This window comes from Plecotus auritus (assembly GCF_963455305.1).
Source record: "Plecotus auritus genome assembly, chromosome: 13".
NCBI lineage: Eukaryota > Metazoa > Chordata > Mammalia > Chiroptera > Vespertilionidae > Plecotus > Plecotus auritus.
This window is the reverse complement of record NC_137779.1, coordinates 31,322,947-31,435,497: the sequence shown is the minus strand read 5'-3', so window position 1 is coordinate 31,435,497 and position 112,551 is coordinate 31,322,947. Positions and strand designations below refer to the sequence as shown.

At 62.1% G+C, this 112,551-nt stretch overlaps 3 protein-coding genes across 5 annotated transcripts; 2 read left to right on the top strand and 1 right to left on the bottom strand.

The window, feature by feature from the left end:
- Window positions 1-7,549: 7,549 nt before the first annotated feature.
- On the top strand, window positions 7,550-23,847 carry STX2 (syntaxin 2). Of its 3 annotated transcripts, XM_080650134.1 has the most exons (11): window positions 7,550-7,689; window positions 12,365-12,439; window positions 13,263-13,362; window positions 14,304-14,378; window positions 15,364-15,437; window positions 16,574-16,682; window positions 17,313-17,386; window positions 17,677-17,814; window positions 19,483-19,593; window positions 21,275-21,397; window positions 21,875-23,847. In XM_080650134.1, exons 1-10 carry the CDS (start codon window positions 7,660-7,662, stop codon window positions 21,353-21,355), a joined length of 867 nt encoding a protein of 288 aa, XP_080506260.1. In that variant the 5' UTR covers window positions 7,550-7,659; the 3' UTR covers window positions 21,356-21,397; window positions 21,875-23,847. The 3 variants fall into 3 exon arrangements, with proteins under 3 accessions (XP_080506260.1, XP_080506261.1, XP_080506262.1); XM_080650135.1 differs by lacking the exon at window positions 21,275-21,397 and having other exon boundaries at window positions 21,875-22,425; XM_080650136.1 differs by lacking the exons at window positions 21,275-21,397; window positions 21,875-23,847 and adding an exon at window positions 19,148-19,175.
- A 3,541-nt stretch (window positions 23,848-27,388) lies between these two features.
- Window positions 27,389-92,481, top strand: RIMBP2 (RIMS binding protein 2). Its single transcript, XM_080650555.1, is given in 24 exon segments — window positions 27,389-27,514; window positions 39,536-39,665; window positions 52,353-52,441; window positions 52,700-52,825; window positions 54,063-54,167; window positions 60,745-60,795; window positions 64,475-64,679; window positions 65,811-65,956; window positions 67,366-67,442; window positions 70,633-70,742; window positions 71,797-72,627; window positions 74,261-74,412; window positions 75,778-76,107; window positions 76,109-76,216; window positions 76,457-76,597; window positions 78,771-78,926; window positions 81,436-82,110; window positions 83,778-83,892; window positions 85,066-85,250; window positions 86,442-86,610; window positions 87,232-87,335; window positions 88,335-88,406; window positions 88,912-89,046; window positions 91,061-92,481. Coding segments are annotated over 20 exon segments (4,053 nt in total). The 5' UTR covers window positions 27,389-27,514; window positions 39,536-39,665; window positions 52,353-52,441; window positions 52,700-52,825; window positions 54,063-54,065; the 3' UTR covers window positions 91,250-92,481.
- A 1,346-nt stretch (window positions 92,482-93,827) lies between these two features.
- On the bottom strand, window positions 93,828-104,654 carry PIWIL1 (piwi like RNA-mediated gene silencing 1; the record flags this gene model as incomplete). Its single annotated transcript, XM_080650123.1, has 20 exons — window positions 93,828-93,944; window positions 94,030-94,177; window positions 95,556-95,681; window positions 96,288-96,441; window positions 96,571-96,641; window positions 97,146-97,249; window positions 97,321-97,521; window positions 97,965-98,037; window positions 98,529-98,716; window positions 99,330-99,444; window positions 99,815-99,932; window positions 100,724-100,850; window positions 100,934-101,045; window positions 101,588-101,785; window positions 102,292-102,372; window positions 102,588-102,715; window positions 102,883-103,097; window positions 103,317-103,442; window positions 104,264-104,375; window positions 104,577-104,654. 20 exons carry the CDS (start codon window positions 104,652-104,654, stop codon window positions 93,828-93,830), a joined length of 2,592 nt encoding a protein of 863 aa, XP_080506249.1.
- Between the last annotated feature and the right edge of the window lie 7,897 nt (window positions 104,655-112,551).

Below are 112,551 nucleotides of genomic sequence, written 5' to 3'. Positions count from 1 at the left end.
GTTTTTTTGTTTTGGGGGGTTTAAAAATTTTTTTTTAAATCTGTTTTTACTGATTTCAGAGAGGGAGCAATGGACACATCCATGATGAGAGAGAATCCTGGACCGGCTGCCTCCTGCACGCCCCACCCTGGGCCCCCCAACCTGGGCCTGGGCCCTGACCGGGAATCGAACCCTGACCTCCTGGTTCATAGGATGACACAACCACTACGCCGGACGGGCAGCCACTGTTTGTGTTTTTTTTTTTTAATAAATCTTTATTGTTCAGATTATTACAGGTGTTCCTGTTTTTTTTCCCCCCCATAGCTCCCCTCCACCTGATTCCCCACCCCACCCCATACCCTTACCTCCCGCCACTGTCTTCATCCATAGGTGTAAGATTTTTTTTTTTTTTTATTGATCTCAGAGAGGAAGGAAGAAGGAGAGAGAGATAGAAACATCAATGATGAGAGAGAATCATTGACCGGCTGCCTCCTGCACGCCCCCTACTGGGGATTGAGCCCGCAACCTGGGCATGTGCCCTCGATCGGAATCGAACCCAGGACCCTTCAGTCCACAGGCCGACGCTCCATCCACCAAGCCAAACTGGCCAGGGCAATAGGTGTAAGATTTTTGTCCAATCTCTTCCCGCACCCCTCACGCCCCCTTCCCCCTGAGAATTGTCAGTCCACTCCCTTTCTATGTCCCTGATTCTATTATATTCACCAGTCCATTCTGTTCTTGAGATTTTTTTTTTTCCCCACTTGATTTTTTTTCAGATTCACTTGTTGATAGGTGTGCATTTGATGTCATTTTGTTGTTCATCATTTTTATCTTTACCTCGTTCTTCTTCAGCCACGGTGTTTTAACTGATGTCTAGGCCCCCCTCCCCAAGCGAGCATCCAGGAGTGGGGCAGCTGCACAGGCAGCCAGGCGTCCCTTGCCGGGGACGGGCCTCGGAGGAGGCCCCGGGGGACTTGCCCGTAGCCGGAGAACCCAGATGACCAAGGGCCTCTCGCCACGAGTCCCCAGCGCATTCGCAGGCAGGTCTGCTGGGAAGGCGAGGGACGTGGGTTGGGCCCAACACGTCTGGGAGTCCGCCCGCTGGGGACCCGGGGCCAGTCCCCCACGGACGGAGGGAAACTCCCAGCATACCCGCTTGCGGCTGGCGGGCGCGGACCTTGGTCCCACCTCCGGGACAGCAGGAACGAATAAAACACACGTGTCCTGCGTTCCTTATCCCTGCATGTTCGTTTCTAGGGAGACGCCCTGGAGTTGAGCACATAGGCACAGGGAGACAGATCACAATGCTCACTGTGACGTAATGACAATTAAGTGGAACGTGCGTGAATGTCCAACTGGGAAAATGCATCAATAAACTGTGGTATAGCTATTCTATGGATTCCTGTACAGCATTTAAAACAATATATTTTTTCTTTTTTAAAAATATCTTTTATTGACTTTTTACAGAGAGGAAGGGAGAGGGAGAGAGAGTTAGAAACGTCGATGAGAGAGAAACATCGATCAGCTGCCTCCTGCACACCTCCCACTGGGGATGTGCCCGCAACCAAGGTACATGCCCTTGACCGGAATCGAACCCGGGACCCTTGAGTCCGCAGGCCGACGCTCTATCCACTGAGCCAAACCCGCCAGGGCTAAAACAATATTTTTATTGACTTCAGAGAGGAAGGGAGAGGGAGAGAGAGAGAAACATCAGTGATGAGAGAGAATCACAGATGGGCTGCCTCCTGCACACCCCACATGGGGGATCCAGGCGGCAGGCAACCCGGACCTGTGCCCTGACAGGGAATCGAACCTGTGACCTCCTGGTTCCCAGGTGGACGTTCAACCACTGAGCCACGCCAGGGGGGGGCCAGCATTTAAACGGGGTAAAGTTCATCTGCATCGCGGGGACCAGTTCACTGTCCCTCAGACCGTGGGAGGGCCGGACTATAGTTTTAAAAATAAAAAACTATGAACAAATTCCTAGGCGCACTGCGGGCCCGGGACGCGTCGGCTGCTAAGCAGGACAGGCAGCGGCCCCCGGCGGGCCGGATCCATGTCCTCGGCGGGCCGCCTGTGGCCCGCGGGCCGTAGTTTGAGGACGCCTGCCTTAGATCATCGCGGGGGGGCAGTGACGGACAGACCCGGCCTCACGGAGCTTTCATCCCGAAGGAAGAGACCGGAACGAGAGGTGGCAGGGACGGGAGATGTATGAGACAGTGATGGTCGCTGTGGGGCCTGGACAACACAGCAGGTGAGGCAGAGGCGAGGATGCGGGAGGTCAGAGGAAGGGGTGACCGTGAGGTGGGGGGACCCGCAGGCCTTCTCTAAGACCTGCTGGAGGGGAGCGAAGGCGCCCCACACGAGGATGAGGGGCGAGGTCCCCAGGGAGCAGGCCTGGCCTGGAGCCCGTAGGGACAGCAAGGAGGCCTGTGGCTGGAGAGGGGCGCTCCTGGGGGGTGGGTGGGGCCCACATCGTGGCTGTCCGTGTGTATAAACAGGGGCGTTGGGGGGAGTGTGAGGGGAGGGGCCCTGGTATGGAGAACAGCGGGTGCTTCTCTCCAGCAAGAGGAACTTGAGACGCAGACTGCTGGCCGTCGGGGTGGGTCAGACGCTTTCGGTGAAAGAGACGTTCATTTTGCGTCCGTCCGTGTCCCTTCAGGAGAGCCTGGTCTAAGAAGAGAGGGGGAGAAGGTCGTAAGGACACAGAAGTCTGTAACAGGACGTCCCAGCGGTTGAGACAGGCCTGGGACACTCCCTCTCTATCTATCTATGTCTAGACATCTGCATATTTATATATAGATTTGGATCCAGTATCTATATCATACATTGCATAGTATCTATCAGGGGTCCTCAAACTACGGCCCGCGGGCCACATGCGGCCCGCCGAGGACATTTTTTTTTTAATATATATATTTTATTGATATTTCACAGAGAGGAAAGGAGAGGGATAGAGAGCTAGAAACATCGATGAGAGAGAAACATCGATCAGCTGCCTCCTGCACACCCCCCACCGGGGATGTGCCCGCAACCAAGGTACGTGCCCTTGACCGGAATCGAACCCGGGACCCTTCAGTCCGCAGGCCAACGCTCTATCCACCGAGCCACACCGGTTTCGGCTGAGGTACATTTAAATGCCTGCTCTGAATGAACCGACTCTTGTACGACAGAGTCAGCGCCCACACAACCTCACCGAGCTATTTCTAAGGTAATTATAGGGCGTATTGACTCTCGGGGGCCGCCGTCACAAAATACCACGAAGCAGGCGCCCTGAAGTAACAGAGATGCACTCTGCCCCTGTCCCCGGGTTCCCCGATCAGGGTGTTGGCAAGGCCTGGCGCTCCCGGGAGGCTCTGGGGAGACTGTCCCGGCCTTGTCTCCGAGCTCCTGATGTGGCGGGTGGAGAGGCATCGCTCCGAGCTCCTCTGACACCGCCTAGGGGCTCCTCGTGTCCCTTCGTCCCCGCCTGGTCATCCCTCTGCGTGTCCATGTCCTAACCTCCTCCTCCTAGCCCAGGGGTTCCCAACCTTTCCAACGCCGCGCCCCATTAATACAGTTCCTCATGTGGTGGTGACCCCCAGCCATAACATTATGTTCGTTGCTACTTCATAACTGTCATTTTGCTGCTGTTATGAAGTCGCGACCCACAGGTTGAGAACCGCTAGCAGGGTCGCCTAAGACCGTCGGAAAACACAGATATTTACATGACGATTCGTAACAGTAGCAAAATGACAGTTAGGAAGTAGCAACGAAAATCATTTTATGGCTGGGGGTCACCACCACATGAGGAACTGTATTAAAGGGTCGCGGCATTGGAAAGGTTGAGAACTACAGTCCTAGAAGGACTCCACCCTACTGACCCTCACAGTCAGCTTTAAAAAACAACCACACGCCCTGACCGGTGTGGCTCAGTGGATAGAGCGTCGGCCTGCAGACTGAAGGGTCCCAGGTTCGATTCCGGTCAAGGGCACGTACCTTGGTTGCGGGCACATCCCCAGTGGGAGGTGTGCAGGAGGCAACTGATTGATGTCTCTCTCTCATTGATGTTTCTAACTCTCTATCCCTCTCCCTTCCTCTCTGTAAAAAATCAATAAAATATATTAAAACAAACAAAAAACCAAAAACAACCACACGTATTTTTATTGATGTCAGAGAGGACGAAGAGGGAGAGAGAAATAGAAGCATCCATGATGAGAGAGAATCATGGATCGATCGGCTGCCTCCTGTACGCCCCCCACTGGGGATGGAGCCCGCAACCCAGGCATGTGCCCTGACCAGGAATCGAACCCTGACCTCCTGGTTCCTAGGTCGATGCTCAGCTACTGAGCCATGCCGGCCGGGCTAGGCTACCCCTTTTATTTATTATTATTATTATTATTTTTATTTTTAAATCCTTACCCGAGGATATGTGAACGGAAACAGGATGAGATCCTTCTCACCTACGACTGGTGACTTTCAGCACTCTTGACATCCAAGAAAAAAGGACTTGAAATGCTGCCATTAGCCCGGCCGGCCTGGCTCAGGGGTTGAGCATCGACCTATGAACCTGAGGTCACGGTTTGATTCCCGGTCAGGGCACAGGCCCGGGCTGCGGGCTCGATCCCCAGTGTAGGGCGTGCAGGAGGCGGCCGATCCATGATTCTCTCTCATCATGGATGCTTCTATCTCTCTCTCCCTCTCCCTTCCTCTCTGAAATCAATAATAAAAAAAAAGGGGGGTAGCCTATTTCTGAGCTTAGCATCATAATAAGTTAAACGAGGCTACTGCATCTCCAAAGACCGTAGATGTGTCACCCCCACTTCAATTTACCTTCTGGATGCAGAATCAGGAGAAAAGGTGAATTCTAACCAGGTCTTCAACTGATGATCAAGCACGCCGATGGTCAACGGACACCACTGTCCGTTCTTTGGGGGTCTGAATTGAAATGGACTCTTGAAATCCCCCTACTGTTCCTTTACGTGCAAGAAAAATAAATTAAATGATGCCCAGCCGGTGTGGCTCAGTGGTTGCGTGTCGACCTAAGAACCAGGAGGTCACGGTATCGATTCCCCGTCAGGGCACGATCCCCAGTGTGGGGTGTGCAGAAGGCAGCCGATCAATGATTTTCTCTCATCATGGATGTTTTTTTGTTGTACATCCTCACCGCGGATATTTCCCCATGATTTTTAGAGAGAGTGAAAGGGAGGCGGGGGGAGACAGAGAAAAACATCGATGTGATAGAGACACATCAATTGGTTGCCTCCAGCACAAGCCCCGACCAGGGCCAGGAGTCGAGCCTACAATGGAGGTGAATGCCCTTGACCGGAATCGAACCCAGGACCCTTCAGTCCCAGGGCTGACGCTCTCTCCATGGGGCCAAACAGGCTAGGTTTGCTATCTCTCTCCCTCTCTGAACTCAATAAAAATGTATTTTTTAAAAATATATTTTATTGACTTTTCACAGAGAGGAAGGGAGAGGGATAGAGAGTTAGAAACATCGATGAGAGAGAAACATCGATTCAGCTGCCTCCTGCACACCTCCCACTGGGGATGTGCCCGCAACCCAGGTCCATGCCCTTGACCGGAGTCGAACCTGGGACCCTTCAGTCTGCAGCCCGACGCTCTATCCACTGAGCTAAAGCGGGTAGGGCTAAACATGTATTTTTAAAAAGTATTAAAATAAATGAGAACCACAGAATTTTAAAAAAGGCCAGCACCTGGGGAGGCTCCAATCCCAGGGGTGCTGCTGGCCAGGAGTGTCCTTCTGGGTGAGCTCTCTGACGCCGTTGGCTGCAGGTTTCCCAGCGGTGGGTGCGGGCCACAGGCCTCCTCGCAGGGGTGACGGGAGGCTGTGAGAGCATTAGGGACACAGGCGGGCACTGGTACACCAGAGCCAGTCCTGGACCCGAGAGAAGGGACTCATTCTGCCGAGGAAGAACGCGGTGTGCGCCACGGGGAACCTCGTTCATTCAGCACGTTTACGAAAGGTGTCGTATGTGCTTGCTGGACAGACACCCCTGGGGTCCCTCCTTATCGGTGGGGGACCCGTGTTGTGTGAAGGCACTGAGTTTGTGCTGATTGATTACAACGGCCATAGGAGACTATGCTATACAACATGCGACCTCCTGAAGCTATTTCCAGATCATGAATCTGGCTCCATCTTTTTTTAAAAATATATTTTATTGATTTTTTTACAGAGAGAAAGGGACAGAGCTAGAGAGTTAGAAACATCGATGAGAGAGAAGCATCAATCAACTGCCTCCTGCACACTCCCTACTGGGGATGTGCCCGCAACCAAGGTACGTGCCCTTGACCGGAATCGAACCCGGGACCCTTCAGTCCGCAGGCCGACGCTCTATCCACTGAGCCACACCGGTTAGGGCTGGCTCCATCTTTAATGTTTGTACGTTTCATACTGTTTCCCCCCCCCATACCTATATTTACCTATGATGCAGCATAATTTATAAATTAGGCCGGTAAGAGATTAACAACGAATAATCAAATAGAAAATTTTAATAAGAGCCGTAAATGTGCTGAAACCGGTTTGGCTCCGTGGACAGAGCATCAGCCTGCGGACTGAAGGGTCCCGGGTTCGATTCCAGTCAAGGGCATGTACCTTGGTTGCGGGCACATCCCCAGTGGGAGGTGTGCAGGAGGCAGCTGATGGATGTTTCTCTCTCATCGATGTTTCTAACTATCTCTCTCCCTTCCTCTCTGTAAAAAAAAAAAAAAAAAATCAATAAAATATATTAAAAAAAAAAAAAAAAGAGCCGTGAATGTGGCCCCTCGCTCTCTAAATGTGTCATTGCGCCCAGCCGGAGATGGGAACGCTGCCTGCTCCCACCGCGGGCCATTTTCAGTCCCATCCCTTAACTTCCTGTCCCTTAAGCCTTGTGGGCATCGCTTGACCTCTTCCCCTTTCTGGATCCTAAAGACAAGCCTGTTCGGGGTACGTGCATGCAGAGCGGCACCCCGCCCTTTTCCATCGCCTTGCTACCTTGGTCATCGACATGGTCACTGTTTTCTAAAAAGGAGGTGAGTGGGAAGGCACAGACACTGAAGCAAATCAACAAGGGACAAATGGCACCGTTCAGCTGGCGATCGGAGTGCAACTCGCTGGGCTCCGCCCCAGCCCGGCGGCCCCAAAGCCCCGCCCCGCCCCTAACAGGCCCCGCCCCCACCAGGTCCCGCCCCTTCCCCTCCTCCGTCAGCCCCAATTGCTCCCTGCCCAGCAGGCCACGCCCCTTCCCTAACAGGCCCCGCCCCACCAGGCCCCGCCCCTTCCCCCTCCTCCGTCAGCCCCAGTTGCTCCCTGCCCCAGAAGGCCCCGCCCCTCCCTCAGGCCCCGCCCCATCAGGCCCCGCCCCTCCCCCAGCGGGCCCTTCCCCCTCCTCCGTCAGCCCCCGTTGCTCCCGGCCCCAGCAGGCCCCGCCCCTCCGCCAGGCCCCGCCCCCTCCAGGCCCCGCCCCTCCGCCCCTCCGCCGCAGCATTCCCGCAGGAAAGCTCCCGCAGGCTGCGCGGACCGGGCGCGGCGCGGGCTGGGCATGCGCAAAGCGCGCGGGCGCGGTTGCCGTGGCAGCGCCGGCGGGAGGGGAGGCGGCTGGCGGGCGGGCGCGGCGCGGAGCCGGGCGACCTGCGGGCTGAAGCGGCGAAGGCGCGGGGCAGGCCTGAGCGGCGGGGCGCGGCGCCCGGCCCGCGGGGATGCGGGACCGGCTGCCGGACCTGACGGCGGTGAGTGGCGGGTGGGGGAGCGGGCGAGCGGGCGGATAGCGGTTCAGGCCGGGCGGGGCGGGGCGGGATGGGCGGGGCCTGCGGGGGGGGCGCGGGGACTCCGCCCGGCTGGGCGGGGGTCGGGGGGCATCGGGAAAGGTTGGGGCTGCTGTTTGGCCGGGTCGCGATGCGGGATCGTGGGGGGCGCGCGGTGTCCACTGTGTTCGGGACGCTCCGAAGGCCGAGGCGCAGCGCTTCGACATCTGGGGAAACTGGGCTTGGCGGGGTCCCAGGCGGGGTCGCGGCCCTGAACCCCTTTGTGAGCCGCGCTCTGCCCTCCCTCCCCAGCTGATTTCTGCCCTGAAGTCACCCCATCACGCAGCCCTTCCCTGCGGGATGTCAGCGCCCCAGCGTGGGGCCTCATCGCCTCGCTCCCTGTCCAGTCCTGGGGGTCCAGTTCCCGGGTCCCACACACCTGCACGTGGTGGGAGCTGGCGGGAGAGGAGGGTCGCGGTGGAGCCAAGTCCAGGCTGGCACCCCAGGGTGGGCGCTGGCCGCTGGGGGCGCGCGGCGGGGCGGGGGACCGGCCGGCACCGAGCCGCGCCTTAGGCTTCCCGGTAAACAGGTTGCTTCCCAGTTTGCTTTTTCTTACTCAGTGGCCGGCACACCCGCCGGGGGGAGGGTGGGCGCCCCGCTCACCCAGCGAGGGGAGGGTGGGCGCCCGGGAAGAAGCCAGCGAGATACGGGCTCCCTGAGGAGGGTGGACCACCTCCCGCGTGGGTGACAGATGACACTGCGGGGGACACGCTGCCCTGAAGCTGTAGGGGCTGCTCAGAGGAAGTGACCCGTTGGAGCCCTGTAGAGTTTTTAAACTTTAATTTTTATCTTTTTAAATAATTTTTTGAGTTTATTTCAGCCAAACGGTCCACAGTCGCCAGGAAGCAGTATCTCACCGGATTGGGATAGGGCTCCCTTAAACTGAATAGAGGAAATTATTCTTTTTTTAAAAAAAAAAAAAAACATGTTTTTACTGAGTTCAGAGAGGAAGGGAGAGGGAGAGAGAGAAACATCCATGATGCGAGAGAATCACGGATCGGCTGCCTCCGGCATGCCCCCCACTGGGGATCGAGCCAGCCACCCCGGGCCTGTGCCCTGACCGGGAATCGAACCCGGGACCCTGCAGTCCGCAGGCCGACGCTCTACCTACTGAGCCACACCGGCCAGGGTCTATCCAAACACTTTTTTAAAAATATATATATCTTATTGATTTTTTACAGAGAGGAAGGGAGAGGGATAGAGAGCTAGAAACATCGATGAGAGCGAAACATCGATCAGCTGCCTCCTGCACACCTCCTACTGGGGATGTGCCCGCAACCAAGGTACATGCCCTTGACCGGAATCGAACCCGGGACCCTTCCGTCCGCAGGCCGACGCTCTGTCCACTGAGCCACACTGGTCGAAACACTTTAGAAAGATGACCTTTTTCTCTAAAGACACAAGCATCAGCCGAAACCGGTTTGGCTCAGTGGATAGAGCATCGGCCTGCGGACTGAAGGGTCCCGGGTTCGATTCCGGTCAGGGGCATGTACCTTGGTTGCGGGCACATCCCCAGTGGGAGGTGTGCAGGAGGCAGCTGATCGATGTTTCGCTCTCATCGATGTTTCTAGCTCTCTATCCCTCTCCCTTCCTCTCTGTAAAAAATCAATAAAATATATTAAAAAAAAAAAAAAAAGACACAAGCATCAGTCCCCAGGGCCGCCTCTGAACGTTAGGCGGGGAGTGTGGGGGCCCCAGGCCCAGTGCGTTCAGGTACCCGTGGCATGTAATGAATGAACTTCTCTCTTTGGCTTGCAGACCGTAGCTGGTCACGTGCCCACCGTAGGACAGTCGAGAGAGAAGGGTCACTCAGGTCAGAGGAGGAACCCTCTGCGGGGCGGGGGGGGGGGGGGTGCGGGGGTGGGGGCGCGGTGTGTGTGTGTGGAAATTAACGCTGGACACGCATCACCAGAAAGTTTCTTCACCGCAACGTTTCCTTCCTTCCTTCCCTTTTTATCGGCGCTCCCTTACAGGGTGTCCCCCGCCCCCCCTCTCCGCCCCAAAGACGTACACACACTCTTGGAATGATTTGATCAAGGCAGTGTGTATGGAAACAGGATTCGTTCTCAGGAGTGTGCTGCCAAGCTGTCACGGCGTGTATGCATTTTTTTTTTTTTTTTTCTGGGCACGCACACACCCCGCAGTTTGACGTCCGCCGCTGGCAGTGAGCGTGGCCTTCGACGTAGTAGCAAACGGCCGCGCTTCCGTCCCCTCTCTGGGCCTCCAGCAGGCGTTGCGCGCCTCGTTAGGCGAGGATCTGCTGGGGGATGCATCGCAACCCAGGAGCTGTGGCTGTTTGTCGCAAAAACACCGCCACGTGGACGTGGGACCGGGGAGGCACCCATCCCACCCCCGATGAGAGACGGGGCCGGCCGCCGCGGCCCGAGCCGAATAGTGGACTTTCCTACTGCGGGGGGTTGGATCCTCTTGGGAAAATAACTTTCAGGCTCTGCAAGCTTCCATTTTCCCCGCCTATAAAACGGGGTAATGATATTTCTCTTGACCACGCTCACACAGGGAGTTGTGAAACGTCGGGTCAGGCCCGCAGAGAAAATGCCGTGTAATTACCAGTGCTGTTGGTATTCACTGGTTGTTGTTTTTATGTGCTCGGAGTCTTAAAAAGCACCCTTCTCGTCCCTATAAAAATATTTGCCCGGCCGGCGTGGCTCGGTGGTTGAGCGTCGACCGACGAACCAGAGGGTTAGGGCTGGATTCCCGGTCAGGGCACAGGCTCGGGTGGCGGGCTCGGTCTCCAGCGGGGGGCCTGCAGGAGGCAGACGTTGTTCTCTCGCTCTCTCTTTCTCTCTCTCTCTCTCTCCCTCCCTCCCTTCCTCTCTGAGATCAATAAAGATATATTTAAAAAAAAGAAAATAAAAAGAATGCCCTAACCGGTTTGGCTCAGTGGATAGAGCGTCGGCCTGCGGACTGAGGGGTCCCGGGTTCGATTCCGGTCAAGGGCATGTACCTGGGTTGCGGGCACATCCCCAGCAGGGAGGTGTGCAGGAGGCAGCTGATCGATGTCTCTCTCTCATCGATGTTTCTAGCTCTCTATCCCTCTCCCTTCCTCTCTGTAAAAAAATCAATAAAATATATTTAAAAAAAAGAAAATAAAAAAAAAGAATGCAGCAATGTTCTAGAACGTTCAATAAGGCTTAGAATGCCCCGCCCCACACCTGCTGAATCAGACACGCACAGCTTTCCGGCGGGGCGGGGGGGGGGGGGCGCGGGGGTTCTGACGCAGCTCATCCTTCGTCCTTTGGCGTGATTTTAGACGTAGAGTGCCGGGTTTCTAAGCTATTGGGCCAGCCCGGCTCTTCCCGGGGTGAGGGGTGAGGGGTGAAGGGTGGGGGGGGGGGCGAGGCTGCTTCCTCACAGACGGCTTGCTCAGGCCTCCTGACCACATCTTCCCTCGCTGAGTGGTTTTTACTTATTTATTTTATTGATTTCAGAGAGGAAGGGAGAGGGGGAGCGAGAGAGAAACGTCGATGAGAGAGAATCGCTGACGGGCTGCCTCCTGCACGCGCCCCCCCCCCCCCTCCGCTGGGGACCGAGCCTGCCTCCCGGGCCTGTGCCCTTGACCGGAATTGGACCCAGACGACCCTTTCGTCCGAAGGCCGACGCTCTGTCCACGGAGCCACAGGAGGGGCTGTCGGTTGCGGGGGGGGGGCGCCCTGCGTCTCTCTCGCTCGGGGAAGAATGTGTGCGAAAGTTCCCGGACGGTCATTCCGTGTCCCCGGGAAAGCTCGGCAGCAGCGGCGTCAGCGTTTCCATCTTGAGAGGAACCGGGCAGCACAAGCAGTTTCACTTCCCGGCGGGCGAGGCCGCTGCCTGCGCGGATGGGGCTCCTGGGAGCCGGTCCGGGAGCCGCTGGGGTCCCTGCCACGGCCGCGCCCTCCTGCAGGGCTCCCGCCGCCTGCCCTCACGGGGCCTGCGGTTGCCCCGCCTCACAGTCCGGGTGTCAGGGAGCGCGGAGCTCTGGGGGGGGGGGGGGGGCGGTGTGGAACCCCGGGGCCCTGGATTGCTCTCGTGTCTGCTCTTTATTATTATTATTGTTATTATTATTATTATTATTGACTAGAGGCCCGGTGCACGAAGATCCGTGCAAGAATGGGCCTTCCCGCCCCTGGCCGCCGGCACCGCCTCCGCTCCGGCCCGGAGCCGCCTTTCCGCCTTCCCACGCCGCCCAGAGGCCCCGAGTGGCTGGGGCCGTGGCTGGGTTCCTGGCCGCTCGGCGCCGGCGTATGCAAATTAACCCGCCATCTTTGTTAGGTTAATTTGCATGCTCCCGATGGGCTGGTGGGCGCGAAGGTACGGTCAGTTTGCATCTTTTCTATTAGTGTCGATTTCAGAGAGGGAGAGAGAGATATAAACATCCATGATGAGAGAGAATCACCGATCGGCTGCCTCCTGCACGCCCCACACTGGGGATCGAGCCCGCAACCCCGGGCCTGCGCCCTGACCGGGAATCGAACCCTGACCCCCTGGTTCCTAGGTCGACGCTCAGCCCCGGAGCCACGCCGGCCGGGCCCTGTGCTCCTGAGCCGCGCTCGCGCCTGCATGAAGCGGGCCGAGCTGACCCCTCCCCCCCCTCCCGTTGCAGTGCCAGAAGAGCGATGATGGGGACACGGCCGTCGTGGTCGAGAAGGACCACTTCATGGACGACTTCTTCCACCAGGTGAGGGTCCTCCGGGGACAGTCGGACCGGCCTCCTCAGCATCGGCCCGTCCCCGCCGCCCGGCGCGTGTTGGAAGTGGTGCCCACAAGTAATGTTTTTATGTTTTTGTGAATCCTTACCTGGGGGGTATTTTTCCACTGATTTTTAGAGAGAGTGGAAGGAAGGGGGAGAGGAAGAGAGAGAGAGAGAGAGAGAAACATCGATGTGAGAGAAACACATCGGCCCTGACCGGTTTGGCTCAGTGGACAGAGCGTCGGCCTGCGGACTGAAGGGTGCCAGGTTCGATTCCGGTCAAGGGCATGTACCTTGGTTGCGGGCACATCCCCAGTGGGAGGTGTGCAGGAGGCAGCTGATCGATGTTTCTCTCTCATCGATGTTTCTGACTATCTATCCCTCTCCCTTCCTCTCTGTAAAAAATCAATAAAATATATTTTTTTTTAAAAAAGAAAGAAACACATCGATGGGTTGTCTCCTGCCCACGCCCCAACCAGGGCCCAGGCCGGGGAGGAGCCTGCAGCCGAGGTTTGTGCCCTTGACCGGAACCGAACCGGGGACCCTTGGGTCCGCAGGCTGACGCTCTACCCACCGGGCCACGGGCCAGGGCCCAGCCCGGTCGGTTTTGCTGGTGAATGCCGACCGGCCTTGCCGTGGTCATCACGTAACGTGGTGCCTGTTTTTAACATGAAGGGATCACCCACGTGCGGTGGGAACCGGCTTTCATTTTTCACGCGGGATTACCCACTTTCCTCCGCCGTCCTCCGTCTTGAGGCGCGGGACGTCGGGGGCTGGCGCTCCCCGCAGGGTGACGCCCCTCTCTCTCCAGGTCGAGGAGATTAGGACCGGCCTCGCTAAAATAGCTCAGTACGTGGAGGAGGTCAAGAAGAACCACAGCATCATTCTGTCGGCACCAAACCCCGAAGGGAGTAAGTCGCGCCTGCCTGTCCGTCCCTCCGTCCGTCCGGCCGGCTGTGTACCGGCCTCTCCCGCCGTGGGTCCCCCAGGCCCCAGTCCTCGCCGCACAGCGATGGGGCCCCGGCAGCACGGTGCCCCGCTGGGGGAGGAGGGGCGGCCCACTGCCGGCAGCACCCACACACCGGCCCGGAAAGCCAGGCCGCCCGGCCGGCCGGCCAGCGGGAGGTTCTGCGGAACTCGGGCCACGGCGGGAGCCGGACCTGCCGTGCGGGCCGGGTCCGTGGCGGAACAGGAAGGAGAATTTTGTGTCGGGTGGACGCTGGGGGGTGGACTCGGGGGACGCTGCTGGTCAGCGGGTGCTCACAGCCGCCCGCTCCGCAGTCGGAAACTCGGCTCCAGAGCTGTGCCCGGAGGCCCCCCCCCCTCGGCGAGCTGGGCCCCACGCAGACCTGTTCTCAGATAAAGCCGTCGTTGGGGTGAGCCAGCTGAGCCTTCTCACGGGCGTGTCCCTCCTATCTCCACCAACGCCTGGGCCTGCGCCTCCCCTTGCCTCCACCCTGCCTCCCCCCGAGGACCGCTGGCCCGTCCCCCGATAGTTTATCTAAAGCAGGGGTCCTCAAACTTTTTAAACAGGGGGCCAGTTCACGGTCCCTCAGACGGTTGGAGGGCCGGACTATCGTTTAAAAAAAAACAAAAAACTATGAACAAATTCCTATGCGCACTGCGGGCCCGGGACGCGTCGTCGGCTGCTAAGCAGGACAGGCAGCGGCCCCCGGCGGGCTGGATCCATGCCCTCGGCGGGCCGCCTGTGGCCCGCGGGCCGCAGTTTGAGGACGCCTGATCTAAAGAGACAGACACCTGAGCAGAGATTGGGCCGTTTACACGGATTGGACATCGTTGATGTTGGACGTTACCGCTCAGGTGACTTTTTTTATTTTTTTTCATTTTAAAGAAATAAAAGAGGAGCTTGAAGATCTGAACAAAGAAATCAAGAAAACGGCCAACAAAATCCGGGTCAAGTTGAAGTGTGAGTTGCAGCTTCGGTTTTGTTTAACCGTCGATGGGGGGATTCTGGGCCGTTACTGTTTTCTTTACACTTTTTCGTTTGATGTTTTCAGAAAGTTCACGCTGTGAGAGCTTTAAGATAAATGTGCACGTACGGACGTGGGGTAGGAAGCCTTTAAGTTCTGCATCGTCTTGGGATTTTTATTTATTTTTATTTTTTATTTTTTTTTAAAATATATTTTATTGATATTTCACAGAGGGGAAAGGAGAGGGATAGAGAGCTAGAAACATCGACGAGAGAGAAACATCGATCAGCTGCCTCCTGCACACCCCCCACTGGGAATGTGCCCGCAACCAAGGTACATGCCCTTGACCGGAATCGAACCCGGGACCCCTCAGTCCACAGGCCGACGCTCTATCCACTGAGCCACACCGGTCAGGGCTTAGGGTTTTTAAACGACCGGAGGGAGCTAGAGCTGATGTTTTCAGTCCTTCAATTCAGGGGAGAAGCACAGATTCACAGCCAACAAGAGGCAGCGCTGGCTTACAAATTGCTCATCTCTTTTTATTTTATTTAAAAAAATTTTTTTTTTTTATTGATTTCATTTAAAAAATGTTTTTATTGATTTCAGAGAGAGGAAGGGAGAGGGAGAGAGAGAGAGAAACATCCATGATGAGAGAGAGTCATGGGCCGGCTGCCTCCTGCACGCCCTCCCCCCCCCAGCCCCCCGCCCCCGCTGGGGACGGAGCCCACAACCCGGGCCTGTGCCCTGACGGGGAATCGCAACGTGACCCCCTGGTTCCTAGGTCGACGCTCAGTCCGTGAGCCACACCAGCCGGGGTTTTTTCCTTTTAAACGTCTGGGTTTATTTGTGAGGTTATCGACAAGTGATGGTTACCCCCCAAACCCGCACACGGACTGGGCGTGGGGGAGGTGCGGAAAGCACGGTGAGGCCGGGCTGGCCCAGCCCCTTCCCGGCGTGACGGCCCCTCTCCCGTGCCTGCAGCCATCGAGCATAGCTTTGACCAGGATGGCAGCGCGCCCCGCACGTCCGTGGATGCCCGGATCCGGAGGACCCAGGTCTGCGCCCAGCCCCTCCTCGCCGCAGGGGGGCCGGGGAGTGGGCTCCCACTCTCTTACTTCAGCCGCACAACGCGTTCATCCTTACGGCCACCAGCCCTCGGCTCTTTGCGTCAAAGAGACGGTGTTTTTAGACTCCCTCTGGATCGCGAAGGGGAAACCTGTCGGGCCCACCGACAGAGTTCTGTAGGGAAGGCCGAGAATTATTGGGTCACCAGAGTGCACGTGGCGGGGCCTCACCTTCGGGAGGTTACCGGGCAGCAGAGGGAAGCAGACTAACCCCCCTGACCAGCGGGGGTGAGCCCGTGGGCGCTGGGCACCGGCTGCGGGGTGCACACCTGGTCCTCCCCACCCCCTCCCCCGCCTGGTCCTCCCACCCCCTCCCCTGCCTGGTCCTCCCCACCCCCTCCCCCGCCTGGTCCTCCCACCCCCTCCCCCGCCTGGTCCTCCCACCCCCTCCCCCGCCTGGTCCTCCCCACCCCCTCCCCCGCCTAGTCCTCCCCACCCTCTCCCCAGCCTGGTCCCCCCACCCCCTCCCCCGCCTGGTCCTCCCCACCCCCTCCCCCGCCTGGTCCTCCCACCCCCTCCCCCGCCTAGTCCTCCCCACCCTCTCCCCAGCCTGGTCCCCCCACCCCCTCCCCCGCCTAGTCCTCCCCACCCTCTCCCCAGCCTGGTCCTCCCCACCCCCTCCCCTGCCTGGTCCTCCCCACTCCCTCCCCCGCCTGGTTCTCCCCCCCCACCTGGTCCTCCCCACCCTCTCCCCTGCCTGGTCCTCCCACCCCCTCCCCCGCCTGGTCCTCCCACCCCCTCCCCCGCCTGGTCCTCCCACCCCCTCCCCGTCCTGGTCCTCCCACCCCGGCCTGGTCCTCCCACCCCGGCCTGTCCCCGTGGGCTGGCTGCCCCCGGTCTGGGCTCCCACCTCCGTGAGGGGTAATTCTCGGGCCGCAGGTCACCGTGAACCCGGAGCAGACGTGCCGGGGCGGGCTGCAGGACCCCGCTGTGGGGGAAGGGGTGTCCCTCCCGGTTCCCTCGGGAGGCGTGGTTACTGGTGTGACTTCCCGTCACGCGCCGCCTCCCCGCACCCTTTCCACGGGAGGAATGGCCGTGGTGTGTTAACCCACGTGTGTTGCTGACAGCACTCGGTGCTCTCCCGGAAGTTCGCGGACGTGATGACGGAGTTTAACGAGGCCCAGACCGTCTTCCGGGAGCGCAGCAAGGGGCGCATCCAGCGGCAGCTGGAGATCAGTGAGTGCCGCCCCCCGCAGTGCCCCGACCGGCCACCGCCCCCCCCCCCCCCCCCGCAGTGCCCTGACCGGCCGCCGCCCCCCGCTTCCTTCTCTTTTAAATGCGTGTGTCTTGGCTTCAGAGAGAAAGGGGGAGAGAGGGAGAGAGAGAGAGAGAAACATCCATGATGAGAGGATCACGGATCGCCTGCCTCCCGCACGCCCCCCACCGGGGATGGAGCCCGCACCCCGGCCTGTGCCCTTGACCGGAATGAAACCGTGACCTCCCGGCTCCCAGGCCCAGGCTCGGCCCCTGCGCCCCGCCGGCCGGTCAGCCCCGTCCACGTCGGCACATTTTGTCACTCCCAGGCCCACACTCCGCAGCGTCCCGTCCTCGAGCAGGGGCTGCGGCCTCCCTGTGCTGAGCTCGGGCAGCCCCCGGAGACCCGCCTCGTTCCCCCGTTCTGCAGCTGAGCTGCGCGTCACCCCCCGAGAAGCTCGCGGGGCCCCAGTTCCTCCTGCCCCTCGGCCCGCGGGCGGCCTCCGCGTGGGCAGCGCGTGGAAGGGCTGAGGCCGGGGGTGCGCTGGTGGCGTGGGCGGGAAGGCCCTCCCCCGGACGGTCCGCTGAGGGAGGTTTGCCCGGACCCTGCAGCCGGGAAGGCGACCACGGACGAGGAGCTGGAGACCATGCTGGAGAGCGGGAACCCCTCCATCTTCACCTCCGACGTGAGTGCCGCCCGCGCCCGCATGTCCGGCCGGCGTGTCCGCGCCTCTGAGCGGTCCGACTCCTCAGCACCCTCCCCCGTCCCCGCAGATCATCTCCGACTCCTCAGCACCCTCCCCCGTTCCCGCAGATCATCTCCGACTCCTCAGCACCCCCTCCCCCGTTCCCGCAGATCATCTCCGACTCCTCAGCACCCTCCCCCGTCCCCGCAGATCATCTCCGACTCCTCAGCACCCTCCCCCATTCCCGCAGATCATCTCCGACTCCTCAGCACCCTCCCCCATTCCCGCAGATCATCTCCGACTCGCAGGTCACCAGACAGGCCCTCAACGAGATCGAGTCGCGGCACCAGGACATCATGAGGCTGGAGACGAGCATCCGCGAGCTGCACGAGATGTTCATGGACATGGCCATGTTCGTGGAGACGCAGGTGACCGCGGCGCCGGGGCGGGGGGGCGGCGGGGGAACGGGGACAGGCCTCTGTGAGAGCCGCGGGCGACCCCACGCCCCGGGGAAGCCGCTGTTTCGGAGGCAGCCTCAGCGTTCAGCGTCGCTGGCAGGGCGGCGGCAGCGTGAGGCCGAAGGGCGGAACAGCTTGAACCGCCGGGTGGGGACCACGGGTGTCCGCGGGGCCAGAAGGTCGGGGACCGCTGGCTTCAACGCCGACAGCGAGGGACTGGCTGGTTAACGGAATCGGTGTGTCCACGGGGCAGCCTGCTCGGCAGCCAGCGGGAACACACACCCTGTTCCCTGTTCTTTGTCTGTTTTCCCAGTGGTTTTTAGAGAGAATGGAGGGGAGGGGAGGGAGAGAGAGGGAAACATCGATGTGAGAGAAACACACCCATTGGGTGCCTCCTGCATGCGCCCCGACCAGGGCCCGGGCTGGGGAGGAGCCTGCAGCTGAGGTCTGTGCCCTTGCCCGGAATCGAACCCGGGACCCTTTGGTCCACAGGCCGAGGCTCTATCCACTGAGCCACACCGGCCAGGGCACTGAGGGTTTTTAATGAGCTACCAGGGGTGGGCAAACTTTTTGACTCGAGGGCCACCATGGGTTCTTAGACTGGACCGGAGGGCCGGAACAAAAGCATGGATGGAGTGTTTGTGTGAACGAATATAAATTCAAAGTAAAGGAGCGGAGGGGAGAGCAAGAGGACCGGATAGAACAGCCGGATCCGGCCCGCGGGCCGTAGTTTGCCCAAGGCTGACCTAGACCAGTGGTCGGCAAACTCATTCGTCCACAGAGCCAAATATCAGCAGTACAACAATTGAAATTTCTTTTGAGAGCCAAATTTTTTAAACTTAAACTTCTTCTAACGCCACTTCTTCAAAATAGACTCGCCCAGGCCATGGTATTTTGTGGAAGAGCCACACTCCAGGGGCCAAAGAGCCGCAGGTGGCTCGCGAGCTGCGGTTTGCCGACCACTGAGCTAGACAAATGCTGGACCTGTGAGTTAACAGGGAGATGGGAAAGTTGGTGTGGAGACCGCACACACATGCGTGTACACACACATGCAGTGCCATGAGCACGGCTCTAGGACAGAATTCACGGAGGGGAGACACGGGCCATGCACATGAGGACGTGGCCCGGGGCGTTTCAACGTTCTCCTCTGAGCGGTGTGCGTGTCCAAGTCCTGCTGAGTCTGGGCCCCGCTCCACCGCCCTGGGGGGAGCCCGTGGGGGTGCAGTCACACGTAGGGTGAGTTTCCGGTTGAGGAAGCGAGCTAATTGTGCGTCCTCTCCAATGCCCCACGTCGCCGCGGCAGCTGCGCCTGCGGGTGGACGGGAGACCAGGTAACGCCTCCCCCGGCCCGTCCCCGCGCTCCCCTCGCCCGCCATCCTCGCTCATGACCTCCTGACCTCCGCCAACCCGCTCCTCGGCCCCCCCGTGCCGCCGCCGTCCATCCCGTTCGCTCTCTTCACAGCACGAACCGGTTTCGATCGCTTCGTGTCGGTCCATTTGCAAACGTCTCGTCTTCTCCTAACCGTCCGAGCGACATCACATCCGGCCCATTCCACACCCGTCGCGTTCACGTGCGGGCCTCAGGGGCACGCCGGCCGCGGGGAGTGTCTCCTAAGCCGGGAACTCCTCTGTTTCAAGGGTGAGCTGGTCAACAACATAGAGAAGAACGTGACGAGTGCGGCGGACTACGTGGAGCGCGCCAAGGAGGAGACGAAGAAGGCGGTCAAGTACCAGAGCAAAGCGCGCAGGGTGAGTGGGCGTGGGGGGCGAAGGGCGCTCCCTCCGTCCGCCCCGGTGTGGCCTGCTGGTGTCCGCTGACCTCACGGGTCTTCCAGGGAAGAGCCGTGTCCTCACGCTTCCCTTTTATTTTTTATTTTTTTAATATATTTTATTGATTTTTTACAGAGAGGAAGGGAGAGGGATAGAGAGTTAGAAACATCGATGAGAGAGAAACATCGATCAGCTGCCTCCTGCACACCTCCCACTGGGGATGTGCCTGCAACCAAGGTACATGCCCTTGACCGGAATCGAACCCGGGACCCTTCCGTCCGCAGGCCGACGCTCTATCCACCGAGCCACACCGGCCAGGGCCCCACGGAGTCTTTTTATCTGAATCTTAGACGTGTTGTGGGTGTGAGCCAGCGCTCTCCCTGGGAAACAAGAGGATGGTTTGCTTGGTGCCGGCCTGGGGCGTGTGCGTGTGCGAGTGCATGTGTGCATGTGTGTGTGTGTGTGTGTGTGTGTGTGCCAGAGCTCTCCCAGGAGAACAAGGGGACGGTTTGCTCGGTGCCGGCCTGGGGCGTGTGCATGTGCGTGCGTGTGCGTGCATGTGTGCGTGTGCGTGCATATGTGTGTGTGTGTGTGTGTGTGCCAGCGCTCTCCCAGGGAAACAAGGGGACGGTTTGCTCAGTGCCGGCCTGGGGCATGTGTGTGCATGTGTGTGCATGTGTGTGCATGGGTGTGCGTGTGTGTGTGTGTGTGTGCATGGGTGTGTGTGTATGTGTGTGTGTGTGCGTGTGTGTGTATGTGTGTGCATGGGTGTGTGTGTATGTGTGTGCGTGTGTGTGCGTGTGTGTGTGTGTGTGTGTGCATGGGTGTGTGTGCGTGTGTGTGCGTGTGTGTGTATGTGTGTGCATGGGTGTGTGTGTATGTGTGTGCGTGTGTGTGTGTGTGTGTGTGTGCAGCCAAGTCAACCAGGGCCTTGGAAAGGGGATTCCCAGACGCTCAGAGGACACGGGGGTCAGGGGTCATGTGATGACAGGTGCAGGTCTGCTCCCCTGTCGCCTGCAGCCCCTCGTGCGCTTGGTCCTGGCCCCCCCCCTCCTCCCCCCCCCGCCCAGGTGACCTGGGACCCTGGGCGTGCTCCTTGCCTCCTGTTCAGTCACTGGGCCCGCACTGACCCTCCAGCAGAGGGCGGCGCTGAGCCCGCCCGGGCACAGAGGGCCTGGCCGCCCAAGTCCCCGCAAAGGGGCAGCTCCCGCCCTTCTGTCCGGGACGACACGGCGTCAGGCCAGTGGAAGCGTTCAGGCGGCTCGTTGGTGTGGAAAGGTGGCAGGCGTGGGGTGACGCACCCCGTTCCAGACCTGCAGGGGCCTCGCTTCGGGGCACAGGAGTCTGGGCGTCACCAGCGCCAGCTGATGGGCTGAACGCTCGCTCACTCGTTCCCGGGAGACGCCTGACGCCCCGACCGCTCGGCTTGCTGGGCCTGCCTCCTGCTCCTGGCGCTTGCACCCCCTCCCGGCGGCTTCTGTTCGCAGGGCAGCGGGCGGCCCGAGACCCCGTGGCTGTCCTGCCGGGGGCTCTGCTCCCTCCCCTGTCCCTGCCGCGCCTGACGCACCCCGAGTCCTGACGTCCTGGTTTCAAACGAGGCCGCCCCCCGACGCGGCCGCAGGACGTGACCGGGTGTGACCCGCTCGCTCTCCTTTGGCAGAAAAAGTGGATCCTGGTGGCCGTGGCGGTGGTGCTGGTCGCTGTCGTGGCTCTGATTATTGGCTTGTCGGTTAGCAAGTGAGGCTGTGGATCACGCCAGGGCGCATGCCTCTGCCGCGCGGCAGTAAGTGACTGACTCACCGCTAACCTCCCGGCCCACCGCCTGCCGACGCCCCGTCTCACCGAGCTGGCGCGCTCACTAACCTCCCCCGGCGCCTCGCCGTGGCTGCCGAGACTGCCACCTAGATCACGTTCTCTTTATTGTTGTCGGTCCTCACCGGAGGACAGCTTCCCATTGGTTACATTTTAGAGAGAGTGAAAGGGAGGGAGCGAGACACACGTCCATGTGAGAGAGACACATCAATGGGTTGCCTCCCGCGCGGGGATCGAGCCCGCAACCGAGGCACGTGCCCTTGACCGGAATCGAACCCGGGACCCTCCAGTCCGCAGGCCGACGCTCTGTCCGCCAAGCCACACCGGCCGGGGCGGGGCTTGTGTTTTGGACGCTCCGGTCCCCGGAGAATCTCGTCAGGAAATGACACGAGTGACTTCCCTCCTTCGACGCCTCGCAGATTAACTCCCGTTTTCCTTTGTCCTGCAGAAAATGATGTTCATTATCATCTGTGTCACTGTTTTGCTCCTGATCCTTGGCATTATCCTAGCAGCAACGTTGTCATAGCAACCGTAGCCCACGAGCCCTTCGTCCTTGGAGCCAGCCCTCCCACGTCACGCACGAACGCCCGGGCGGGCCGCGCGCTGCAGGACGCGGAGAAAGCCTCCCGCAGCAGCCCCGACGCCGTGCGTGAGCCCCACATCCTCGGCTCCGCAAACAGCATGCCGCGCGCCGTGGGCCATGTGACACAGTGGCCTTAAAACGGGATTTACCGACATTCCCAACTTTTTTATATTTCAGCGTGGGGACTGTTTGTATGTGGAGTTCCGTGAGGCATATTTTGGGTCTGAAGCCGCGAGATTCCGGGTCTGAGACTTGGGGGCCCCCCCCACCCCCCGCTCACAAGCTCCCCGACGCTTTTGTACCGTTTCTTCCACCTTTGTTTACTGTTCGCAAGGAAGTCCTTGTCGCGGTCCCCGAGCCGTTTTGTAAGATACCTGCGATGTTGAATGTTTATAAATGACCCGTTTAATATATTGACACCTCTGCTTGCCCCCTTTTTCTATATTCGATGCCGCCTCTCGCAAGGAAGAGGAGACTCGCGAGGTCAGAGGCGTCTGTGCCCAGATGTTTACAAGCTCGGCCGCCGCCCCCGGGAATATGCAGGCCTCGGTGCCCGCTGTGGGCGGCGAGGGCCACGGTGCCAGGCCCCAGGGACAGTCCCCGCGCTCACACCCGGCCCCGCCGCCCCCGCCCGCCACCCGCCCGCCACCCACAGCGACTCAGCGACAGGCGTTCCCAGCGAGCGACGGAGTCTGAAGTTAAGACCGCGACTCGCTCCTTTCTACACGCAAGGGATTTACTCCCGGACACCCAGCGGCTCCTTCACGTGTAAACCGCTGTGTGCCGGCCACGGTCACGTCCGTGTTCCCGTTGGGCCTCCCGTTGCCCTGACCTCCGAACGTTCGTGCTAGAGTTCACAGGCGTCCGTGATGGTGAAGCGTCCTTACTGCTCGTGAGTGTTTCTGTTGTGACACGGTGCTTCCGGCTTGGGACACGTGTGAAGACTTACTAAGGCGTGGACACCGTGAGGCAGCGACTACCAGGGGTGGGCAAACTTTTTGACTCGAGGGCCACCATGGGTTCTTAAACTGGACCGGAGGGCCGGAACCAAAGCACGGATGGAGTGTTTGTGTGAACGAATATAAATTCAAAGGAAAGGAGCGGAGGGGAGAGCAAGAGAACCGGATAGCACAGCCGGATCCGGCCCGCGGGCCGTCGTTTGCCCACGGCTGGACTAGACGTTTTCCATGAAGGATCCCCCGGGCACCGGCCCCCCTCTGCCTTCCGTCCCCGGTTGTGGAAGCCCGGGGCGGTGTCGTCACGTCGTTCGGTTTGAAAACCCGCGGGGACGCCCTTGACTCCAGACGACGTCACCGCGGTGATGAGTCCCACTCCGTCACCGTCCGTCCACCTGCCCACCCGCAGTCGGCCGGAGCCTCTGGCCCTAACGCACCGTCGCGTCCTCACCGCCGGGGGCGAGCTCACGGGCCCGGGCTGCCGTGGGGGACCGCCCGGAAGGACGCTGAACCGGAGACCCTGGCCGTGTCGCTGTGCCTCGTGGGCACCTCTGACCACAGTGCAGGAGCTTCGAGCCGGCGGCCTCCCCCCCCCCGCCCCCCCCCGGGTCCCGCGTGCAGCCTGTGGGGCCTCACCCTTCCTGGCGATGCCTGCTGCGTCGTCTTCCAGTCACTCTTCCCGGACCCGGGGTCCTGAGCGGACCTGTGTTTTATGGCTAAAGCGGCGGAAACGCTGTTTGGTTTCTAGGTAGATACGTCATTTGTCAGATAACACACGGGTACGTCTGACCCCCCTGTACCGATTTGAAATCAGGTTTTTAAAAATACATACGCAGGCTCACTTGTCACCTTCTACTATTTCTTGAGATATTTTGTGTTTACATTAAAAAAAAAAAAAAAACCACCAAAAACTCCCCGAGTCCCGAAACATCAACAAGAAACACTCAACAAAACAACCCCCCAAAACACCACTGGCTTCCTTCCCTGCCACTTCCGGGAAGATACTTGGGGAGCTGGTTTATGGCACACCCACCACTCAACTGTCCCAAGGGAATCGGGCTCACCGTGGCCGTTACTGTGCGTTAGTGACGGTGAGTTAACGATTTCAGGTGTCTTTGGTAACATTTCTTTTAAAATATTTATTTTTTATTGATCTCAGGAAGGAAGAGGGGAGAGAGAGAAACATCCATGAGGAGAGAGAATCACGGATCGGCTGCCTCCTGCACACCCCCCCACACTGGGGATCGAGCCCGCAACCCTGGGCATGTGCCCTCGGCTGGAATCGAACCTGGGACCCTTCAGTCCGCAGGCCGACGCTCTACCCACTGAGCCACACCAGCCAGGGCTTCAGTAACATTTTTGATTGATTGTTGTTGTTACAAGCTTCTGTGTCCATCCTCAGACACCAGCAGCTCCGGCGCCTTAAAGAACCCGCCCGAGCCCTGACCGGTGTGGCTCAGTGGATAGAGCGTCGGCCTGCGGACTGAAGGGTCCCGGGTTCGATTCCGGTCAAGGGCATGTACCTTGGTTGCGGGCACATCCCCAGTGGGAGGTGTGCAGGAGGCAGCTGATCGATGTTTCTCTCTCATCGATGTTTCTAACTATCCCTCTCCCTTCCTCTCTGTAAAAAACCAATAAAAAAAAAAAAAAGAACCCGCCTGAGCCCTGACCGGTTTGGCTCAGTGGATAGAGCGTCGGCCTGGGGACTGAAGGGTCCCGGGTTCGATTCCGGTCAAGGGCATGTACCTTGGTTGCGGGCACATCCCCAGTGGGGGGTGTGCAGGAGGCAGCTGATCAATGTCTCTCTCTCTCTCTCTCTCTCTCATCGATGTTTCTAACTCTCTATCCATCTCCCTTCCTCTCTGTAAAAAAAAAAAAAGAACCCGCCCCAAATCCCGCCCGTCCTGACCCGCGCTAGTTGGAGGGAGCTGGGCCTTGTCTCAGCCGCTGGCGTTGACTGATGAGGCCCATTAGGGGGCGCCCTCCGCCAGGCTCTGAGCCACGGACCTCCATGCGTTCCGAAGTCCTCTTTCCGCGTCTGTCTTCAGCGGAATTTCCTTGATCCAGAGCCCTTCCTGGGTTCTAACCATGACGTTCAAATGCCAGAATCAGGCCCTGGCCGGTGCGGATCAGGTCCTCCAGGTCCTCCCTGCACCGACAGGTCGCCAGTTCATTCCCCGTCAGGGCACAGGCCGGGGTTGCCGGCTGGATCCCCCGTGGGGGGCGTGCAGGAGGCAGCCGATCCATGACTCTCATCACTGATGTTTCTCTCTCTCTCTCTCTCTCTCTCTCTCTCTCTCTCTCTCTCTCTCTCTCTCTCATCCCTTTTATATATAAAGAAAGTCAAGGTTTTGATTTTCGCTCCCTGCAGTACCTGGCAGTCCCCAGCCTGCAGAGCACCCGCCGGGCAGCAGAGGGCGCCCCGTCCCAGACAGCGAGTCTGGGCTGCCCTCCCCTCCCCCCACCCCCCACCTTGCTGGGGAACTCGGCTTCTTCGTCTCCTTGGCAACTGTTTTCTTACCCTAGGATGGGTGTCCATCACATCCCATTTCCTCGCTGACCCCTGCGACCCTGGAAGAGCTGTTTATGTTGCTTCTGAAGGTGGGGGGTGGGGCGGGGGAGCCTCCGCGCCAGGCCTCCGGGCCAGCAGCGCGCGGATAATCCAGGAACCATGGTGACGGGGAGGCCCGCCCTGCCTCCGGGGCTGCGGGAAAGGCTTTGGTGAAAACAGACTCTTCCGGCCCCGGGAGGGATGCCAGGCAAGCAGGGGGCCGTCTGGGCCTGGGCCGTCGGTGGGATGAATCCTGGCTGGCCTTCCTGAGCAAGGCCTCCTGAGAAGGCCGCTCCAGGGAGTTTCCCACAATGCTTAGTGGCTTCCAGGAATCCCCCCTGGACGTGAGTGGCCCCGAGGAAGGGACGCCCAGGTGACCAGGGCAGGAACCCTTTGGAATTCCCGAGATTGAAAAACACACACACACACACACACACAAAAACACACACACACAACGCCCTGGCAGGTGCGCAGTGGTTAGAGCATCGGCCTCTGCACCAAAGGGTTTCGGGTTTGATTCCCGGTCAAGGCCACCTACCCGGGTTGCAGGATCGACCCCCTCCCTCGTTTCCACTCTCTCTCTAAAAAGCAATGGAAAAAAAAACCAAAAAAAAAACCGCCCTCCAGCCTGGCCCCGGGTGGCTCCGTGGTTGAATGTCAACCTAGGAACCAGGAGGTCACGGTTTGAGTCCCTGTCAAGGGCGCGTGCCCTGGGCTGCAGGGTGACCTTGGTCCTTTGCTCCGCCCCGCACCGAGCCCCGCTGCACAGGGTCTGGAACTTGGGGGCCTGTCTCGACCCGTGAATGACACGCACAGCCTCTCGGTGGGCGTTGACATTTGCCAGTTTCTCACGAAGTCCTGGGCGCATCCCTGGGCTCAGCCTGATCCGTATTTGGATCCTCCCAGCTGGCCGGACAGACACATCTGTCGGAAGAGCCGCCTGCGAAGTGAGAAGGGCGTGGGAGCCGCCGAGCGGGGGGGGGGGGGGGGCCCGGGGGGGGGAATGGACATGCGCATCCTTTAAATATACTTGGCGCTAGGATCGCCTCTTTTTTTTTTAATAATTTATTTTTAATTCTTTTTTTAAAAAATAATTTCAGAGAGGAAGAGATAGAAACATCCATGATCAGAGAGACCCATGGATCAGGTGCCTCCTGCACGCCCTCTAACTGGGGATCAAGCCCGCAACCCGGGCCTGTGCCCTGACCGGGAATCGAACCTGTGACCTCCTGGTTCCTAGGTCGATGCTCAAACCCTGAGCCACGCTGGCCCGGCAGGGGGGTCACGTCTTAAATAGACCTGCAGCGTGTTGATAGTTAAACAGAATGGGGAAACGTTTAGTTTGGGGAAGGCCGTGCGCAAGGAACCCTCCCCTCCCCCCCCTCCATGGGAGTTTTGCCTGAACCAGGACTTGGGAATCAAGTCCACAGTTTAGCTGGAAATCACCTCCTTGTGGGCGGGGGGGGGGGGGGGGGGACAGGAACCTTAAGAAAAGGGAAGGGAGACAGCGGCTCAGCGTCGACCTGTGAACCCTTGCTGGTCAGGGTTCGATTCCCGGTCAGGGCGCACGCCCGGGTTCCCTAGCGGGGGGCGTGCAGGAGGCAGCCGGTCCATGGTTCTCTCTCCTCACGGGTGTTTCTGTCCCTCCCTCCTCCCTTCCTCTCTGACATCAATACAAATATATTTTTAAAAAGAAAAAAACAAGCAGAGAACGGAAAGCCATCTTGGTAGGTGTCCGCGCGCGCGCCTGTGTGTGTGTGCGCGCGCGCGCGGGCGGGGGGTGGAGGGGGCGGGGGGATGCGAGCGCGAGCGCGTGTTCAAACACTGACGTCTCCCGGGCTCGGGCCCCGCTGCCTGGCGGATGATCCTCTCCCTCCCTCCGCCTCCCGCCGCCTCCCTCCGCCGGCTCCCTCCGCCCCCAGCGGGTAACCTGACACAGCCGACTGCAGTCCCCTCCGCCGCGGCGCGCTCGGAGCCCGGGGCCCTGCCGCTGGGAAGGTAGGCTGAGATCGGCGTCTCTTTCCCCCTCCGGTCCCTGCGCCTTCGCGCACCCAGCTGCAGGGCGCGGAGGGCAGGGCGGCAGGGACTCTGGCCGGACAAAGTTTATTTCTGGAGGCTGGAAGATGCCCTTCAGGGGGAGCCGGGCGGCCGGCCGGCGAGGCTGGCGAGGGCGCAGAGGCTGGCGAGGGCGCGCGGACCCCGGCGCCGGAGAGGTGGATCCGGGTGTCTCTGCACGTCGCTCCTCCCGCCCGGTTGGAATAGGCTTCGCGGTCCCCAGGGATGGAGGGTTCCTTTTCCGAAGGGCAAGGCTGACCGGGTCCCCCTCTCTGTGTGGGCGCCCCTCTCCCCTCCGGCCCCCCAGCTTTGCAGAACAGCCCCTCCGGGCCAAGTTTCTCCTCGCGCCCACCCGGCAGCGCCTCCCTGACCCCAGGATGTGATTGTCTCGGGTCCCAGCCTCTGGGGCTTTGGGGGGGGGGGTCTCCCTGCGCGTGGGGGGTGGTGGTGGAGCAGAGAAGGGGCTGTGGGCCCCCAAACCAGAGCGCTGGCTCCCATCCCCAGCTCGGCCCGGCGGTGGGAAAGCGGCTCGCGGAGAATCTGTCAGTTTGTCCTAGACCCACCGGAATAATGTGTTTGTCAAAACAGATGTTTCGGGCGGAGTGTGCGCGCGTGTGTGTGTGCGCGTGTGTGTGCGCGCGTGTGCGTGTGTGTGCACGCAGCAGCCCGTGTGCGGGCAGTCTTCCCCCCCCCCCAAGCTGTATTTTATTTTGTATTTTTTCCTGGAAATGCAGTGTTTATGGGACCCCCTGCCCCCGGAGAACTTGGGGTTTGGGGAGCCTGGGGGGTGGGGCTCGGGCGCGGCTGGCTGGCCTGACCCGAGGCCTCCGTGGGAGCGGGTTCCGGCCCCCAGGAGCCCACACGCTGTCCCCACACCGTGTCCTTGTCAGGGGCTGAGGGCTGGGGGAGGGGTCCCCATCTTGTCATTGATGGGCAGGGGCTCCCCGGACCTCTGGACTCCATCCCCCCGGCTCTTAGGGTGTCTGTGAGCTGGAGAGGGGGGCTGGGGAGTGGGGTGCTGGGTTCCCCTGGCATTTCCCTGCAGCACCTCCTCTCCCCGAGGGAGCCCCCCTCATTGAGGGAGATGGAGCAGCCAGGAAGGGGTGACACGGGAGGCCAGAAGGGGGGGGGGTGGCCAGGCCAGCAGCTGCTGTGTGTGTGTGTGGGGGGGATTTAGGGGGCGAGGCGGGAAGCCCCTTTCCTCTGCACCCCGTTTCTGAAACCCCAGTGAATGAGCCAGCCTTGGGAGGGACCCCGCTTCAAGCGCACCCGTTTGCAAGGTGGACAGTCAGGGCCTCTGGGAAGTCACCGCCCCCGCCCCCGCCCCGCCCCCAGGGTCCCCGGAACTGACCACAGCTCGGGCTCATAGCTCAGGGGTGTGGGCTCCCCGGGCGATGTGAGGCAGGCCCTGGGGCTGGGGCGCGAGGCAGCTGGGGGCGCTGCATGTGGGGTGAGGCCGGTGCGGGGTCCAGGGCTGAACCAGGACCACAGCGGAGCCGAGGGGAGTCAGGGATGTGGCTACCCCCCCCCCCAGGTGACAAACTGGGTCCGGGCAAGGCTGCAGGGTCAGCCTGCGGAAGGGGTCAGCAATGGGGCTGCCCCCCACCCCGGCCCTGGGCCTCGTCTCCGGCTCACCCCAGAGCACCCCGGAACCTTGGATGTGGGCGGAGTCAAACCTGCCCAGGGGAGGGGCGCACCGACTGGGGTGAGAACTCCTAGCGGGCCTCAGGGTTGGGGACCATCTAGGAGCCGGGAGGTCAGGGTTCGAGTCCCGGTCAGGGCACGTGCGCGGGTGGCGGGCTGGCTCCCCAGTGGGGGGCGTGCAGGAGGCAGCCGGTCCAGAATGCTCTCTCCTCATGGGTGTCTCTCCCTCCCCCTCCCCCTCCCCTCCCCTTCCCTCCCCCTCCCCTCCCCCACCCCTCCCCTCCCCCTCCCCCTCCCTCTCTGCCATCGATAAGAACATATTCAAAGGAAGGCAGCAAACCCATCCAGCGCTTTCCCCGCGGTCCGTTCACGCTCTCTCTTCCGCTCCGCGCGAGGCTGGCGGGGGGGGGGGGGGGGAGGGGGGGAGGCGGCGGGGGGGGGGGGAGGGGGGGAGGGGGCACCCTGCACCGCCTTTGCCTCCCCAGGTCCCCTCCGTGGTGGTTTCGGGGTGAAGGTGGAGCTTTAAGCAAGGCAGCGGCTCTCAAACGTTAGTGAGCAGCCGAGTCTCTGACCCAGCAGGTCCGGGGCCCCCGGCTGTGCGCCCCTCAGTTCCCAGGGGTGCCAGTGCTGCCGCTCCGCTCCGGGGGACCCACTTTGAGAACCACTGGGTTAGCGGTGCTATGTCTCTGGGGGCGGGGGCGTGGCCTGTTCTCTCCGTGGTTAGTTGAGGGTCACACGTGACAGAGGGCTGGGCTCCCGGCGGGTCCATCTCACGCCGGGCCAGCCCCCCCGGGGCCTCCTTGCGGAGCCCCCATCCGCACCTGCTCCACGCGCGGAGGGTTTCCCCGCGTGGCTCTGGGCGTCTCCCACGTCCGGGAAGGTTCTGGGGCCCGTGGAGGGCTGGCCTGGGTGCCCCGTCTGTTGGGGATGAGCCGAGCGGCTGACACCAGCTCCAGCACCGCCGCTTCCTGTCTGGGGCTCCTTCCCGATGACATCGTTGGCTCTCACCTGTGCTTCCCAGCGTGGCCTTTGCTTCCGCCCGTGGGAGAGCGTCTGCCTGGTGACGGGCCTGCACCAGGCTGCGGGGCTGCCCGCGGGGAGCGGCCGTCCTGGTCCTGGGGCCGCCGCTGTGGCCGCTCCTGCGGAGGCGGGGACTCAGCGCCAGGTCCCACAGGCTGTCATCGCCCCTCTGCCCTTCTCTCTCCTCCCCTCTCCCTCGTTCCTTCCTCCCCGCATCCTTCCATTGTCCATCCTTCCATCATCATCCACCATCCATCACCCATCCACCATCCATCACCCATCCACCCATTGTCCATCCATCCATCCATTCATCCATCCATCCATCCACCCATCATCCATCATCCACCCATCATCCATCATCCATCCACCATCCATTAATCCATCATCCATCCACCCATCACCCATCCACCCATTGTCCATCCATCCATCCATTCATCCATCCATCCATCCATCCATCCACCATCCATTCATCCATCATCCATCCATCCATCATCCATCCATCCATTGTCCATCCATCCATCCATTCATCCATCCACCATCCATTCATCCATCATCCATCCACCCATCATCCATCCATCCATCCATCACCCATCCACCCATTGTCCATCCATCCACCCATTCATCCATCCTTCCATCCATCCATCACCCATCCATCCATTGTCCATCTATCCATCCACCATCCATTCATCCACCATCCATTCATCCATCCATCCATCATCCATCATCCATCCACCCATCATCCATCCATTCATCCATCCATCCATCCATCTACCCGTCCATCCATCCATCCATCCATCCATCCTTCCATCATCCATCTATCCTTCCATCCTCCCCCCTTCCTTCCTTCCTTCCTTCCTTCCTTCCTTCCTTCCTTCCTTCCTTCCATCCATCTTCCACCCACCCATCATCCATCCTTCAATAGGCCTACCCACCAACTTTTCCTCCCTCCCTCCCTCTTCCCTTCTGCCTTCTTTCTGTCACCCAGAGAACACTGGGCACCTACGGAATACTAAGTAGCATTTTAGGTGCTGGGCACAGAATGGTGAATGAGATGATGGGGTCCCTCCTCTCCTGGAGGGGAGTGTGTGTGTGTGTGTGTGTGTGTGTGTGTGAGAGAGAGAGAGAGAGAGAGAGAGAGAGAGAGAGAGGGATTCAGACAACAAGCAGGTGAATAAGCAACAAACAGAGGTGTGCCACGCGGACGGTCACAGCAGCCGGACGTGAGTGACTGTGGCTGTGTGATCCCGGAGGGCCCCCCGGAGGAGGTGGCATGTAGGCTGAGCCATGAACGATGGGAAAAGCCCAGCCGGGCGGATGCCGACGCGAAGGCCCCGGTGTCAGACGGACGGCAGCCGCTCAGCGGCTTTGGTTCTCGCGGACTGCCGTGCGGGAGTGCTGACGGGATGTTTTGGGAGCACGACCCGGGGCTGGAGTGCCCAGCCCGGAACCCGTGGACCCTCAGCCTCCACGGTGAGCTCCCGGAGCATCTGGGCACCAGTGGGCGGTGCCCGTGGTCGGCGGCATCCTCACGGAGGGGCTGTGGGGGTCCCCCTGGCTGAGGGGCACAGGCTCACTCCTTCCTCTATCAGCCCCACCCCACTCCCACCCCCGCAGCCCAGCGCCGCCGCCTGCAGGGAAAACCCCAGCTCTTTTGGAAGCGAGGCCTTTGGCTGGGTCAGGGTGCTGTTGCCTCCTCCAGCGCCCTGGCGGTGGGACGCGGGTAAGACTCCCTCCCGTGAGATCCGCTTGGTGCCAAGTCCTGCGTGGGCCGCAGCTGGTTCCACAAGTGGGGGTCTCTCCAGTCGTGTCGACGGTTATTTTTAATTTTTAAATATGTTTTTTTTATTGATGTCAGAGAGGAAGGGAGAGGGAGAGACAGATAGAAACATCAATGATGAGAGAGGATCCTTGATCGGCGGCCTCCTGCACACCCCACACTGGGGATGGAGCCCACAGCTCGGGCCTGTGCCCTGACCGGGAGTCGAACCTGGGATCCTTCAGTCCACAGGCCAGTGCTCTATCCACTGAGCCAAACCGGCTAGGGCTCCATGGTTATTGTTGACACATTGTTTCTGAGGCTGAGCAACACGCCCCACCTGTTGCTACACTGTTGCTATATTGTCGCTACATTGTTGCCACATTGTCGCCACATTGTTGCCTCCGGGCAGAGATGCAGACAGAAGCTGCGGCCACAGACCTGTTTGCTTCTCTGTTTCTGTTCCCCCGAACCCCAAGGGAGCCCCAGAGCATCAGGGTGGAAGGTCTGATTGGACTTTAAGGAACTCGGTTTCCCTGCCAAGGCCCTAAGCTGGCACCCGCTCTGGGGGTGGGGTGCTGGCTGAGGTTGGCGCAGGGCACCGGGCTTCCAACACGTCCCGGCTTGGGCAGCTGACATCCGGCCCTACAGACCGTCCCCGCCCCAGCCCTACAGGTGGGTTCTGTATCAGGAACCTGTTTTATTTCTTTTTTTATGACAGCGTTTAGTTTCTATTGTGAAAATAAACGAATGTTCATTGTGGCAAAGTTAGAACGTCTCCAAAAAGCATGAAGAAGGACACATATATCACTCGTAAGGCTATCACCATTTTTCAGACTCTTCTCCACGGGGATTTATATGTAGGTAACTATTTTGAATTGCGTGGTGTGTTTTTAACTTTACATGATAATGGCATTTCCCCGTGGCGGGAAGAATTGCAAAAAGCGTACTCCCAGCGGCTTGCGTGATATTTCCACCAGGCTGTCCTTCACGTCCGGCTCTCACGTGACCCTCTAGCTTTTCTGTTTCCCCCGTGATTACAAATAATTGGCCGGCTACTGTATCCAGGTTCCTGTTTTCCTTTCTTTAAAAAAAAAAAAAATTTTTTTTATTGATACCAGAGAGGAAGGGAGAGGGAGAGAGAGAGAGAAACATCCATGAAGAGAGAGAATCATGGACCCGGCTGCCTCCTGCACGCCCCCCCGCCTGGGGATGGAGCCTGCAACCCGGGCATGTGCCCTGACCTGGAATGGAACCGTGACCTTCTGGTTCATAGGTCAAGGCTCAACCTCGGAACCATGCCGGTCGGGCTGCTTCATGCTTTTTTATTTTTATTATTTAAAAAAAATTTTTTTAATTGTTTTTTTACAGAGTGGAAGGGAGAGGGAAAGAGAGTTAGAAAAACATTGATGAGAGAGAAACATCGATCAGCTGCCTCCTGCACACCTCCCACTGGGGATGTGCCCGCAACCAAGGTACATGCCCTTGACCGGAATCGAACCCGGGACCCTTCCGTCCGCAGGCCGACGCTCTATCCACTGAGCCACACCGGTCAGGGCTGCTTCATGCTTTTTTAGATACGTTCTAACTTTGCCACCATAGCTGCGTATCGGCCCCTCCCCATGGCCACGCCCTGCTCCGATGGGTCCCATTGGCTACCTCATCTGATGCTCAGCCCCTCCCCATGGCCACGCCCTGCTCCGATGGGTCCCATTGGCTACCTCATCTGATGCTCAGCCCCTCCCCATGGCCACGCCCTGCTCCGATGGGTCCCATTGGCTACCTCATCTGATGCTCAGCCCCTCCCCATGGCCACGCCCTGCTCCGATGGGTCCCATTGGCTACCTCATCTGATGCTCAGCCCCTCCCCATGGCCACGCCCTGCTCCGTGGGTCCCATTGGCTACCTCATCTGATGCTCAGCTCCACCCGGTGAGGCAGGTGAGGCAGGTCGGCCATCCTCCCAGGCCCCAGACCCAGGGAGGCAGGTCACCCGCCCCATCCCTGCGGCCCAGTGAGTGGTGCCGCCAAGACGAACGGAGGCACCGTGGGCAGAGCCCACACCCCTAACCACTGGACCACACGGCCCCGGGGAGCGTGCTGACCCGTTCGCGGGGCCCCTTCCCCCCTCCCTCCGGCACCCGCGAGAGAAGTTAGTCCCCAGCCTGTCGGTCCGAAAGGGCCCTTGGCGGGGGGCACGGGCTGCGGTGAGAGGGCAGCGGCCTGAGTGAGAGTGGCCAGCTCCGACCTTCGCTGTGTGGCCGCGGGGACGTTGCTGAACCCCCTGGGCCTCCGTCTTCCCGCCTGTGAAATGGGAGAGCACTGGTGTTCGCCTCTTCCTCCAGGGACTGTGACCGAGCTCAGCGCAGAGTCAGCGCTCCGTGGGTGCTGCCTGTCACCCTTCTTCTCCCTGAGCCGCGGGCGTTGGGACCAGGAAAGGCATTAGGTGGGGTGAGCCGTTTGCAGCTGAGCCTGGCGCAGAGCGAGGGTCCCTAGGGCGAGGATTCCGTAGAGCGAGGGTCCGTAGAGCAAGGGTCCGTAGAGCGAGGTTCCGTAGAGCGAGGGTCCGTAGAGCGAAGTTCCGTAGAGCGAGGGTCCGTAGAGCGAGGGTTCCGTAGAGCGAGGGTCCGTAGAGCGAGGGTCCGTAGAGCGAGGCTCCGTAGAGCGAGGGTTCTGTAGAGCGAGGGTTCCGTAGAGCGAGGGTCCGTAGAGCGAGGCTCCGTAGAGCGAGGGTTCCGTAGAGCGAGGGTTCCGTAGAGCGAGGGTCCGTAGAGCGAGGGTCCGTAGAGCGAGGTTCCATAGAGCGAGGGTTCCGTAGAGCGAGGGTTCCGTAGAGCGAGGGTCCGTAGAGCGAGGCTCCGTAGAGCGAGGCTCCGTAGAGCGAGGGTTCCGTAGAGCGAGGGTTCCGTAGAGCGAGGGTCCGTAGAGCGAGGGCTCCGTAGAGCGAGGGTTCCGTAGAGCGAGGGCTCCGTAGAGCGAGGGTTCCGTAGAGCGAGGGTCCGTAGAGCGAGGGTTCCGTAGAGCGAGGGTCCGTAGAGCGAGGGTCCATAGACGCCGCCTGCTGTTCTCAGGCTGTTGTTCTTGGACTCCAAGCCGACGGGCCGTTAGACATCAGGGAATTAGCAGGCTGGCCGGTGGTCCCCGGGGAGACAGCCCATCGGCTATGTGAATGCTGACCCTGCCCAGCCTCCGCCCCCCCGCCCCCGGCCCAGCTGTTTCTAGTCACTTCTCGATGGTCAACCACCCAGACTCCCCCCCCTGCACCCCTCCCCCAGGTCACCTTCTCCTGTCCTCCCTGCCTCGCCTGTCCAAGCGCCGGCTCCTGCGCGGGCCAGGGAGTCCCCGGGGCGGCCTCGTGGGCCCGTGCGTGGCTCTTGGTGACCGGGGGGCCCTGGTGGCACCGGCCATGTTATCCTGGTTCCCGGTGTCCAGCCAGCCTGAGCGGGGATGGCCTGTCGGAGGGAACCTCTCTGGGCGTGGAGTGGGTGGTGGCCTTTCCCCCGAAATACCCCCCACCCCGCCCCGCTGGAGTCGCTGTAGCTGTCCGGCCGGGACGGAACGTGGGGTGGGGGGGGACGGAAGTGGGGAGGGCGGACAGATAGGCTGCTCCCGCTCCGGGCCAGGCCCTGGCCAAGCCCTTTGGGTTCTGTGTTGGGGTCCGTGTCCACGCAGCTTCATTCTGGCTTCACGGACGAGACATTACAGGGAGGCCCTTGTCCACGGTTCCACGGGGTGTGACCAGGGCACCGAGGCCCAAGGCTGACGGGCTGACCAGGCCTTCCCTCTCCACACGCAGGTCCCTCCGGACAGACGGGCAGCCCTGGGGGAAACTCCCCCCCCTCCTCTCTGTCTCTTTGTGTCTCTGTCTCTCTCTGTCTCTGTTTCTCTCTATCTCTCTCTCTCTGTCTCTCTGTTTCTCTCTGTCTGTCTCTGTTTCTCTCTGTCTCTATCTCTCTCTGTTTCTCTCTACCTCTGTCTCTGTCTATTCTCTGTCTCTTTGTGTCCCTGTCTCTCTGTCTCTCTCTATCTCTCTGTCTCTCTACCTCTGTCTCTGTCTCTCTGTGTCTCTGTCTCTCTCTGTCTCTCTACCTCTGTCTCTGTCTCTTTGTGTCCCTGTCTCTCTGTGCTATCTCTCTGTCTCTCTCTATCTCTCTCTCTCTGTCTCTGATTTGGAAGCTGGTCTCCAACCTCTGTCCGTCCAGGTCAGCCTTGCCCTTCGTGATGAGTGCCTGCTGTCGTTTATCTGCTGCTCCTCCCGCGGCCCCTCCCCCCGCGGCCCCTCCCCCCCTCCAAAGCTCTCCCCCTCCGTTTCCAGTTCACACCGTGGCCTGCAGCGCTCCGCGCAGCCATCTGCTCCCCGCCCCTCCGTGGCGCCCCGCCAGCTGGCAGGTGGCTCTGGCTCGAGTCATGCTGGAAGCTGGGTCCTGGCTCCGCCGACTCCGCACCGCCCGCCGAGGTGCCAGGCTGCGCGCTAAACGCTGGCCGTGGGCGCCCGGGCAGGGGCCCAGCGCGGGCATCCACTGGCTCCTTCCCCGGCAGGTCTGGGGCTCTGCGGACGCAGCCCCTGCCCGGCCGGCCCGGCCGTCGCCTCTAATCGGAGCAGCGATTTCACGGGCGGCCCCCATCGCCTGCCTCCTCGCGTCAGCCTGGGGGAGCCGCGTGACCGCGACACGGCCGTGGGGGTGAGGTGGGGGTACCATGCCGGCTGTGCCCCGGCCCCGAACAGCCCGGCGGCTGGCAGGAAGGGTGCTGGTTTCAGAGAGGAAGGAGAGAGACGCACGGACCGGCTGCCTCCCACACGTGCGCCCCTCCCTGGATCCAGCCCACAACCCGGGCCTGTGTCCTGACCCGGATTCGAACCCTGACCTCCTGGGTCATAGGTTGACGCCCAGCCACACACGCCTGAGGGGGAGTGGGGGCCTGGCAGGGTTCCAGGGGCCCCCTGAAATGCAAGGCTTGCTTCCCCCACGCCCCTGACGGTGAGCGCCCCGCCCCCGCCCCGTGCCCGTGCTGGGTGGCCACCTCAGACTCACTGACGGAAACGGCTTCTTATTTCCATAGCGCTCCTGCCCAGCACCTGCTCTAATTGATTTAATGTTTCTCTCGGCTCCCCCCCCCCCCCCCGCCGTTCCACCCCCCTTGGCAGGAGAGGGGCCCTCCCCTTCGCCTGGCGGCCTCTCCCTGCCCCCCACCCCCACCCCCACCCCCACCCTCACCCCTGGGAGAGAGACCGCGGTGAGGGCCTGGCCCGGCCCCGCACACCCTCCCACCCTCCCTCCCCCGGGCGACATCAGCTATGTCAGTGCCCCTGGGCTCCGGCCTATAAATATTTAAATGACGGCTCAGCTTTCTGAGCCAGCGCGTCCCTGGCAAAGGTCAAGCTTTCTGACCTTTTGTCAATTTGCTCCGTGAAATACGACCCTCCCGTCCCTCTTTGCCAACGGCTGCTTCCTCCCCAGCGCAGAGCTGAGCTGAGCAGAGCAGGACTCTGGGGTCTTGTAAATATTTGAACACGAAGGGCGGGCTTGGCTCGAGCCCACGGAGCCCACGGAGCCGTCATTGATAGAACGGGGTGGGGGGGGGCGGGGGCGGGGGGCGGTCAGTGTGGGTAGGGAGTATCTGACCCCGAAAGTGGGCCTTTGTGAATGGATTTCATTTCACCGTCACTCATAGAAACAACACTCGAGAACATATTGTGTTTTTTTCTCCCCCCAAATGTCCACAGCAGGGGTGGGCAAACTTTTTGACTCGAGGGCCACAGTGGGTTCTTAAACTGGACCGGAGGGCCGGAACAAAAGCATGGATGGAGTGTCTGTGTGAACTGATATAAATTCAAAGTAAAGGAGCGGAGGGGAGAGCAAGAGAACCCTCCGCTCTTTCGGCTCCGCGGGCCGGATAGAACAGCCGAACGGGCCGGATCCGGCCCGCGGGCCGTAGTTTGCCCACGGCTGGTCCACGGAATACTCACCAGACTACGTTCTGGGCCATAAAAATGTCTCGATGCAAAAGAATCTAAATACAGCCCTGGCTGGTGTGGCTCAGTGGGTAGAGCGTCGGCCTGCGGACCGAAAGGTCCCGGGTTCGATTCCGGTCCAGGGCAGGCACCTCGCTTGCAGGCTCCTCCCCGGCCCGGGGCCCTGGTCGGGGCGCGTGCAGGAGGCAACCCATCGATGTCTCTCTCTCACATCGATGTTTCTCTCTCACATCGATGTTTCTCTCTGTCTCTCCCTCTCTCTTCCACTCTCTAAAAATCCATGGGAAAATATCATTGGGGATTCCGAGCAGGGGTCCTCAAACTATGGCCCGCGGGCCACATGTGGCCCGCCGAGGACATTGATCCGGCCCGCCGGGGGCCGCTGCCTGTCCTGCTTAGCAGCCGACTCGTTCCAGGCCCGCAGTGCGCATAGGAATTTGTTCATCATTTTTTTTTTTTTTAAACGATAGTCCGGCCCTCCCACGGTCTGAGGGACAGGGAACTGGCCCCCGGTTTAAAAAGTTTGAGGACGCCTGGGTTAACGAAACGTTTAAAAAGAATCGGAACGCTGCTAAGTCAGGACACCAGGCAGGAGCTGGGACAGTCCGAGGGGTCAGCGAGGAGGAGGAAGAGGAGGCCGAGGTCGTTGCCTGTGCGTGACTGGGGGTGACCGCACACCGTGGGGCCAGCAGTCCCTTCCGGGGGTTGAGTTCCCAGCCCACACGGCTGACACGGCCGTTCCTGGCGGCGGGGACGGGGCATGAATAAGTGAGCAGCCTTCCCGCTCGCCGCTGGGGCCTGGGAGAGGCTGCCGCTTGTCCGCGGGGACAGGAGGCGGGTGCTACCTGGGTGGCCCTGCTGGTCCCTCTGAGTCCCCCGGGGGCGGACCCCGGCTTCCTGTGAGTACCCGCTTGGAGGGCCGGAAGAGATGGGGGGGGTTGTGGGGGGAGTGCTAAAGAGATGTAGCTCAGACAGGAGGCGGGAAAGTTGGCCTTAACGTTGAAAACCCTCATCTTGTTGCTACGAACCGGCTCCGCAGCCGTCACTCATTCTGCGGGTGCCGGGTTCTCGTTTTAGTTTAGTTATTTTTATGGTAAAATGTGCTTTTGTGGACGTCAGAGAGGAAGGGAGAGGGAGAGAGAGAAACATCCACGATGAGAGAGAATCATGGATCGGCTGCCTCCTGCACGCCCCCTAATGGGGATGTGCCTGCAACCAAGGTACATGCCCTGGACCGGAATCGAACCCGGGACCCTTCAGTCCGCAGGCCGACGCTCTATCCACTGAGCCAAACCGGTTAGGGCTAAAATATACTTTTATGGACATCAGAGAGGAAGGGAGAGGGAGAGAGAGAAACATAAACGATGAGAGAGAGTCACGGATCGGCTGTCTCCTGCACGCCCCCCTCCCCCGCCCCCACTGGGGATGGAGCCTGCAACCCGGGCCTGTACCCTGACCGGGAATCGAACCCTGACCTCCTGGTCCCTAAGTCGACCTTCAACCCCTGAACCCCACCGGCCGGGCCCCAGAGTCTGCTTTTGTGACCGGAGATCGTACGCTTCTTCCTACAGAGAAATGACCCGTCGTCCCTGAAGCCGGGGTGTGGTCCGGAAGACAACCCTGGAAAGACCCCCCCCCCCCCCCCCCGGGAGTTCCCCGCTTCCTGTCCCGAGACCAGGAGCCCGGCCGTGGGCCTCTGTGGTAAGTGGTCCTTCCTGCCGTCCGAGGCCCTGTGCCCGGGGTCGGTCAGGGGCTGCGTGCTTTCCTTCGCCGCCGTTGAACGGTCTGTCAGTGGCCAACTGCACGTCGGGTACCTGGAGGGCAGCACGGCAACCGGGCGGCGGGGCAATGCCGTGCAGAGGCCCCGAGGCAGGAAGGAGCGCGAGGCGTGGGGCGTGGTCGCCTGGACGCCAAAGCGGGTCAGAGGTGGACAGGGCGGCTCACCCAGGGCCTCGTGGGCTGTGTTAGAGAACCGATGGGCCGTCTTTGTGTTGTTATTGTTCGTCCTCCCCCGAGGATCTTGTCCCGTGGGTTTTTAGGGAAGAGGGGAAGAGAGAGGGAGAGACAGAGAGAAACATCCACGTGAGAGAGAGACCCATCGATGGGTTGCCTCCTGCACACGTCCCGGGACCGGGCCGGGGAGGAGCCTGCAGCCGAGGTCCACGCCCTTGACCGGAATCGAACCCGGAGACCCTTTGGTCTGCAGGCGGACGCTCTATCCACGGAGCCACACCGGCCGGGGCTGATTGTAAGTCTTCAGAGCAGGGGTCCTCAAAACTTTTAAAACAGGGGGCCAGGTCACTGTCCCTCAGACCGTTGGAGGGCCGGACTATAGTTTAAAAAAAAAAACGATGAACAAATTCCTATGCGCACTGCGGGCCCGGGACGCGTCGGCTGCTAAGCGGGACAGGCAGCGGCCCCCGGCGGGCCGGATCCATGTCCTCGGGGGGCCAGCCTGTGGCCCGCGGGCCGTCGTTTGAGGACGCCTGCTTCAGAGCCATGGCCAGCAGCCAGCCGGCAGGGTCAGATGTTAAGTGGGAGGTTGCCAGGATCAAAGCTGCCAAGTCTGGGTGGAGATGGAGGCTCGTGTAGCAGCCGTGAGCGTGAGGAGGCCCCCGTGTCGTCCCAGTGCGTGGCCATAAGGGCTGGGATGGGGTGTCAGCGATGGGAGGTGGGGCGATTGCAGATGGATGGGCCGTGGAAGCCCTCGGTCCCGGTGACGGACAGGGAGGGGAGCGTGGGGGGGAGGGGCGTGACTTTCAGATTTCGGCGTGGACGTCGTGGCGAAGGGAGGCGTCCTTGGCCTCAGATGAGGGTGCCGGCAGGAGCAGCGGGTTGGTGGGGAAGGTGCGGGTTCCGTTTGGCACTGAAACGTCATTTGTTTTGAGTTTGAGTTGCCCTGAGCACGGAGGACAGCGGCCGACGGGTGGCCAGGTCAGAGTTTGGGGGAGACACCCGGCTGGCTCCCTCGTTCCTGGAGGCACGTTTGGCGGGAGGGTCCCCGGGTGGGGGCGTGGTGGGGACGGGGGACAGTAACGCGCACGCTGGGATCTGGAGATGCTTGTCGGTGGGGAGGATGGTGGCCGCCGCTTTCCTCCGAAGGTCTTTACGTGGCGGGTGGCTGGCCAGGCCCTGGTTGCTGTGGTGGTTGGTTAGACACCTAGAGCGTGAGGCAGGTGAGCCGGCTGTCTGGGCCTGGCATTGGGGCTGCTCCTGATAGAAACGAGGGGATCTGGGTCTCCTTTTCCAGTAAAACATGATGGTGGGGGTGCTGATGGTGATCATGGTGATGGTGATGGAGATGGTGGTGATCATGGTGATGGTGGTGATGGGGATGGGGATGGTGATGGGGATGGGGATGGTGATGGGGATGGTGGTGGTGGGGATGGGGATGGTGATGGGGATGGGGATGGTGATGGGGATGGTGGTGATGATGGTGATGGTGGTGGTGGTGATGGTGATGGTGGTGGTGGTGGTGATGGTGGTGGTGGTGGTGATGGTGGTGATGGTGGTGGTGGTGGTGATCATGGTGATGATGGTGGTGATCATTGTGATGGTGGTGATGGTGATGGTGATGGTGGTGGTGGTGGTGATGGTGGTGATGATGGTGATGATGGTGGTGATCATGGTGATGATGGTGGTGATCATTGTGATGGTGGTGATGGTGATGGGATGGTGGTGGTGGTGGTGATGGTGGTGATGATGGTGATGATGGTGGTGATCATGGTGATGGTGGTGATGGTGATGGTGGTGGTGATCATGGTGATGGTGGTGATGGTGATGGGATGGTGGTGGTGGTGGTGATGGTGATGGGGACGGTGGTGGTGGTGATGGTGATGGTGGTGGTGGTGGTGATGGTGGTGGTGGTGGTGATGGTGGTGATGGTGGTGGTGGTGGTGATGGTGGTGATGGTGGTGATGGTGGTGATGGTGGTGGTGGTGATGGTGGTGGTGGTGGTGGTGGTGGTGGTGGTGATGGTGGTGGTGGTGGTGGTGGTGGTGGTGGTGATGGTGGTGATGGTGGTGGTGGTGGTGGTGGTGATGGTGATGGTGGTGGTGGTGGTGGTGGTGGTGATGGTGGTGGTGGTGGTGGTGGTGATGATGGTGATGGTGATGGGGATGGGGATGGTGGTGGTGGTGGTGGTGGTGGTGATGGTGGTGGTGGTGGTGATGGTGGTGGTGGTGGTGGTGATGGTGGTGATGGTGGTGGTGGTGGTGGTGGTGGTGGTGGTGGTGGTGATGGTGGTGATGGTGGTGGTGGTGGTGGTGGTGATGGTGGTGATGATGGTGATGGTGGTGGTGGTGGTGGTGGTGGTGATGGTGATGGTGGTGGTGATGGTGGTGATGATGGTGATGGTGATGGTGGTGGTGATGGTAGGAATGGCCCCAGCCATTCAGCAAACTTCACTTCACACCCACTCCCCAGATTTCGAGTTTACGTGTTCATTTTCCGTGCCTGAAACTCGGCTGTTGCAGATACAGGATTGATACTTGGTAACCTTTTGTTTTTGGTTTCAGCCTAACCCCCCCAAAAGTATCATTTTAACCAGTAAAAAGGCAGGTCCCTGGGGGAGGGAGACGCCTGGAAGGCACCCCGGCCCCGTGCCTTCCACCGTCATCCATGTCACAGGAGCCGTTCCTCCAGCGGACGGGCGTCGTTGGTGGGAGGAGGACCCGGTCCCGGGCCGGAGCGGACAAACCTGTCGTCAGGAGCACTTTCAGGCCGCGTCTCGCTGACGGGTGCGGGTGGCTATCTGCCCGCCATTGTCCCGGTTCACTTGCTTCTCCGTGGCCCGGGGACCCAGACCCCAGAGGCCACTCCGTTCTCCTGGGGGTGCAGGCAGTGCCTTGATGTCTTTATTCCGGGCGTTCTGGGCTGGACGCTGCAGGGAGCGGCGGTGCACACGCGTGTGAGTCTTCCCTATATTTGGAACGGGCTGTTTTTTTTTTTTTTTTTTTTTGATAGAACGTTGGCCGCTCTGCAGATGCATCGTTAAGCAATCGCCTTTACATTTAGCTCTTGTCCTCACTTTTGGAAGGGAGCGGCTATTGGAATCATTTCACCGTGAAGGGAAGGCGATCCGGCAACAGGTCCTGGTGACCCGCGGCGACGGGCTGGCCTGGCCCGTGCGCGCCGGGGGGGGGGGCGGGGGGGGGGCGCGTGTCCGACCCAGAAGGCCCGGAGCGGTCCGCGGTCCCAGACAGTGAAAACCGCTGCGCACACACCTGGACGGCGGCCGCGGTTTTGGCTCTCGGAGGCCGGTTGTCTACAGGAATCTGTGCCGATCCTTCCTCGCAGCACACGGGCACCCTCCCAGCAGGCGCCAGGCCCCTCCGTGCCCACCGATCGCCGAGATGTTTCCTCACAGCCCTGAGCTGGAGAAGCGTCCTCCGTGGCGCTGACAGAGGTGGTGGATTTGGGGGAACGCCTTTAAAGTCATCTCCAGGGGCACCCTACCGGCGGGGCTCAGGGGCTGAGCGTCCACCTAGGAACCAGGAGGTTGCTGGTTTGATTCCCGGTCAGGGCACAGGCCCGGGTTGTGGGCTCCATCCCCAGTGTGGGGCATGCAGGAGGCAGCCGGTCCGTGATTCTCTCTCATTATGGATGTTTCTCTTGCTCTCTCTCCCTCTTTTTTCTCTCTGAAATCAATAAAAGTGTATTTTTTTTAAGAAAGAAAATTAGCCCTGACCGGTTTGGCTCAGTGGATAGAGTGTCAGCCTGCGGACTGAAGGGTCCCGGGTTCTATTCCGGTCAAGGGCATGTACCTTGGTTGCGGGCACATCCCCAGTGGGAGGTGTGCAGGAGGCAGCTGATCGATGTTTCTCTCTCATCGATGTTTCTAGCTCCCTATCCTCTCCCTTTCCTCTCTGTAAAAAATCAATAAAATATATTAAAAAAAAAATAAAAGAAAGAAAATTAAACACACCTGGAGATGGAGGCGGAGATGGGGGTGACCTACGGGTGGAGAAACCGAGGACGGGGTGCACCCCAGACACAGGGAGAGGTCTGGAGTGGGTTCTACCCTGTCATTGTGGGGGGAACGGTGCGGGGGAGGGGAACGGTGGGGGGGGAGCGGCTGCTGCGGGGGCGCGTCCTGGTGAGGGTGCCGCCCCGGGCCCCTCGGGCACCACCCCAAGGCCAGCGTGCTCTCTGCAGGCACCTCGATCCCGACGCCGCCCAGTCCCCGCATCCAGGGCTGGGCACGCGGACCTGCCGGCCAGCCAGGCTGTCCTGTGCCCCGTCCGTCACCAGGCAACGGCGCGTGCCCTGCGGAGAGCCGCCAGCCGCCCTGCGGACCAGGCTTCCGTGCGAGCGAGCGAGCGAGAGGCTGATAAGGGAGCTTGATTGTTAACCCGCGGCCACGGCCTGGGCCTGGTTCCCATGGCGACGGGGCCGGCTCACGAGGGGCCCACGCCAACGGGTCGCCATGGAGAGAGGTGCCCCGGGAGGGGCCAGGCCCGACGTAGTGATCCACTTACCCTCTGGAGGGGCAGCGACAGCTCAGAGGCACTGGCGCCCCCTGTGAACGGGGGTGGGGGTGGGGGGTGGGGTCAGGTCTCTGCGTTTGGGGTTCTCCGGGGCGGAGAGTGGCGTGGGCGTGCGGGGACAGCAGTGTTTCAGGCGGGAGGGCACGGGGACAGGGGCTCCTGGGGTCACTGGTTTGCGATGCAGCTGTCCCCCTGGGGAGCGGCCCACGCTATCCGTCTGTCTGTCTGTCTGCCCGTGGTCCGCGTGACTCACTACAACACATACTCCTCGAGGGCAGGGAGCTGGCCTCATCGCCTGTTCCCCCCCCCCCCACCCCCGTGTGTCTGTCTGACATCAGGAAGCACCCACGTGATTGGATGATGGAATGAACACAATGTATGGGAAAAGCACTGCCTCCCTCCCACCCCCCCCCCCCCCCCAGTTTTGCCCATTTGATGCCACAGTTTGAAGGTAGCTGCCTAGGAAGCCGTTTAACAAAAACCGAAACTTGGTTGGCAAGAAATCTGTTAATGTCTGGCTTTTATTTTTTACTTGTTTACGGATGGATTTCAGAGAGAGGAAGAGAGAAGGGGGGCGGGGAGAGAGAGAGAGAGAGAAACATCCGTGATGAGAGAGAGCCATGGATCGGCTGCCTCCTGCACGCCCCCCCACTGGGGATGGAGCCCGCCACCCGGGCCTGTGCCCTTGACCGGGAATCGAACCCGGGACCCTTCTGCCCACAGGCCGGCGCTCTGTGCACGGAGCCACCCTGGCCGGGAAGCAGCTGTCTCCTTAAAGCAGGGGTCTTCAAACGACGGCCCGCGGGCCACAGGCGGCCCGCCGAGGACATGGATCCGGCCCGCCGGGGGCCGCTGCCTGTCCTGCTTAGCAGCTGACGCGGCCCGGCCCTGCAGTGCGCATAGGAATTTGTTCATAGTTTTTTTTAAAATATATTTTTATTGATTTTTTACAGAGAGGAAGGGAGAGGGATAGAGAGCTAGAAACATCGATGAGAGAGAAACATCGATCAGCTGCCTCCTGCACACCTCCCACTGGGGATGTGCCCGCAACCAAGGTACATGCCCTTGACCGGAATCGAACCCTGGACCCTTCAGTCCTCAGGCCGACGCTCTATCCACTGAGCCAAACCAGTTTCGGCCATAGTTGTTTTTTTTAAACTATAGTCCGGCCCTCCAGCGGTCTGAGGGACAGTGACCTGGCCCCTGTTTAAAAAGTTTGAGGACCCCTGCAGGCTTAATGCTTCTCACTGGCAGCCCGTTAGCCGAGAAGATTGTTGCCGTGCGTCCCCTGAGAACGGCTCTCCCGCAGGGGGTCCGGCTCTCCTGTCTGTCCCCGTGGGCGCGCCTCGGCCGCGCGTGGATGGGGAGGAAGACGGGCAGCGGGCTCCTAGCTGCGCGTGCGTGCGAAGCCAGGAGGGACTTGCAGCGACGACGGTGCAGGTCTGAGTTCTCCGTGGGCGGGAGGGGGCCTGTGTGGCCGAGCTCCTCGAGGGCTCTCTGAGTGCCGAGGCTCCACGCCAGGCTGTGCACCCATCTCCCCGCCAAACTCAATGAAGGTGCCGAGCCGGACCGCAAATTCACTTTTTTAAAAAAAATATATATTTTATTGATATTTTACAGAGAGGAAGGGAGAGGGATAGAGAGTTAGAAACATCGATGAGAGAGAAACATCGATCAGCTGCCTCCTGCACACCTCCCACTGGGGATGTGCCCGCAACCAAGGTACATGCCCTTGACCGGAATCGAACCCGGGACCCTTCAGTCCGCAGGCTGACGCTCTATCCACTGAGCCAAACTGGTTTTGGCGGCAAATTCACTTTTACCAGGTGTACCGGCTAACAATGCGGATGAACCATCAACCGGCTAATAATGCGGATGAATCATTAACCGGTTAATAATGTGGATTTTTTCATATGTTGATATATATGCGATTTTTAAAAAAAGTACATTTTATTGATTTCAGAGAGGAAGGGAGAGGGAGAGAGAGAGGAACATCCATGAGGAGAAAGGATCATGGATCCGCTGCCTCCTGCACGCCCCCCACTGGGGATCGAGCCTGCAACCCGGGCCTGTGCCCTGACCGGGAATCGAACCCAGGACTTTTCAGTCCGCAGGCAGACGCTCTATCCACTGAGCCAAACCAGCTAGGGCTCTATATGCGAATTGATATGCAGGCTATTTTGTTGTATTGATAACAAGCTTCAAAACCTCCTATGTCAAATGTTCTGAAGGTGTTAACAGCATAGATGTTTTTACGCTAAAAAAGGTCGAATTTGCTGCCAAAAAAAGAGCATTTGCGGGAAGTTTTAGTTCATTATTTTGAAGAAAAGCGCTGCTGAAAGTGATCGTATACTTCGGGAAGCGTAGGGTGAACATGCTCCATCTCAAGACACTTGTGAGCGCTGGTTTAAACGCTTTAAAAGGGATGGTTTCCATGTGAAAGACAAAGAACGTCCAGGTCAGCCGAAAAAGTTGGAAGACCAACAAGGACAATCATTATTGGATGAAGATGTGTGTCAAACTAAAAAACAACCTGAAGAAAGATGAAACGTTGCTCAGCAAACAATTTCCGATCGTTTACAAGCAATGGGAAGGATTTTAAAGGAAGGAAAATGGGTGCCACATCAACTGAACGAAAGACAACCATCAACATCGACTGCAAGGCCAAATCGCTTCGGAAAGAAGACACTGCTCTGCGTTTGGTGGGATCGGGAAGGTGTGGTGTATTATGAGCTTCAAAAACCAGGTGAAACCGTTAATACTGATCGCTACCGACAACGAAGAATCAATTCGAACCACGCTTTGATCGTAAAACCGCCAGAATGTTCCAGAAGACACGGCAAAGTAATTTTGCTTCATGATGACGCACCGTCACACACTTCAAAACCCGTTAAAAACCCAGGAAAAGATCTTGCCTGGGAAGTATGAACCCACCCGCCGTGTTCACCAGCCCTTGCTCCTTCAGATGACCGCTTGTTCCGATCGATGGCACACGCACTTTCTGAGCGGCACTTCCACACGGACGCAGAAGTGGACAATGGGGTCTCTGAATGGTCTGCCTCCAAACAAGAAAAGTTCTATTGGGACGGTACCCACCACTGACCTGACAGATGGGGGAAATGTGTGGCTAGCGACGGACATTACTTTGAAGAAAGCACTTTTAAAAAATATATATATTTTATTGATATTTCACAGAGAGGAAGGGAGAGGGATAGAGAGTCAGAAACATCGATGAGAGAGAAACATCGACCAGCTGCCTCCTGCACACCTCCCACTGGGGATGTGCCCGCAACCAAGGTACGTGCCCTTGACCGGAATCGAACCCGGGACCCTTCAGTCCGCAGGCCGACGCTCCATCCACTGAGCCACACCGGTCAGGGCAAAGAAAGCACTTTTGATGTTTCTCTTGAAATGACCGTGTTTTCTTTGATGACAAAACCCGCATTTTTAACCGGTATCTGTATTTTTCACCGGTTAACAGCCAGCTATCTGCATACCGGTTAAAAACGCGGACACAGCTCGCTGTTCAGCGCGATGAATGTGCCCCGCCCGGCGGCTGCCGATCCCACAGGACGTAAAGCAAACGCGTTGGCCGGGGGGGGGCGGGGGTCTGAGTTCTCCCCAGCGAGTGGCCAGCTTCGGGGCCCCAGGCAGCCCATCGCTTTGTCCATTTCCGCTTTCGGGGGACAGGATTGTGGTGACGCGGGCCGACGCTGCTCAGCGAGGTCAGGACTCCCTGAAAACGAGTTGCTGTGAGAGAGCCTTAGAAGCCCGTCGACGATGTCGATAGAAAGTCTTGTAGGAGGAACAGGGCGGCAGCCGGTGGCTGTGGCTCAGACAGGGAAAGAGGGCAGGGCGGGTGCGCCTCCGTGGCTGAGCGTCGACCTCGGAACCAGGAGGTCACGGTTCGATTCCGGGCTGGCCCGGGTTGAGGTCTTGAATCCGGGGGGGGGAGGGGGGGGGGAGCTGATCCATGACTCTCTCTCCTCATGGATGTCTCTCTCTCTCTCTCTCTCTCCCTTCCTCTCTGAAATCAATAAAAACATATATTAAAAATGAAAGTGAGCCCAAACTGGTGTGGCTCAGTGGATAGAGCGTCAGCCTGCGGACTGAAAGGTCCCAGGTTCGATTCCGGTCAAGGGCATGTGCCTTGGTTGCGGGCACATCCCCAGTGGGGGGCGTGCAGGAGGCAGCTGGTCGATGTTTCTCCTCATCGATGTTTCTAACTCTCTATCCCTCTCCCTTCCTCTCTGTGAAATATCAATAAAGTATATTTTTAAAAAAATGAAAGTGAAAACGGGTGAATTGGGGGAAGGGTGAGGACCGTGCACAGGCCGGGCAGGAGGGCCAGGTGGGGGACTGCGGCCCCCAGGCCCTGCAGGCCGTGTTGGGGCGACAGCCACAGGGGGAGACGCGATGGGGAATGATGGGTGGGCCTCCCGGGCTCCCGGGCCGACAGGAAGAGCCGCTCAGCCCGCCTGGAGCTGATGGACCCCGAGAGGCCACCGGGCGGAGCGCCTGCCCTGCCCTGGTCCCCAGGCCGCTCGGTGCCGGCTCCCGGCCGCCGGCCACAGCGTCAGGCTTCTTTCCACAGGAAGGTCCTCATCGGCCGCCGCTGCACCTGCCATGGCAGCGGGCCCCGGTGCGTGGGCCCGGCTGTCACCGAGGGGCCTGCGGGGTGTGCACATGCCTGCTGGCTCCTGTGTGGCCCCGGCTGCTGGCAGAGGCCCATGCCAGCCTGTGCCAGCCCCGTGCCTGCTCCATGCCAGCTCCCTCCCTCCTCCCTTCCTCCCCCTCCCTCCTCCCTTTCTCCTCCCTCTTTCTTCCCTCCTCCCACCTCCCTCCTCCCTCTCTCCTCCCTCCTCCCTCCTCCTCCTCCCTCCTCCCTCTGTCTTCCTTCCTCCCTCCTCCCTTCCTTCTCCCACCTCCCTCTTCCCTCCTCCTTCTCTCTTCCCTTCTCCCTCCTCCCTCCTCCCTCCTCCATTTCTCCACCCTCCCACCTCCCTCCCCCTCCCCCACCCTCCCCCCTCCCTCTCACCTCCCTCCCTCCTCCCTTCTCCCCCTCCCTCCCTCCTCCCTTCCTCCTCCCACCTCCCTCCTCCCTTCCCTCTCCCTCCCTCCTCCCTCCTCCCACCTGCCTCCTCCCTCTCTCTTCCCCCCTCCCTCCTCCCTTCCTCCTCCCACCTCCCTCCTCCCTCCCCTCTCCCTCCCTCCTCCCTCTCTCCTCCCTCCTCCCTCCTCCCACCTCCCTTCTCCCTCCTCCCCCTTCCCTCCCTCTCTCGCACCTTCAAGGCTGAGTATATCCCTTCCTGCGACTGGACCTCTGCTGTTTACCGGCCCTGGGCCCGTGGACACTGGCGTGGACAACTTTCTCCCCATCTCCCCCGCACGATGCAGGAGGCAGCCCCTCTGGGGGTCGTGCTGGACCCTCAGACCCATCCAGATCCAGATCCAGCTCGTGGAGATTCGGTGCCTGGGAGGGTGGAGAGGCAGACCCGGGGCACATGGGCTGAGGGCCCGCCCGCCCGCCTGCCCACGGCCTCCTGGCTCCATCGAGCTGCTTCCCACTGGTCCCTGTCTCCTGCCGACGGAAGCCCCGCTCCGGAGGGTCCTGTGGGTCACGGTTTCCCGCAGAGGAAGTGCTCCGTGTCTCTCCGAGGCCGGCGGGACGTGCTTGGAGACAGCCCCGTGTTGTTGTTCGTCACCAACGGCCCATCTGCTCGGCGTCCGGGGGCGGCGCCGGCCGCTAACGAGGCTCCCGCGCCCTCTTCCTCACGCTCGGCTCGCAGACCAGAGGCTCGGCGTCCGGGGCTCTGACGGGTTTTCAGCTCGTTTTGAACTTTCCCACACTTTGCCAGGCGTCCTCAAACTGCGGCCCGCGGGCCACAGGCGGCCCGCCGAGGACATGGATCCGGCCCGCCGGGGGCCGCTGCCTGTCCTGCTGAGCAGCCGACGCGTCCCGGGCCCGCAGTGCGCATAGGAATTTGTTCATCGTTTTTTGTTATTTTTAAACTATAGTCCGGCCCTCCCACGGTCTGAGGGACAGCGAACTGGGCCCCTGTTTAAAAAGTCTGAGGACCCCTGCTACGTTTCCCACGGCGAGCATGTCTTACTCTGCCAATCAGAGAAGGTTATTCATAACAAGGCAGTTCAGCCCTAGCCGGGGTGGCTCAGTGGATAGAGCGATGGCTTGTGGGTTGAAGGGTCCCGGGTTCGATTCCCGGTCACGGCACGCGCCCGGGTTGCGGGCTCGATCCCCAGCAGGGGGCGTGCAGGAGGCAGCCGATCCATGGTTCTCTCTCACCGTGGATGTTTCTCTCTCTCCCTCTCCCTTCCTCTCTGAGATCAGTAAAAATATATTAAAAAATAAATAAATAAAAAGGCAGTTCAGATCAAGGCACACGCCTTCCAAATTCCGGGGAGTCTGACAGGCACAAGGCGGGGGGAAGCGGGGGAGGACGGGACACGTTTGAGACTGAGAATGAAAATGGGATAGAAAAAACGTACCAGAGATTCCCAGACTTCCTGAAACTTCAAAAAAACGTTTTTATCGCCGTCCGAGAGGAAGGGAGAGGGAGCGAGAGAAACATCCGTGATGAGAGAGAATCACGGATCGGCTGCCTCCTGCTCGCCCCCCCCTACTGGGGATCGAGCCCACAACCCGGGCCTGTGCCCCAACCGGGGAATCGAACCCGGGACCCCTCAGTCCGCAGGCTGGCGCTCTATCCACTGAGCCACACCGGCCGGGGCTGCCATGCGGAGCTGGAGCCCCAGGTGGGCAGGAGAGAGCGGAAGCCATGCCCCCCCCCCCCGCCCCCCCGCCCCCCCGGGAAGCGCTGTCCTTTCTAACGAGACATAAATCATCCCGGGACACGCTCACACGTTCCCACAGGCACGGAAGCGTCTTTATGGCCGTGTTATTCCGCAAGGGTCCTCGGAGGCTCGTTCTTGACGTTAACCGAGTTGGTAAGTTCTCCTCCGCCCATTAGCGGCCGGCGGGCGCGGCGCCCAGCGCGCTGGTCGGTCCCCGGGCGGAAGGTCTGTCGGTGCCGCTTCCCGGCATAAGGTTTCTCCGAGTTGTTCTCTGTTCTTTCCCCATCATCACTCAGGGCTGCTTACTTGCATCGGTTTTTTATTTTTATTTTTTTATTTTTTAAAAAATTGATTTTAGAGCCCTGGCCGGTGTGGCTCCGTGGATAGAGCGTCGGCCTGAGGACTGAAGGGTCCCAGGTTCGATTCCCGGTCAAGGGCCCAGGCCTGGATTGCGGGCTCGATCCCCAGGGTGGGGATGTGCAGGAGGCAGCCGACCTGGGATTCTCTCTCATCACGGATGTTTCTCTCTCTCTCTCTTTCCCTCTCCTTCCCTCGCCGACATCCATAAAAATGTATTTTAAAAATCAGATTTTTTTTTATTTTTTTTATTTTAAAAATATATTTTATTGATTTTTTAAAGGGAGGAAGGGAGAGGGACAGAGAGTTAGAAACATCGATGAGAGAGAAACATCCATCAGCTGCCTCCTGCACACCTCCTACTGGGGATGTGCCCGCAACCAAGGTACATGCCCTCGACCGGAATCGAACCTGGGACCCCTCAGTCTGCAGGCCGACGCTCTATCCACGGAGCCAAACTGGTTAGGGCAAAAAAATCGGACTTTATAGAGCAAGGACGAGAGAGAGAAGCATCCATGGGCTGTGTCCCGCACGCCCCCTCCGGGGATGGAGCCCGCAATCCGGGCCTGAGCCCTGACCGGGGATCCAACCGGCGATCTCTCGGGCACGGACGACGCCCCACCGGCCGAGCCACGCCGGCCCGGGCTCCCACCGGACTCTTACCGACCCAGCCCCCCCAGGTCCCTGGACACGGGGGCGTCACCTCACGTGCGCGTCCCTTTTGTTGCAGGAAAATGAGCCGAAGGATGCCGCCCCGGGAGCGCCTCGCCTGAGACCCGGCATGCAGGCCTTCCCGCGGGGGCCCCGCCGCTGCACCCGGTAACGCACCCCCATCCCCAGGCCCCGGGGGGCGGGGAGGGCGCCTGGGACCCAGCAACTCCGCCCTCACATGGTTCTTTCTCCCTCTGCCTCTCCCTCTCCCTTCCACGTTCTCGAAAACTCTATGGGAAAACATCCTCAGGGGACGATGAACAAAAATTAAAAATAATAATAATAAAAAAAAGGCCGAAAAGCAGTGCGGGAGGAAGGCCGGGGGCTCCTGTGAGCAGCCGCCCCCTCTCTCCGCGCTCCCGGCAGGTAGAGGCGGGGCATGCCCCGCTCCGCCACGCGCCGCTCACCGCCGTGACCCGGCAGCGCCACTCGGCCGCGTGGGAGAAGCGCGTGCTGGGAGCCAAGCTGGAGAACCTAGAGCAGGTCCTGAAGGTAGGACCCCCCGCCCCCCCCCCCCCCGCAGCTTCCCAGGGTCCCCGCGAGCTCCTGAGCGGGAAAGGGGGGGCTCTCCAGGCTGCCATGGCCAGGTGGGGCTCTGGCCGCCGTCACCCGTGGACGGTGTGAAAAGCAACACGCGAGGAGGGTTTCTGGAAGCGATTCCCACGAGAGCAGTGGTGCGTTTGCGTTTGTCAGTACGTTAAACAGCTGGGGCGGGGGGCGGGGGGGCGGGCAGCCGTCCTGAATGGCAGCCAGGTGGCCGCTGCGTTAGTTTTTCTTAAAAAAAAAAAAAAAAAAAAAAAAATATATATATATATATATATATATATATATATATATATATATATGCCCTGACCCGTGTGGCTCAGCGGATAGAGTGTCAGCCTGCGGACTGAAGGGTCCCAGGTTCGATTCCGGTCAAGGGCATGTACCTTGGTTGCGGGCACATCCCCAGTAGGGGGTGTGCAGGAGGCAGCTGATCGATGTTTCTCTTTCATCGATGTTTCTAGCTCTCTATCCCTCCCCCTTCCTCTCTGTAAAAAAATCAATAAAATATATATTTTTAAAAAATATAGCCCTGGCTGGCGTGGCTCAGTGGAGAGAGCGTCGGCCTGCGGACTGAAGGGTCCCAGGTTTGATTCCAGCCAAGAGCACAGGCCCAGGTTTCGGGCTCCATCCCCAGCAGGGGGCGGGCGGGAGGCAGCCGATCGATGATTCTCTTTCATCCCTGATGTTTCTATCTCTCTCTCCCTCTCCCTTCCTCTCTGAAGTCAATAGAGATATATAAAGTATATGTATATATGTATATATTTCATCGATTTCCGAGAGGAAGGGAGAGGGAGAGCGAGAGAAACATCCATGGTGAGAGAGAATCATGGATCGGCTGCCTCCTGCACGATTCCGGTCCAGGGCATGTACCTTGGCTGCAGGCTCCTCCCTGGCCCGGGCCCTGGTCAGGGCACATGCCCGGGTTGTGGCTCGATCCCCAATCGAGGGCGTGCAGGAGGCAGCAGATCAATCAATCAATCAATCAATCAATCGAATGTAAACAGGAAGAACCTGACGTGGAAGCCTCGTTAGTGCCAGGGTTTCCCCGACGGTCCCGCCGCCCTCAACCTCGGGAGAAGCTGGGGGAGCAGCCAGGGACGGGGAGTCGGGGTCTCACTGGCAGGTGGCAAGGCTCCCCCGCCCCCCCCCCCCCCCCACCGCCTGACCTGCCCTGTCCCCACAGCACATGCGCGAGGCCGCGGAGAGGCGGCAGCAGCTGGAGCTGGAGCATGAGCAGGCCCTGGCTGTCCTCAATGCCAAGCAGCAGGAGATCGACCTTCTGCAGAAGGTGGGTGGGGTGTGGGGGGCGAGGAGGCGGGGGCGGGGGGCGGGGAGGTGGGGGAGGTGGCGAGGTGTGCCGGTGTCCCTGGTGCTCTCTCCCGGCTCCTCACCCGACCTGCTCATTTCTTTTTTATTTTTAATTTTAAAATTGCCGGTTCATCGTAGGAGAAATGGGTTTGTTTCCTAAGAACAGGACAGCTCCTCTTTTTAAAAAAATGTTTTCATTGATTTCAGAGAGGAAGGGAGAGAGAGAAACATCCGTGATGAGAGAGAATCATGGATCGGCTGCCTCCTACGCGCCCCCTACTGGGGATGGAGCCCGCAACCTGGGCCTGTGCCCTGACCGGGAATCGAACTGTGACCTCCTGGTTCATGGGTCGACGCTCAACCACTGAGCCACGCCGGCCCGGCTCGGGGAAATATTTATAGTGTGGTCTCACTAAGAGAGACAGAGAGACAGAGAGTCAGAGAGATAGAGAGAGACAGAGACAGAGAGAGACAGTCAGAGAGACAGAGACAGAGAGACAGAGAGTCAGAGAGACAGAGAGTCAGAGAGACAGAGAGAGAGACAGAGACAGAGAGTCAGAGAGACAGAGAGACAGAGAGATAGAGAGATAGAGACAAAGAGAGAGACAGAGAGACAGAGAGTCAGAGAGACAGACAGAGACAGAGTCAGAGAGACAGAGAGACAGAGAGACAGAGAGAGACAGAGAGAGACAGAGAGACAAAGAGAGAGACAGAGAGACAGAGAGTCAGAGAGACAGAGACAGAGAGAGACAGAGACAGAGAGAGACAGAGACAGAGAGAGACAGAGAGAGACAGAGAGACAGAGACAGAGAGTCAGAGAGTCAGAGAGACAGAGACAGAGAGACAGAGACAGAGAGAGACAGAGACAGAGAGACAGAGACAGAGAGTCAGAGAGACAGAGTCAGAGAGACAGAGACAGAGAGACAGAGACAGAGAGACAGAAACAGAGAGACAGAGAGTCAGAGAGACAGAGAGACAGAGAGACAGAGACAGAGAGAGAGACAGAGAGACAGAGAGACAGAGGGAGGGAAGGTGGGGACTGGGCAGTTCTGAGCCTGCACCCCAGCACCTGGGACAGGACGGGGGGAGGGGGGGCTAAGACGTCAAGTCCTGCCCGACCTTGAAAAGCCATGGTCCCCCCGCCTCTCCCCAGACACGCACGGGAATCCCTCTTTCGGAGCCGGGGGGCCTGGGTCCCGTGCACGGTCCTCTCCCATTTCCTTCCCAAAGCCTGGTGCCCCCCACCCCTCCCAGCCCCGGCCCAGGTCCCCCACAGCCTCCCAGGTCTGTGACCTCAGCGTGAAGGATGCGATGGCCGCCCCGTGGCCCCTGGGGAGCTGCCGCTCCTCAGTCGGGAGGCCTGTCCCCCGTTCCGTTCCGGCAGCGCAGGTGGCGGCCGGAGGCGCAATATCCTGTCAGATGTTATCGGCGCCCGAGCTGGGAGGCGGCTGCCTGGGGCCCGGTGTGTCTGAGGCAGATAAGCGGGCGGCGAGGGCCACGGGGCGGCTTTATGGCCCAGCACCAGCGGCAGCTCCGCCCGCGTCCGAGCGCCGTCCAGTTTCCTGAGCTCCGGCTTCTCCTCCTTCATCCTGTCTCTGTGTCGGGCACACGGTGCTTCCCACACGGATCCTTCCCCCACGGATCCTTCCCCACACGGATCCTTCCCCCACGGATCCTTCCCCACACGGATGCTTCCCCCACGGATCCTTCCCCCACGGATCCTTCCCCACACGGATGCTTCCCCAACGGACCCTTCCCCACACGGATCCTTCCCCATACGGACCCTTCCCCACACGGACCCTTCCCACACGGATCCTTCCCCACATGGTCCTTCCCACACGGATCCTTCCCCCACGGATCCTTCCCACACGGATCCTTCCCCCACGGACCCTTCCCCACACGGACCCTTCCCCCACGGACCCTTCCCCACACGGACCCTTCCCCACATGGACCCTTCCCCCACGGACCCTTCCCCACACGGATCCTTCCCCACACGGATCCTTCCCCACACGGATCCTTCCCCACACGGATGCTTCCCACACGGATCCTTCCCCCACGGATCCTTCCCCCACGGATCCTTCCCCCACGGATCCTTCCCCCACGGATGCTTCCTCAGTGCAGGGAGCGGAGAAAGAGGGAGAGAGAGGGAGAGAGAGTGAGAGAGAGAGGGAGAGAGGGAAACATCATGGGAGAGAGACACATCGATGGGTTGCCTCCTGCACATGCTCTGACCAGGGCCCGGGAGGAGCCTGCAGCTGAGGTTCGGGCCCTTGACAGATTCGAACCCAGGACCCTGCAGTCCATGGGCCCACGCGCTACCCACTGAGCTGCACCAGCCGGCAGAGCTCGGTGTTTTAAAGGGTTAGAGGAGGGCGGTCAAGCCTTGAGGGACGAGGTTGGCGATTTCCCCCCCGAGGTCCCGTTTCCATGTATTCCCACCGTAGTGGACTGATGGGTCATCCACTCATTTGCTCCCTCATCCATGTGTTCACTCATCCATCCATCCATCCATCCATCTATTCATCTATTCATCCATCCATCCATCCTTCCATCATTCATCCATCTATTCATCTATTCATCCATCATCCATCATCCATCATCCATCCATCATCCATCCATCATCCATCATCCATCCATCCATCCATCCATCCATCCATCTATTCATCTATTCATCCATCCATCCATCCTTCCATCATTCATCCATCTATTCATCTATTCATCCATCATCCATCATCCATCATCCATCCATCATCCATCCATCCATCATCCATCCATCATCCATCCATCCATCATCCATCCATCATCCATCATCCATCCATCCATCATCCATCATCCATCATCCATCCATCATCCATCATCCATCATCCATCATCCATCCATCATCCATCCATCATCCATCCATCATCCATCCATCATCCATCATCCATCATCCATCATCCATCCATCATCCATCCATCATCCATCCATCCATCATCCACCCATCCATCATCCATCCATCCATCCATTCATTCATCCATCTATTCATCCATCATCCATCCATCCATCCTTCCATCATTCATCCATCTATTCATCTATTCATCCATCATCCATCATCCATCATCCATCCATCATCCATCCATCCATCATCCATCCATCATCCATCCATCCATCATCCATCCATCATCCATCCATCATCCATCCATCCATCATCCATCCATCCATCCATCCTTCCATCATTCATCCATCTATTCATCTATTCATCCATCATCCATCATCCATCCATCATCCATCCATCCATCATCCATCCATCATCCATCCATCCATCATCCATCCATCCACCATCCATCCATCATCCATCCATCATCCATCCATCCATCCATCCATCTATTCATCATCCATCCATCCATCCATCATCCATCCATCATCATCCATCCATCATCCATCCATCCTTCCATCATTCATCCATCCATCCATCCATCCACCATCCATCCATCCATCCATCCATCATCCATCCATCATCCATCCATCATCCATCATCCATCCATCATCCATCCATCATCCATCCATCATCCATCATCCATCCATCATCCATCCATCATCCATCCATCATCCATCCATCATCCATCCATCATCCATCATCCATCCATCATCCATCCATCATCCATCCATCATCCATCCATCATCCATCCATCATCCATCATCCATCTATTCATCCATCATCCATCCATCCATCCATCCATCCATCCATCTATTCATCCATCATCCATCCATCCATCTATTCATCCATCATCCATCCATCCATCCATCCATCTATTCATCCATCATCCATCCATCCATCTATTCATCCATCATTCATCATCCATCCATCTATTCATCCATCATCCATCCATCCATCCATCCATCTATTCATCCATCATCCATCCATCCATCCATCTATTCATCCATCATCCATCCATCCATCCATCCATTCATCCATCATCCATCCATCCATCTATTCATCCATCATCCATCCATCCATCCATCTATTCATCCATCATCCATCCATCCATCCATCCATCCATCTATTCATCCATCATCCATCCATCCATCATCCATCCATCCATCATCCATCCATCCATCCATCCATCCATCATCCATCCATCATCCATCCATCATCCATCCATCCATCCATCCATCCATCATCCATCCATCTATTCATCCATCATCCATCCATCCATCATCCATCCATCCATCCATCCATCCATCTATTCATCCATCATCCATCCATCCATCCATTCATCCATTCATCCATTAACCATCCATCTATCATTCATCCATCCATCTATTCATCCATCCATCTATTCATCCATCCATCTATTATCCATCCATCTATTCATCCATTCATCCATTATCCATCCATCATCCATCCATCCATCCTTCCATCATTCATCCATCCATCCATCCATCATTCATCCATCATCCATCCATCCATCCATCCATCCATCATCCATCCATCATCATCCATCCATCCATCCATCCATCCATCCATCCATCCATCATCCATCCTACAAACGTCGACCGTGGCTGCTCAGTGGCTGTTCTGGAAACCGAGTGTGCGGGGCCTCTGTCCTCATGGAGGGAGGGAGCGAGAACAGATGACGAATTAACCAGTTCCCGTCCTGAAAGCGGCACCAGCACGGAGGAGTAGCTGGAGGAGCATCGACTCCAATGGGCGGGGTTTAGATGAGTGAGAGTCGTGGTCGCACAGCGCTCATGTCCACGGAGGGAGCAGCCTGCCCGCCCGGGAAGGAGGGGCCGAGCTCGGGGTGCCGGCGGCGCTGGGCCGAGGAGGGTGCTGGGTGTCTGCAGGAGGGGCTGGGGCTGGTTCCAAGGGCAGGGGGGCCACCCGAGGCGCCCGTCTGTCCGGCCAGGTGTCCGGAACTGTGGCCATAGGACGTCTGTCCTGCCCGCCTCTGCCTCCCCCGAAGCCGCAGCAGCTGCACAGGAGCCGCCCCAGACGCCCGCTCCCCGTGGCGTCGCCCCTTTCCTTTCACGGCCTCCCGGCCGCACCCCGAGCCCCCCGGGTGCCGGTCCCTCCCCAGGCCACTGTGTCCGTCGGAAACCGCGTCCAGCGAACATCACGGCCTCCCCCTCCAGCTGGCCCTGGGCCAGCCCCGCGCACGCTGTTGCTCCGGTCTTGCGAGACTCGGCCCTGCCCGTTTTAACGGTTCGTTTTAACCGTCTCCGCGGGTGGCCTGCACGGCCGGCTTGGAAGGAGCCCACGAACACGGGCGCCGGTATTTAATCGATCGGAGCCGGAAACCGAGGCGTGGCCGCTCGGCAGTGCTGTGTGGTTTCTCCCCGCTCCTGCCGCTGGGAGGCTGAGAGGCCGGCGCGTCGGCGCTATTTCCGTCCTCCCCTGTGCTCAGGGCTGGCCTTCACTCTGTGTTGTGTGCGTCGTCGCTTTCGCTGTGAAAGGAACCCTCCTGAGCCCTCGGAGACGGAGCCGAATTCAAGAACGGGCATTCGGCCGAAACCGGTGTGGCTCAATGGATAGAGCGTCGGCCTGCGGACGGAAGGGTCCCAGGTTCGATTCCGGTCAAGGGCATGTACCTTGGTTGTGGGCACATCCCCAGTAGGAGGTGTGCAGGAGGCAGCTGATCCATGTTTCTCTCTGATAGATGTTTCTAGCTCTCTCTCCCTCTCCCTTCCTCCCTGTAAAAAATCAATAAAATATATTAAAAACAAAAAACAACAACAAAGAAAGAACGGGCATTTGTCGCCCGTGTCCTGGTCGCAGGCGGCGCTTAGAAGCCTCATTTGAACAACGTGAGGACGGGGCGGGGGGTGGGGGGGTGGGCGTGGCCTCTGCGCGCTCGCCCGGGGGAGCAGCGAGAACACGTTGGCACAGGATGTCAGTCACTGTCCTCCGGGCCCGGGACAGCGTCCTCCTTCCGACGGAGACTTTTCACTTTATTTTTTATTTTTCCTTATTGACTTCTAGAGAGAGGACAGGAGTGGGGGAGAGAGAGAGAGAGAGAGAGAGAGAGAGAGAGAAACATCCGTGATGAGAGAGGATCAGGGCTCGGCTGCCTCCTGCACACACACCCCCCCCCCCCACTGGGGATCGAGCCTGCCACCCGGGCCTGTGCCCTGACGAGGAATCGAACCCGGGACCCTTCCGTCCGCAGGCTGCTGCTCTGTCCACTGAGCCACACCGGCCGGGGCTGTCCCACATCTTTATCCAGCCGTCCCTCAAAGGGCACATCGGAGCCGCCACCCGCATGTCCTGCCCGAATCCCACCAGCCCTCCCCCCCGTCTCTCTCCCCCCCCCCCCCCCCCGTGCTCTCCGATCAGGGTGCATCTCCCAGTGTGGACAGGGGCGGACACAGCGGAAGTGCCCCCCCCCCCCGATCCTGCCCACAGGGGGAGGGGGAGGAAAATGAGACCGGATCGCGATGCTCCGAATGCGGGGCTTATTAGGGGGACAGAAGCCAGGGCTCACGCCCAGATCATGTAGACACACACCCCCCCCGCCCCGTTCTCTTAGATCCCCCTCTTTAAGCCTTTGCTTGTCTCTCTCTTTATCGCCAACAAGGCTCAGGTTGAAGCGAAAAAGGAGCATGAAGGCGCCGTGCAGCTGCTAGAGGTAGGCGGGGAGGCCGGGCCGGGCCCCTGGGAACCGCCCCTCAGGTTTGGGGGCCTGGGGCCCCGTCACCGGGGCTGTGCACACCCCCCCGCCCCACCCCGCTCTCCCCAGCACAGGCGGCCCGCGCCACGGCCGGCGTCACGGACCCCCGGGTGCGAGGCAGTAAAGGCACAGAGAGGTTGAGCCATTTTCCCTCGGCCACACAGCCCGCATCAGGGCAGGGTCTCAGCTGGGGCCGCCTCCCCGTGGGGGCTGTCTCCCCCTGGCGGGCTCTCCTGGGCGGGAAGCTGGGAGGATGGCCGGGCAGGGGCGGGAGTTTTGGTTTGGGGGGGGGGGCGGGGGGGGCCCTCGTGGTGGCAGAGTGGCTGCAGCTGCTCCCAACGCTCCACGTCGGCTCAGGCCCAGGCGGCGAGGAGCCGACTCCCCGAGGAGCCGTGGCGGGCGGACCCTTCCCGTGGGCCCTTCCCGTGGGCCTCCCGCCACCCGAGAAGCGTGCCCGGTGCATTTTTTAAATTTTATTTCCATCCTCACCCGAGGGTGCTTTTTCACGGATTTTCGGAGAGAGCGGAAGAGAGAGGGAGAGACGCAGAGACACCTCGATGGGAGAGAGACACCTCGGTGGGTTGCCACCTGCACGCGCCCTGCCCAGGGCCAGGACGGGGGATGGAGCCTGCAACCGAGGGATGTGCCCCTGACCGGGAGTCGAACCCGGGACCCTTCCCTCCCGGGGGGTTGAGGGGGTGGGGGGAAGCACGCTACCCACTGAGCAACACGGCCAGGCCCGCCCCCCCCTGCACTTTAATCGCATCGCCTCCTGGCTGCAAGCGTAGCCGCTGCGTTTCCTGTCGCCCGAAGCGCGTGGCCTGGACGGCCCTGTTGTCCTCATCGCCTTCGAGCTGCCTCGCGAGGGTCCCGCTGGGCCCCGTCCCGGGCTGGCGGCCTGCATGCCCGCCTTGGCGTGTGCTGGGGGGGGCGGGCGCTGCGCTGGGCCGGAAGCCGTGCCCCGTACTCACCTGCGTTTCTGTGCTTGTGTCTGTCGCTTCGGCCAGAACACCCTGGAGAGCATGCAGGTACTTCGGGGGGGCGTCCCGCCCGCTGCGGGGTGACGCCTCCGTGCATGGAGCCGCCACGCTCGGGGCCGCTCAACCCTCCTCCCCAACGGGCAGCTCCTGGTGCCGCCAAGTGGGGGGTTGGGGGGGGGTCAGGCTGGGGGGCTGAGGAGTGTTGGGCGGCCGCGAGCTGGTGTCCCGGTCCTGCCGAGGCTGTGAGGTTCAGGCTCCCTGAACGCCGATGACCTCAGGAGGGGAGCTGTGGGCTTGGGCACTACGCCATCCAGAGCCTGGGCGTCGGGGGTCGGGGGTCGGGGGTCGGGGGTCGGGCATCGGACTTCAGACCCGGCCTGAACGTCGCACCTGTGCATCCGTGTCTGTGTGTGTGTGTGTGGGGGGCTGTGTCGTGGGGAGTCAGGCGGCATGGGGGGGCTCCTGCCTGCGCTTCCGGGCCTCAGCGCAGAACCGGGGTGGCCTCTGCTCGCGGCCGTGGCCCGAGCGGGACGGGGCTGGGCTTGGGCGGAAGCAGGAGTGAGGCCGGGGTGGCCCGTGGTGGTGGGGGCGTCTCTGCCGCGTCTGGATCCCGGGGTCTCTGTGAGGCCGCGCAGGTGCCACGCGGTGCCACGGGGCTGTCCACGCGAGAACAGAACCCGAGAGCGAGCAGATACGGCTTTTGTGCGCAGTCCCTCCGTGGTCTGCACCTTAGGGCCGTTTGGATATTTATGGGCCTTTAAAAAAATATTTAGCCGAAACCGGTGTGGCTCAGTGGATAGAGCGTCGGCCTGCGGACTGAAGGGTCCCGGGTTCGATTCCGGTCAAGGGCATGTACCTTGGTTGCGGGCACATCCCCAGTAGGAGGTGTGCAGGAGGCAACTGATTGATGTTTCTCTCTCATCGATGTTTCTAGCTCTCTATCCCTCTCCCTTCCTCTCTGTAAAATATATTTAAAAAAATCAATTTAAAAAATATTTATTTTCATTGATGTCAGAGAGGAAGGGAGAGGGAGAGACAGAAACATCCGCGATGAGAGAGAGTCACAGATCGGCTGCCTCCTGCACGCCCCCCACTGGGGGTGGAGCCCGCCACCCGGGCCTGTGCCCTGATGGGGAATCGAACCCTGACCTCCTGGTTCCTAGGTCGCCGCTCCACCACGGAGCCACGCTGGCCGGGCACGAGCTCATGCGTCCACAACGCCGAGTCCCTATGCGCTGCTGAGGGCAGAGCATCCGCTTGGCGGCAGCTCCCCTCCGCCCCCCCCCTCCGCCCCCCCCTTCAGCCCCCCGTGGCCGCTCGTTAGGTGCAGGGGGATCCCCACAGGGCCCTGCCGAGGCCCCCCGGGATCAGGGCCGCCCAGAGGGTGCACATGGGGGTTCTGTGTGTGTGATAATTGGCCTGGAGCGGCTCCTTGCCTGGGGATCACCCCGAATCCGCGTGGAGGGGCCCCGTGCGTCTGGCTGACGACTCGGAGCAGGGGGCCCGGTGAGCTTGCACGGCCTCGCGCTGCGGCCGCACCGTGCTGAGGACAGACAGGCGTCCGGCCGCCGAGAAGCAGGGTGGTGGTGGGGGGGTCCGGGGTGGCGAGGTCTGTGCCCACAGTTGACCCTTGAGTTCTGCAGGGCCCACTACACCCCATCGTAGGCGAGGAGACGGAGGCCCGCGGGGTGACCTGGCCGGTCTCCAGGGGCCTGAGTGAGGAGGGCGGCCTGGCTCGGCTCAGAGTGGGGGTCAGAGACCTGGGTCCGTCCCGCCACCTCCAGGGGGTGTGGCCTCGGCCCCCGGTCCGGCTCTCTGACCGACATCGATGGCGCAGGCGGCCTTGTCGTGATGCCGGAGCCAGGAGACACACCGGCGACCTGGTCCTCGGGGCTCGGCAAACTGTTTCCTTTTTTTAAATTTTTGTTTCATTTTTATTGATGTCAGAGAGGAAGGGAGAGGGAGAAAGAGTTAGAAACATCTGTGATGAGAGAGAATCATGGACCGGCTGCCTCCCGCACGCCCCCCACTGGGGATGGAGCCTGCCACCCGGGCCTGTGCCCTTGACCGGGAATCGAACCCTGACCTCCTGGTTCCTAGGTCAGCGCTCACCCCCTGAGCCCCACCGGCCGGGCTAGAACCCCCCTTCACTGGGAGCGAGGTGTCCCCGAGGCCCCGGAGGAAAGTGCATTGTGGGTGAGCGACCGAGCTCTCCCCACGTCCGCGCTGTCCCCACCTCTCACCCCAAATTTCAACCCCCAAGTGGCCCGCTGCACACAGAGCCGGGGCCGGCCCTCAGGGCGCTGAGTGTCAGGCAGGTGGAGGATTTCCTGGCTCCTGTGGTCCCCACGTCCACCCGGGAGGGAGCCCCGGCCACACGCAGCCACGCACAACACGCATGCGCACCCGTGCACAGACGCGCACCCGTGCACAGACGCGCACCCGTGCACAGACGCGCACCCGTGCACAGACGCGCACCCGTGCACAGACGCGCACCCGTGCACAGACGCGCACCCCGTGCACAGACGCGCACCCGTGCACAGACGCGCACCCGTGCACAGACGCGCACCCGTGCACAGACGCGCGCACGCATGCTCCCCGCCGCCGCCTCCGCCTCCGCCGCTGCCGCCGCCCGCTAACGCACGTGCCGCCCGCAGTGCAAGGTGCGGGAGCTGGAGGACAAGTGCCGGGCGCAGAGCGAGCAGTTCAGCCTCCTGTCGCGGGACCTGGAGAAGTTCCGGCAGCACGCGGGCACCATCGACCTGCTGGGCGGCTCCCTGGCCCCCCTGGCCGCCCCCCTGGACCCCAGCAGCAAGCCCTTCCCGCAGTTCATGAACGGACTGGCCCCCTCCATCGGGGCAGGTGAGCGCCTGGAGCCTCCCCTCCCCGCGCCCCCACATCCCCGACCCCGAGGCCGAGTGGAGAGGGGACCGGTGACCCCCATGTGGGCCGTGCACAGCGGGGCCCGGGACCTGTGAGCACCTGATGGGTGTCGGCAAACGGGACTCCGGTGCTGTCCCGAGCCCCACGGCCCGGATGAGGGGGCCGGGCCCTGTGGGGGCCACATGGCTGGGAGCCCAGAGCAGGGCTTGAGCTAGGAGGTCGGGGGCGGGGACCACACTGTCACTCGGGCTGGGACCTGCCAGCCGCATTTCTCTCTCTCTATTTATTATTATTATTATTATTTTTTAAAAGTTTGAGGTCTCCTGTCTTTTTTTTTTTTTAAGTACATTTTATTGATTTTTTACAGAGAGGAAGGGAGAGGGAGAGAGAGGCAGAAACATCGATGAGAGAGAAACATCGATCAGCTGCCTCCTGCACACCTCCCACTGGGGATGTGCCCGCAACCAAGGTACATGCCCTTGACCGGAATCGAACCCGGGACCCTTCAGTCCGCAGGCCGACGCTCTATCCACTGAGCCACACCGGTCAGGGCTCTCTCTCTTTTTTAAAAAAATATTTGTATTGATTTCAGAGAGGAAGAGAGAGGGAGCAAGAGAGAAACGTCAGGGGTGAGAGAGAATCACCGATTGGCTGCCTCCGGCATGCCCCCCCCCACTGGGGATGGAGCCCGCAACCCGGGCCTGTGTCCTGACCGGGAATCGAACCTGAGACCCTTCAGTCCGCAAGTTGACGCTCCATCCACTGAGCCAGGCTGGCCGGGCCCGCGTTTCTCCTTAGCTGATTCCCGCCGTCCCGCCCCCCCCCCCCCCCCACTCCGGCAGCCCCTGGTGACACGGGCCGTACCCGGAATTTGTTCCCGACACAGGCAGCGAGCTTGACAGCGGTGCATCGAGCACTGGGCTGCCAGGTCCCGGGAGCCGGGGGCTGGGGCTGCCCACGGCCCCGCTGGGCCCAGCGGGTGCCGAGGAGACATTTATGGGATGAACCGTGCCCGGGGGCCTCGCGAAGCCAGCGGGGAGCAGGCGCGGCTGCGGAGGGCGCCGTGCGTGTCCCCGTCATTCCATCTCTGTCCACCGTCTCCGTGGCCAGGTCAGGACAGCCCCTTCGGAAGCCGCGCTGTGATCGGGGACTACATCCGGCCCCTCCCGCTGCCCGGGGACACGCAGGAGCCGCTGTCCGTCAAGCCCCCCTTTCTGTCCAGGTCTGGAAGCTCAAGATGCAGATTTGAGTCCGATGTGAGTCCTGCCTCGGGGAGGGGGAGCCCCCGTGTGTGAGGAGGAGGGAGGCGATGGACGCGCAGCCTGTCCTGGGGAGGTGCCCACGAATGCTCACGCTCACACTCACACCCACCCCTCGGCCCGGTGCCCGTGGTGGGCCTGGCCCCGCCCCCTCCGGCCCCCCATGGTTGAGGCCCCGCGGTAAGGGAACTGGGTGGGCAGAGGCCTTGCGTTCTGCAGACTCTGAGGCGGAAGAGAAGTGGGGACCTGGGAGGAAAGAGCCCCGTGCCACCTCCTCCATGCAGCCCTCCCGGGTGTCTCATGCTAAGCACTGAGCCAAGTGGCCCGTGTGTCTGTCCCTGGACTGAACCTTGAGAGCAGAGGGCACAAATCATGGTCTAGCTTTGTCGTCGTCTTCTTCTTCTTCTTCTTCTTCTTCTTCTTCTTTTTAAATGTATTTTTATTGATTTCAGAGAGGAAGGGAGAGGGAGAGAGAACTACGATGAGAGAGAATCAGTGATGAGAGAGAATCATGGATTCAGCTGCCTCCTGCATGCCCCACACTGGGGATCGAGCCTGCAACCCAGGCGTGTGCCCTTGACCGGAATCGAACCCGGGACCCGTCAGTCCGCAGGCCGACGCTCTACCCACTGAGCCACACCGGCCAGGGCTCGCTCTGTCTTCTAAGGACCCTCGCAGGGCCCAGCTCAGTGAGCGCCCCGTGCCTTCGATCACGTGGGGCAGGCCCTCCCCCACGTCCAGGCGTGGCGTGGGCACAGGAGTGCTTTATAGAGGTCCCCACGGGACCCAGGAGCCCGAGCAGCTTCCTCATGGCCTCAGGGGCACCAGCATTTCCCGGGGACCCCCCCACATGAGGCTTCAAGGCCCGGGGACCCCCCACAAGAGGCTGCAGGGCCTGGGGACCCCCCACAAGAGGCTTCAAGGCCCGGGGACCCCCCACATGAGGCTGCAGGGCCCGGGGACCCCCCACAAGAGGCTTCAAGGCCTGGGGACCCCCCACATGAGGCTGCAGGGCCTGGGGACCCCCCACGTGAGGCTTCAAGGCCCGGGGACCCCCCACAAGAGGCTTCAAGGCCTGGGGACCCCCCACATGAGGCTGCAGGGCCTGGGGACCCCCCACGTGAGGCTTCAAGGCCCGGGGACCCCCCACAAGAGGCTTCAAGGCCCGGGGACCCCCCACATGAGGCTGCAGGGCCTGGGGACCCCCCACGTGAGGCTTCAAGGCCCGGGGACCCCCCACATGAGGTTTCAAGGCCTGGGGACCCCCCACATGAGGTTTCAAGGCCTGGGGACCCCCCCCCCCACATGAGGCTGCAGGGCCCGGGGGGCTGTGGGAGGGTCCCGTGTGTCCCCTGCAGGAAGCGTGAAGCCCCCGCTTTCCTGACCCAACATCCTGTGTCCCCCAGATGGACAATGAGCGGAACGCCAACCCCCCGAAGCAGAGGTACTCAGGGAAGGTGCACCTGTGTGTGGCCCGCTACAGGTGAGGCGGGGCCCGGGCCGACGCGGGACGGCGGGGGGCCAGGCCGGGAGCTGAGGGCGCCCCTTCCCAGCCCCGGAAGAAGGTTGGGCGAGGCTTCTGTGGACGCGGATCTGAGGGACAGGGGAGGCCGTGTGGCCGCGCCGGCACGGACAGGCGTAGGGAGGCCTGAGTCCTGGCCCACGTCCACGGCTTCGTGGCTCACGACGTTGGACACGTCCACGCGCCCCGCTAGGATGTTGACGTCGGGACTAAGACGTCTGCTTGGCCTTGTCCCCGAGAGTTCCTTTCAACCAATAAACACGTGGCCTTCTCGGGGGTGCGATCTCGGGGAATCATCACCCTTTGTTGCAATTTAACCGCACACAGCTGTGAGCACGGACCGCCAGGGATGGCATGCTGGGTGCACCGGTGAATGATGCGGATTTTTTCCAGTCGATGGAGTTACACGCATGTTGACATAGATGGGATTTGATATGCAGGCTGTTTTGTTGTATTGACAACAAGCTTCAAAACCTCCTATGTCAAATGTTCTGAAGGTGTTAACATCATAGATGTTTTTACGCTTAAAAAGGTCGAATTTCGTGCCCAAAAGAAAAGAGCATTTGCGGGAAGTTTTAGTTCATTACTTTATTTTGAAGAGAAGCGCTGCTGAAAGGGATCGTATACTTCGGGAAGCTTAGGGTGAACATGCTCCATCTCAAGACACTTGTGAGCGCTGGTGTAAACGCTTTAAAAGGGATGGTTTCCACGTGAAAGACAAAGAACGTCCAGGTCCATGTGAACCACGCTTTGATCGTGAAACGGCCAGAATGGGCCAGAAGACACGGCAAAGTAATTCTGCTCCATGATGACGCACCATCACACACTTCAAAACCCGTTAAAGACACGTGAGAAGATCTTGCCTGGGAAGTATGAACCCGCCCGCCGTGTTCACCAGACCTTGCTCCTTCAGATGACCGCTTGTTCCGATCGATGGCACACGCCCTTTCTGAGCGGCACTTCCACACGGACGAAGAAGTGGACAATGGGGTCTCTGAATGGTCTGCCTCAAAACAAGAAAAGTTCTATTGGGACGATATCCACCAATGACCTGACAGATGGGGGAAATGTGTAGCTAGCGATGGACATTCCTTTGAAGAAAGCACTTTGGATGTTTCTCTTGAAATTATTGCATTTTCTTTGATTACAAAATTTGCATTTTTTAAAAAATTTTATTTTATTGTTTAAAGTATTAGAAATAGTAGTACATATGTCTCCTTTTTTCCCCCATTGACCTTCACCCGTCCTCACCTCCTCCCCCCGCCCCCGGCCCCCGAAAATCCGAATTTTTAACCGGTTAAGAGCCAACCCTCATTTGTAACTGGTATGCAGATAGCTGTTAACCAGTTAACAATGCCGATACCGGTTAAAAATGCGGATTTTGTCATCAAAGAAAACGCGATCATTTCAAGAGAAACATCATGAGTGCTTTATTTAAGGAATGTCCATCGCTGGCCACACATTTCCCCCATCTGTCAGGTCATTGGTGGGTACCGTCCCAATAGAACTCTTCTTGTTTTGAGGCAGACCATTCAGAGACCCCATTGTCCACTTCTTCGTCCGTGTGGAAGTGCCGCTCAGAAAGGGCGTGTGCCATCGATCGGAACAAGCGGTCATCTGAAGGAGCAAGGTCTGGTGAACACGGCGGGCGGGTTCATACTTCCCAGGCAAGATCTTCTCACGTGTCTTTAACGGGTTTTGAAGGGTGTGATGGTGCGTCATCATGGAGCAGAATTACTTGGCTGTGTCTTCTGGCCCATTCTGGCCGTTTCATGATCAAAGCGTGGTTCACATGGACCTGGACGTTCTTTGTCTTTCACGTGGAAACCATCCCTTTTAAAGCGTTTACACCAGCGCTCACAGGATCTTGAGATGGAGCATGTTCACCCTAAGCTTCCCAAAGTATACGATCCCTTTCAGCAGCGCTTTTCTTCAAAACAAAGTAATGAACTAAAACTTCCCACAAATGCTCTTTTTTTGGCACGAAATTCGACCTTTTTAAGCGTAAAAACATCTATGCTGTTAACACCTTCAGAACATTTGACATAGGAGGTTTTGAAGCTTGTTGTCAATACAACAAAACAGCCTGCATATCAAATCCCATCTATATCAGCATATGTGTAACCCCATCGATTGGAAAAAATCCACATCATTAACCGGTACACCTAGTATTTTCCTACTGAGGGGCCTTTTCTTTTGTTTTTTATTTAATTTATTTTTAATTTAAAAAAAAATCCTCAAAACCTCAGAGGGAAGGTAGGGGAGGATGGGGGTAAGGGGGAGAGATCAACCACAGGACTGTATGCATGCATGTAAGCATAACCAATGGACACAGACACCCGGGGGGTGAGGTCATGCGTGGGGGTGTGGGGGGGCGCTGGGGGGTAAGGACACATGTGTAATACCTTAATCAGTAAAGAGAGAAAAAAAAAACCCGTATTTATCTTTGATGACAAGTAACTCTAAAGACAGAGACTTTTTAATTGAATATATCGGGGTGGTATGGGTTCATATAATTATGTAAGTTTTAATTGTAAAAAAAAAAAAAAAAAAAAATCCTCACCCGAGGATGTTTTCCCATTGGTTTTTAAATATATATATATTTTTTATTGATTTCAGAGAGGAAGGAAGAGGGGGAGAGAGAGAAACATCAATGATGAGAGAGAGTCATTGATTGGCTGCCTCCTGCACGACCCCACTGGGGATCAAGCCCACAACCCAGGCATGTGCCCTTGACCGGAATCGAACCCGGGACCCTTCTGTCCGCAGGCCGATGCTCTATCCACTGAGCCACACCGGGTAGGGCCCCATTGATTTTTAGAGAGAGTGGAAGAGGGAGAGACAGAGAGAAACATCGATGTGAGAGAGACACATCGATGGGTTGCCTCCTGCACGCGCCCCGACCAGGGCCCCCAGCCGGGGAGGAGCCCGCCACCAAGGTGTGTGCCCTTGACCGGAATCGAACCCGGGACCCTTCGGTCCGCAGGCCGGCGCTCTGTCCACTGAGCCACCCCGGCCAGGGCTTGCCCTCTGTCTGCAGTCTGTGGGGGGAAGCTGGCGATGGCCAGGATCTGACTCGGTAGTGCCGAGGCGAGGCCCGGGCTGCCGTCAGTCCCCTCGGAGCGTCTCAGAGTGGCTGTTTCTCCCGTAGCTACAACCCCTTCGATGGCCCCAATGAGAACCCAGAGGCTGAGCTGCCGCTCACGGCGGGGAAATACCTCTACGTCTACGGGGACATGGATGAGGACGGCTTCTATGAAGGTCTGTTCCAGGCGGCGGTCGGTGGGTGTGCGAGGCGGGTCCCCGCAGGGCTGACCTGTGGGGGGCCCCAGACCACCCGCTGGCCCAGGCTCCCCTCTGACCTCCTCCGGCGTGACGGGTCCCCCTCCCCCCCCCCTGCTGGGCGCAAGCGGGGTTCCTAGGATCACTCCTCTGACCGCGACACGCGGTGGGTGTTATTACATTCACCTGGTTTCCCAGCAGCCACGCGCCACAGGCGGCTGAGACCCTCGGGTCCCCACGGGCTCCCTCCTCCCTCTTGAGTCACTGCCCAGCACTGGGGTCCCCCCGTTGGCATCCCCTCGGGCAGGGCCAGTCCAGGAGCCCCCCCTCAGGCTGCAGCAGGCACCATGGAGAAGAGCAGGCCGATGGGTGCGGGATGTCCCGTGGGTGGCCGTGGGGGTGTCGGCAGCGGGACCCGGGTCCAAGGCAGGCTGGTGGGTGGGGGACGCCCTGCGGGTGGCCGTGGGGGTGTCGGCAGCGGGACCCGGGTCCAAGGCAGGCTGGTGGGTGGGGGACGCCCCGTGGGTGGCCGTGGGGGTGTTGGCAGCGGGACCCGGGTCCAAGGCGGGCTGGTGAGTGGGGGACGCCCCGTGGGTGGCCGTGGGGGTGTCGGCAGCGGGACCCGGGTCCAAGGCGGGCTGGTGGGTGGGGGACGCCCCGCGGGTGGCCGTGGGGGTGTCGGCAGCGGGACCCGGGTCCAAGGCAGGCTGGTGGGTGGGGGACGCCCCGCGGGTGGCCGTGGGGGTGTCGGCAGCGGGACCCGGGTCCAAGGCGGGCTGGTGAGTGGGGGACGCCCCGTGGGTGGCCGTGGGGGTGTCGGCAGCGGGACCCGGGTCCAAGGCGGGCTGGTGGGTGGGGGACGCCCCGCGGGTGGCCGTGGGGGTGTCGGCAGCGGGACCCGGGTCCAAGGCAGGCTGGTGGGTGGGGGACGCCCTGCAGGTGGCCGTGGGGGTGTCGGCAGCGGGACCCGGTCACGCACCCGAGGCTGCGGGCTGTGCGCCCCGGGGGGTGACTCTGCCCTCGCTCCCAGCAGGTGAGCTCCTGGGCGGGCAGAGGGGGCTGGTGCCCTCCAACTTTGTGGACCTGGTGCAGGACAGCGAGGCCCGGCTGAGCGCGCTGGAGACCGAGCAGGGACGGAACCTCCTCAACCAGGCAGGCCTGGGCCTGGGCCTGGGCCTGGGCCTGGGCGGGGAGGACCCCCTGGACCTGCCCCCGCCCTCCCCGCCGGCCCCGGGCCCCGAGGACGACGACGGCGTGGGGACGCAGGACGTGAGCATCGATGACCTCGGCGAAGACCTTGTGCCTTACCCCCGGAAGATCACCCTCATCAAGCAGCTGGCCAAGAGCGTGATCGTGGGCTGGGAGCCGCCCGCCGTGCCGCCGGGCTGGGGCCCCGTGGGCGGCTACACGGTGCTGGTGGACCAGCAGCCGCGCCTGAGCCTCCCGCTGGCCGGCAGGACCAAGGCGCTCATCGAGAAGCTGAGCGTAGCCGCCCGCACCCACCGCGTGTCCGTGCAGTGCGTGACCGGCCGGGGCAGCTCGGACCAGCTGCGGTGCACGCTGCTCGTGGGCAAGGAGGTGGTGGTCGCCCCGTCCCAGCTGCGCGTGGACAACATCACGCCGACCTCGGCGCACCTCTCCTGGATGCCCACCAACAGCAACTACAGCCACGTGGTATTCCTGGACGGGCAGGAGCTGGGCGTGGTGCGGGCCGCCCGCTACCAGTACCAGCTGCTCAACCTCAGGCCCGGCACCGCCTACAAGGTCCGCGTGCTGGCCCGCCCCCACCAGGTGCCCTGGCAGCTGCCCCTGGAGCAGAGGGAGAAGAAGGAGGCCTTTGTGGAGTTCTCCACGCTGCCCGCCGGTGAGCGGCCTCCGGGACTCCGTGGGGAGCGAGGGGGGGGTCACCCGTGCAGGACGTAGGGGCTGGGGAGGGGGACGAGGGGAGCTACGTGCAGCCACAGCATCCGGGGAAACCCCTAAGTCACCTGCCAGACACGGTGTGTGTGTGTGTGTGTGTGTGTGTGTGCGCGCGCGCAGCGCTGCGCTGCGCGCGCCTGTGTATGTGAGAGAGAGGGGGTGTCGGCAGTGGGACCTGGGTCCCGAGGGGGTGGCGTCTGAGCGGATCCCTGTGACCCCGTCACTCTCCCCGTGGCTGGTCAGGCCCGTGTTCTCCGGGCGACGACTCTGTCCTTGCGCCCAGCGGGTGAGCTCCCGGACGGCAAAGGGGATGGTGTGTGAGGGAGACACACACACACACACACACACACACACACACACATGCTCATGCACAGAGAGAGAGACACACACACACAGATGCGCACACACACACACACGGAGACACTCATATGCACACACACACACATGCACACACAGAGAGACACAGAGATGCACACACATGCACACACAGACACGCGCACACATGCACACACAGAGAGACACACATGCACATGGAGACACACATGCACACACAGAGACACACACATGCACACAGAGAGACACACAGAGACACACATGCACACACAGAGAGACACATAGACACGCGTACACACATGCACACAGAGAGACACACACATGCACACACAGAGACACACAGAGACACACACATGCACACACAGAGAGACACAGACATGTGCACACACATGCACACACAGAGAGACACACACAAGCACACAGAGACACACAGACACACGCACACACACATGCACACACAGAGAGACACACATGCACACACAGAGACACACACATAGACACGCGCACACACATGCACACACACACACACACACACGGAGGGAGGAGGGGCGAGGCCAGGCGCAGTCATATGCCCATTGGCCAGGCCTGAGTCGGGGAGGGGGGGCGCCTGGGGACCCCCAGCAGCTTGGTCCAACCACGGCCTGAGGACCCGTCGCTGGTTCCCGACGGGGCAGCCAGGGGGCGCCCTCCTCCATCGGCTCTGCCACTCCCCTCCCCCCCCCCCCCCGCCCCTGCCCCCCCGGCCGGCCCAGCCACTCCTGTTTCTCATGCGGGTTTGTTTGTTTGTTTATTTATTTATTTAAAATGAATTTTTATTGATGTCAGGGAGGAAGGGAGAGGGAGAGAGACAGAAACATCCATGAGGAGAGAGGATCCTGGATCGGCTGCCTCCTGCACGCCCCCCACTGGGGATGGAGCCCGCAGCCGGGGCCTGTGCCCTGACCGGGAATCGAACCCTGACCTCCTGGTTCACAGGTTGACACTCAGCCCCTGGGCCAGGCCGGCCGGGCTCATGTTTGTTTATTTTTATTAAAGTGGAGCCGGCACACATCCGCACACGCGTTCCAGGTACAACACAGGGATCCCTGTGACCCCCGTGTGACCCCGTCACCGTACGGAGCCGTGAGGACACGGCTGACCACGGGCCGGCTCTGTGATCACCTGTAACGGGAGCCGGTCCCTGTCGCGAGTGGCCTCCTCCCGGGAGAGCCCCGCCCGGCACGTGCCTCTGCGTCTGTCCCCAGGTCCCCCGGCTGCCCCCCAAGACGTCACGGTCCAGGCGGGGGCCGCCCCGGCCACTGCCCAGGTCTCCTGGAAGCCGCCCGCCCTGAGCGCCACCGGGCTGTCCAATGGGGCCAGCGTCACGGGCTACGGCGTGTACGCAAAGGGGCAGAGGGTGAGTCACGGGGGGAGGGGGCACCCCAGCACCGTGGATACCTGCTCCGGGGATGGGTGACCGCTGAGCGTCCTTCCTCCCTCCTCTACCACCAGCACCCGCCACCCCAGGGCCACCCCCACCCCAGGGCTGCAGAGCACGAGGCCCCCCCACTTCTGTCCCGCCCCTTCCCAGAATCCCCTGGCCGCCTCCCACTCCTCACCCTCCTGGCTCTCCTGCCCCCGGGATTAAAAGTCCACCTGTTTTGCCCGGCCCACGAGGCCCCGGGGTTGAGCGTTGACCTAGGAACCAGGAGGTCCCGGTTCAATTCCCGGTCAGGGCACAGGCCCGGGTTGTGGGCCTGATCCCCACAAGTAGGGGGCGTGCAGGAGGCAGCCGATCCGTGATTCTCTCTCATCATGGATGTTTCTCTCTCTCTCTCTCCCTCTCCCTTCCTCTCTGGAATCGATAAAAATGTGATTTTTAAAAGTCCTCCTGTCTGGAGTTCCCCGACATCAGGGCCCCCCCCCCCCCCCGATAGGTGACAGGCCCATGAGTCCCCCTGAACACATGGCCGGGCCTTGACTCCACAGGGCAGGGTGGGGAAGCCGACAGCCTCAGCCCCAGCCCCTCCCCCGTCCCTTCCCTTTCCCCCTCCCCCACCCCTCCCCCTCCCCCTCCTCTTCCCCCTCCCCCTCCCGGCCTGTGGGTCATGCAGCTGCCTCCTTCCCTCTCCCTCCCCTCCCCTCCCTCTCCCCTCCTTCTCTCCTCCCCCTCCCCCTCCTCTACCCCTCCCCTCCCCTCCCCCTTCCCCTCCTCATCCCCCTCCCCCTCCCCATTCTCTTCCCCCTCCCCTCCCCATCCCTGTCCTGGCCCATGGGTCATGCAGCTGCCTCCTCCCTCCTCTCTCCTCCCCCTCCCCCTCCCCTCCCTCCCCTTCCCCCTCCCCCTCCCAGCCCGTGGGTCATGCAGCTGCCTCCTCCCTGCGCCCCATTTCCAAGGAGCAGGCTCAGCGGGCCGCAGTGTCTGGCTGCCTCCAGCTCCCTCTTGCGCGGGGTCCCTGCAGCCGGTGGCCCTGTCTCTGCTCCCCGGCCAGGCAGGCCCCACCGTCTCCACGGTCAGGACGCCCGTCCTGGCCTCGGCCCCGCCCCCCTCCTGCCCAGCTTCGGCCACAGTGAACTTCATGTCCTGACCTCTCTGCGCCCCTCAGCGTGTCTCTGAGTTGGTTCTGTCCAACGGTGGTGGCGGGGGGCGCTGGTGTCCACAGACTCCCACGGGCCCCTCGCTCACGGGCCCCCATCCCCGGTCACACGGGGACCTCGCCCAGGGGTGCGGGGGGGAGGGCTGGCGGGGTCGGGCGGCCCGTCAGTGGCTCTCTCCGTGCAGGTGGCCGAGGTCGCCGCCCCCACGGCGGATGGCGTGGCCGTGGAGCTGGCGCGGCTGCGCGGCCTGGACGCCAAGGGCGTGACGGTGCGGACCCTCTCGGCCCAGGGCGAGTCCGTGGACTCGGCCGTCGCCGCCGTCCCCCCCGACCTCCTGGTGCCTCCCGCCCCCCCGAGAGCGCCCACCCCGAAGCCATTCGCAAGTGCCGGAGCCCCCGAAACCAAAGATGACCGCCCGGGTGCCCACGTCCACGCCGACGAGGCCTGGGAGCAGGGCCGGGCGCCGTCCCTCGGGCACACGCTGGAGCTCCCGGGCCTGCCCGGCCGGCGCTCGCCCCTCGCCCAGCCGGATCCTCCCGCAGCCGCAGGGCGTGCCCGTGTCCACCTCCGTGGCCAAGGCCATGGCCCGGGAGGCCGCGCAGAGGGTGGCGGAGAGCAGCAGGGTAAGGCCGCCGCCCGCGTCGGTCCCTCTCAAATCAATAAAAATAAAATAAAATAAAATAAGATACGTCCCCCCCCGCCCCCGGGAGCCAGGGCGGCCTCTGACCGGGCCCCCGCACGGTGGCTCTGAGGGGCCGTGGGGGGCGAAGGGAAGGGTGGGACCCAGAGACCGGGGAGCCCGGGCGCCCCCTCCCCTGCGCAGCCCGCCCGGCGCCCCGCTCACCCGCGCGCTCCTCCTCAAGTTAGAGAAGAGGAGCGTGTTCCTGGACAGGAGTGGGCACTACGCCAACTCGGACGAGGAGGACGGCTACGAGTCCCCCGAGGTCAGGAGGAGGGGCGCCTCCGTGGACGACTTCCTGAAGGGCTCCGAGCTGGGCAAGCCCGTGAGTGCCGGGCGGGGGGTGCCGGGCGGGGGGTGCCGGGCGGGCAGCGGGGGCAGTGGCCACAGGAGCTGCTGGAGGTCAGGACCCCCCCCCCACCCGCCCCCAGAAAGATGGGGAGGTGCCCGCCCTTGTGGCAGCCATCTTAGTGGGTGCAGGGGTTCCGATTTAACTGTGCTCTGGGGCCGCATTTGGGGACAGACTGTATGCGAGCCCCCCCTCTCTTAGCCCCCCTCTCTTAGCCCCCCCTCTCTTAGCCCCCCATCACACCGCCTACCGCCAGGTTCAGTTGGGGCAAAACCTGCCATTGGTTGATTCACTCCCGGTAACCGGGCAGATGTTTGCCGGGCATCTATGTGCTAAGCATCATGGGAGATTCAGAAATCACACCTCCGGTCACGGGCAGGCCGCGCAGCGCACACGGGGGCCTTGCACACGGAGGCCTTGCACACGGGGGCCTCGCACACGGGGGCCTTGCACACGGAGGCCTCGCACACGGGGGCCTTGCACACGGAGGCCTTGCACACGGGGGCCTTCACACAGAGGCCTCGCACACGGGGATCTTGCACACGGAGGCCTTGCACACGGGGGCCTTGCACACGGAGGCCTTGCACACGGGGGCCTTGCACACGGAGGCCTTGCACACGGGGGCCTTGCACACGGGGGCCTTGCACATGGGGACCTTGCACACGGAGGCCTTGCACACAGAGGCCTTGCACACGGAGGCCTTGCACACAGAGGCCTTGCACACGGGGGCCTTGCACACGGAGGCCTTGCACATGGGGACCTTGCACACAGAGGCCTTGCACACGGGGACCTTGCACACAGAGGCCTTGCACACGGGGGCCTTGCACACGGAGGCCTTGCACATGGGGACCTTGCACACAGAGGCCTTGCACACGGGGACCTTGCACACAGAGGCCTTGCACATGGGGACCTTGCACACAGAGGCCTTGCACACGGAGGCCTTGCACACGGAGGCCTTGCACACGGGGACCTGCACATGGAGGCCTCGCACACTGGGGCCTTGCACACGGAGGCCTTGCACACTGGGGCCTTGCACACGGAGGCCTTGCACACGGGGACCTGCACACGGAGGCCTCGCACACTGGGGCCTTGCACACGGAGGCCTTGCACACGGAGGCCTTGCACACGGAGGCCTTGCACACGGGGACCTGCACATGGAGGCCTCGCACACTGGGGCCTTGCACACGGAGGCCTTGCACACTGGGGCCTTGCACACGGAGGCCTTGCACACGGGGACCTGCACACGGAGGCCTCGCACACTGGGGCCTTGCACACGGAGGCCTTGCACACGGGGGCCTTGCACACAGAGGCCTTGCACACAGGGGCCTTGCACACGGAGGCCTTGCACACGGGGACCTTGCACACAGAGGCCTTGCACACGGAGGCCTTGCACACGGAGGCCTCGCACACGGAGGCCTTGCACACGGGGGCCTCGCACACGGGGGCCTGTAAGCTTTCTTTGATGGCAGTTAAGGTTCATTTTAGATTTTTCTTTCCACCCGTGTGCCATCCCCAACCTTCCCAACCCGGGGCCCCTCGGCCGACCAGGGTGCGGGCGGCGGGGCAGGGCCCACAGCGGGTCCCCGGGGCGGGTCGGCCTCAGGTTCTGCCGGGCCTCGTCTGATGGGAATGTCCTCAGACGGGTCCCGATCCCGCCCCGACCAGCCGTGTGCGTGCATTTTATCGAATGAATTACTCTATTTAAAATGTGTTTTCATCGATTTCAGAGAGAGGCAGGGAGAGGGAGAGAGAGAGACAGAAACATCCGTGACGAGAGAGAGAATCATGGACCGGCTGCCTCCTGCACGCCCCCCACTGGGGATGGAGCCCGCCACCCGGGCCTGTGCCCCGACCGGGAATCGAACCCTGACCTCCTGGTTCGTGGGTCGATGCGCAGCCACGGAGCCGCGCGGGGCGGGCTGTGTGTGTTTTAGACCCCAGGCTGCTGTTTAAATCTTAAACGCCTGGAAGAGGCGCATGGACACCACCTCCACCCCACCCGCCGCCCCACCCTCCATCTCCCGTGCCCACGCCTCATGCCCGACGCCAGACGCATCTTTGAGCGCCCGAGTCCGAGCCCGTTAGCCGAGAGGGCGAGGAAGGAGCTCCGGGCCTGGCGAGGGTGCTCACCGAACCCTTCCTGCCCCAGCCGCACTGTTGCCATGGAGACGAGTACCACACGGAGAGCAGCCGGGGCTCGGACCTGTCGGACATCATGGAGGAGGATGAGGAGGAGCTGTGCTCGGAGATGCAGCTGGAGGGGGGGCGGCGGCGGCCCAGCGGCACGTCCCAGGGCGCCCTCAAGGTCAGTGCGGCCGCCCCCCCCCCGGCCTCACCCTGCTGCCCCCCCCCGGGAGCCCACCCCTCGGGACTGGCTTCATCCTCGCCGTTGACTTTGCATCCGGGAATCCCGCCCTTCCTCTGGGTCTGAACTCGGCCGACACGTCGGGTGAGGGGTGTGGGAGAAGCCCTCGGCAGCCTCTGGGGGCCCCCAGCTTGGCAGCAGGGATTAGGGGGGGGGTGGTGGGGAGGAGGGGAACAGTGAAGGCCCACCTCCACCCCGGGCCTGAGCTCTAACCCCGAGAACCAGCAGGGACCCCTGAGTCAGGACGGGGCATCGGGAGCACCTGGGCCGGCTGGGGGGATGGTGGGAAGGTCCTGGCACTCAGCTGGGCCCTGCAGGAGGGCGGGAGGGTGAAGAGGGCGAGGAGGGAAGGCTGTCCTCGGGGACAGTGGGGGTCCCCACACACGACCCTCCTCAGACACCCCCCACCAGGGACCCCGTGCTCGGCGTGGTCATCAGCGGGGTTTGAGGGGAGGTCACCGTCATGGAGACGAAGCCCAGGAGGGGGGGCCCCTCGTGTGTCCCTGTCCTTGTCGGGGGCGCGGCCACCCCGCTGCTGGCTGCTCTGGCTCGAGCATGTATTCACGCCCCTGAGCAGCGTGGCTTCCGGTGGGGGGGTCCCCTCTGTGGGCCAGGCCCTGCACCAGGCCACGGGGGCACAGATGGGCGGGACCCCTGCTCCTAGCCCTTCCCCACCCCCAGGGAGACAGACAGAAGGCGGGACAGCTGGTAGGACCCTGTGGCACAGTTTTCCGGGCGGAAGGGTGTTGGGGAGGAGACCCCGTGGGGAGAAGGGGCCCGCCCGGCGTTTCTCCAGGAGCTCAGGGCCGCCTGGCACAGAGAGACTGGCTGATGCCCCGCAAAGGCCCCCACCGTGCCAGGTCCCTGTGCAGACCCCGCTCGGTTGCTGCTCCCGCCCCTGGCGCTGGCCCCTCGCACCTGCCCCCGCGGCTCTCCAAGGCCCCATCCAGCAGGAGGCAGCAGCCTGTGACGGAGGAAGGCCCGGGGTGGGGGTGGGTGGGTGGGGGGGGGGTCCAGCCTCGTGTCCCCAGGACGCCCCATGCTCACAGCTGGACCAGGGGAAGCGGCCTGGTTTCCCACGTCCACGGTGCTTCTCCTTGTCGGGAGGAAGCTCCTGGGAGGGAACCCCCGGGGGCTGTTGAGCAAAGAAATGAAGGGAGGAGGCCCAGGGGGCACGCAAGGTCGTCATAAAACCCTGTGGCCGCAAGCACAGCCCCACCCCCTTGGGAACAGCTGAGTGGACATCACAGCTGGCAGGAAGCGGGCCAAGGACATGGCAGGAAGTGGTGCCAATGACGTGGCAGGATGTGGGGTCAATGACGTGGCAGGAAGTGAGCCAATGACGTGGCAGGATGTGGGGCCAATGATGTGGCAGGAAGTGGACCAAGGATGTGGCAGGAACTGGTCCAAGGACATGGCAGGAAATGGACCAATGAAGTGGCAGAAAGAGGGCCAAACACGTGGCAGGAAGTGGGCCAAGGACATGGCAGGAAGTGGGCCAATGATGTGGCAGGAAGTGGGGCCAAAAACGTGGCAGGAAGTGGGCCAATGACGTGGCAGGAAGTGGGGCCAAACACGTGGCAGGAAGTGGGCCAATGATGTGGCAGGAAGTGGGGCCAAACGTTGTAGGAAGTGGGCCAATGATGTGGCAGGAAGTGGGGCCAAACATGGCAGGAAGTGGGCCAATGATGTGGCAGGAAGTGGGGCCAAACACGTGGCAGGAAGTGGGCCAATGACGTGGCAGGAAGTTGGCCGGCTGACAGCTGCAGGGTCCCTTTAGCTTGTCTGCAGTGTTCTCACGTGTGTAAGGATCCGAAGCTGCTCAGGCTGACCTGGAAGCCCAAGCCAGGGTCGGGGGCTGGTGCAGGGGCTCGGGGAGCCCCGGGGAGCCTGCTTCCTGTCGGAAGGGTCCAGGAGGCCTTTGCAGACGCCGAGGGGCAGGAGCGAGGCCACGGCGCTGAGCCACCAGGTCCCAACTTCACACTGACCTTTCAGCCGGGGGTCGATGACCCAGCCCGACAGGAAGGAAGGTCCGCCCAGTGCTGGGGAGAGATGAGAGCGGGCAGGGACTGCTGGGACGCGGCTCCGTCACCCGGCGTCCAGTGGCCGCCACCCTGAGGCTGTGGGCGCAGCCAGCGGGCCGCGGAGCTCCGGTCTCCCAGCACCCAGCCGCGTGGCCATGGGCAGCGCCCTGCCTCTGCGCACCCCCCCCCCCCCCCGCCTACGCCGCTGGTTTAGTGCATGGCCTGTCCCCTGCTGCTCCCGCCTCGCTCCATCCTCCGCCCACGGCACCCCCATTTCAGAGCCCGGCCCGAGCACGCCCCCCCGCCCCCCAGCATGCTCCCCTCCCTCGTGGCCCCGGGACTAATGGTGTCTGTCTGTTTTCTCTCCCTCCCTCGCCCCCTTCACGTCTGCTGCTCACACCCGTGGGTCCCGCATGCCCCCTTAGGAGTGTTCTAGGCATAGGACCTCGGACGGGGTGTACCCGGAGCCGCCCGAGGGCCCCCCGCAGGCCCCCCACAGTGTGAGGCTGTTCAGTATCCCCGAAGTAGCCGAGGAGGACGCGGAGCCCTGTGAGTTCCTGCACAGACAGGGCGTAGGGTGCCCGTCCGGGGCCTGGGAATCCAGGCGCGCCAGGCCCTGCCGGGGGCCCCGAGCTCCCCGGGGCTCCCGGGTCTCCGCGAAACCCAGCGGCCCTCACGCCGAGGACTTCCTTCACGGAGACGGGGGCTGCCGGGTCGGCCGCTCGGCCACCAGGAGCCCGGACAGCGGCCTGGACTGCGGGAGCGAAGAAGAGGACCCGCGACTGAGCTTCCGGAGCGTGGCCGCCGCGGGCAGCCCGGGCCCCGGGCCCCGTCCCTGTAGGACCCTCCGGCCCCTGCTGGCCCGGCGGCGGACGCTGACCCGGCAGAGCAGCATCGAGGAGGACTTTGGGGAGAAGGACCCCGGCCCCGTCGTCCGGAGCGACGGCCCCCACCCGAACCCGGAGAGGCCGGCCCCCAGGAAGTCTGGCTGGGACCAGCCCGCGGGGCCCGACGCCTGGAAGAAAAGCATAAACACGCCCCCCAGTAGGGCGACCGCCCAGCACCCACAGGCGGTTCCCCGAGTGGCAGAAGGCCCCGTGGTGTGTGTCGTGAGCCCTCCCCTCCGCTTGCCAGACCAATCCGTCCGCCCCCCCCTCGCATCTCTCCCCCCCTCTTTATGTTGGTGCCTCCGGGGGACCCGGCTGATGTCCGATTGCCATCGCTGCCCATCGCTTCCAATCGTAGACCTGCTGACCGGCTTCTTTCTGTTGCTTTCGGATGAGATCCCCACCCCCCACCCCCCCAATCAGCGACGATTCTGGCTGCTTTGGTTCAAGGACAGCTGAATCTAAATTTTAATTAAGGGTTAGCTGAACGCTCGTCACCCACGAGTTTGGCAACGTGCTTTTCCCGAATGAACTCAGGGGTGGTTACGGCCGCCGATAGGATCGAAGGGTTTCTTCTTGGGGTGGTTTGGGGTGGTTTTTTGTTTGTTTTGTTTTTTGTTTTATGGCCTTCATCCGTCACTGGAAAAAGGAAAAGATCAGTGATCCAAGAGATCCATTGGTGCCTCTTGTTCCAAAGGGGTTCATTCCCTTACATCCAGTTTTCAGAGTGGATTGTCCATCATCAGCTCTAGACACCCCCCCGCCCCGCCCCGCCCCGGCCCCCCAGGTGTGTGAACGGTTGTCAGGAGCTTCACTCCTCTCTGAGTTGTATCCGTGTTCCGAGCGTTTGCTCACACGTGTCCGTGAACACACAGGTGAGAGCGCAGGTGGGCCAGGCCTGGGCTCCGGGCCGGTGCAGTCTGCGATCTGTCCACTTAGCGGGCTCTGCCCCACGCGTCACCCGGCCCACCCGTGTCCGGCCCGTGCCACCCCCTCTTATCCCTGCTCCTTCCCTGGGCCCCCAGAACTTGCCCACTCAGATCACTTCCCCGGGACCTGGAGGCTTTGCCGGACGCTCTGACACAGAGCTAACCTCGGGTGCGTGTTAGGGGCGCGTATCCAGGCAGGGCCGCCCCGGAGGGACCCTGTCCTCAGAGGAGGGCCAGGATGGCGCCTTGAGTGTCAGACACCCAGAAACTTCTGCCCTGGAGGTTTCCATAACCTCCCGTGCAGCTGCGTCCCCGCGGGACACGTGGCCGTGCGGCCTGGTCGCACGTTGGTGATCCTAGGAGGAGGCCCTAGCGGTCAAAGGGGCCGTTGGGGCGACGAATCCAATGAGTCGTATTGAAACTATTCTCTGCTTGGGTCAAAATCTCAGCCTTCTCGCCCGGCCGGCGTGAGTCAGGGGTTGAGCGTCGACCTAGGAACCAGGAGGTCAGGGTTCGATTCCCGGTCAGGGCACATGCCCGGGTTGTGGGCTCCATCCCCAGTGGGGGGCGTGCAAGAGGCAGCTGGTCCATGATTCTCATCATGGATGTTTCTCTCTCTCTCTCTCTCTCTCTCCCTCTCCCTTCCTCTCTGACATCAATAAAAACATATAAAAAAAACCATATATGCATCTGGCTTCTGCAGCAAAAGCAGCAACACAAAGATGCCCCCTCCCCAGCCACCCCCCCGCCCCAGTTGCTTTCGAAAAGCAACTCCACTGTGGAAGTCGGGGTGCCCGGGGTGAGCGGCTTGGTCCCCGGGTCATTCAGCTAACCTTTCAGTTAAAAGCTACGTTTAGTTGCCTTTAAGCTTCTGCTTCGAGTTGATTTGGCTGACTTCATTCTCGTGTCTCTGGGCCGGCGGGACTTATGACTCTGCCGTCCTGTCTTCAGATTTTAGGGAACCCAGCGTCTGCAGGACGGGCGGACAGGACAGAGCACGGGGGCCGGAGGTATCCCCACGGAGGCGCCGGCCCGCAGAGGTCCCGGCCAGTGGCCCCGTCCATCGGTGAGTGGGCCTGCTGACCCTTTGTCTTTCTTTCAACCGCAGGGCACGTGGGGCGGCTTAGTCCTCAACCTAAACATCTAAGAACATGAGTGGGCGGTTCGATTCCCGGTCAGGGCACAGGCCCAGGTTGGGGGCTCGATCCCCAGTGGGGGGCGTGCAGGAGGCAGCCGATCCAGGATTCTCTCTCCTCGTGGATGTTTCTCTCTCTCCCTCTCCCTTCCTCTCTCTGAAGTCCATAAAAATATCTATTTAAAAATAACAAAAACATTAAAAAATGATTGGGAATAGCGTTTTCATCTAGAGATACAAAAAAACTCTCCGTTGGGGCGACCAGCGGGCAGAAACGGCACGAGAGAAACAAAACCCACGTGTAAGGGTCCTCACCGGGAAAGGTGCCGTTAACGCTTTCAGACGACCAAAGTGAATCGTGCCCAGCAGCCACCCCAAACGGGGAGACGCGCTGCTTAGATCACGTTGGAAGCGAGAAGAAAACAGGAGCGCCCGTCAAACGCTGTGAGCAAACCCCAGAACAAAACAACAAAAACCCCAAAGTCCGTGCGAAGACATGGAAGAGGCCGCTGCTCAGGTTTTTTCCCTCCCGGCAGGTAGTTCACTGAACTTGGGCCGATCGAGGTGTCCCCGAGAGTTCTCTAATTAACGAATAAATAAATAAACGAATAACACATTTTTTAAAAATATATATTTTATTGATTTTTTTACAGAGAGGAAGGGAGAGGGATAGAGTTAGAAACATCGATGAGAGAGAGACATGGATCAGCTGCCTCCTGCACACCTCCACCTGGGGATGTGCCCGCAACCAAGGTACATGCCCTTGACCGGAATCGAACCCGGGACCCTTCAGTCCGCAGGCCGATGCTCTATCCACTGAGCCACACCGGTTTTGGCTAATAATAAATACATTTTTATTGGTTCCAGAGCAGAAGGGAGAGGGAGAGAGAGAGAAACATCCTGATGAGAGATGGGCTGCCTCCTGCACGCCCCCCACGGGGGATGGAGCCCAGAGCCCCGGCCTGTGCCCTGACCTCCTGGGTCATAGGTCAACCTCAACCACTGAGCCACGTGGGTCCCAAACGTGTTTTCAAAGGACGGAACGAGCGTGTCTGGGTCCCCGCCCCGCGGGTGACAGCTCTGTCCTGTGCCTCCCGCTCCCAGATGACTACGGGGACCGGGACCGGCTGTCCCCCGACTTCTACGAAGAGTCCGAGACGGACCCTGGCGCCGAGGAGCCGCCGGCGCGCATCTTCGTGGCCCTGTTCGACTACGACCCCCTGAGCATGTCCCCCAACCCCGACGCCGCCGAGGAGGAGCTGCCCTTCAAGGAGGGACAGATCATCAAGGTGGGTGCGGGGGCTGCGTCCCGGCCATCGCCCCGCCGTCACCCCATCGCCCCGCCATCGCCCTCGCCATCAACCCTACCCCCGCCATCACCCCCGCCATCGCCCCTTCACCCCGCCATCACCCCATCATCACCACCGCCATCGCCCCGCCATCACCCCGCCATCGCCCTGCCATCGTCCCGGCCATCGCCCCATCGCCCCCGCCGTCACCCCGCCATCACCCGCCATCACCCCATCGCCCCGCCATCGCCCCATCGCCCCGCCATCACCCCCGCCATCGCCCCGCCATCGCCCCATCGCCCCGCCATCACCCCCACCATCGCCCCCGCCATCGCCCCATCGCCCCGCCTTCACCCCGCCTTCACCCCGCCATCGGGGAGGCGTGGCCTGGGGGGGGCGGAGCAAGACAGGAGCCCGTGGGCAGGGGTGGGGTGGGGGTGGGGGTGGGGGAGGGGGAAGGTGGTGGTAACAGGCGTCCTGCCCGACAGCGAGGCCTGGGAAGGGCGCTGGTGCCACCGGAGGGTCCGTGGGTTCCGTCACGCCCCCATCCCGCTGCCTGACTTCCAACGCGCCCGCGCCCACGCCCACGGCGGCCCAGCGTGAACCAGCCTGGTCCTCAGGGCTGCGCACTCCGCGGCCACCGAGGGCGTCGTTGAAGGCACAGGATACAGCCTGTTGTTTTACTGTATTGGACCGAGGGCCTTCTGAGCCAGCCAATCACCGCACTGTAAGCGGTGACGTAACTCTGAGCCAGCCAATCACCGCACTGTGACATAACTCTGAGCCAGCCAATCACCCCACAGTGACGTAATTCTGATCCAGCCAATCACCTCACTATAAGCGGGTGACATAACTGAGCCAGCCAATCACCCCACAGTGATGTAACTGAGCCAGCCAATCACTGCACAGTGACATAATTCTGAGGCAGCCAATCACCTCACTGTAAGCAGATGACGTACTCTGAGCCAGCCAATCAACCCACAGTGATGTAATTCTGATCCAGCCAATCACCTCACTGTAAGCGGGTGACGTAACTCCGAGCCAGCCAATCCCCATACTGTAGGCAGGGTGACGGAACGCTGAGCCAGCCAATCACCCCACAGTGATGTAATTCTGAGCCAGCCAATCACCCCGCAGTGACGTAACTGAGGCAGCCGCTCACAAGGCCTCGGCTTCTTCCCACGGCCGCAGGTCTATGGCGACAAGGATGCCGACGGCTTCTACCGCGGGGAGACGTGCGCGCGGCTCGGCCTCATCCCCTGCAACATGGTCTCCGAGATCCAGGCCGAGGACGAGGAGATGATGGAGCAGCTCCTGCGACAGGGCTTCCTCCCGCTCAACACGCCGGTGGAGAGAATAGGTGAGGCCGCCCCTCTTCCTCGGGAGCCAGGGCGCTGGGCCGCCCTGTCCTTTCTCAAGGTCACGGTCCTAACCTCCCCTGGGAACCGGCGGCTCGGAGCATTGTCACTCCCTCCCCAATGCACATGTGTGCGTGTGTGTGTTTGTGCATGTGCGTGCGTGTGTGTGCATGTGTGTGTGCGTGTGTGTGCACTTTAAATATATTTCTATGGATGTCAGAGAGGGAGGGAGACATAGAAACATCCATGACGAGAGAGAATCATGGACCGGCTGCCTCCTGCACACTCCCCACTGGGGATGGAGCCCGCAACCCCGGCCTGTGCCCTGGGGGGCGGGGGGGATCGAACCCTGACCTCCTGGTTCCTAGGTGGACGCTCAGCCCCTGAGCCACACGGACTGGGCCGCATGTGGTTGGGTTTCAGGAAACACGGCCCCAGGTCTCACAAAGGTGTGCTCGCTTGTTCTAAATTAAAACTAAACCTAGGAAGCCAGCGCCTGGCCCTGGGCTGTGTGCCTGAGGCCCGGTGGGGGCCGCGTCCGGGGCCCAGTGCCGCGGTGACGAGGACGGCCCCACTCTTACCAGTATGGTGATGATGGCTTCCTTCCCCCCCGCGGTCAGCAGAGAGGAGCAGGCGAGGTGGCCGGCAGCAGGCGGTGTCCACGCGCAGGATGGTGGCCTTGTACGACTACGACCCCAGAGAGAGCTCGCCCAACATCGACGTCGAGGTGCGCGGGCCCTCCCCACCCTTCCCGCAGGGCGTCCTGGGCACCGCGCAGGAGCCGGGACCCTCCCCGGAGCGGCCCCAGAGCAGTAAATGGCTGACGGCAGTCCAGGCGGGCCCCCTGCCCGCAGCTCAGGGCACGGCAGCCACACCCAGTGGGGGTGCCAGTGGTGTCACCCGAGGAGAGGGGCAGAGGACGGCGAGGTGGGTAGGCTCTGAGTCCAGGCGGAGAGAGGCTGGGAGCTCTGCCTAATCGTTACGTCTGACGAGGGGCCAGTGGGAGGCCCCGTTCAAAGCGCCCTGATCAGGTTTGACTTATGCTGCCTGGCGGCCTCCCCCCATTTTCATGTTTGTTTGGTTTTTTTTAATGATTTCAGAGAGGAAGGAAGCGGGGGAGAGAGAGAAACATCCATGATGAGAGAGGATCGTGGATCGGCTGCCTCCTGCACGCCCCCCACTGGGGATGGAGCCCGCAGCCCGGGTTGGTGCCCTGATGGGGAATGGAACTGTGACCTCCTGGTTCGTAGGTCAGAGCCCAACCCCTGAGCTACGCCGGCTGGGCATTTAGAAAGAAAAGCGCATTTTCAGCCTGGTTGGCTTGTTCCCGCCTGGAGCCTGCCCCCCTCCCCCCCTCCCTCACATCCTTCCCCCCGTTCCCCGGCCCTCATGGACGAGGAAATAGACGTTTCATTAATAACTGAGCACAGTCTCTCAGACGCAGCGGGAGAGCATTTATTAGAGGCCCAGGTCCCCGACGCCCAGGTGCTAAAATTAAGGATCTGGCGGGTGTGAGGCCGTGGCCGGCGTGGAAGTCTGGCCGGAGTCGGGGAGCCCCGTGCGTCCCGGGGGTGGCCCGCGTTGCCGTGGTCAGAGGCCCGTGGCGGCTCTGTGTCTTCTGTCCTCACTGGCGGAAGGAGCAGGCTAACGCCCAGATCACGGGAAAAGGAGACAAATCGAGGAGAGGTTCTTTGAGAAAAGGCCCTCACCGCGCCCTCCCCCCCAGGCCGAGCTCACCTTCTGCACGGGGGACATCATCTCCGTCCTCGGGGACATCGACGAGGACGGGTTCTACTACGTGAGTGAAGCCGCGAGACCCCGGGGCTGGTCGGCGCGTCGGCCTGTGCCGTCGGCTCGCTCCTTGGGGAGGGAACCAGGGGTGGACGGGCTGGGCCCGGCGGGTTCCCACAGCGGCTGCCCCAGCCCGAGAGCAGGCCCTCCCCGTCCCGGGGCTGCTCCTTATTTATTTTTAAAATATAGAGAGAGGGAGGAAGGGAGAGGGAGGGAGAGAGGGAGGGAGAGAGGAAGGGAGAGGAAGGGAGAGGGAGGGAGGGAGAGGGAGGAAAGGAGGGAGGGGGAGAGAGGGAAACATCAATGATGAGAATCATGGACCGGCTGCCTCCTGCACCCCCCACACTGGGGATGGAGCCTGCAACCCAGGCCTGTGCCCTGACCGGGAATGGAACCCTGACCTCCTGGTTCCTAGGTCGACGCCCAGCTGGCGGGGCCAAGGGCGGCTGCTCCTTTAGCGGGGAGGGCGGCTGGTCGGAAGGGGAGTAAGGCCTCCGCCTCGCGTGTCCCAGGGGGAGCTCAATGGGCAGAAAGGCCTGGTGCCTTCCAACTTCCTGGAAGAAGTGCCTGACGACGTGGAAGTCTACCTCTCCGACGCCCCGTCCCACCGCCCGCAGGACACGCCCGCGCGCTCCAAGGCCAAACGGGTAAGCAGCGTCCCCGGCATGTCTCGCGCCCCTGCCCCGCCACCCACGCTCCCACGTGTGGTCTCCGCATCGTGGGCCGGGAGCTCACACCCTGAGCGTCTCCTCGTCCTCCCGCCCCCAGGGGGCCGTCCTAAACCTGCTGACCTCTGACCCTTACATATATCTCACCACAAGGGACATTTTCCATTCCCACCGGCTGCCTCTGCTCACAAGGGGACCCCCCGCGTGACAGACGCACACCGGGCCGTGGCGAGGGCGAGGGCGCGGGCGCGGGCGAGGGGCTGGCCCGTCCCGGACTCGGGGCCACGGCCGGGACCTGGCCGAGGGTCGCGGTCCTCCCAGGAGCAGACCCCCCGCCGGCTCACGGAAGGACCAGATGACATCCATGTGTAGCGTCTCATTTTTATTTTACGTCATCGCCGCGAGTTTCCTCTATTCTATCTTTATATTATATATATTTTTATTTCTTTGCTCATCTGCTTGGAAACAGAAGAAGAGTGTTCATTTCACACCTTAATCAGGCAAAGTAGCCTTCACGTAAGTGAGCAGCTGAAGATACCGAGACGCCCCGAGCTGCCTTAGCGGGCTCTGCGCTGGGCGCCCGGGTCCCGGGGCTGAGAAAGAAATGTCTCCAACGACCACTGGTCTCAGTTGGAAAGCAACTGGAGGCGTGGCGGGCTGAGCCGCCCCGATCGTCCCCGATTCCCGTGGCGCCGGCCAGCACGGGGCGTGTTTCCCGAGCGGCCGTTTCCCGGCGAGCCCGGCGTCTCCTCCCGGGCTGCGTATTGCATTGCCAGCCCCTCGGGAAAGCCAACCTCGGCCACGTGTTTACGGCAGATTTCCTTATAAATTTGAAAATGTGTGTTTTTATTGATGTCAGAGAGGAAGGGAAGAGGGAGAGATACAAACATCCATGAGAGAATCATGGACCGGCTGCCTCCCGCACGCCCCCTACCGGGGACGGAGCCCACAACCCGGGCCTGTGCCCTGACCGGGAATCGAACCCAGGGCCCTGCAGTCCGCAGGCCGATGCTCTATCCACTGAGCCACACCGGCCGGGGCCCGGCAGATTTCCCGGTAAGAGTGTGGCTGGAGCTCCGGCAGCCGGGCCGTGGGCAGCCGACCGGAGTCGTGTCCCACTGCCCGCACTGCGTCTCCTCCAGGCCCCGCCTCCTCGAAGCGCCGGCACGGGGAGAGGCGCCGGGTGGCCTGCCAATGCAATGCCCGCTCCCGAGACACGCGGCTCCCAGACGGCCCAGGCGAGGCCGCGGTATCTTCAGTGACGTGGGTGCTTGACGAGGTTCCGTTAGAGTTAGACCTTGATCCCAGATCCAAGCAAGCTTGAGGCCCGGGGCTGGCCGCGGCCTGCCGAGTCCTGCACGCTCCTAGGAGGCAGCTGGCTCTGAGAGGTCAGAGGTCAGGATTGGGGGATGGCCCGTGTCCCATCAGGCGGGGCCGCAGGTGCCCGTGAGCTCAGCACTTGACCGCGTGCTCACGACGGACAAGATCCCCCCAGACCCCAGGGCGTGCAGGCGGCGCAGTGCACACGGAGGCCTTGCCCGCGGAGGCCTGTAAGCTTCCTTTGATTGCAATGAAGGTTCATTTTCGTTTTTTTTTTCTTTCAACCGGTGTGCCATCCCCAACCTTCCCCACCCGGAGCCACTCGGCCCCCCAGGGCCCGTGGCTTTCAGACGAGACTCCGAGTGCATTTGCTTTGAGATGATGGGCACTCACCAGGGTTACTGCCAACCTAACTTAAAATAGCTCCCCCTCCCGCCTCGATCTGGTCTTAATTTACGAGGAAGTGACCCCTAGCCCCGTCCTGCCCGAGTGAGGGCCCCCCGCCCCGTGTCCCAGAGGTGCTGGGGCGGGCGGGCGGGCGGGCGGCTCCTGGCGCCCCCACTTGAAAGAAGAAAGAACACCCACTCCCTCCTCCCTCCTGCGGGCGGGCGGGCGGGCTGCGTGCGGCCGGCTGGCGGTGCCCACTCAGTGAACTGTCCCCTGTACCTACCAGGTGCCTCCTGAGGGGGCAGGCCCGGCCAGGAGAGCGCCGTCCCCCACAGCCCACCTCCACGCGGGGCCTCCTGCGCCGGCTGTGGGTGCCGGCGGGCCCGGGAGAGGCAGGGGAGTGTCCTCGAGAAAGAAAAAGGGGCTGCTTTTCAAAGGCAAGAGGCTGCTGCAAAAGCTGGGCGCCGTCAAGTGACCGCGGACACCTCCGACGCGCGGGTGCCCTCCCGACCGGGGCTCCCGAGACCCCCGCCCCCGGCACCGTGAGGACGGCCGGCCTCCTGGGCCTCGGGCTTGGCCACGTCCCTGTCTGACGGGAGGCCCGGCACAGGGCCAGGCGCGGCCCTCACCCTCCGGACGGTCTCTGTGCTTGCCCCGCCCCGCCCCGCCCACCCCTCCTGCTCCACGCGCCCCACTGCCCCCTCCCCTCCCCTCCGGTCTGAGCCCCGTGCGCCTCGATGTCTGCCTTACTCTGCACAATGGTTTGTACCGTCCAATAAACTCGCTGTGCTCCTGTGTGTGCGCGTCATGCTCTACCCCACACGGGCGGGCTTGCGGCCACACCCAGGCCACGCCACAGAACACGTGTCCTCACGCACACCCTCAGAGCAGGCCCCCGCATCCAGTGTTACTAGGTGGGTCTGTCCCTCTCGTGCCAGACGGACAGACACAGCAGCACACAGGCGGCCACCCCCTCACGCACAGGCCACGGCCCAGCACCGTTGGTCTGCGCCACGTGACCCCACCCACCCTCCTTGGCATCGAGCACAGACCGACCCGTTGCCGGTGGTGGCCCTGCTGGCTGCTCTCTTGTGCCCTCGTCCACTTGTCCCCGTTTCACTCTTTATACACGCGTTCAGGCCGCCTTTCTTTTGTAACCTGTGTGAGGCTGAGTGAGCGTGTTCCCGTGGTCACGTCCTGCGTGCGGTGGGCACGTCTGGGGAGCAGCCGTATGGGGTGCGTGTCCGGTCAGTGTCGAATCTTTTCTGGAATAAACTGTCGTTTTCCACGATGCCGCCTCCTGTGTGGTTGGGTGTGCACGGGGCGCTCGCCTCCCCTCCGGAATCTCTCCCGAAGGAGCCCGGACTGTCCCGAGCCCAGGCCATGCTCAGGCCCACCCGCTGGGGAACCTCTCAGCAAACTGGGGAGACGGATACAGGTCAACACCCACCGTCTCCCACAAACCAGCAGGCAGTTCAAGTGCACACGTGACCTAATAGAAGTGGGGGGGCCTGACCCGTGTGCTCAGCGGATAGAGCGCCGGCCTGTGGACTGAAGGGTCACGGTTCGATTCCGGCGGGGGCACAGGCCTGGGCTGCAGGCTCGGTCCCCAGTGTGGCGCCTGCAGGAGGCAGCCAATCAGTGATTGTCATCATGGATGTTTCTATCTCTCCCTCCCTCTCTGAAGTCAATAAAGAAATATTTTTTAAAATAACCGTGTGTTGATTTACCATCAAAAACACAGACAACTGAGGCGTCACTGAATGACTGTGTGCACGGCCCGTGTCCTGGAAACGGAGCGTTGCCCGGAGACTGTAACGGAGCCCCCACGTCTTCCTGGTGTGAGACGGGAGCGTGCAAACGTGTGCACACGCCTCACAGTGATGCTCACATGGAAGCCGTCCCTCAGCCAAGGCGACTGAAACCAAGAGCGGCCTCCGTGTGGGGCTCGGCGTGCACCGCCGTGGTTTGGAACGTGCCCCCGTGCTATGACGTGACTTCGGTAAACAGAACGACGCTTCCCTCACACAAGGTGACGAGCACTTTAATTACAACCAACAGAGCGATGCCAGCTGCCAAGTAAACACGGAGAAGACACGGGCGCTGACGTTGACCATGGCCTCTTCTGCTAAGATTCCTCTAACGTTTCTTTGGACAGAAACTTAAAACTTTCCAACTATCTTTTTTTTAATTTTAAGAAAAATTTTAAATTTTTTTTATTTTGCATGTTTGATTTCAGAGAGGAAGGGAGAGGGAGAGAGAGATAGAAACATCAATGATGAGAGAGAATCATGGATCAGCTGCCTCTTGCACGCCCCCTACTGGGGATCAAGCCTGCAACCTGGGCCTGTGCCCTGACTGGGAATTGAACCCGGGACCCTTCCGTCTGCAGGCTGCTCTACCCACTGAGCAACACTGGCCAGGGCCCCCCTATCTTTCTCTAACCCACAGCGCCCCGCCCCAGCGGAAGAGCAAGCCTGCTGGTCCAGCCTCCCGCTGCCTGGGCGAGGAGAGGCACCCAGCCGCCTGCCGCCCCGCTGGGCTCCCAGCTCCTGCCTCTCCTTCCCTTCCCACCATTCCCCACGAGGTTCACGCAGCTGTAAGTACGACTTCCGCCCCGAAAGCACTGCCCAGCGGCTTAGGAGTCTGTTGTGACACAAAGTACTGTATTTCTCTCAAAACCAACAGAACCCTCCCAAGAGACTCGGAGGAAACAGCTGAACTCTGACCCTGGCCCTGGGCGGCTCGGCTGGCTGGGCCTGGTCCCCTCGTCCTGTGCACCAAAAAGTTGCGGGTTTGATCCCCGGTAGGGGCGCGTGCAGGAGGCAACCAATTGATCTCTCTCTCTCTCCCCCCTCTAGAAAAAAAAAAAAATCAATAAAAACTTGTCCTTGGGCGAGGACTAAAAAACACTAATGTTTACCTAAAAATACGTCGGCTGGTAGTGATGCTGGAATTAAGTCTCTAGACGCCCTGGCCCCTCCCAAGTCCCACCGGGACGAGGCCACCAGGCGAGCGGGAGGCCCCTCGCGGCGCTGGGAGGGCCGCTCCGGCTAGAGGTAGTACAGGCGGTTGGACAGCGACAGGTTGGGCTCACGGTGGATGCTCTGGCCCACGAGGAAGGCCAGCTTGTGCGCGTACTGGCAGGGCGCGGGGACGCGGATGACGCCCTGGGGGGGGGGGGGAGCACAGCGTCAGGCTGGGGCGCCGCCCGGGAAGCCCGCTGGCGCGGGGAGCCGGCCCGCAGACACTCACGGGCCAGTTGTAGTAGATGTGGCACAGCTTGTAGGTGAGCCTCTGGATGTGGTCGGGCTTCAGGCCGCTGTTGTCGTAGATGACGTTGTAGTGGGTGGGGGACACGCTGCCGCTGCGCACCGCCTGGCTCACGATGAAGAAGTCATACCTGCAACCGCGCCGGGCACGGGCCCTCCTGTCACCGGCTCCCCCAGGCACAGCGCGCTCCCGTGCCCGGCCACCGTGGTGACCCCCTGGCCCGGCCCCGTGGACGGAGGCTCCAGTGCTGCTGGGTGTGTGTGGAGGGCTGGGTCCTGGGGGCCCTGGGCCCACCATTTGCTGGGGCAAACCACGGCCCATGTCTCCGCGTCCACCCCTCCCGTCCACACCACAGCCCACGCCTCCGCGTCCACCCCTCCCGTCCACACCACGGCCCACGCCTCCGCGTCCACCCCTCCTGTCCACACCACGGCCCATGTCTCCGCGTCCACCCCTCCCGTCCACACCACGGCCCACGCCTCTCCGTCCACCCCTCCCGTCCCACACCACGGCCCACACCAGGGGTGGTGGGCCTGGGGGAGCCCAGCCTTAGCTGTCCCCGGCTGCTCCCCACAGAACCTGTCCCTGCTGCCCACTGCACCCAGCAGACGTGCCTCCGCGGTCCCCCGTGGGATTTAGGAACCACGTGTGGGCGAGGAAGACGCCACGCCCTCGGCGCTTTCCTGCTCTGGCACCAGTGACACCCGACCAGGACAGTGCAGGCCAGCTCTGCAGCCGCCACTGTCACTGACACTCGAGAAAGCGTGCGGTGAGATCGGGACGGACCCGTCCCGGCTCTGGAAGAGCGAGGCTTTGGGCGTGACTCTCCCTGAGCCCGGAGCCCCCGGCCTGGAGTGAGGACCTGCACCTCCGGCCTGTCAGCGCCACCCACGGTGCCGGCCACTGTCTCCGGCACCGCCTCCCCCTGGGCCTGGCCTCCAGCCGCGTGGGAGCGGGTGCCCTCAGGTCAGCGCTGGGCTGGGCGCGCCCCCGAGGGCAGCAGGGCGGGCGTGAGGCCGCTCTGAACGGGAGCCGCCTGCTCAGTGACTCCCCACGGCCGGAGCCGAGCTCTGCCCAGCCCAGCGCTGAGGCGGGTCCGACGGGGAAGTGCTCCCCACGCACGCTGGCCCAGGCCCACCGCAGTTCCCTGACGTTTCCATGGAGACAAACCGTCCGACCCTCACTCCCGCGCGGAGGGCGTGCCCACGGGTTACGCAGGCCCACGCACGTGGCCTCCAGCTGCACCGTGTGCGTCCGCGTGGGCCTGCGCTTGCTGAGTGGCAGCTCCGCAGGGAGAGCCGTGCTCACAGCGGCCACCTTCTCCGCGGCAGCGGCGTCCCGGTGAGCCTGGCCCTGGGCACCCGGGAGCACCGCGGGGGTGGGAGCACGGCTGGGGACCAGGCTCCGTGCAGACAGGACGGCGAGGAGCTCAGCCGCCGCCTCCGCGTGTGCGCTCGGGGCTGAGCGGGTCCTCTGCTCAAAGCCGGGGCACGGCAGGCGGGACTCACCACTCGGGGCGGGTGACCTCCACGTCGATGACGGTGCCCGGGAGCGGGTTCTGCAGGCGGCCCCCGGACTGAGCGAAGAACCGGGCGTTCACGCGCTTCTTCACCACGATCACCGTCAGCCTGGGGCTGGGAGCGCGAGGCCGTCAGGGCTCCCGCCACTGAGAGACCCCCCTCCCCGAGCTGTGGGGCCACGTCAGGGCCTGGAGGCAGGACGGGAAGGCGTGTGGGTGGCGGACCCAGCGGCCTGGGCACACGCCCTGTGGCACGGCCCCGCCCCCTCGGCCCAGGCAGCCTCGGCAGGTGAGGCGCTCACTGCGAGGGGAAGGCTGAGGGGGGGCTGCCTGGGGCCCCCCAGCCCAACTCCAGAGGCTGCTGCCCGCCCCGGGCTGATGCAGGTGCCGCCTGGGGGGTGGGGAGGGCACAGTAGGGCGGGTGCCCCGAGAGGGTCCCCCATAACAGGCCCTCGGCCTCTCGGACACCAGCCAAGGTGCTGCCCCGCCCACGGCCCTTGGGGCTGCCCCCTGCCAGCAGCAGGGGCCATGTGTCTGCCAGGCGCAGGGCTCCAGGCCGCACCAGCCCCAGGTGAGACCACCGCCCCCCGCCTGGCTCACAGGGACCCGCCTCCCTGGGCTTCCTGCGAGGCCCTCGGTGGGGAGGGGCCGAGGACGACCGGGACGGCACCCCCAGGGCCAGCGGGCGGCCTCAGGAGTAAGCCGGGGATGCGGCGCTCACTTGTAGCCGCGGCCCACGGACTTGAGGCAGTCCAGGAACTGTGGCACCTCGTAGTTGACCAGCGTCTTCAGCTGCCCGTCGCCCACGCCATCCCGGTACACGATGATGCGGCTCGGCATGTACTCGTTGCACGTGTTCCAGGCCCGCAGCGCGGCTGCAGCAGAGCCGGACACGCACATGAGCCCACGCAGCAGGCGGCATGGGCAGGGCCGTGGCTTCAGGGCAGGTTTGTGGCACCCAGGGCGGGGCGGGGCCAGGGCGGGGACGGGCAGCGGGCACTGACCTTGCAGGCAGACCTTGAGCCCGTCCACCAGCTCCTGGCCTCGGTCTTGAAACACACAGCGCGAGAACCAGCTGTGGACGGAGCACGCAGTCAGCCCGCAGCCGTGACCCGGCTCTAACCAGACCCGACCTCCCGTCCCCGGTGCGTCAGACACAGCAGCAGGCGCAGGGCCCCGAGCAAGCCCACATGCCGGGGCCTTGGTCCTGTGGGCGCCGCGGGCCCTGGGACACCCACTCCGACGGGAGACCACACCCTCCCTGCCTGCCGTGCCCCGCGATGGGAGCACGCGATAGGTCAGCGCGTCAGACACCGTGACGCGCACCCCCCTGGGCCCCCCAAGCGAAGTCCCGGTCAACCTGCAGCTGCCCCGGCCACAGCATCCCTCTCAGGCCCGAGGGTCCCCTCCAACCAGACTCCACCGCCCACGCTTCAGCTGACTGCAGCCCGGGGGCCGGGACGGGGAGGGGAATTGGGACGGGGACTGAGACGGAGGCAGGGCTGGGCCGGGCAGCCGACAGCCGCTTCCTCCCACCTCCCGCTGGCTCTCCCGGCAGAGGAGCCGGCGCCGCACTCACCGGGTCATGCCCTCGTTGATGCTGGCCACGAAGCCGGCGATGGAGCGCCTCCCGGCCGTGGTGTCGTGGTAGCAGTCGATGCCCACGATCATCACCAGCTTCAGCTGCAGGGAACCCGCCGTCAGACGCGGCCCAGCAGGCGGGGGATAGCCCGCCCCGGGGAACACTCACTCACGGGCATGTCCACCCTCCACAGCTCGCCCCCCATCTTGCAGTTCATCTGCAGGGCGATCTTGGTGGCGATGGCCATCACCGTCTGCTGCTTGCCCAGCGTCCGGGCCACCACGCACTGGCTGGGCGTCGGGCAGTCGGTGCACAGGTACTTCTTAATGGCGTCGTACTTGTCCTTCCGGTTGCTCGACAGCAGGCAGACCACCTGGGGACGGACGGCCCTCAGCCAGGGGGTCGGAAGCCGAGGGCGGGGAAGCCGAGGGCGGGGAAGCCGAGGGCGGAAGAGCGCCAGCCGTCAGGGTAGCTCCCAGCGTGACAAGCAGAAGGGCCTCTGAAGTGCCCGCCCCCCCCCTCAGACCCCCCCCACTGCTGTGGCCTTCTGAAGCTCTGGAGAGACCCTGTTGCTCTGGACGTTCCGAGGACCCCGCCCCCTGGACGCCAGGAAACGGGACGACGTGGCAGCCCCGCCCCGCCCACCCGGCCTGTCCCCTGCTCAGCACAGCCCCCTGCAGGCGGCCACCTTCTCAAGGGCAGACGCTCTGGGCAGTTTGGGAAGCTGATCATAACCTTCGGGGTGGACTCAGGCCTAACGGTGCCCGCCCCTTAAACAGCGGTTTCCGGGCGCGGCTCTGGGCGCGGGCGACTCACTATCTGGGTGTCGGAGGTGACCTTCTGCTGCAGGACCCGCAGGTAGGCCTCTGTCCTGTCGTCCACTTCGATCCTGGAAGGAGACGCGGGACGACCTGAGGGGGACGGACAGCGCAGGCCCGCGAGCCCCACGGGTCCCAGAGCCCGGGACGTGCGCGGAGTGCACCCCCCACAGCGCTGCTCCCCCCACACACACCCTGCCTCAGCCTCACGCGTGTCCGCTCACACGGGCTGTGGGCCTGGATCCGGCCTTTACACCAGATCATCGACGTGATGTGGTTTTTGCTAATCCTCACCCCAAGGTAGCTTCCTTGATTTTTTAATTTTAATTCTTATTTACTTATTTTTAGAGAGAGGGAGGGAGGGACGAGGGAGGGAGGGACATCGATTGGTTGCCTCCCACACATGCTCCAAATGGGCCCGTGCCCCTGTGCACACGGCCGGCCCTCTAAGCACTGAGCCACGCCGGCCGGGGACTCCCTGCTTCTGGTACCTTCCTCCCCTCGAGTCCCTCCCTCCGAGGCCCCTGCCCGCCGGGGGGGGGGGGGGGGGGGCGGGGCTCACATGACGGCCTTCTTCATCTGGATGCCCATGGCCGGGGTGACCTTGAACAGGTTCTGGACCAGCGAGTTGGCCGCCTCGTAGTTCCTGCGCGTGTAGACCAGCAGCCAGTTGTCCAGCGGCTTCACGCTGATCAGCGGCGCGCCCCTCGTCTCCTTGGACCAGTCGGCAAACTGCGGGTTGTACTCGAACTGGGAGGGAGCGCAGACACGCCAAGTTGGCCAGGCCCGGCTGCGTCAGCGCCACAGCCCAGCTGCTCCTCCCGGCGGAGGGCGGGCGCGGGCGGGGAGGACAGGCTCCCGGTGCCGCGGGCGCCTTCTCCGCATCCCCCAGCAAGCTCGGGGCCCAGGTGGGACGCCCTCACGACACGACCGAGCAAAGGCGGGCGTGGCGGTGAGGCCCCTGCCGGGGCTGGCTGCTCAGGCTGGGACAGCGGCGGGCACCGACGACGCAGCAGCCTGGCGCCAGGGCTGGGGGTGGCAGCGCCAGGTTGTCGCCTCCTGCGGGGGTGACACGCTGGCTGCCGTGGGAACCCAGCGGCGCTCAGACCCTCACGCGGAGGAGGACCCGCCACAGGAGCTCACGGCCCTGCGCCGCCTCGGTCACACATGAACGAGGGCTGCTCCCCCGGCGACGGCGGCCCCACCTGCACATGCTCCGCACGGCGCCGTGGGCGGGAGCCATCACGTTAGACCGAGGCACCTCAGCCCCGGCAGACAGACACTTCTTCTCCAGCCACAGGGCTCGGGGTGACCCACGAAGGCCCTCGGGGAGCCCCGGCCGGCCCGGGGCCGCGGCGCCTACCGTCTTCCCGCCCTGGTGGATCTTCTCGGCCTGCAGGACCCGCCCCGAGAAGGACAGCAGGTTGGAGTCGAAGCTCAGGCCCCAGTCTCGCAGCTCCCTCTGGACGTTGTCGTCTCTGTTGAGGGACAGACACGTCACCGGGCGAGGAGACCGCGGCCAGACGTGGCTCAGGGACCCCACCCTGTCCGTCCGCCTGCCTCGGCTGAACCCTGGTGCCCCTCCTGTCGGCGCTCCCTGTCCCTGTCCACGTCCCCGCTCCCGCCACCAGACCCCTCCTCGAGGTGAACCAGCCCGCGGTGTCACGGGGAGAGCAGCGCTGCCCCCGCCCCCGTGCTGTCTGTCTCCTGTTCCCGACAGGGGAGCTGTAAGGCCGCGGCTAGTGTCACCGTCATCCCCCCACCCAGACGCACAGCCCCCGCCCCCCGGCCCCGCCCGCCCAGGCCCACCCCCCCCCCCCCCCCCCCCCGCCGCCGCCGAGGGCTCACTTGTGGATGTAGTCGATGAGCCGGCCCACCTCCCGCTGCCGCTGCTCGGGCGTCAGCCTCGTGTGCACGGCCAGGTCCTTCATCACGTTGAAGTCGTTCCGCATTTTGTCCGTCAGACCTGGAAGGGACCGGTGACGAGGGGGCGGGGACGGGGTCACGCCTGGGTGTCTGCAGGGAGGCGGGGGGCGGGGACGGGGTCATGCCTGGGTGTCTGCAGGGGGGCGGGGGGCGGGGACGGGGTCACGCCTGGGTGTCTGCAGGGAGGCGGGGGGCGGGGACGGGGTCACGCCTGGGTGTCTGCAGGGGGGCGGGGGGCGGGGACGGGGTCACGCCTGGGTGTCTGCAGGGGGGCGGGGGGCGGGGACGGGGTCACGCCTGGGTGTCTGCAGGGAGGCGGGGGGCGGGGACGGGGTCACGCCTGGGTGTCTGCAGGGGGGCGGGGGGCGGGGACGGGGTCACGCCTGGGTGTCTGCAGGGAGGCGGGGGGCGGGGGACGGGGTCACGCCTGGGTGTCTGCAGGGAGGCGGGGGGCGGGGGACGGGGTCACGCCTGGGTGTCTGCAGGGAGGCGGGGGGCGGGGGACGGGGTCACGCCTGGGTGTCTGCAGGGAGGCGGGGGGCGGGGACGGGGTCACGCCTGGGTGTCTGCAGGGAGGCGGGGGGCGGGGGACGGGGTCACGCCTGGGTGTCTGCAGGGAGGCGGGGGGCGGGGACGGGGTCACGCCTGGGTGTCTGCAGGGAGGCGGGGGGCGGGGGACGGGGTCACGCCTGGGTGTCTGCAGGGAGGCGGGGGGCGGGGGGCGGGGTCACGCCTGGGTGTCTGCAGGGAGGCGGGGGGCGGGGGACGGGGTCACGCCTGGCTGTCTGCAGGGGGGCGGGGGCGGGGGGGGGGTCAGGGCGGCGCACACACCTGTGAGGTAGCACAGCTCGGGGATGAGCATGGCCGGGCCGGGGAGCACGCCGCCCGGGCCCCGCCTCCTCTTGGGCTGGCTGACCAGGACCGGCTGCTTCAGGTCCGTGATCTCCTGGTTGTATTGCTGTCGGGGGGAGGGAGGTCAGTGTGGGGGAAGGAGCCCGCCGGCCGCGCAGGCCCGGCCCGGGGCCCCGAGCGGCGCCGTACCTTGCGGTAGTACTCCAGGAAGCTGACCTCGGAGCCGTCCGCCTTCTTGAAGGTGCTGTTGGGGTTCTGGTCCCAGTCGATGTCGTCCACGCGGTACGTCTTGTTGTTGTACCTGCGGGCAAGTGCGTTCACGGGCTGAGACGGAGAGCACCAGGCTGCGGCCCCACGGCCCACGCGGCGTCACGGGAGGAAAAGGAAAAGGAAAAGCGTCCTCGGACCAGGCTGGGCGGGGGGGCTGGGCCCGTTGGGAAGTAAAGCTACAGCGGCACCTAAACCCGCGCCCGCCCTTCCCGGGGGAGCCCTTCTCGGGGTGGGGGGGGCCCTTCCTGGTGGAGCCCTTCCCGCCCTTCCCGCCCTTCCCGAGGTGGGGCCCTTCTCGGGGTGGGGGGGCCCTTCCCGGGGGAGCCCTTCCGGGGGAGCCCTTCCCGCCCTTCCCGGGGTGGGGCCCTTCTCGGGGTGGGGGGGCCCTTCCGGGGGAGCCCTTCCCGCCCTTCCTGGGGGGAGCCCTTCTCGGGGTGGGGGGGCCCTTCCCGGGGGAGCCCTTCCCGGGGGGAGCCCTTCTCGGGGTGGGGGGGCCCTTCCCGGGGGAGCCCTTCCCGGGGGAGCCCTTCTCGGGGTGGGGGGGCCCTTCCCGGGGCGGGCGGGGCGCCTCACTTGGTGAGCACGATGAGGCCGATGAGCTCCTTGGAGACCTGCTCCTGGAAGCGGCGCTCCTCGGCCTGCTGGTAGAGGCTCACCATGAAGTCCAGCACCGTCTCGCTGCGCAGCACCTTGTGGCTGACGTCCGTGCACAGCATGATGTTGTTCTCGTACTGCAGGATGGAGGTCGTGAAGCCCGGCCAGATCACCAACCTGCAGGCACACCGTCGGTGGGCACACCCCGCTCCCCCCCCCCCGTGGGCGCACACCTGCTTATCCCCCCCCCCCCCGTGCCCCGTGTTTGGCGAGGTCCCACGTGGAGACCTGTCTCGGACCCTCACGATGCCCTTTAACTGAGCCAGGAACTCACTTTGTTCCGGTGCCCGAGTCCAGGCTGCTCTGACCGAAAGCGTCTCGGGTCCTCGTCATTGCACCCCACCCCCGGCCGCGGCCTCAGGTGCTGAGCCCCGAGGCCAGGGCCCCAGCTGGTGGGCAGACCCGGCGGGAGCGAGGCAGCGGCTGCACCCCGTGACCCGGCTGCACCCCGTGACCCGGCTGCACCCCGCGACCCGGCTGCACCCCGTGACCCGGCGAAGGCCCACGAGGTCTGGGATGTCTCCTGTGATTCGAGCCAAGCCCAAGGCCTCCCCCGCGTGGGTACCGCTAACACGCAGTCCCTCAGCCTGGGAGCGAGCCCGGGAGTGGCCCCTCACACACACCTGTGGTTTGGAATATCAATGGGGTCACTCGGGTTGTAATAATTCCGTCCAATCTGTTGCAAATTCATGATCTTCAAAAGCCTGGGAGGTGAAAGGTCAGAGCAGAGGCGTGAGCACTGGGCGGGTGGGGCTGGGACCCCTGGGGCAGGCACAGCCCTGGGAGCGGAGGGCGGAGTTCGGAACACAGGTTCAAAGCGCCTGTGAGAAACCAGCCCAGGGGGGCCGGTGCCCAGGACGGGCCGGGGCGGGGCCGGGGCCGGGGCCGGGGCGGGCTGGGGCGGGCGGGGCCGGGGCACACGCGCCTCCTGAAGATGATGTTGTAGAACTGCAGGCAGGTGGGCGAGGTGGGCGGGAGCTCGTTGGTCAGCGTGATGGTGATCTTCACGTGCTCCCCGTTCCGGGTCTGGCTGAACACCTCGGTCACCTGCCGGGCGGCGGGGGAGGGGCTGTGAGGAGCCGGCCCTCCAGGGCGACAGCCAAGATCACACGAACGTGTCCAGGCCTGGCTGTGGGCTGGTGGGCGGCCCCGTGTGCCCAGGGTGTGCGGCCCAGCGCCCGGGGCCCGCCCCTCGCGGCCGACCTCTGACCGACCTTGTGCTGCAGCCTCTTGGGCAGGAACAGGATGGTCCCGTCGAAGGCGTGGCACCGCCCGATCAGGTCCTCGTGCTGGAAGAGCAGGGCCGAGCGCAGCCGGCGGGCCTCCATCAGCGGGCTGTAGTCGATGTGGTACTGGTACAGCGCCCACTGCGGCCGCGACGTCAGCCGGAAGTGGTTGGTGCTCAGCCTCACGATGATGCCCGAGGAGCCTGGGAGGTGAGCCCCTCGGTCAGCGAGCGCCAGGGCCCGTCCCGACACCTCCTGCGCCCGGGCAAGCTGGGCCCTAGGGGGGGCGGGCCCTGGGGGGGGGGGGGAGAGCCAGGCCCTGTGCCCGCGTTGGGGCAGGACCACCGCACGCAGGTGCCCGGAGCCCTGGCGCCCTCCCGCCTGCCCCCTTGGAGCCGCCCATGGAGCGCGTGGGCACCCACCCGTCTTGGACTCCTTCACGTGGTCCAGGTTCTGCCTGGTGTTCACGCCGAGATCATGGAAATCCCGGCGGCGACCTCCTCGCTCGGCTAAGGATAACTCCTGAAACCCCGCGGAAATCTGGAGCTCTTAGGACAGAGAGAGGAAACTGTACACCCAGCAGCGCGGGCGGGAGCTGGGGACAGAGCCCGGGGTGACGGGCGCCTGTGGCTTCCAGGCCGCGGCCAGAGCATTGTCAGGAGCCCAGGGTGCCCGCCAGGGGTGCTTCTCCTGTGCAAACCCCCACAGCGGCCGGGGAGGGACCCGGACCTCAGCTCCGTGTCCGAGAACCAGCGCCCGCGAGGGACCGCCGCTGTGTAATCCGGTCCCGGTGCACTGTGTGTGGTCCAGGACAGCCGGAGGGAGGCCCGCAGCTGGCTCAGGGCGCGGGGAGGGAGGGGACACCTCCTTGGACTCACAGGACCACGGTGGCCCTTCACTTGGGGTCTGTGCCCCGGCTGCTGGCCCACGTCTTACTCACCCCCACTCACACTCACTCACCCCCACTCTCACACATCCACTCACACCCACACCCTCTCACACTCTCTCACACTCACCCCCACTCTCACTCACCCACACACTCACCCACACACACCCTCTCACTCTCTCTCACACTCACTCACCCCCACTCTCACTCACACACACACTCACCCACTCTCACACCCACATCCTCACACACACCCACTCTCACATTCACACACACTCACACCCACTCTCACACCCATCCACTCACACCCACACACTCACCCACACTCACATACACACCCACACACACCCTCTCACACTCACACTCATCCACACCCACACTTTCACACTCATACCCACTCACCCACACCCTCTCACCCACACCCTCTCTCTCACCCCCACACCCACGCGCTCTGCACTCTCCTTCACCTGGCGACCTCTTCACCTTGTGACTTGGCTGTTGCTCCCACGGGTCCTCTCTGCCGCCCACGGCCGACCAAGTCCGCGTCCGACAGGGGCTGCGGGGGTCGCGGCTGGCTGAACCCCGGCTGCTGGCTCTGCAGTCACGTGACACGCCCGGGTCACAGGAGGCAGGTGGCTGGTCGGCCCCGCTCCTCCCGGGTCACCGAGCTCCTCGTCACGCGTCCCCAGGTCCAGAGCCCGCGCGGACGTCCGGGAACGGGGCCTCGTCCTGTGGGCCCTCCCCGGACCCCGAAGGGGGGACCGCCAGCCCCGGGGGCAGCGCACCGGGCACTCACCGCGGCGGCGCCCACGTGCTGCGCGATCTCCTGGCCGCGGGCCCGTCCCCGCGCTCGGGCTCGGGCGCGCCCCGTCATCTTCTTCCTCGGGAGGAAGCGAAGGGGAGGCCCGCCCTCAAGTCCGCGGCCGCACCCGCTCCTCCCCGGAGGACCTCCCGCCGGCACCCCGGGGAGCCCTCCGTCTCCTCCAGGCCCGGCCTTCGCTCCTCCAGCCCCGAGCCCGACCTTGTTTTCAAAAACCGGGGAGCAGCTCAGAGCACCCCCCGCCATCGCCCTGCGCCAAAAGCGTGTGAAAGCCGAGGCGCAGCCAGCCGGCGGGGCTCCGGGGCTCAAGGCTCAGGGACTCGGGGATTCGGGGGCTCAGGGACTCGGGGTTCAGGGGCTCGGGGATTCGGGGGCTCAGGGACTCGGGCCAAAGGCTCAGGGACTCGAGACTCAGGGACTCGGGGGCTCAGGGGATCGGGATTCAGGGGCTCCGGGGCTCAGGGACTCGGGGGCTCAGGGATTTGGGTGCTCCGGGACTGCGGGGCTTGGGGGCTCAGGGGATGGGGGCTCGGGGATTCAGGGGCTCAGGGACTCGGGGGATCGGGGTTCAGGGGCTCCGGACTCGGGGCTCAGGGGATCGGGGTTCAGGGGCTCCGGACTCGGGGCTCCGGGACTCGGGGTTCAGGGGCTCCAGGACTCGGGGCTCAGGGGATGGGGGCTCGGGGCTCCGGGCTCGGGGCCTGAGCGCCGACCTGCGAACCAGGAGGCCAGGGCACGTGCCCGGGTTGGGGCTCCACCCCCAGCAGAGGGCGCACGCGCGGGAGGCAGCCGGGCCAGGACGCCCTCATCATGGCTGTGTCTCCCTCTCCCTTCCTCTCTGAAGCCAATAAAATGTATTTTTTAAAAAACGCACGTGGAGCAGCCGCTCTCAGGTGTCGTCAGCGGGGATGGGCCCCCCCCCCCTTCTTCCTGAGCGCGAGGCTCCAGGTGCGGCCCGCTCGGCCCACCGTCCAGGTCTCCGCTCCGGGCCCCCGCCACTTCCAAGCGACCCCAGGCCCCGCGGCCAGCACCTGGCCAGCCCGAGGGAGCCGCGGGCAGGTGGCCTCCAGGCCTGGCACCTGCGACCCACGGACCCTGAGGCACGGACGTCTCTCCGGGGCGGCCGCCCGATGCCCCGTCCACCTGTGCAGCGGCGGCCTGCCCCCCTCCCCAGCGCCCTGCCCCCGCCAGGGGCCCAGGGGCCCAGGGGCCCGGGGGCCAGGCCGGACCCGCCTCACCAGGCCCTCCGGCTGCAGCCCGGGAAGCCACGCAGCCGCTCTGAGCTCCGAGCTCCGCCCGCCTCGCCGCAGCCCCTGGACTAACAGCCCGCCGTGCCGCCAACGGCTGTGCACGTGGATCCCTCCGCGCCGGCACTTCGCGCCTCGGACTTCGTGCCCCAACCGACCCGCCCCGCTGGGTCCGCAGGCCCCCTCCCTCCCCCGCTGGCCGCCCCGTCGCTGGCTGCCCTGGGCTCCCGATCGATCGAGGGCGACGGCGGGGCACGGGCGCTGGTGCAAGTGGGCGAGGCCCTTTTTTCCCCAGCGGAAGGACACGGGCCTTGAGGGGCAAAGTGCGCAGCACGCGATGCGGCACTAACGGCGGGCGAGGCCAGGCGCCCTCGCTGCGCCCTGATTGGCTGCCGCGAGGATGGCGGTTTCTCAGGGGGCGGGGCCATCCGACCACGCCCACACAGGGCCCCGCCCCTCCCCTGCCCCGCCCAGGCCCCCACGTGCTCCCTTGCAGCAGAACAGTTCGAGGGCTTGGATTGCTGAAGTGCGGGTGGGGTGGGGTGGGGTGGGGTTGGTGCCCTCCCAGCTGGGGGGACAGGACCCCCAATAAACTCCGAGCTTGGGACCCGGTGCGCTTGGAGCGCCCTGCGGCAAAACGGTGGGCTTCACCTTGGGCTGGCCCTTCCCTTTAGCAGTTAATTCCTTCCTCCACTAGGGAAATAGAATTTGAATGTTGCACTTCTCACCCCAACCTCCCCCCCAAATAAAATGGCATTGCAAAGCCAGGACGGCAGGCGGCTGCGTGCCTAGCGGATTTAACTTTCCAAGTCGACCCACTGTGTGCTGCGTGCGTGCGTGCATGCGTGCGCAACAAGGTGCCAGGCAGAGGCCCCCCTCCTCCCTTCTCCTCCCCACCCCCCGCCTCGGCAACCCCGAGGGCTGGTCAACCCAGAGATGGCTCTGCCCGCCCCTGGAAATCCTGGCTCCGCAGGTTCCGTAACTTGCATCTCTGATAAGTTCCACCTGTTACTTATGCACGTGGTCCAGGGGGCCAGGTTGGTGCGAGTCTCGGGGCTAGATGCCGGGGTCACTGGGCTAGATGCCGGGGTCTCGGGGCTAGATGCCGGGGTCACTGGGCTAGATGCCGGGGTGACCTCCATTAGGATTTGTTTCCTCGTTGGGCACAAGCAACCAGGACTATGGTACCTATGGGAAAAGAGGACAGAATTACTGGTCAGCTGGGCAGTGGGGTTGGTGGTAACTAGCGATGTCCCTGGCCAAGTCCTGTGATAATTCAACAGCTTCCTTCTAAGTGTAGCGGGTCGTGGCAATACGGTTACCTCTCAGGGACTTGTTTTCAAGCTGCACTTGTATGGCAAACGTGATGGTTTTTATTCACACTTGAGAGTGTGTGTGTGGATGGAGGTGGGGGACGGGGTGGGGGGGGCTGGAGAAGGCTGAAGTCTCCCTCAAGCCAGCTCCCCAAGTCCTGCAGCCTTGTCTGGGGGGCGGGCAGGGGGTGGTGGTATTAAAGGAGTAGGCTAGATCTCATTGTTTCCCATAATAGCTCGATTGTAAAAAATAATAATAATAATAAAAATAAATCCATCGGGGGCTCTCTGAACAGCACAAGTTCCCGGATCGTGCGGATCCAGTAGGTTTGGGACGGGAGCAAAGCCTTTTAAGGAGAGACGCCACGTGATTCTTATGCTCAGAGAAGTTTAAGTAATGGGAGGCAAGATCTGTGATCCTGACATTATTCCCCTAAAGAATTTATGAGAAAAAGCAAAAACACTTGAAGACGGGAGTAATTTGGGGCCAAAAAAAAAAAGGGGGGGCGGGGGTGGGCTCACAAAGCTTTGCGCTTTTTGTAAAATAAGAGGCACCCTTTGGAACACAGCGCGGACATGAACGTGGGCAGAGGGGATGGGAGATTTGGGTGAAAAAGATGTTGCGCCAGCAGATGGCGCAAGAAAAGAAGAAATAGATCTTGGGTGCAGCCCCCGACCGCGGGGGTAGCAATACCCTGAGTGGACGTTAGAGGGCAGGAGCGACGCTTATTTTCTCTTTTCTCTGCCTGGACCCCTTGTAGGGGCTGAAGGCACAGGGTTCTTGTGTGACATATGGCCGGAGCGTCCTGCCGTGGGCAATGTACAAAATCTTCGTTTCTAGGCCTGGCCGGGTTGGCTCAGTGGATAGAGCGTCGGCCTGCGGACTGAGGGGTCCCGGGTTCGATTCCGGTCAAGGGCATGTACCTTGGTTGCGGGCACATCCCCAGTGGGAGGTGTGCAGGAGGCAGCTGATCGATGTTTCTCTCTCATCGATGTTTCTAACTCTTTACCCCTCTCCCTTCCTCTCTGTAAAAATCAATAAACTATATTTAAAACAAAAACAAAAACAAAATCTTCGTTTCTAGCCCTGGCCGGGTTGGCTCAGTGGATAGAGCGTCAGCCTGCGGACTGAGGGGGGGGGGGGGGTCCCAGGTTCGACTCCAGTCAAGGTCACAGGCCTGGGTTGTGGGCTCCATCCCCAGTAGGGGCCCATGCAGGAGGCAGCCGATCCATGATTCTCTCTCATCATGGATGTTTCTCTCTCTCCCTTCCTCTCCGAAATCAATAAAAAAAAATTTTTTTTCGATCTTAGTTTCTAAAGACAGAAGAAGATGTGATACAGCAAGATGTAGGTAATTCTCGCACCCTCATTCCTTTTTTAATTTTTAAATGTATCTATTTTTATTGATTTCAAGAGGAAGGGAGAGGGATAGAAACATCCATGGTGAGAGAGATTCATGGATCGGCTGCCTCCTGCACGCTCCCTGCTGGGGATGGAGCCCACAACCTGGGCATGTGCCCTGACCGGGAATCGAACCGTGACCTCCTGCCTGGTTCATAGGTCGATGCTCAACCCCTGAGCCATGCCGGCCGGGCCAAACACACCTTCTTACGGAAGGTGGCTGGTTCCAAAGAGACCTGAAGTCAGTACCGGGGGCGGGGTGGGGGCGGTGGGACGCAGCAGGATGGGGCAGGGCGGGGAGGGATGGGCTGGGGGGGGGACGAGGGGGGGGCGGGGGAGGTCAGGATGCACTGGACAGCTGGGTGGTCCGGTCGCCTGGTGAGAATCAGACACAAAGTCGTCTTGAAGCTGAAAGTCCCGAAAAGCTGGCGAAATGCCGCCTTGTGTAAAACTGCCCCCTCGATGGACCACCTTCCCTTTTTCCTGATCCCACACAAGGGGCAGCAGCCCGTGGCCATTTGGGCAGGTTTGTGTGTGTGCATGTGTGTGTGTGGGGGTGGTGGTGCGTGTGCACATGCGTATGCACACATGTGTGCATGGCGTGTGCATATGTGTGCGGGCATGGTGGGTGCATGTGTGTATGCATGTGACTATATGCATGTGCATGTTTGTGTGGGTGGTGGTGTGTGCATATGTGTATGCACACATGTGTGCATGACGTGTGCATATGTGTGCAGGCATGGTGTGTGCATGTGTGTATGCATGTGACTATATGCATGTGAATGTGTGGGGGTGCGTGTGCATATGTGTATGCACATATGTGTGCATGGCGTGTGCATATGTGTGTGGGCAGAGTGTGTGCGTATGTGTATGCATGTGACTATATGCGTGTGCATGTTTGTGTGGCGTGTGCATATTGTGCACACATGGTGTGCGCACATGTGTATATATGTGCGTGCATGTGTGCACACGTGGTGCATGTGCGTGCACGCCTGTGTGCGTGTTTTCCTTTTCCCACCGAGCTCCCCTTCCCCGTCATCTCCAGTTGTTGCAATAAACCACTTCCCCTTACACGTCAGCCCTAAATGGAAACAGAGCAAAGAACACAGGACAAAAGGAACCGGGAATTTTCCGAAGGCGCATTTGATGTTGGAGTATAAACAGGAAAGAGACGCTTGGGGAGCGGGCGCTGGGCGGCCAGCTGTGAGCCTGCCCTCCCCAGCCCGCGGGAGGGAGTCTGGGCCAGTGCGCAGGCAGAGAGGCGGGCAGGAGGGGGGCCCGGGACGCTGCCCGCTCGCCCCTGCGTCAGGTACGTTCCTGGTAGGAGGCCCCGCACGTCTGATTTACTCGCCGCACCCGTCCGTTCACGCAGATCCACAGAAACGGACTGAAAAGAAGAACTTTTCTTTTTTTTATTGATTTCAGAGAGGAAGGGAGAGGGAGAGGGAGAGAGGGAAACATCCATGATGAGAGAGAATCATGGATCAGCTGCCTCCTGCACGCCCCCCCCGGGCACGTGCCCTGACCGGGAATCGAACCGTGACCTCCTGGTTCACAGGTCAAAGCACAGTCACTGAGCCAGCGGCCCGGCAGACAACCCTGTTCGGGCTGGACCCCGGACGAGGAGGAGACTCAGCGCCGCTCTCTCCTCCGTCCTCCGTCCTCTGTCGCAGCCACGCGAGGGTCACGGATAGTCCTCGGCGGCGGACGGCGAAGCGGGTGGCTCACCGGGCCGCGCGGTGGGACGTGTTCCCAGCCCACAGTCTCCTGCTCGGCTTCGCCCCGTTCCCCGCAGCGCAGGCAGCTGCTGGCCCGCAGACCCCCCCCCCCCCCCCCCCCCCCGTGAAGAGCAGGAAGGACGGGAGCCGGGCGGGATGAAAGGGCTGAGCTGAGCCTCAGATGGACTCGGAGCCGGCCTCCCTGCTCAGGGGCCCTGGGGGGGGGGGGGGGTCACCGCCTGGCCGCTCAGGACCTCAGAGCCCCAACCTCAGAGCCCTGAACGCTGCATCTTGGAGCCCATTCTCTCTCTCTCTCTCTCTCTCTCTCTCTCGCTCTCTCGCTCTCTCGTTCTCACTCTTGCTCTTAAATAAAAAGATGACTTAGGTGGGGGAGAAAGTCTGAAAGGTTGCTTTTTCTGGCTGCTTAACATCTGAGACAGAGCCGTTGTTTTTTTTTTTTTAATTTCTTATTTTTTAAAAAATATTTTTATTGATGTCAGAGAGGGAGGGAGGAGGGGGGGAGAGAGAGAAACATCAGTGATGAGAGAGAATCACGGGTTGGCTGCCTCCGGCACGCCCCACGCTGGGGATGGAGCCCACCACCCGGGCCTGTGCCTTGACCGGGAATCGAACCCTGACCTCCTGGTTCACAGGTCGACGCTCAGCCTCTGAGCCACGCCAGCCGGGTCCTGTGTCATTTTTTAAAAAAAATTGTATTTTCTGTTTATTGTTGACCTTAATACAGATGCCCCCCATCCCCCTACACCAGCCGTGGGCAAACTACGGCCCGCGGGCCGGATCCGGCTGTTCTATCCGGTTCTCTTGCTCTCCCCTCCGCTCCTTTACTTTGAATTTATATTCATTCACACAAACACTCCATCCATGCTTTTGTTCCGGCCCTCCGGTCCAGTTTAAGAACCCATGGTGGCCCTCGAGTCAAAAAGTTTGCCCACCCCTGCCCTACACCCCCTTAGCCCCCCCTCCTCCCACCCAGCCCCGCTCTCCCCTCCCTGGCCCTCACCACACTGTCCAGCGTCCCCGGCCGGCCGTGCCTGTAAGCTCTTTGGCTAATCGCTCACCTTCTCCCATCCCGCCCGCCTCCTCCCTTCGGACCTGTCAGTCCGTCTGTGTCGGTCGGTGGCTCCCCGGGGCAGCCTTGAGCAGGGGGGACCATCCCGCTGGGCCCAGGATGAGCTCAGTGCCAGCTCTGCCCTCGCCGGCGTCCGAGACTGGGGGGGCCGCCCGCTCGGGCTCGGCCGCAGCTGTTCCTCGGGCCGCCGCGTCCCCGGCCGCCGGCACCTCGGGCGGGCGGGCGGGCGGGCGGGCGGGCGAGTGGCTGCGGACATATCAGAACTGCGCTCGGATTCGGTTTTGCAAAGGGGGCCTCGACAGGGTACGAATAAGGCAAAGATCTGTCCTAAGAGCAAGGACTCCTGCCCCCGCTGGCGTGGCTCAGTGGCTAGAGCATCCGCCTGCAGCCTGCAGGGTCCTGGGTTTGATTCCCGGTCAGGGCACAGGCCCGGGTTGCGGCCTGGATCCCCAGCAGGGGGCGTGCGTGCAGGAGGCAGCCGATCCACGATGCCCTCTCCTCGTGGATGTTTCTCTCTCTCTCTCCCTCTCCCTTCCTCTTGGAAACCAATCAAAATATATATTTAAAAAAAACAGAAACAGTTGTCACTGCGGAAGCTGTTGCCCTCCTGGGCTGGCGGGGGGAGGGCAGTGGAGAGACCAGGGGACGAGGTTAGGGTCACCGGCACCCCGAAGCTCAGAAGAGGGGTGCTGCCCCGTTGGAGCAGGTGGCCCCCGAAGCTGCCCCAGGTCCCAGCAGCACGGCCCCCCTGTGGGAGGAGCTGGGCCCGCCTCTCGGGTTGAGGAAGAACTTGCTGGAAGGCACCTCTCTGTTCTGATCTGGGGGACGCTGTGGCCCCTGCTCTGGGGGATGGCCTGGCTCTTCCAGGTCAAACCTTCTCCAGTGAATCGAGCGGCTCAGGACCCCGTCCGGCCCTGGGGGGGGGGGCTGGTGAGTCTCCTCACTTCCCGTCCGCTGGGTGGGCTGCCTATGCCCCCCCCCCCACCGTCCCCGGCCCCCCATCCTGTGTCCTGTGCCAGAAACAATGAGAGGTCACAGCGGAGGTCACAGCGGAGGTCACAGCGGAGGTCACAGCAGAGGTCACAGGGCAGCCGGCACCTGGGCGGGAAATGTCTCCGGGGCTGAGCCGGACAGGACGGCGAGAGGCAGGTTCCCACCGGTGGAAGCCGGGTGTGTCTCGC

What these genes read in the sequence shown, in the direction of transcription:
- STX2 (XM_080650134.1), top strand. Translation starts at nt 7,660, where the DNA reads ATGCGGGACCGGCTGCCGGACCTGACGGCG. An exon ending in GGCTGCCGGACCTGACGGCG is followed by an intron (nt 7,690 to 12,364) that starts GTGAGTGGCGGG and finishes CTCCCGTTGCAG; the next exon opens with TGCCAGAAGAGCGATGATGG. An exon ending in ACCAGAGCAAAGCGCGCAGG is followed by an intron (nt 19,594 to 21,274) that starts GTGAGTGGGCGT and finishes CTCCTTTGGCAG; the next exon opens with AAAAAGTGGATCCTGGTGGC.